The sequence below is a fragment of the Vanessa tameamea genome, chromosome 15 (assembly GCF_037043105.1).
Source record: "Vanessa tameamea isolate UH-Manoa-2023 chromosome 15, ilVanTame1 primary haplotype, whole genome shotgun sequence".
NCBI lineage: Eukaryota > Metazoa > Arthropoda > Insecta > Lepidoptera > Nymphalidae > Vanessa > Vanessa tameamea.
This window is the reverse complement of record NC_087323.1, coordinates 11216002-11335716: the sequence shown is the minus strand read 5'-3', so window position 1 is coordinate 11335716 and position 119715 is coordinate 11216002. Positions and strand designations below refer to the sequence as shown.

At 34.0% G+C, this 119715-nt stretch overlaps 8 protein-coding genes across 10 annotated transcripts; 5 read left to right on the top strand and 3 right to left on the bottom strand.

The window, feature by feature from the left end:
• The first annotated feature begins 1468 nt into the window (after positions 1-1468).
• On the top strand, positions 1469-4348 carry LOC113402804 (chymotrypsin-2-like). Its single transcript, XM_026643133.2, has 5 exons — positions 1469-1539; positions 1925-2135; positions 2525-2759; positions 3066-3236; positions 3992-4348. The coding sequence occupies exons 1-5, from the start codon at positions 1491-1493 to the stop codon at positions 4145-4147; spliced, it is 822 nt and encodes a 273-aa protein (XP_026498918.2). The 5' UTR covers positions 1469-1490; the 3' UTR covers positions 4148-4348.
• Positions 4349-5237: 889 nt separating this feature from the next.
• Positions 5238-18410, bottom strand: LOC113402790 (chymotrypsin-2-like). Its single transcript, XM_064217191.1, has 5 exons — positions 18292-18410; positions 6615-6843; positions 6286-6517; positions 5931-6092; positions 5238-5387 (listed from the first exon to the last, which is right to left on the bottom strand). Exons 2-5 carry the CDS (start codon positions 6740-6742, stop codon positions 5244-5246), a joined length of 666 nt encoding a protein of 221 aa, XP_064073261.1. The 5' UTR covers positions 6743-6843; positions 18292-18410; the 3' UTR covers positions 5238-5243.
• Positions 9870-11448, top strand: LOC135193661 (chymotrypsin-2-like). Its single transcript, XM_064217195.1, has 5 exons — positions 9870-9885; positions 10146-10374; positions 10470-10701; positions 10927-11097; positions 11208-11448. The coding sequence occupies exons 1-5, from the start codon at positions 9870-9872 to the stop codon at positions 11346-11348; spliced, it is 789 nt and encodes a 262-aa protein (XP_064073265.1). The 3' UTR covers positions 11349-11448.
• LOC135193660 (chymotrypsin-2-like) lies at positions 13580-15158 on the bottom strand. The gene is made up of 5 exons (XM_064217194.1): positions 15143-15158; positions 14654-14882; positions 14327-14558; positions 13931-14101; positions 13580-13820 (listed from the first exon to the last, which is right to left on the bottom strand). The coding sequence occupies exons 1-5, from the start codon at positions 15156-15158 to the stop codon at positions 13680-13682; spliced, it is 789 nt and encodes a 262-aa protein (XP_064073264.1). The 3' UTR covers positions 13580-13679.
• Positions 15657-18771, top strand: LOC113402115 (PR domain zinc finger protein 5-like). Of its 2 annotated transcripts, XM_064217189.1 has the most exons (4): positions 15657-15740; positions 15861-16752; positions 16926-17620; positions 18089-18771. In XM_064217189.1, exons 1-4 carry the CDS (start codon positions 15693-15695, stop codon positions 18764-18766), a joined length of 2313 nt encoding a protein of 770 aa, XP_064073259.1. In that variant the 5' UTR covers positions 15657-15692; the 3' UTR covers positions 18767-18771. The 2 variants fall into 2 exon arrangements, with proteins under 2 accessions (XP_064073259.1, XP_064073260.1); XM_064217190.1 differs by lacking the exon at positions 15657-15740 and having other exon boundaries at positions 15849-16752.
• A 1093-nt stretch (positions 18772-19864) lies between these two features.
• On the top strand, positions 19865-102624 carry Norpa (no receptor potential A). 2 transcript variants are annotated; one of them, XM_026642238.2, is made up of 21 exons: positions 19865-20075; positions 58764-58885; positions 61443-61556; positions 78757-78816; positions 82984-83121; positions 84558-84637; positions 90467-90703; positions 91293-91459; positions 91651-91861; positions 92120-92378; positions 92891-93070; positions 93337-93490; positions 93631-93788; positions 94300-94671; positions 95154-95358; positions 95753-95884; positions 98019-98196; positions 99792-99995; positions 100421-100577; positions 101017-101106; positions 102266-102624. In XM_026642238.2, exons 2-21 carry the CDS (start codon positions 58829-58831, stop codon positions 102332-102334), a joined length of 3222 nt encoding a protein of 1073 aa, XP_026498023.1. In that variant the 5' UTR covers positions 19865-20075; positions 58764-58828; the 3' UTR covers positions 102335-102624. The 2 variants fall into 2 exon arrangements, with proteins under 2 accessions (XP_026498023.1, XP_026498021.1); XM_026642236.2 differs by lacking the exon at positions 84558-84637 and adding an exon at positions 87875-87954 and having other exon boundaries at positions 102266-102622.
• Positions 102625-107504: 4880 nt separating this feature from the next.
• Positions 107505-108940, bottom strand: LOC113402111 (large ribosomal subunit protein bL33m). Its single transcript, XM_026642239.2, has 3 exons — positions 108783-108940; positions 108604-108707; positions 107505-107675 (listed from the first exon to the last, which is right to left on the bottom strand). Exons 1-3 carry the CDS (start codon positions 108821-108823, stop codon positions 107623-107625), a joined length of 198 nt encoding a protein of 65 aa, XP_026498024.1. The 5' UTR covers positions 108824-108940; the 3' UTR covers positions 107505-107622.
• A 556-nt stretch (positions 108941-109496) lies between these two features.
• On the top strand, positions 109497-111442 carry Fne (found in neurons). Its single transcript, XM_026642219.2, has one exon. It carries the CDS (start codon positions 109883-109885, stop codon positions 111014-111016), a length of 1134 nt encoding a protein of 377 aa, XP_026498004.1. The 5' UTR covers positions 109497-109882; the 3' UTR covers positions 111017-111442.
• The last annotated feature ends 8273 nt before the right edge of the window (positions 111443-119715 follow it).

Sequence of the window (119715 nt, the reverse complement as noted above, 5' to 3'; positions counted from 1 at the left end):
TATCAAAATACTTAGATTAAAAAAAGAATCAGTCATCATTGATTTAAGCCAATATCTTTCATATCTTTTTATAAATCGTTTTGTTTAAAAAATAAATAGATAAAGGTAGTTAATGAATAATAAAGATATTATTTATTTATGTCTTTCCTGCTTCAATCAACAATACCACATTGGTATATAATTGGTGACAACAGTGGTGTTGTTGACCTTTTTAGAAGATTAAGGAACTTGATTAGAGAGTAATAAATGAACTCAAGATAAGTAATAAATATTCTTGTTTAAAGATGTATATCGGCTATTTCAATTAATGCAATAAAATACCTACCATATGTTTAAATAAACATAAATAAATAAATATTGGACAACATCACATACATTACTCTGATCCCAATGTAAGTAGCTAAAGCACTTGTGTTATGGAAATCAGATGTAACGACGGTACCACAAACACCCAGACCCAAGACAACATAGAAAACTAATGAACTTTTTCTACATCGACTCGGCCGGGGATCGAACCCGGGACCTCGGAGTGGTGTACCCATGAAAACCGGTGTACACACTACTCGACCACGGAGGTCGTCAGAAAGGTACATTCATTATTACTATCCCTCTGAAGTTTTGAGTCTAAAGTGATTCTTAGAAATATTGTTGTGTCGGTGTCGTGAAATCTTAACAGACATACAGAGTTGTGTTCATATTTATAATATTAATATACATGTATGTATGTAAATAACATTATATATATTATATTATATTATATTTATGTCTACAAAATAATAATAATAAATAAACCCGCCAAAATTTATCGAATTACTCAAATCAGTGTCTATTTATCTATTTCACGGATTAATCAACTTTAAATAATGCAACTGATAAAATATTACGAAATTGTGTTATTTTTCTTTTTAGAGATACGTACATTCAAAATATATAGCTGTAGATATCTTCACCCTTATACCTTATTAATTTTCATTCCTAAGAAGGGAATTTTTCCTTTTAACTTATATACTGAGCCTATAATCTATTTAAGAAAAAAATAATGTAAATCAGTTTACCATATGTGTAAATATCAATAATTCGGGTCACAATTGGTAACGCAACGAAGAACATGGAACACGCAAAAGATAAGAATATTTATGGGCATTTCATTGATAATTTAAAGTAAAGATGGTGTTGGCGCATTTACTAATCGAATGGCCGTTGGAACATACGAGTTGTAACGTGGAGACCATGGATCGACAAACACAGCGTCGGGCGCCCTCCAGCCAGGTGTACCGATATCTAAAGAAGGCGACGTGACCTGATTGTATGCGGAAGGCAGAAAACCGGGATAAACTGAGTAGACACATTTTAATAGACAAATTACTATTACGAAGAACAATCGCTGTCCGAGTCCGACTCGCACTTGATATTTTTAAGAATATAAATAACAAATGACCGCTTTCAACACTTTATTACCGTTTAAATAGTTACGTTAAAAGTTAACGAAAATGTACTTGAAATATTTGATCTTTTTAGTTTGTCTCGTTAGTAGCAATGGTAAGTAGGTTTACATTTTCATATTAATTGACTAAAATTCAAATAAGTCGTCTAATTTTATCAGTTCGGCTGAATCATTTATTGGAATTGGAACATTATTTGGAATAAAATTCGCCAAGTTATTGGATGTTACCATTTGTTTTAGATTTTCATTTACGTTTTTTATGTTTGTTCCTTAGTCATTGTCGACAAAAACAAGGCACGGCTTTTTAGAAATAAACATCGACTCCAATAGTAATTGAGAGGAATTATAAATATTTAAATAATGACAACTCGATAGTTGAATTTTTCATATTAATTTAAATCAGAAGTGTGTTACACTATGAAAGGCAAAGTGTAAGTATCGGCAAACAGTAAGTTTAAGGTACTATAAATTTTCGTTTAGCTGCTTCATTTCAAAATTCGCAATTGGATGCAAACAATCGAGTCGTTGGAGGATCAGTAGCGGCTGAGGGAAGCATTCCTTATATGGTGGCCTTGAGAACTGGCATCTTTATCAGATTTCTCATATGTGGAGGATCAGTTATCACCACAAGGCATGTGCTGACAGCTGCTCACTGTATCGACTCTGTTTATAGAAGAGGTAGTCTTTCCATGTGAGTAATTTTTATATTTAATTTCCAAAAAAAACGAATCGTCTATCTATAAAAAATATTCTTTTTGTTAGTTTAAAATGTTTGCATAAATATTTGGTACATATATTAGAGACATAAAACAAAAAGTACATAGATTAAAGCCTAAATATTTGTCATTTGGAAACTAGTAGAATGCATATACCTTAATATCCTTTACCTTGAATCCTAAGTCAAATACTTAACTCAGAATTTTATGTTATGAATCTTTTGAATAATTCATTAGTAAATCCAGGACAACAAAAAATTGTCTTGAACTTACTACTGGTATTTATTGAAATGTGGTCTCATACATGGAATACTATACTGATAAAAACTTAGAATTTTTAAATTGTATTCCATTGAACTTACAGTTTCTTGCGAGTAGCTGTTGGTACAAATCGGTGGAATATTGGTGGTAGGTCTTTTAGCGTGGCCAGAAACATTACCCACGAGAATTGGAACTCGTTTACTGTCAAGAACGATATCGGCATCTTAGTCACAGGCGATATTATGCCTTTAACTGACAGGATACAGCCGGTGTCCTTGAACTTCGATTACATCATTGGTGATATCGCTTCACGGGTAGCTGGATGGGGTAGAATAGTAGTAAGTAGGGGAATATTTAAATTTTAATTTTTTAAACAATATTTCTGCAATAATGAAAATAGAAAAAAATAGTGGTGTAATTTACCTTTACACCACTAGAACGAGGTTGGTGGGTCCAGGTTTATTAAAATTAAAACTATATCATTTTCAACAGAAAATTTGAAAAAGCCAATATTTTTTTTTAACCAAAGATTTTTTAATAATATTAAATAATCTTTGGTTGGTATTAAATTAATCTCTAATCGGATTCCGAAATGCTCAGAAAAAACATATGAGCAGACTAATAAAATGTAATTAATTTTTCAGGTAGGTGGTCCTTTGTCTAATCGTTTGTTGGTGCTGTTCGTTACGACCGTCGACGGAGACGAGTGCTCGAAGGCTCTCAACTACAATATAAGTGTCGCTGAACAATTTGCCAAATACGATCCGGAATTAGAGCTGTGTGCTTTCAGCACTCGCGGAAAAGGAGTATGTAATGTAAGAGTATTTAAATTAAAAAAAAAAACAAAAGCTTTGTTAGATGAGAGATTACTTGCAAATAAATGTTGTAAATATGTATATATAAATTTTAGAAAACAAGTTTACGGTTGTGTAAGGTTATAGAAGTTTGTTAAACTCCTTAGAGTAGGAACCAAATATCCTGATCCGTTATAAAGCGAGTGAGTCCGAGCAAACAGGCACGAAGTCGTTTTCATCATCGAAAAACGTAACCCACGGAGCTCGCTCGTCTGATTTTAGTCTCCATTGATAACAGAACCATGAACGCAGTCGTTGCTACATGTTTCTTAACTTACTTTAAAAAAGGAGGAGGAATTTTAATCTATTACAATTTCTCCTCTTCCTAATTTTTTTATGTATGTTCGGGAATAACTAAATCACATATTAATATATATAATATCATAAACCCCTGACGATGAGTTTCGGAGTCAGCCAAGGGAGCTCTCCAATAAATTCAATGCCAGCATAATGTGATTGCTGCTTTATTGCTATAGGCAGTAGTACTAGTATTTTATAAAATCCTTTTTATTTAGTCATTTCTCCATTACAATATATTGCACTGCAAATAATATGATATTCAAAAAATAGATTAAACATAGGAGACAGTTAATACCTTCATGAAAGGTACTAACCGACTCCTGTGTTATTTTCTAACTTTAAAATTGATGAGTCAATAATGCATTATGACAATTTTGAATTCAATAATTATGTCAATTTACATAAATTGGTTACAGGGAGACTCCGGCAGTGCTCTCGTTCGAAAAAACAACAATGAGCAAATCGGAATAGTGTCCTGGGGATACGCGTGTGCACGAGGAGTTCCCGATGTATATGTGAGGCTTAGCGCATACAAAGGCTGGATTGAAAATGCATTATCAGGACCGTCTTAATCCATATTAAAGTGGGTTCAAAAAACTCGGACGCCGTGTGTTGCGGGGGCCTCATCGATGATGTTCACCTTCGACCATTGGCCTCCCAAATGCCTCTTAACAAACTTTTTCAGATCGCCTTGCAGATTGCACCCGGATGGTTGTTGTGCTTTAGAGTAGGCTGCGTATTATCTCATTAAATTTATATACAACTCGTGAATGTCAAATTCCCACTCGTGTAGGTACAATAAGCAAGACCTTAAGCATTGTTGAGGAACTTTAAGGTTCCATCATGCTGCTCCGATTCTGCTTGGCCAAAAAAATAATATAAATGATACAAAAATTCATGTAATTGATACTACTGTCGTCGAAATATTTCCGATCGCTACCGAGCATGAAATGAATTATAAACGACAACTAATTACGTGAGAACTCAACGGTTATATTTGAAACTGTGATAGAGTTCCACGTTTTATTTACATTTGGCGATCGTCGTTCTACTGTCGTATGTTCATTTGTAATAAATTGTTAATTTATGTTACGGTTTCTTTTTTGTTTCTATGCTACCCTTTTCTAAATGTTGAATCTTAATACACTTAAGTTTGTCTCTCTAGGCTCAAGGGGCGTTAAATCTTACTTGCCAAGGTTGGCTGCGCATTCGTGATGTAATGTTTGGTGAATATTTCTTACAGCGCAAATGTAAGCGGTGGTAATAACCGCTAGCAAATGATGGTCTATACTAACGATGATTACTACAGGCGATCTAAGGTACTCGGTCTGAAGTTAAGGTTAAGCTCCTCGTGCCTAGAAAATCATATAAAGCTGGTCCTTTGCCTCTTTGGTCGCCTTGAGTTTACCGTGACATTGCATTATGAGAGTACATTCTTGTTCGCATAAACACATGAGTGCTATTATATCTCTCATCCAAGTCGCTAATCTCTCGTAAAATCAATGACGTAGACGAATTTGTCTAGTGGCACACTCATCACCATAAGTATCATAAGCAAAATGAAACAAAAGTCAGCATTACTTTGTACAGAAAACATACAATTATTTTAATTTTCATTTATGTAAATATATTTAAGTTGATCTTATTTCTATTAAGACTAATCCGGTTTTAAAGATATTTTGCCAGGTAGTGGATATAGGCACTTATCCTAGTGTATACGTCTGGAATTCCTTGTGCGCAAGGGAGTCCCCATGACACGATGCCCACTTGTTTAACGTCGTGTAACGTCACCAGGGCGCTGCCAGAGTCACCCTGTAAACAGTAACAGGCACAAGATATTACCTAAAGATATGAAACAATAATTGATTTTTGTTTTTATAGTCTGTTGAGAAATTCCAAGCCCAAACTTGTATTAGATAAAATTAGTTTTGGTCTTGTCTTGCACTGTGCGGTGTTGCACTTGCCCGCACTGTTTGCAAAACATTTGTGCAAAAAGGTTAATAGTGCCAATTCCAAACTTGATAATTCAGATAACTCGTCTATCCTATATGAGCCTAGTCCGGAATAAATTGTCATTATAAATATTATAGTTCACCTCCTCTTATGACACTACACCAAATTTTAAAAACAATAAGCTTGTATCTTAAGTTTATATCTTTTATAGATTACAATTTGGTATAAGATTTGATGAATTATTTGAGTGAATGTGTATTTTTATGTATGATATATAACATAGCTTAAATTATAAATATGAACGAAGTTCAGAAGAATCCTTGGTTTCGTAAAGCAGAGGGACAGTGAAGAAAATATTTAACGACATTTTGATTTTATGGGTGATATTTTAAAGAAACTCACATGACACATGCCATGTCCAACCGAGTGGAGCGTACATATCTCAACCTCGGGTTGGTACGGAGGTTTCGAGCCCGCGACTTGGTTCCAAGCCTCGATACATTGTTTACCAGAGATTGTGTTCACGTGTAACATTTGCAGCTGGTAAGGGATATCACCCCAGACCTTAAAATAAAATATATATATCAGTGACATCTATTGCTCATAAAAGTATTTTTGAAAATGAGAAAAGAGAACCTATAATTGCTACCGTTTATTTGAATTGGACATTCCATACACCGTCAATTAGCGGCAAATCATCTAAGATGATGTTGCCTTGAAGTCCGTTACTACTATGTGGTATTAATTTTATCCTTACCTCAATACGGCCCCACCCCAAGACACGGCTCTTTACCCCACCATTTACCCACCGGAAATTCAGAGCTATGGGACCGACACGTTCGCTGTACACGATCTTCTCAGTAGTTTTAAGGACGCCAATGTCATTTTTCAGGGTACCCCAGTCCCAATGGGGATGGATATCATGATCAGAAAACTTTATATATTGTGACGAATTCCAGTGGTGCGAACCGATTACTCCCCTGAATTGTCTGTAAAATATAAATTGCAGCAATGAATATTACCTAAGATGCTGTGCTAAGCTTTTCTTACAGGCGTTATTTGAACTGTAAATTTGACAATACTCACGGCAATAACTCTCCCCAGATAACAAAGGGTTCGATACAGTGGGCAGCGCTCAATACATATCGTGTACTGATGATGGATCCGCCGCACACTAATGCCTTCACGTAATATCCACTCACGAGCGCTACCATGTACTTCCCGTAACCTTCGGGGGCGTCTTGCCCGCCCACTATACGAGATGTCAAAAAGTTTTTAACATCATACTGAGGCTGCGCTGATTCAAGAGGATGTCCTGAAATTTGTATTAACATATATTTAAAATAATAATTCTTTTTACATACATATACTAAACAAATATATTTTTTGTAAAGCATTTACCACTCGTGGCTTGGAAAAGGATCACAAAAGTAAAAGCTAATTTGGTAAACATGTTTGTATGTTTCAATGGAAAACGGTTTGTGCCGTATTTTTTAATTGCCTAGTATTTATATGAAACATTATAATTGATTATCAATTCGATAATGATTAAGAGTTAATTAAACTTTACCTCCGTTGACTTTCATTATTACTTATGCGTTGTTGTCTCAGACCGATAATACAGAAAACATGGAAATTCACAATACATCTTGAACTTTAAAAAACCTTGCGTTTATATTGTCACTCAGATAAAACGATGAGCTTGTATAATAATTATGTTAATCCCTACTAATGATAAAGTTGTTAGTCATAGTTTCAAGGTCCTTAGAGGCTAAAAAAAAATAAATTAAATTACTACCTAATGTCTGTTTGAATAAAAACGACAATGATTGTACCGTAACAAATAATCGCATATGTATACATATGTACATATTAAACCACTTGACCGTTTTATTAGAAGCTTTAATAATGATATAGGTAGATCCGTTTCCCGTCATAATTTACCTCACTGTCTACCCGGGTATGTATGTCTCTTTCGCACTACCTTACCTTTTCATCAGGCCTGGAAGGAAGCGCTGGTGATAGGCAGCGATTTCCTCGTTAGCATTATGCACCAGGCAGAAATAGAAGCTAGGCTTCTAATAAGGTTTAATATGCGTTTTATTTCAGGTAAAACGATTAAGTAGCTTAAATAATGAGACTTATTTGATATCGCCTGGTAAAAAGATGCCAATGTGATTAAAATAAAAATAATTTACGAATTAATAAGCATATACTCGTAAGTTTTTAATTTGAAAAGTTAATATATAAATATTTGAAAACAATTTCCTTATAACTGTAAGATGATTAAGTTGTGAAAATTCTTGCGTAAATTTTTAATGTAGATATTACTCCTTAATGACTTCAACGCGAAGGATTAAAAAGCGAAGCGTGGTTTACTCTTCAAAAAAGATAAAACTTCAGGCCGATAGAAATTTTTGAAAGTGGTAGCTGATCTCCAGTTTCCTCGAGCCATAATACCACCAAGGGAAAAATTGTTAATCCAATTGCTCGAAGCAACAATGGAACGTATGCTTCTTGAAGTTGTTTTAATGCCTGCATCTCTCAAAACCGTTTTTATCTATCCCGCAATCCCTTAGGAGAGGCTAAGTATAGAGTAATCCTCGTAGGGTCATTAATAAATTAGAAGTACCTGAACTGCTAAGTCTTTCATTTAAAATTGAAATCGTTCTATGTATCCAATACACCGGATTTAATTTATCATTTTCTTTGTTGGCCAATAACTTCCACCCTGATTGTTTATAATCATTACAATCTAATTTTTACCCAAAAAGAGGCCAAAAAAATATATAATCCTCATTCTTCAACGGTTGATTCGACCTTTTTTCAAATAAAGTCAAATCTAATGTATTTTATTCAAGAAAACCTTACAATGACGCATTTTCAATCGTCAATATTTCAACTCTACCTCTCTTTTGGAAAGCAGTCTTCAGCGAGAAGAAACGACAAGAAACGCGCATAGTTGCTATTTTTAAATGACCAGATTTATAATGATGTTAGTAATCACAATAATTGTTCTCAATCCGTCCTGTGTCGGATACCTTGATTATTGGAATTCTTGTATAATTTTTCATTTGGCAGGGCAAATAACATATATTTACCATTTCTTATATTTAGGACTATATTATTTCTGTCAAACCATCGAAGAACCTGAGACAGACCATAAGACGTCATCGCTGTTTATCTTTTTGTCAGGTTTAAAACAAGTGATGCATCATTTGCAAACAATACAATGTCGCAAGTGCTATTAACAAAATAAGGTAAATCGTTTACATATATTAAAAACAATAGAGCTCCTAAAATTGAACCCTGTTGTACACCCATTTGCAACCGAAAGCTATTTGATTCTGCCCCGTTGATAACAACCTTCATAACTTTTTTATTAACGTAGGTATTAAATTATCTTAGAAATAAGTTTTGCTAAAATAATATTATGCTTATCACTATCGAAAGCTTTTGATAAGTCACAAAAACCTGAAATAGCATTTTGTGAACTCTGAACGCATGAAAAACATGCTCGATAAAGGATACACCTTCAGCAGTAATAAAACGGCTCTGAGTGAAATCGAACTGTTGAGAATGTAATGCCTGTTCGAGTACAAATATAATAATAATTGATTAAGCATTATTTTTTCTAATATTTTACTTAATACTGGTAAAATTGAGATTGTTCTATAGTTGTCTGAGACATTTTTATCACCGGGCTTAAAAAATGTAATTAATATACCTACTTAATTTCAACAGATCTGAAAAAATATCACAGTATACACATTTATTAAAGATGAGATCTAAATGAGAAGCCAAATCCACAGCTAACTTACATTGATAATCATTTTTACTCAATAATTCTATAAATCGCTGGTTTTATTTTCTGCTTGTATATAATTAATTATATAACTAATTAGGTATTGGTATTTATGTATATTGTAGTATTTTCTTGACTGACACCGACTCCAAAACTAACAATAATTGTATCTACATTATATTATCGTAAATCGACTTTTAAGTAGTCTAATATTTTTCATTTCATTTAACTTAGGAGAACTCTAAAAAATATTTTGATCATTGTTTGTTCCTCATAGATATGTGTTAAGTTAGATTTAAAGTGAGTAGGTACCTATCTACCTTCCTGCGTGGTAAATTCATAAATCGTACCTATGTATTGATGAGTAGAAAAAGTAAATTGAATATTAAGTTGTAGAAGAATACGCGATTATTTTTTTACTTTTTAGTGCATATTAAAAATTGTTTTGGAATAGTATCTTTTTAAAAGTCGTTTTTTTTTGTTAAAATTTTTGTTTATTTGTATTATCGGTCCGAGACAACAACGCATAAGTAATAATGAAAGTCAACGGAGGTAAAGTTTAATTAACTCTTAATCATTATCGAATGGATAATCAATAATAATGTTTCATATAAATACTAGGCAATTAAAAAATACGGCACAAACCGTTTTCCATTGAAACATACAAACATGTTTACCAAATTAGCTCTTACTTTTGTGATCCTTTTCCAAGCCACGAGTGGTAAATGCTTTACAAAAAATTATATATTTTTTTAGTATTTATATGTTTAAAAAGAATTATTGTTTTAAATATATATTAATACAAATTTCAGGACATCCTCTTGAATCAGTGCAGCCTCAGTATGATGTTAAAAACTTTTTGACATCTCGTATAGTGGGCGGGCAAGACGCCCCCGAAGGTTACGGGAAGTACATGGTAGCGCTCGTGAGTGGATATTACGTGAAGGCATTAGTGTGCGGCGGATCCATCATCAGTACACGATATGTATTGAGCGCTGCCCACTGCATCGAACCCTTTGTTCACTGGGAAGGGTTGTTGCCGTGAGTTTTGGGAAATATTAGTTTTAAGTAACGCCTGTAAGAATTAAATAACTATGCGTATTTCATGATGATTGCTACAATCTTGTATTTTACAGTAATTTCGAGGGAGTAATCGGTTCGCCCCACTGGAATTCGTCACAATATATAAAGTTTTCTGATTATGATATCCATCCCCATTGGGACTGGGGTATCCTGAAAAATGACATAGGCGTCCTTAAAACTACTGAGAAGATCGTGTACAGCGAGCGCGTCGGTCCCATAGCTCTGAATTTCGGGTGGATAAATGGCGGCGTAAAGAGCTTAGTCACAGGGTGGGGCCGTGTTGAGGTAAGAGTACAGTTTCCTTCTCGACAGGGATACAACATCCCAGATTATTTTTCGCTTAGGTTCATGTGTAAGGAATGGCTTCCACTTTATTCAATTGGTGAAGATGACCAGTTACCAGACAACCCATTTTCTAGACTTATTTTTTGTAAGAGTGCAGAAGAGCCGTCGATATATTTGAAAATATTTAAATAAGCAATTCGATTAATATATCAATTTTGGTTTAAGGCCTGGGGTGATATCCCGTATCATCTGCAAATGTTACACGTGAACACGGTCTCTGGTCCACAATGTATCAAGGCTTGGAAGGAGGCCTCCATCAACGTCGGCTGGACACCTCCGGTCTACCCTGAGATTGAGATATGTACGCTGCACTCCGTCGGACATGGCATGTGCAATGTGAGATATGCAACTTTTTCTCTTTATTTATTGTAATATGTATATATTGTCTTTAGGCTATTACCTAAAGACAATATATACTAAGGTCTAATGCCTACTTCTGTCCGCAGGGTGACTCTGGCAGCCCCCTGGTGACGTTAGATTTGCGACAAGTGGGTATCGTATCATGGGGTTTGGCCTGCGCGCATGGAGTTCCAGACGTATTCGTTCGGATAAGTGCCTACAAATACTACCTAGCGAAGTACCTTTGAAAACAACTTGAAGATTAGCACGATATTATTGTTGAGTGAACTGTGACCGGATTAGTGTTAACAACTAACAACAAAGGATTGTTTGAGAAATCGTTCAAAAACCAATGAAACTGAATTTATTGTTGTCTGTTGTTTTTATTTATTGTTTATTATTATTGATTTCCATTAAAACAAAAATAAAATCTTTATTGTGAAAATGAACGCTGACTTTTATTCTTGTATTGTTCAACCGTCTGGATTAAACTTTGTGCATTGTTATTGGATCATACCTGTGGTTTAGGATATCGTTCTAACATCGTGCACTAGATCGCACCGAGTCGTGACAGAAAATAATATTTGATGGTTTTTTACAAATTAGCTATATGCTGAAAATAATTTAAAGCTAAAAATAACATGAAAACTACTTAGGACAAAATTAAATTTGATGCAGGGCAAGGCAAGACCTTAATATAAAAGGGAATATTATAAGTGAAGACTCCAATGAATTCTAAGAGTATTTCTCTAATATTCCAGTAAATACCACTAAAACTTAATTCTTAAAGACATAATTCTTCACCTAATGACACCCTAAGTTTACTTTCCCGAAGCGTTACGTTCTCAAAGATGAGGTTGAATTTTCCTTTGAACATATTACGAAATAGTAAGCAATTTTATATCATTAAATTTTTAAAAAAACCAGCGATTAATGGATAATTCCATTAATCACTGTTTTTTTTCCAGTACAAATGATTATCAATGTAATTGTCTATATTCCTTCCATTTTGTTCTCATCTTTAATAAATGTGTAGAATTTGGTCATTATCCAGATCTATTGAAATCACTTAAAGTAATTCAATTATTTCAGTTCTGTGATAGAAATGACCCGAACGACTATAGAACTATTTTAACTTTACCAGTATTAAGTAAAATATTTATAAAAAAAACATGTTTAATCAATTATTATTATATTTGAACTCGAAAAGGCTATTACATTCACATAAGTTTGATTTTACTCAAGGTCGTTTTACTACTGATGCGGGTATAAGGCCCGTACCAGGGCCTAATGCCCTATACTACTCAGTAAAACCATCCTCGGGTTCCACCATTTCCATCATGCCGCCGAGTGGTGATGCAACGGGATCGCCCATGGCATGCAACCACGGTCTCACTGAGGCCTAAATGAGGCCTAAATGAATGAGGCCTAAACGACTAAATGTATGTTGTTTTCCGTCAATGTAAAAATAAATCAATACATTTATTTTATACATAAAAATAACACTTGTTAGGTACGTAGCAAATGATTCTAACGCAGAGCCTTTGGTTCTATAGTTTTTAAGTTTTTCTCAAAAGAATATCATACCTAACACAAACTGAAGCGTTTATAATAAACTCCAATAGCACCCTCAGCAGTAGTACTCCTAAAACGACCCTGAGGAAAATCGAACTGTTGGGAATGTAATAGCCTGTTCTATGCCTAATTGATTAATATGTTTTTTTTTCTGATATTTTACTTAATACTGATAAAATTGACAATGTTCTTTAATTGGTTAGGTTAGGACATTTTTATCATCGATCTGAAATAATAGAATTACTCTTAGTAATTTCAACAGAACTGGATAATGGCCAAATTCTACACAATTATTAAAATTGTCATCTAAATGAGAAGCCAAACTCAAAGCCAAATTACATTGATAGTAATTTTTTCTCAATAATTCCATAAATTCGCTGTTTTTTTTTTTTTTTTTCAAAGGAAAATTCTACCTCATTTTCGAACGTAACGCTTCGGAAAAGTAAACATAGGCTGTCACTGGGTGAGGCATGAAGTCTATTAATGGTATTTACTTGAATATTAAGAGCCTGGACTTATAATATTCCCTTTTATATTAAGTTCTTACCTTGCCTGCATCAAATTTAATTTTGCCTGTCTCTGTAACTTCTAATGCCCTAAGTAGTTTTCATGATATTTTTAGCTTTAAATTATTTTCAGCATATAGCTTATTTGTAAAAAACCATCAAATATTATTTTCTGTCATGACTCGGTGCGATCTAGTGCACGATGTTAGTACGATATCCTAAACCACAGGTATGATCCAATAACAATGCACAAAGTTTAATCCAGACGGTTGAACAATACAAGAATAAAAGTCAGCGTTCATTTTCACAATAAAGATTTTATTTTTGTTTTCATGGAAATCAATAATAATAAACAATAAATAAAAACAACAGACAACAATAACTTAAGTTTCATTGGTTTTTGAACGATTTCTCAAACAATCCTTTGTAGTTAGTTGTTAACACTAATCCGGTCACAGTTCACTCAACAGTAATGTCGTGCTATTCTGCAAGTTGTTTTCAAAGGTACTTCGCTAGGTAGTATTTGTAGGCACTTATCCGAACGAATACGTCTGGAACTCCATGCGCGCAGGCCAAACCCCATGATACGATTCCCACTTGTCGCAAATCTAACGTCACCAGGGGGCTGCCAGAGTCACCCTGCGGACAGAAGTAGGCATTAGACCTTAGTATATATTGTTTTTAAGTAATAGCCTAAAGACAATATATACATATTACAATAAATAAAGAGAAAAAGTTGCATATCTCACATTGCACATGCCATGTCCGACGGAGTGCAGCGTACATATCTCAATCTCAGGGTAGACCGGAGGTGTCCAGCCGACGTTGATGGAGGCCTCCTTCCAAGCCTTGATACATTGTGGACCAGAGACCGTGTTCACGTGTAACATTTGCAGATGATACGGGATATCACCCCAGGCCTTAAACCAAAATTGATATATTAATCGAATTGCTTATTTAAATATTTTCAAATATATCGACGGCTCTTCTGCACTCTTACAAAAAATAAGTCTAGAAAATGGGTTGTCTGGTAACTGGTCATCTTCACCAATTGAATAAAGTGGAAGCCATTCCTTACACATGAACCTAAGCGAAAAATAATCTGGGATGTTGTATCCCTGTCGAGAAGGAAACTGTACTCTTACCTCAACACGGCCCCACCCTGTGACTAAGCTCTTTACGCCGCCATTTATCCACCCGAAATTCAGAGCTATGGGACCGACGCGCTCGCTGTACACGATCTTCTCAGTAGTTTTAAGGACGCCTATGTCATTTTTCAGGATACCCCAGTCCCAATGGGGATGGATATCATAATCAGAAAACTTTATATATTGTGACGAATTCCAGTGGGGCGAACCGATTACTCCCTCGAAATTACTGTAAAATACAAGATTGTAGCAATCATCATGAAATACGCATAGTTATTTAATTCTTACAGGCGTTACTTAAAACTAATATTTCCCAAAACTCACGGCAACAACCCTTCCCAGTGAACAAAGGGTTCGATGCAGTGGGCAGCGCTCAATACATATCGTGTACTGATGATGGATCCGCCGCACACTAATGCCTTCACGTAATATCCACTCACGAGCGCTACCATGTACTTCCCGTAACCTTCGGGGGCGTCTTGCCCGCCCACTATACGAGATGTCAAAAATTTTTTAACATCATACTGAGGCTGCACTGATTCAAGAGGATGTCCTGAAATTTGTATTAATATATATTTAAAACAATAATTCTTTTTAAACATATAAATACTAAAAAAATATATAATTTTTTGTAAAGCATTTACCACTCGTGGCTTGGAAAAGGATCACAAAAGTAATAGTTAATTTGGTAAACATGTTTGTATGTTTCAATAGAAAACGGTTTGTGACCTATTTTTTCATTGCCTAGTATTTATATGAAACATTATTATTGATTATCCATTCGATAATGATTAAGAGTTAATTAAACTTTACCTCCGTTGACTTTCATTATTACTTATGCGTTGTTGTCTCGGACCGATAATGAAAAAAATAAAAAATATTGAATCATAGTAGTAATAGTAAATGTACAATGCACACTATATCTTGAACTTTACAACCTTGCGTATTAAAATTTACAGATTAAAGAAAACATAATTATTTTAATCTATAATAATGTTTAATAACGATAAAAATAAAAGTTATTACGACTAATAATAAATAGGTTTATACCTATTACGATTAGTATAATTTCCAAATGTATTTATAGAATAATATTATTAAATATTAGCGAAGTAAGAAAACAGTCATTCAGTGTTCGTATTATATACTTTATACTAACTTTGGTTAATCTATATATATATTTAAGTTAAAACAAAATGTCCCGTATTGGCGCCAATAAAAATAATTAATTTTAACGATGTACGACTACTATGGCGATTGTATATTTAGAACCAATTTTAGTTAACATTAAAATTTTGAACAGCGGTATATTGGAGGGTAGATATTATTTTAACTATGACTTATATTTAAATGATACCTTCAGATGTTCCTTAATCGATATACAACGTTCAAGACACCCGCTTTACACGTGGTAAGAATATTTTAATAGTTCTAACTAATTTTACCCGAATGTTTTCGTAATTTGATTACCGCCTTTTTTCGTAATAAACTATAAACATCTGATCGTAATGTCGTTTTGTTGTTTACAAAGGTTTTATACGAAAAAATGGAGGAGGAAATCTATATAACGGACTCCGAAGGTCTTTACCCAGTATTACTTATACCTAAAAAGTGCACCACATTGGAGACTAACTGCGAAGCAACCGACAACGTATTCATAGACGTAAATATAACATCGCCGGATACCGAGGGTAACGAGATGTGTATATATTCGGGTTTCTGCAATGTAAAACTTATAGACAACTATGACGTGAACATCCACGAGGCTGACTCAAACAGCCACTCCTCTGATAACAATGATACCAACCCAGCTCCTATTATCGTCACCGAAGCGAGTAACCAAGGCACATATCCTCCATACAGCCAGTCACAAGTATGGATCGACCCAGCCAGGAGCCCATATGTATATAACAGTTATGACACAGTGGAATCTCAGGAACATTATTCAGTCTATCATCAGTCTCACTCGAGTCATATAACCGTTGAACAACACAACACTTATATAACACAGAATGTGTATAATTATAAAGAGTCAATACAGTACTCCCCAGTGGAGGAATTTGAGCACAAAAAGTTCAGAAAACTTCAAGTCAATGAGTCTGGTCAACCGGCTTCGGTGGATCAAAATCTGTATGAAGACGATGAGTTTGAATGTGGTGTGTTCCTATCTCAACTACCTGAAGAGATAATGAATGAGAAAGAAAATAAGGCTAGAGAGGAGCTTAAGTACATTGGTATACAAAGTGAGAATGATGCCTTAAAACAGCTAATGTCCTCTGACATTCAGTCATTGTCAAAACAACAGAAAACAATACTGTACTTGGGCCATGACTCACACTATGGTCAAACAATACAGAAAATTGCAGTCAATGATCCTTCCTTAGAATGTGTTGATAGCGGAAAAGATAATGAAGTTGTCGTAGGTGAGTTGAATTGTTATTGTTTATTTACTTACATTTTCATACGGTAAGCAGTTTTAGGTTCATCAAATGTATACTTTGTCTCAACTTATGTTAAATTCATACTATTTTATGCATAATAATTTCCATAGTAAAATAATAAAAAACTTTAATTTAAAAATAAACTTGTTTCACAGAAAGTCAACCAAATCAAAAGAAATACCAATGTGATAAGTGTAAACAGATATTTGACCAAATAACCACTTTTAAGCAACATATGGTGGGCAGCCACAAGAGTCCAAAGATTCCGATTTTAGGTACGGAAAATGTTAGCGAAGTAAAATTTATGTGTACAGATTGTGGCAAAATGCTCAAAAACCAGAAAAAGTTTGAACTCCATTGTCTAGGCCATGGAGATCCAGAACTAGAATGCAATAAGTGCCACAAGGTATTCGCATCGAAATTCACCTTACGGAACCACCGTAAGATACATCAAAGGAAACACCAGTGTACTTGCTGTACAAAAACATACTCTAACTTTGAGGAGTTAAAAACTCATATGGCAAAAATACATTTTGTATTCATTTGTGACTTATGTGATTATACAGCGTCCAAATATTCTGAATTGGAACTCCATAAAGTATGTCACAAAGAAACAGACATAAAAGAGACCAGTGACACAGATTTTACTCTTTCTCTCGATGAAGATTTGATTAGTGAGAGTGATACTTTAACCCCACCCCCCGAAGATTATATCTTCAACTCTGATATTGATGAATCATCTAAAATAGATGAAATTAAGAAAGCAGATTCAGTGATAGCCAAGGTCATGTCTAATAAGATATTCCTACTTCATTCAAAGAAGGCACGGAGACACAAGAGATATAAAAAGGTAATTTGATCTTATCATTAAATATTTTTAAATAATTATTAATAACAATGTTATCTTATCTCTGAGAATATTATATAATTATTAGTTCTATGTTCAGTAAAAATACCCTTTTTTGGATTAATTACATTTTATATGTGAGAAAACCTGGATTCATAACCCTGAACACTCAATTTACAATGGGGTCAGGTTCAGATCACCAGCCATTTTAATGGTGGCAGAAAAATGTTTTCCTTTTTTTTTTTCAATCTGTCACTGCTGTGTAGTTAAAAAAGAGCCTGCTAATTCTGATATTTTATGTTTGTTTTATTTTCTTTTATTATTAAGTTAATTTTAATAGTTTGAACAGTTTCAATAAAAAAATATTTTTTAAATATATTTAAAATAAAAATATATATTTTATTTCTTGTATAAAAATTTTTATATAACTATTATGTATTTTAGTTCAATTTTTTTTAATTAATTTTTTAGACATGTGACGTTTGTTTGAAAACATTCGACCGAGTGGGCGATTTGAAACGTCACCTAATTGAGCACGTAATTAGAAGCACTCTCGCAAAGACACCAGTTAACAAGAACGGCACCCTTACTATACAGTGCGAGGTCTGTCAAGCCGAAAGCTTCACTAAGGTAGATAGATATAAGGCTCATTTACGCGAGCACGCTAAACTCACCCTATACAAATGCACCTTCTGTGACAAATCCTTCAGCGATTCCAGTAATTTTTCCAAGCACAAAAAGATCCACGGCACAACGTTCTTTCAGTGCGATCTTTGCCAACGGAAATTCAACTCTAAGAAGATGATAACACAGCACATGGAATATCATAACAATAATTCGCCAATACCGTGCTTCTATTGCAATAAGGAGTTCCATTTTCCATCGATGCTGAACAAGCATGTCAAATGTGCCCACACGCGCGAAATGTCACGGTTCAGATGCCGGTTCTGTCACGATTATTTCAAAACACTGAAAGAGAAGTGGGATCACGAATGGAGGATACACAACGTTAGAAAAATGATTGTTGATTGTCTTATTTGCGGTTCGAAATTCAGAAAATACTCTGAATTGAAACGACACTGTAACGATGTCCACGATATGGAAATTCCTCCCGCGAAAAAGTTGTTAAAGAAAAGAAGATCGCTTTAAAACAATGGCAGGTCCATTCAAACCGTTGTAAGCGCCACCTAGTGTTTTCAACAGATTCCGTTGTGATCTAATTACGGAACACGCGACGAGACCGACGCGACAATTAATGTGTCACTACGATACGTACCTACGTCATATTGTGATTTTTAAGACTGATTTAATAATCACTAGTCGAATCTATGTTTTTCATATAATAACTTTAATTAAGTCTTCAACCACAGAATGTGTATGTCATTTGATATATACATCACAATTTGAATTTTTTTTAATCATAAGGTTAACGGATCTATTCTTATTAATTTAGGGTATATATAATATTTTCTTTTGTTTTTCTATATCTGTAAGATATTTTTTGTTTATGAAGTTACTAAACTAGTATAATCAGTTGTTTTTGAATATAATTGTGTATTTATTAAACATTTTAAAGGAACTGTACAAGTTTAAGTTAAATATTCATTTTTACTTGTATACATTGCAGGTAATTTAGGAATCACGACTTAAATTATTTATTGTAAGAGGTTTTATTTAAATATTTATTCACAACAAAACAAATTATGAAATATAACTACGCGAATATGTTAACGTAACATATACGATAAATCATAGTCCACTACAAATTACACTATGTATAAGTCTGATTTACTACGATACATAAACTTTTTGTGAAGATAAAAATTTTGTTGTAAACTTTAAAATTTTATTATATTTTTGTTGAAATTATTTCATCGTTTATTTTTTAACCATACCACAAAATACTGAAATTTATTTTTGTTATGTATTATTAATTGTCAATAAAATGAGAGAGAAGTAAGTTGTGGGTTAACTATTTATAACTTTGAATTATTTATTTACATATTATACATTATCTAGCATTTATGTATTTACTTAGTGATACGCAATCAAAGTATTCAAAATTTTATATTGGTGTAAATAATTATAATATGCTAATTTATAATATTTGAATTAAAATTGTTTATTGGTAAAAAGCTGATTTATTAAATCGCCGCTTGTAAGCCGACTTTTCATGGACGACCTTGTGTTTCACGCATGCGCGGCGCAGGTCACCTGCCACATACATTGGATTATTTCTCGTTCTCATTCTCGCAGTCTGCGGACGCATATCGCGCGTTGATCACGTCTTAAAGATTTAAGCGCGCGAAAAAAAACGCGATCGCGATTAAATTATATTGCAATTCAGTGAATAATTATCATTGTCAATACTTATACAACTTGTTTTTGTTATCGCTTAAACATTGAAGGTTTTAAGTGGCTTGGGTATTGCTTGGAGTTTGTGTAAGCGTACGATAAGGTTAGTATGAACGATTATCTTAGTATTATCATTTATCGTCGACCGTCACGTTCCGAAGTGCTAATAGTTCGAACAGTATTTGTATGTCTATTGAGTTAGCAATTGTAGGCTGATTTTATAGCCCTATAGTAATGAAATGGTCAATTAAAAGATGGGCGGTGCTTGTAATTGGCAGTCAAATATAAACGATTTTTGTTTAGTACAAGGTTATATTGAATTTAGTTGAACAGAAATAAGGTGTTAATTCATGTCTCGGTTTTTATTATATTTTTTTTTATCTGTATAATTTCGATACATAAATACGTACATTCCAAAATTTTGTAACTTTCGTGTTAGTATAAACTTTTTTTTTTTAAATTCGATTTAATTTAAACAGTTCGAAGTGAAAACAATCAACACAGTAGAATTATGTCATTTATAAATATCAAAAACATGTACGTTTATTGGTCGTAATAAATGTACTTACCTATACATTTAATCAATTTTAAAGTCGAATAGTATATTTATATTTTATATTTCACTGTAACAATATATATTTCAATTAAAATAATTCGAAAGACAATTCAAATTTAAAATTTCGTTTTTAATCAATTCAAAATGGAGGAGGTTCTCAATTCGTTTGTGTTTTTTTTTAACTTATTGTATATAACTGCTAATTATAAGCAAACGCCGAACTCCGAAGGTTTATTATATTATGTATATTGTATAAAGGACGGAATCCTTACTAGTTCATCCGACATAATTTTTAATGAGGTTAATATAGGTATTTTATATACAATTATTTATATATATAGGTACTTCAGCTTACGTAAATACAAAGTACTAGTTTTCTTACGGCTTCGTACTTTTTGTTATTGTTTCAAATGCCTTCGTTAAATTGTATTCGCATATTTGAAATTATTAGGTACAAAATTGTTTCACAATACTGACTGATTTATTTTAACAATGTCAATACATTGTTCCAGTTTGAAAGATGAGTAAGCCTGTATAATCCCAGTCTTGTGAATTAGATCCCTTGGTTTGCAACGCATTGACATTATCCGCCAATCAGCATTGGAACAGCTTGGTGGAATAAGCATCTAACCTTAGCCCAGCCGTTGCTCAATGACAGGCTATTATATTTTTACTTCTATTTATAAGAGACTACAGAATATGCTCAGCAATAAATAATATATAATTCAGTTATTTACTCATATCTTATCGTTATATCAATGAATAAACAAATAATATATTTCGTATTCAAACAAAACTACTGTTTTATTTACTACTAGTAAATAGACGTAATTAGCCCACTTCTGGGCAACAACTTCCCCAGTTAAGATGATGTGGAGTTTATTTCACAGCACAGACACCCGACTGATACAAAATCCTTAGAGCTGTGAAGTAATTGCCTAATTTCTTATGTATTATGTAGTGGTTATTTTGAGTAGAATTGCCTTTCACATCAGGCCCGTCTTAACCCAAGGTGCAGCGGATGCAAAAAAAGCAGGCCTGAGGCCGCCTAGCCGATATGGTTTTGGAAGGTCTTAAAGCCGTATTCTTTGAGGTTGAGATATCGCTAGAACACTCCTTGCACCCAGGTGCCCGTTGCCAATAAGGCAGAGCTGTTCACAACATAACATTTCACTTGATACCTTTTTCTCCTCAAGCTTTATTGTGATCTCTTTACTGAGACCGTCCTTAATGGATAGACCTTTGTAAGGAAGATTGATTCGTAAAATTGAGAATATAATCTGTGTACCCTATTATTTTTCTTAAATTTTAATTGTAATAATAAAGTAGTAGTCGTTTGTGACGATTTTTTAATTCATAAATTGGACACACTTTATCTATGGTAAATCATAGGACATTTTTTTTTTCGCTGGCTATTAAGCATTCCTTACATCACCAATGCGCCACCAACCATGGGAGATAAGATGTTATGTCCCTTGTGTCTGTAGTTACACTGGCTCCCTCACACTTCAAAGTATAAAATATATTTTTGTTATGCTGTGGAATATGTGATGAGTGGATGCCTACTCAGACGGACTTACACAAAGCCCTATCTATGATAATTTAATAAATGTTATGCGTAAACGTACACGTCATTATTCTGGCATTTATCTAATGTCTTATGAACCGTAAGACCCCTTCGTCCACATGGATGGAAATAGGCTGAGAAGTGACCCAAGAAATAAAGTAATCTACCGTGATGCGAGAACGCATTACGTATTTATAACAAAGGGTCGATCCTCATTGTTTTATCATTTCTACTTACATTAGAATTCATTACGAACCTTTGATATCCATTCATTAGTATTGTAAACAACCTTTTTATTAATGAAGTAACAGCCGCTCATGTCTCGCTTCTGGGCTAAGGGCTGTTGATCTCATCTCGTCGTCAATAATATATCTTATTGATAAACTGTCATGGTAACATTTTTTATAGGGAATTAACTACCCGTCTCGTGTTCGCCCGGGTTGAATAAGGATCTACATGAAACTTTTTTTCTGAAGAACAATTACGTTTTAGGGTTTGTGCATCAGATGTAATGTCTACAAAAGTAGCCTATATCACTGGGTTTGGCTTTGGGTTTGGCCGAGGAACACACACAGACAAGTATTTTCGCATTTGTAATACTTTCGGTTTAATCAGCGTTAAATTTTAAGTATTCATGTTGATTTTATAGTATACCATATTCGTAGACATTTATGATTCTTCTGAACTTCTTAGGGTCATAGCGTAAAGTCATAGCTTATATAAAATACGAAAAGTTTATTAAAAACTGATGGTTCTAGTCATTATCGCGCTTAGTTGTACTAAATCCAGCTTTATAACACAGATTAGAGGATATTTTTAATTCAGAGATTTTAAAGAAGTTTATTGTCGAGCCAAATTTCTAAGTAAACGTTAAAAGTAATCTTCGTTAGATTTAGAAACAAGATATGTCAAATTTCTATTAATTTATTTCTGAAAAGTCTATTAATTTATTTCTGTCAAAAGTGCTGGATATTTTTATAAAGTTACTAGGAATATTGACCTGACCAATAGACCAACAATGGTCGCCCTCTCCCATGCACATGCATTATAAGAAATTCTAACAGAAATTGATCAGTGTGTTATTGTTTTAAGTTTTAATTTTATTGGTGATCCTTCTCGACAGTCAATTTCTATAGATGATCCCATTGATGATTTCAAAGTACTTTTACTGTGTACTGCGTACTGTAGCAAAGTTTTTTCCATGACACTCGTCGCAAATGTCTATTATGTGTAAAAACCTATTAAGTATTTAATACCGTTCATGTTAAGTGAAATAGGTAATACGATAAAAGATGATCAAGGACAAATTTATTTTTAAACTATAAAAAATATTTGTAATTTAGCATTAGGCTTTAAATTTAGGTAGCGTAATTCAGGTTACAGGAAAGACCTCATACTATTTTCAGTCAGTAAAATCAGTTTTGAACCTTACTAAAAATCCTCCAGCGGTTCATGATTTCAAAATTTCATCCATATTTAAAATCAAATCAAATCGTAAACCTTTATTTAATATTAAATTTCTACTTGGTGGTAAAGCTTTGAGCAATCTCGTCTGGGTAGGTTAGTAGAGTAGTAGTAGAGTTAGCAGAGTTAGGTAGATACATTATTTTATATATTGTATATGGATTTAATACAAAACCATTTAACTCTATAAAATGAAATACACCATAAAAGTATTATCTTAAAGTTATATGGAGTCGTAAGCTATTTAACTTAACACTATATCAAGTAATAAACAAGGCTTTATTACTCTTAAATCGTTAAAATCGGTTGTTGACATACACGACGTTAAGACATCAAACACGTAAGGTTATAAACCATATCACTTTATAAAATAAACAGATACACCACAGTTACCTGAACTCATGTAATACTCTCCTGTCAGTTCAATGCTGCATATAGGCCTTTCTCATAGCACGTCATTGAGCTCGATCTTCAGCTCTCCTATTCTGGCCTTAAGAATATGAAAATCAAGCCTTTTGTGCCATATAATTGCTTGGGGACAAAATAGTCAAAATTAAATAAATTGATTGCCAAAGAATAATACTCTTAAATTTATCAGATCATGAACATAAGTAAATAAGCTGGGAAGTAGTCCCATCCGCACTAAGACTGGTATTGACACATTAATCATACTTGGTGGTAGGCCTTTGTGCAAGCCCGTCTAGGTTACCTACCCACTCATCAGATATTTTACCGCCAAGCAGCAGTACTCAGTATTGTTGTGTTCCGGTTTCCGGCAAATAGTTCAGGACAAAGAATTACTTGGTGGTAGGGCTTTGTGTTAGACCGTCTGGGTAGGTATCACCCACTCATCAGATATTCTACCGCCAAACAGCAGTACTCAGTATTGTTGTGTTCCGGTTTGAAGGGTGAGTGAGCCAGTGTAACTACAGGCACAAGGGACGTAACATCTTAGTTCCCAAGGTTGGTGGCGCATTGGTGATGTAAGGATTGGATAATATTTCTTACAACGCCATTGTCTATGGGCGGTGGTGACCACTTACTCTCTCTCATGCTCGTCCGCCTACCGATATCATAAAAAAACCCCACCATTAATGCTCCGCCAGCCACAGCAAGTAAGACGTTTTGTTCGACAAAATATACACCGCTTCACTTATCGTCAAATGATCTGAAACAACACGCTTAAGGCAGTGATGATCATTTATCATCAGGCGACCCGTTTGCTCGTCTGCTTTCCATTACAAATATAACCAATTATTCCGTAATTAGGTACTACCGTAACAAAAAGTATCAACGATTATATCGTAATAATAATATTAAGAAGCTAACATTAAAGTATTATATCTAATCAAATTCCTTAAAGCTATCCTTTCGGTACATTAACTGCAGAATCCTTTAATCGCTTGCGTTAAATCAAGTCGTCGTTGGAGATGAAACAGCGTGTCTTTGAACTTGTTCAAAATTACGTTACGTCAAGCTTGACGTAATTTTTTGTTATGAACGTGGTTCAAAACTCATATTTCGTTGATTTAATCTTGTAAGTCAATATACTTTTTTTTACGATGTATATTATATTTGTGTTTATTTTTATTAAGTGGTTCTTTGTTCGTTGCGGTGGTGATCCCCTTGCAACCAGATGGCTCATTTTCCAATATTAAAAATAGCAATTTTTTTTTAATTTTTGCGGGCCCCGTATTTTTTTCCAAGTTCCTTCTAACTGCAAATGGGTTAAGCTACGATCTTCCGTTAAATAATTAGGGCCTAATTTAAAAGTAAAATACCCAGTGTCGCTTTGGCATAGTAATTAAGACTGACGAACTTCGGTACTTTACTCGAATTAATTTTCGTAATTAAGTATTTTATTATCACCAAATCTAAGTCCTGACGATAAATATTTTACTTGGTTTTGTTTTAAAATGTAAATGGTAGGTGACCAGTGGTGCAATTTTGTAAGTATTCACTTCGTATCTCACTCGTGAAATATTGACAATGGACGTTGATAGGCCATTTGATACGTGTATCCTTCAATGTATCCTTCAGTGTATCGGTCAATTTCGCATATCATATTCTGACATTGTCATTGTATTCTGCGGCGAATTTCGAGTTTCTTCCTTCAGAATACCTTTAGAGACCTCTTTATGATATTTTTCCTTTGTGTTTGGTCAATGACCATCGCAGAGGCAGGTATCCCAAACAATTCGTCCTACGCTTCTAATGATTTTTGGCTTTGATTAAATGTCATCCTACAACGTTACTTAATATACAACGTTTTAGTTGTTAACTTGTATATGTCCATTAATAATGTATAAGCTTTAATTTAGTCAGAGTGAACTTAAAATTATATGTAGTATAAAACAAAACTTACTATGTAAAGTTACGAACTTAAACTCAATATTGACGTTACATATGCTGCAAATACTATTGTTGAATACTCAACGTCAACCGTTAACAAAAATAAATAACAATAGGACAAAAGTGACCCAAAACACATTCAAAGTAAAATTTGCGCATTTCGCTCGTTGCTCCTGAATAAACGAAACCATCGTAAGCACGAAATGGGTCGGCGTACGGTTAGCAAAAAAATAAAATGTTATGTATCATTTCTTTTAGAAGGCAGATCAATAACTGTAACCTTCGCTTATAGACACTGCAAAAAGTAATTATTACTGTTATAACAATTCAAAGTCTTAATTTTTAATATATGATGGCAACTTTTCTTTGCGTCTGATATTGACTGCCTTCAAAATGAAGTGTCACGTCTACCTAAACCGAATATTATCAATAATAGGAGGACAAGCGAATAGGCTACCCGATGGCATATGTTGGTCACCTTAACCTATAAACACAGTTAATGCAAGAATAATAAATAATAATTAATGACTCCTTTCATCATCAATACGCAACCAATCACAGTTCCTATAATTACACTACTCAATTCATCGTTCGAACCAGAACTCATCAGTACATAGTATTGATGTTTGGCGATTGAAGGATGAGTGGGTGTCCATCCCGAAGGGAATACAAAAAGCCCGACCACCGCTGAAAAATAGCATTTAATCAATACTAGATACAGGACACTATTCATTACGATATAAATGGATAGAGTAATTATTTGTGGTCGTATATATGTATATATTTTTAGAACTGACTTGGCTGTCTTATTCGACTAGTGTGTATATAGGTCCCGGGGTTCTGAGTTCAAGTCCCAGGTCCATATCTTGTGTGTTCTCAAATACAGCACGGAGTCTGGAAATAACAAGTGTGGACGCTCACCTGCCTCGGATAGCACGTAAAGCCGTTGGTCCTGCGCCTGAACTCTTTGCAGTCGTGTATTATTTGCCGACCCATCGATTATAAAAGGGAATAGAGAGGGCACATGTGTCTGCACATATTTATGCACTTGAATATGTCATGCAATCTCCTGATCGACATTATCATTGCATTTTATTTTATATAGTTGATTTGTGTACCTAACGTGAAACTTAATAGGTTATTATTGTGTTGATGAAATGGAAAAGGGATAAGACGATTTTAGTAGATGACTTCAGTACGTACTTACGAATGTAAATATGCATGTATTTATTTAACAATAATATGAGATTTAATTCATGAAAAAGAGCAAGATCTGAATTACTCGCCTGTCCTCGCCAGAATCTACGTTCCAAAACTGCGGTAACTTTAAAATTAATTGAATCTTGTAAAACGCTGATTGACGCTGTGAAGTCATATTTACAGTTGAGCTAAATGTTGGCTATCAGATAAACAATATACAAAATGGTCTTTTCGTGTCTTTTTTTGTTTCTTGAATTGTATCGCAGATCTTTAAGGGGAATAACCCAAAAAGGATACCAGGTTAACAATGACTAAATTTAAAGTAGGTTGCATTAAAGATCTTATTTAAACATTATAAATTGAAATTAAACGTATGCTGTCTGTGAATGTAATAATAATTTTCTTGTCTTGCTATTATTGTTAAATTTGGTACACTTTGGTTAACAATATACTGAACAGATTACAGGTAACAGTTCAATCTGGGTTAAAAATATTATTTACATTACCAATGTTATGTGATGTATGTGTCAAAAACTAGTTAAAATATATACTTTATATTATAACTATTATTCTTTAGACTACCTTATCTATCAAGGGTATAGCTTATTAAACTACATATTCTGAGGCCCAAGGTTTAAACTCGAGAAAGGGCCAGTAAATTTTATTGGTTTTTTGTGTCAATTAACTCTTAGTAAAAACTAGTAGTGTTTCAGATCCGTGCCGTCGAGCCCATTTATCCAACAGGTAGTGGGCAACCCCTAGACACACCATGCAAAAAGCCATTAATTTTTTTAGCGCTAAAAATTATTCTTATTTAAATAGGGTGATATCTTTATAATATTAGTAAAAAAAGATCGTAGTAATTAGTTTATAATAAAAAAAAATAGTATAGAAAGCTAGATAATGTCTAAACCGAGCATTACCTCGGGACGCCAACTTGGTTAATCCGACCTTGATCATTGTCAAGGATAACACATATAACCATTGGTCCTGCGCCTGGACTTTCCTCGATTTTGTTGTTTTTAGCAGTTGATTAGTGTCTGTAGAAGGTGGAACTGTAACCGAAATAATTGACAATCGATAGGTTACATTTTTATGAGATATGCTAGTTACAAGGGTTACATCTCGTCATCGTCACGGAGGGAACTCGTTACAACTGACAGCTATTGAACATGTGATTCCTGAAGATTGAATCGTAGAAACAGATCGACGTGATTTTTTATTTATTAAAATGTACAGAGCTAATCTACGGGTAAAACTTTTTCCTGATAATAGTAAGAATGTTTTTGCGAACGGTACAAAAAACAATGTGACGTCTTTAACGGGTCATTTTCCACCCACGCTCTGACACACCCCTGCTGTACAAAAGTGACTGTATATTGCATGCACGGAACGCTAGGTTTCATTTAACTAGTACTTCACAAGAAGATAATCGTACTTACATACTCCTTGAAATTAAATGTTGTAATGACCACCAGCCACGACTGTAAACGTGTAAAGCTCATTTCATACAACTATTATAATAGTTGAGGAGCTGAGACAGCTCAGTTACTAAATATGTCGAGATATTAACAGATTATCGTAAATTCAAATCCACAAGCAAAACTGTATCAGGTGGTGTATAATTTATCTCGTTAGGAAACATGCCTTATGACGGATTCATTTCTGGTGAAATAATCTCTAAACTTAAAGGGTGAAGAGGCCTTAGCACAGACTTGAGACATTATCAGAGTTATATGTATGTATATTCATATATATTATATTTCTGGGCCCTTGTCAACTATGTGTTATTTATTATTAAATTATATTCGCGTGACCATTTACTAAAGTAATTTGCTAATAATGAAAGTGTCTTGTGACATTTTAGTCTGATTTGTAATTTATATGAAAACATTTCAAGGTCGTTGGATTTTCTAATCAATTTTAGTAAGTAAGGAAGAACTACACTTTCCTATTGATTGAAAATTTGTATAGAATTATATCATAGAACTGAAACCTATTATATTATATAATTAAATATTAAATATTCCTTCGAACGGCAATATTGTATTTGTTTTATGGTATTGTGAGTGGGCCAGTGTAACAGGCACAAGGGAAATTAACTTTTATTTTCTAAGGTTAGTGGCGGAAGGGGTTGATTAATTTACTATACAGTGCAAATTTCTATAGTATTTAATATATTATTTAATTTTCATTCCAGTTTTTTTAACAGTGTGTATCTCTATTCGTATTTGGACTACCTTTAACGTCTTCTTCTTCAATAAAAGAAATACCTCTTTCAAAAAAGGGCGGTCGTGGGACACCCAACGAAATTGCTTTTGATAAATTACTTATTAAATGACAGATACAATTAAATACATTAAAAACGTTTAGAGTTTTGAGAATAAATCAACGACAAGAAATAAAATTGATCTTAAAAATCCCGTGTGAACTAAAAGATTCTACCGAAAAGAACTGGTAAGAAATTCTATAGTTACTCTTTTCCAACGCTAATTAAAACCCCTAACTAAACCCGATTCACATCCAGAGGTCTATAAAAGAAAAGGGTTCAGTTGATAAGGTCAATCTATCACAATATCGTCCAGCGACCATTGTACGCTCGTTGGGTATTTGACCCACTTCCGCGGTGATAAATTAATGCCACGGACACACACTTCGAGATTAAAGTGCCGGGATCCAATCAAGATCCAATACTTTCTTTATTTCTACCGGTTTTTTCATTAACATTAATTCTTGTTATTGCAAGAGTTTACATGGTAATTATATCTTTTGGATAATCAAAATTTTAGTACGAAAATTAACTTAGAAACCGGTCCTAAAAATTTAAAAACGAATCAGTTCGTGTGGATGCGGTATTTAATTAGATTTTAACTATTAACTTCTACAGTTGTTTTTTTCTTTGTATGTTCGCAAAACTGGTCGCAATACACATGTGCAAAGTTATTAAACGTAACTTAACAGAAGCATCCAAAAGTTTTAACAAGTAATTTCAAGACACCAGCAGTTCATAACTGTTTCTTAATGTAAATTTTAGTAATATACAATATTAAAAAAGAAAACTTAGTCGCAAATTAATTAAGCTTGTTTCTGAAAGGTATTTAGGGATAATTTACGCAAGCAACATTAGCACGCGATCAAAAATTCTCCTTGGCCTAAACATTGTATGATGAGAGAGGCGAGGTCGCCGACAAATTTTATGTTGTTAAATGATTTATACACCGTTACAAGCGCTTTTTAGTATTCGCTTCGTATTTAACAGCTCTGAATACGTTACGCTAGAGTATTTAAAATGCTATTCGGTTTATGTTTTTCATTACTCTGTTGTGGTAATCACCGAAATCACTTTGATCAAAGTTCATCCGTTGTTGGTCTTTAAATTGGTTTATTTATAATTACCGATAGATTCAGGAGTCTTTGGGTAAAATATCTATTCCTAATTTCCTTAGAGCCGTGATGGTCCACTGACGTGAATCATAACAAATTATGAGATTACCACTGAATTCATGTTCATTTCATCGTGAGAAAACCTGGCGGCTCGTGACGGCTCCAAACCTTCTCCTCAAAAGGGAGACATTTGTCCAGCAGTAGGTTATTAACGGATTGTCAGTTTACTTTTATCTATTCCGTAGATATTGTTCGATTCGGTCTATTAATAAATTGAAAAGCAATAGACGAAGCGAATTATAAAATACATAAACATATTATTGTCCATTGTACCTGTAATTACACTCGCTCACTTACCATTCAAACCGGAAGTCAGCAATACAAAGTGCTACTGTTTTGTGTGGAATAATCAAAGAGTGGTCGGTAGAGGGTCCATGACAAAAAAAATCACAAACGGAATGGAATAATGTGTAATACCGGTACCCCTAACTTTATTGCGCTCTATATTTTATTAGTTTTCGCCTGAGCCCTCGCCCGGTGTTATGTATATGTAAAAATAAAAAAAAAATCAAAATACTCTTTATAGTACACCAATAAACACATACATTAGTCGCGTTCAAGCAAGATGTACAAGAGGCGGCCTTATTGCTAAACAGCGATCTCTTCCAGGCAACCTTAGGGCAGAGGAAAGAAACAGAGATAGAAAGAGGTAGGGGTGTACATAGCAGAGATAAACATAACATATAAATACTTTACAGTGAAATAATAATATATTTAAAATAAAATAATGTACAGTACTGGAAATATAGGTACAGATGCATAAACATATGTATGTATATAATTGGATATATTTTATATATAAAAATTAAATTAAATTCTCGTGAAATATACAGCATCAAAGTGCAAGATATGTTTTAAAATGGTTTTGAATGACACAAGTGATTGTGCACGTCTTACTTCAAAAGGAGAGAGTTTCACAGACGAACAGCCTGAACGGTAAAGTAATTAAATAATAGTCAATAAATGTTTTTTCTTTCTTTCTTTCTTTCTAATTAGTATAGAATGAAGTCGAGTGAGGAGGGATATCCAAATAGATAAATAAATATTGGACAACATCACATACATTACTCTGATCCCAATTTAAGTAGCTAAAGCACTTGTGTTATGACAAATCAGAAGTAACGACGGTACCACAAACACCCAGACCCAAGACAACATAGAAAACTAATGAACTTTTTCTACATCGACTCGGCCGGGAATTGAACCCGGAACATCAGAGTGGCATACCCATGATAACCCGTGTACACGCTACTCGACCACGGAGGTCGTCAAATATCTAAAAGTATATTATCTTCAGAACGAAGTTAGGTTTTAGGTATAAAAACATAGTATGACCTTCAATACGGTTCAAGTTTGAACCATACCTAGTTTTACCATATTCGGTTCAGTGGTTTAGTCCTGAAAGCCTAACAGATACTGTTTAATTTATAATGACATAATTTAATTACTCCTTGTTATAAAATTAATGTCTCACTGTAACACGCGAGCAATATAAAGCACCGATGCTTTTATAGTTAATGGATAAATTAAATGACAATTTAGGAAAATTAGACTCTCATTACGATTAAATTATTATTCATCTCAGTATATTATACACCTTGTCTCGTAACAATGGTAAAACTTGAAGCAAATAAAATGTATGACTTCATGTTACACCAGTTACCGCCCGCAGCTTAGTCCACGTTTGAGGATTGTTGGGTCTGAAACAAATCATAGTATAGTATACTAGTTTACGCCCGCGTCTTAAGAGGAAGGGAAGGAAAGGGGGGGGCAGTATTGCAATATAGCTTATGTTTGTCGATTGTAGTTTTTAGGTATAAAAATATGTCTCTCCTTGGGGTTCAATATTGTTTCCTACCAAATTTAGTTCTGTATATTAACCGTGAAAGCGTAACACAAAGAGCTACTAATGAATTTATAATATTAGTATAGACATATATATTTATATTTGCTGAATTTTTTTCAACTATTTTTATATATTCAGTTAGTCATCCTGTTGCTAGTGCCTATTTCAATGGCGGTAGGAGTAGAGATAAACAAACCTTATATTTAAATATTACATGCGTTTTGCTAATAGCTCTACTATATTATGCATTACAAACAGTTCTTGATTAATATTTATTTATAATACAAGACTAACCACTTACATTTTATTTCCAGAGTACTTTCGCTTACATTCAAAACGCTTTTATTTCACGAATCCATAGTAGATACTGTATCATTTTATCTCTCGACCAATGATATCGTGGCAATTCAAGGTCAGTCGTTTATTTATTTCTATTATTTGGAATAGCACATTTTTTACATTATGATTACATTAACAGCCTGTAAATATTCTACTGCTGGGCTAAGGCCTCATCTTCCTTCGAGAAGAAGGTCTTGGAGCATATTCCACCACGCCGCTCCAATGCGGGTTGGTGGAATATACACGTGGCAAAATTTCGTTGAAATTAGACACATGCAGGTTTCCTCACGATGTTTTCTTTCACCGCCGAGCACGAAATGAATTATAAACACAAATTAAACACATGAAAATTCAGTGGGGCTTGCCTGGGTTTGAACCCGAAACGCGTTGCACGCGTTCTAACCACTGGGCCATCTCGACCAGGAATAGCACATAGGTTACTTATTATCCCGGAAAAATGTACTTAACACATATCTAACTACACTCAACGGAAACTAGTACTTTATTAAAATTAATGTTTTTTTTTTGGCATAAGTTCAAGCCCGAATGGGTTGCATCTAAATATCATTATTATTGGCAACTGTGAAGGTGCATGGTTCCATCAATGTATTAAAAAAATATGAATTGAAATAAATACATGATATTCGCGCGATTTAAAGCGGTTGGAACTGCAAAGCGCGGCTCTAATAATATTATATTCTAAATACCCCGAAATGCGTTGAAGATTCAAAAATGCTTGTAAAAGCCTACTTGAATAAAGTATATTTTGATTTTGAAATAAAACACAGTCGCTTACCGCTGTCTGTCCCAATGTATGCTTAGATCTTTAAAATTACACAATGGATTTTGATGCGGTTTCTTTTAAATAGATAGATCGATTCAAGGGGAAGGTTTATATGCATCCACCACAATATAGTAGAGAAACACTGATGATATAACCATTATAATGTATCAACCTTATAATGTAACCATACGTATAAATTACGTATAAAATTATATAGTAAAACTCGAAATTTTAGAAGCCATTTGTCCCACCATGTCGAACTTAATCTTTGTACAATACTTTCATTAAATTAAAAGATTCGTCGACTGTTTAAAGTAAACATATTTCTATCTCTTTCTCACATTTGTTAAACAAAGTTACCGGGTCAAATTGAATACGTATAGAGACATTGTACTGCAGAATCGACATCACTATGAATTAGTTATTCGCATATGTTAATTTCATGGGAAACGAATCGAGTGTCGTACCTACCTGTATTACGTAAAGTAATATGCATTTGCTTGTTTCTGATGATTTTAATCATACTAATGATTATTGCAAAGGTACATTTTGTTTGTTCATGTATTGATGTTGATCTTTAATATTATGATAGTCAATGGTTTTAGTGCAATTAAAGGCTGTATAATATGTTCATCATCATACGACTTTTTTTAAGGTTTGTTTAACTCAGAAATGAACCTTTAGAAAATTATTGTTTTGTTTGGTATGGCATACTTGACGTTTATGGGATTTTAAATTTGAAATCGACGATTTTTTTTAGGATTAAATTTTATATTATTTATGAGATATAATTATTTTATAGCCTTTCATGTCGAAGTAGTTGCAGAGACATTGGCGGCTTGTGTACTTTTCGAACGAATGTTACCTAATCTTGTTACGTGACACAAATAATTCTTTGTAAATTTTTCGGATTTCCAGAATGTCTACGTTCCTAATTGGTTTCGATGATATATATCTTGTATAGATAATTCCTAGAAAATATATTTTCAATACATTTCAATTGCTTATTGATTCCAAAAATCTTCTACCGGTTCGTAAAGAAACACCTCAGCTCTGAGAAGAATCGGCGGAAGAATTTTATCTTTGTCCGTAGTATTAGTATGTAGTCATAATTAATAGACAAATCTTTTCTTTATTAACGAAAATACATCATTCTCTAGTTGTGTCTAAAAAAAATAAAATTCATAGGTCACATTTTACACAACACCTTGCAGGGAAGACCAGAACTTTTTCACATTTCACAAGATTCAGAACAAAGGAATATGGTTAAATGCGTTATAAATTAATTCTAACTGAGATGTTTTTATGACCGCTCTGAACGGTAGCTGTATAGTCCCTTTAAGTACCAGCGTTAGGGAGTCAGTTTCAAAAGTGCGCAGAAAAGAATCTGCCCCAAGAATAAATCAATTAAAATGGACTCGCTTATGTAAAAAAACTGCGTAACATTCTAAAGTACTGTGCGTTTAAAACCACGTTGTAAAAAAGTTTCAGGTGCCTACTAAATATTATATATTTACATACGAGACAAGTGAATTGTCCAATAATGGAATAACATTTAATCATTAATTTTTCTCCAACCCGCATTAGAGCAGGAGGCCTTACTCCAGCAGTGGGAAATTTACAGGCTGTTAATGTAATGTAAAAAAATATATTTTTAACGTTGACGATAAGGATTATTCTTCGTCACATGGTTTCATCTTTTGAACACCACAAGACGCTAACCTACCGAAAACCTGCTAATTTGATGATTACAGACAAAAGAATTGTGATAATATTTCAGCCAAAGTTAATAATTTGTAAGAGTCTTTATGTGAATAAATTTCCGTTTAATTAAAAAAATATCCAAATTAACTAATTTTACTTTAATCTTAATTTGTAATTGGCTGATTATGATAACGCAATAGACGACCGATGAGTATTTAGTATATAATCGGATTAGTAAATCTCGCTTTGATCAGTGTTTCAGTAACTGGTGAGTGCCCATTGTGCACTTTTACACGTTGTCATTTCTACCTTCAAGCTCTTCCAAGCAAACATTGCTTTTTTTGGTGAGATGATTTTTGAAGGAATAATGTCCACCTGTCACAAAGTTCCTAATGAATTAGTACATATACATACAAATCTTAGTATAATAATAAGTGTATACATCTAAACAACATAATAAAAATACGTTAACATACATATATAACAGCATGTAAATGGTTCACCACCTTACAACTTATTTTGAGCAGAAGGCGTTTATTTCATCGCGCTACCTGTGTTTAGATGCAAATTAAACACAAAAATGGGATCCACTATCTTAAGTAAAATCCACTAATTTAAATCATACTTATATTTATAAATACATATACAAGTGTAATTAAATCCTCTCAAATATACCTAAAATATCCTACAAACATTGATTAACATATCTCTTCTGAGAACAATCTTGTTTTTTTTTTTTTAAACATTTTATACTGTAAAAATAACACAGTTCTATCAACACTTTATACGCGGAGATTTTTTATTTACAAACAAACATTCCTCATCGCTTTACATAGGGTTATAGAATACTCTATAAATAAGTTCGAAGTTTATGCTATAGGTATGTATAGTTATATTTGTTATTGTCTTATCTCATTACATCTACATTTGCGGTGAATTTGTATGCGATGTTTACATCTGAGTCATGAACTAAATGGAGCTAATAGACCAGTGGATAGAAGATTTTAATTGAGCGCGGGTACCTACCTTGATAAGAACTTGTCACGAGTACAATGTGTTTATTCCGACTAATATTATGAACGCGCAAGTGATTTTGTTTCAATTTGACATCTTAAGCTCAACCGATGGTCATGAAGTTTGGCATACCCCAACCCTCCTCACACGAATCTGCAGGCATAAATAATTTTTACATATTTTATCTTTGCACCTAGGTCAAAATTCTCATAATTCTGGAGCAGGGTGTAAAATTAAATACGTATTATTAGTAAAACAGCATATATCACTAAAAGTATAACAAATATATGTATTTTAGTTGAGGGTTGTACAATATTTTTATCAGTTATACGTCGACTCAGGATACGAGATTAAAAACAGTTTAGTGGTCTTCGTGTTATCTGCTTGTAGAGATATTTGCCGCTGTAGTGGCGTAACTCGTAAGCAGTATAAATATTTAAAGATGGCATTTACCGTTATATATAGCAATCTATGTTTATATTTATATGAATATATATTTATTAATCTATGATAAATATAATACACAGATGGTAATAGATTGAGCAAAGTGGCTCCAGTTGTCAAATATTTAAAATATTCTCAATTCTCAAATTGTTACGAATGTAGGAATTTTGTTAAGTTTATATATTCTTTACAAGCAAAACCGTCGGCAGGCGCTACCTGCCATGTAATATTATATAGTGAAACCTTTTTCAAAACGCGCTGCATCCTCCGATATTAGTTTTATGTGTACTGGCTTGGTACATATCAGTTGGGAAACACAAAAAAACGTATCTTAACTTGTCTAAATATAGACCATATAGTTTTTACTAGAAAAGATAAATCTTCGTTGTTGCAATTACATTTAAGTAATAACTTGAAATTAACTGAATAATATAATAATTATACTACTAAAAAAAATGCAATATTATTTTGTTCAAGAAGCAACATTTTTAAATTCATATTAAAGCTATAGCGCTGTATGTATGCATAATGTTCTGTCTTCTTATTTCGAATTTAAAATAACTGGTGACAGAAAGAGAGAGTAAATATTTAGACTATACAACGATTATTAAGGTAGGTTAATTTTAAATGATATTTTTTAACATTAATATGTCATTTACACCGATAAATATTAATCGACCGCTATCTATAGTCTATTTCAATGGCAGGAGTAGAGACAAATAAACAACTTTGACCTTGAATTGCCGCGTCATCATTGGTCGAGATCTAAAATAATGTATGCTATTCATTATGGATTCGTGAAAAGAGCGGTTTGAATATCGGCTTAGCTGTCATCGGAACTTTGGAAATCAAATTTAAGTTGATTTGTGTAATTAATTAAAATAGTGTTGTATAAATATGTAATGATGGTAATGTTGTCCTGACAGATTCGGGTCACAACGGACAAGGGAGATCAACTTACTACTACAGCATATTATAGTGCGTATTTTGTGTGCTAACACAGTTGCACAGGTGTACTCTCTATTCACTCACTCTCATAATCCGATGCGATGGCAAATCCGAACGGAACAGGGCGAGTTCAAGCGCAGCAACAACGGCTTCACGTGGTTTTCGAGGCACGGGAACACTGTGTTCCACACAACACCAACTCCCGGACTGTTAGTGAAATTTTTTTTAAAGGAGCCCAATAACATTCTTTCGGTCCGATCTGAGGTTTGAATCCAGAACCACGAAATCTGTATCCTGTGTATTGCCTCGTTGGTCCAGTGGCTAGACATAAATCGAGCCAGTAGACCAACGAGGCAGTATAAATAACAATATATCATTCAAGTTCTGTTTGTAACAAATTATATAGAAGATATACCTACTATTTATAAACCGCGTCGAATATTTAATCTAGGGTTTGTTTGTCTCTACTCCTTCCGCCATTGGAATATACTTTATAACAGATAGTTATGTGGGGCTAAGAACTGTTTCATACATTTTGTTATAAACTGTGGCTGAGCTATTTGCACGGTCGGCCTGTTGAAATTGCTGTGTTCCGGTCGTATGGGTGAGTAAGCCAGTGTAACAAAACACAGGGGATATAATTGGCGGCGCAGTAATAGGTATTATTGTTTATAACAGTGCCAATGTTTATGGAAGGCCACAAGCAACGTCTACGTAAGAAATCTGAATGTGCTCGATAGGATATCTAACCATACTAATGTTATACATGCGAAAGTTATTCTGTCTGTCATTCTGTTGGCTTTTCACAGTTCCTTCAAACCACTTAACGAAATTTTATGAAATTGTATGTAGCAAGCTTAAACTCTAAGGAAATATATTGGATAGGATACAGACTTTTTTGCCTAATCATTAACAACCAACCCCCTAAAACTACTAGTATTATAAATAAGTTACAGACACCAATTTATTAAAAGGAAAAAGAAATATGTTTAAACAAAAGAAAAAAGGAAAAGTTACATGTAAACGTCCCACTTCTGGACAAACGCATCCTTACCTCTTCAGGAGGCTGACCTAATACGTTTCGATAAATATATGTAGGTACATGAACTAAAATTTCAGCTGTTATACACAGTGGTGCGTACCGGCTTCATTCCAGTAATCTTCGGTTAAGACTCACGTGATATAAACACCGGACAAACTGGCTTTTAAAATATTGAATATTTTATAGAACACAAAAACCTGAAGGCAACATTGACGTCACTGTTTACATTTATTTCACTTAAAAACTAACCGAAATTCACTCTTAGTTATAGCACGTCTCACTTACACTTGTTACAACGAAATGTTGCCAGGTAACATAAGTGTTAATAAAACTACCAACTCATAAACATTTAGTTTTATTTTCCTTCCTCCTATAAATTCTAACAGTAAAGCCGGCCCCATACAGGAGTGCCAACAACATATGACAATGTATTGTAACCCTAATTAAATTCTTATAATACCACATAGTATAACTTGTCAATTAAAAAAAATATATTAATGAGATGAGAAATTTAAAATGTAAATGCCTTAGCTTTAGCCTTGATGTGTCGTTTTTAGTTTAAATGTACATATGTCAATCTTTGCCTATTAATAAATTTAAATATTGCGTTAAACAAATATTACTGTAGTCCATTACAATCACAAAAGGACAAAAGCCAAATAAACGACATTTGTTAGCGTATTGACGCAATATCCGTGGTCGAGAGCTTGATTAATCTATGATATTCAATATGGCATTGCGAAAAAATGACGATTGGAACATCGACAAAACTGTTATCGGGAATTCGGAAGTAAAATTATAATGGATGTAAATAGTTAGTAATAATAAATTAATTAAAACTCTTAGTAGTGTACATTATAGCGGAACGATTAGCAAATCGCATGAAATACGTAAATCTAAAGTTTGTTTATCATTATTCCTACTGCGACTGTTAAGTCTATAAATAAGGTAATTTTACACAGTACAAGTTCAAAAGATGATAAAAAGCGCGTAATTCATTTGTAAAATAGCAAATCCATTATTTCATGTTTTAATTGTGTTTTCAATTCATCTCGTGCTCGGTGAAAAAGAAAAACAACGTCAAAAAGCCTGCACTAAAACTTGCCACATATATATATTGTATATATGTATGAACCCACACCAGGGCGCGGCGGTATGAAGCGGCGCAGGACTCTTACAGACTGTTACTAATGTATATGTCGCAGAAGGATTGCCGAAGCAGTTTTCCAAACCATTAGTTGTTTTACTCAACAGCTCAGACACGTGAAACAACTGAATTACGTTCAAATAGATTTTCATCGCGCTACGTTTATCAAAGCACAATCTTTTAAAATATTCTAACCTATCCTAATTAGTAAGAATGAAAAACCATTGCTAATCTTTGCACTTTGTGAAGCTAGCTGTTTTTAAAATAGCTCATTAAACAATCTTTCTGCGACATACACACAATAATAAGAAACGCCTAAGAGCAATGTGCAATTGTCTCACAAACGTAGTCTAAATAAATGGATTTTAAGACATTTTCGAATTGTGTAAGAATTAATTCTGCGAGACATAATAAATACAAGAAGTAATTACATATACAATCAATATGTACATATAAATATAAATAAAATATTACGGTTTTAAACACCGTACATGGCTTAAACGCTAATCAACCGGCGATCTCCGTATGTATGGCGCGTGCTTTACAGTGTAATCAGTGACCTTAGAGTTATCAACCACGCTGTACATGTTTACGAACTAAACTAAATTACAAATTGTAAATTGTACACGCTAAATCAATTTCGATGTGTTATTCACTTTTTTGTGATATTAACAATGTTTGTAAAATCGATTCAGTGACGAGATTCGTAGTTTGGTGAGTCTATTAGACGACTATTTATTAATAGTGATTAGTTTTTTGTCGAGTGTGGTTACGCTGTACCTACACAGAATTGTTGTATGTATGTGTGTCCTGTCTGACTATTAAGACACAGCCAAAACGACTGGAGTCTGGAACGTTGAAATTTGGAAGATAGGTTTATTTTATAACGCAAACATCCACTAAGAAAGGCTTTTTCAAAATATCAACTTTGAGCGTGGAAATGGGAGATGATACTTTGTATGAATTTTACTCAAATATCTTACAAATTCATTTCATCCATAGGCTTTTAGAAAATCGCATAATTATTATTAAGTATTATATCTATCCTTAAATGTCTTCGCCAAAAATATTTGGAGGTTCTTTAAAGAAAAATAATTTATTTACTCGATACGTTACTCTTTTTTATAGCATAACAGGCAAATGGGCTTCGTGATGGTAAGTGATGGAATTTTTATAATTCTTTACATCACCAATTGATGTTTAGTGGTCAGCTTTGTCCATAGACATTAGCATTGTAAGAAATTTTTATCATTCCTTACTTCACAAATGCACCTCCAACCTTAGGAACTGAGATGTTATGTTCTTTAGAGGTAAAGGATTAGTCTTCTCGGTAGAATCTATTTTTCGAAACTGTAAAATAACGATTCAATACTGCTTGTAATAGTAAACTTATAATATAAGGTATATTTGGATTTTGATTATTTTGCTATCGTAGGAATTATCATCCTAAAAAAATCCGCTCAACAACATGCTTTGTAATGTTCGGTGTAATCTATTTTAATTCTAAAAACAAATGTTATAAAAACTAAAATCGGACGCTTTGCAGGGCATTGACTATCTATGTATATGTTACTGTAAAAGTTCGACCTAAGGTCAATCCGACATGAGTTCTTACATGTAAGTATTTATTACAAAGAGACGACTTTTTCGGACTTTTACCATTCCAACCTAACCTAAACTAACATGTCAATCCTAATATTTACTAAGTGAATGATGGTAAAAGTTCGAATCTAAAAGTTTTATGGACCTGCGACCTGCACAAGAAATGCCCTTAGCAAGAACATACTAAGTAAGGTATATCTATTTTATAACGATTATTTATATATTAGTTTATATAAGCAATCATAAATAAGAAATCTTTTTTTTTTTTTTATGGCATTGGTTGGCGGACGAGCATATGGACCTGATGGTAAGTGGTCACCACCGCCCATAGACAAAGGCTCTGTAAGAAATATTAACCATTCCTTACATCACCTATGCGCCACCAACCTCGGGAACTAAGATGTTATGTCCCTTGTGCCTGTGATTACACTGGCTCACTCACCCTTCTAACCGGAACACAAAAATACCGAGTACTGTTATTTTGCGGTAGAATATCTGATGAGTGGGTGGTACCTACCCAGACGGGCTTGCACAAAGCCCTACCACCAAGTAAATCTGAATAATAATAATATTCGCCAAGTACACGAACATACTTATAGGTTTAGTATTTTGATGTGACGTTTACTGCTTACGAATGGTAATTGTCTACGAGGCGTAATTCAGAAGGTACCATTGGCTTACTACTTATAGATAAGAACGCTACTAATAACGGATAGTAAGATGACTAGTTAGCCATAAAAATGTGAACGTCAATTAAACAATTCTAGATTTAATCGAAACGAATCGTTATTTGTATATAGCTAACGACTGAAATCGAATAAATACGAGTATGTATGTCATACGTACTACCGCTTCGATGCATAAAGGCTCCTCAAATTATTAATAGTGGTCCTATTGCGTCAGTTATTACGGTGTTTACAAAGGCCGGTTAATACTAAAACGATCAAAAATCATCCATCCGAAAAAAAACAAGCGTTCGAATTTTTTTTTATTTATGTACCTAATAATAATATTCACCAAGAGATGGCGCTGTTATAACAATCTATCATTTATTCAACTTTATAGATCGAAATGTATTCGATATGTATGATTTATTTTGATGATGTTATTGACGAATTTAGTATTTATATAATAATATTGTATTGTTTTTAGGTAATTCTTTTCGTTTTAATATAATTATAGTGAACGAGTGTATATAAACACATACCCACACACACACACACACACAAACACACACACACTTTTCCTCACAGTTTGACAGATGATGATGTTGTCCTAATAATGATTTACAGAGATCTGAGGTAATGGACATGCAACAATACTACCGAATGGATATCCTCCTTATTTTTTGAAGTCGGTTAAGAACTCAGATACTTTTACCAACCGGGGCATTTACAACCTTATAGCGAGACTAATAAGGTAGTTTATTACCAAACATCTTTCATTCTATCTTTAATGATTATCTTCCATACTGCTTATATTCCATTTTTTTTATGATATCGGTTTGCGGACGAGCAAATGGGCCACCTGATGGTAAGTGGTCACCATCGCCTACAGACAATGTCGCTGTAAGAAATATTAACAATACTGAGTAATGGTAGATTATCGGATCGACCCAGACGGGCTTGCACAAAGCCCTACCACCAAGTGACAACCCATAACAATCCATTGCAGGCCTTCATGCCCGTAATTAAGGTAAAAATAAAATTTACACTGTAACTGCTTAAACAGTGCAATGAAATCTAAATGTTATTTTTATCCAAGTCATAAACGTCAGACTAATACTGGTACTCGCTATGTGAAACTATACGATCGATAAATAAAATTTAATATAAAGTGTATCTGTTCATTGTTACCTTTCGGATCTTTAAGTTTTTGTATACAAGCGACTTGCCGCGGATTTGGCTATTTTTAATTTATGATTAAATATTCGCAACTCAGCAGACAAGTTTTCCGCCTAATTAAATATCATATACACTATTCCAATCGGATAAGAATAATTCAATGTACTAATAGCTCAGCTACATTGTGCACTACTGACCATTCTGGATTAATGTATCACTTATTTTAATACAATACCATTACAATTAACTACTTATATTATTTTTTATTTTACTTCCAAATTTCCGGTAACAGCTTCGTGCATATTCAAAACGCCATTTCCTTGCAAACTCATGTCAAAACAAATCAAAATATACTTTATTCAAATAGGCTCTGGTGAGCAAGTTTGAATAGTAATTTTTTATGATTAAATTAAATTTAAAATTACCATCGGTTCTGACTCTGAGATTCTGAGATTCTGCCGCGAAGAACCGGCAAGAGATTTATAATGTATATAATAGATTATTCAATGATATCGCCCCAATTCGACATCAAATGTTACTTATTTGTTTTTTAACCTTATCGTTGCAAAGTTGGAATATTTTACTGATATGTTAAACATACGAATTAAAATTTGAACGCCTTCTCGCAAGACTCGAATCTGTGATTTTACGCGTAAATTTTCACGTGTTGTCATAATTCGTTTTGTTTTCCTTACGATTGGTAAAATAGTCCACGAGGCATAACGCGTCCAAGAAATATCGTTTCTATACGTATCAAGTACAACTTTTAAGACCGACTCGTTAGTCGTAATCCAAAATCGACCGGTTACTGATTAACGTTTGAATAAATATTTTTAGTATTTCTCCGTTTACCGTTTGTATTATAGTTTATTTTTAAATGGGAATCATAATAATTTTCATATAAGATTCTAATAAATGTAGACGATCCATTAGGTTTTGTCGGTCGTAAAAATATGCTAAAGATCCGGCTGCTTTGATCTGCAAGCGCTTATATTTAATTAAAAAATTATATTATTTATAGGTACTTTTTTCGATACATTATTTAACTTGAAATGTAAGTATGTACGGTTGTACGGGTTATATCTTGCAGCTCAATTTAGATGCAGATCTGAAATTTTGTATGCAACCTTTTGTCTTTTTTTTATGCCATAAGTTGGCGGACGAGCATATGGGCCACCTGATGGTAAGTGGTCACCACCGCCCTTAGACAATGGCGTTGTAAGAAATATTAACCATTCCATACATCGCCAATGCGCCACCAACTTTGGGAACTAAGAGGTTATGTCCCTTGTGCCTGTAGTTACACTGGCTCACTCACCCTTCAAACCGGAACACAACAATACTGAGTACTGTTGTTTGGCGGTAGAATATCTGATGAGTGGGTGGCACCTACCCAGACAGGCTTGCTTAAAGCCCTACCACCAATATCATACAAATTGTGTCAAATGTATTAAATGTGATATGACGTTATAAGCTAACAGTAAAAGTTTAGGAGTAGAAGTTGGTTCTCTTTTTAACGTATATAAATAAAAGCTTATTAAAAAGGTTTTATACTTTTAATTTTTTATAGTCAAATTTAAATATTGTATCTGCGAGGCATCCAGTGGGAGTAAGTGGGCAGAACAGATCAGATCTTTTCACATATCGATATAAATACGATTTCAAAGGATTCCTTTACATAATATATTTCCAGTTAAAATCTTTTCATAAACTAATGAATAAATTCAATCAAGTCACGTCTTTCAATAAGGTTTCCGATAACTCGGAAGTTTTCGATGAAAGAAAATGAGAAATACTAGTAGATATTTATAGTTTCAGTACTTCTAGTTTTATAACTTCTAGATTTTTAATCATATGATTGTATTTATTTATTGTACGTTTAATTATATATTGTTTTCATATCTACCATCAATTTCGTTGTTTAATATCTGCCTGGATTGGATAAAAAATATATTTGTGTTATGAACGTTCATAAAAATCCCGTTTTGCGTCGATAAATGGCTCCGTGACAGTAGGTTTACAAGGGCTATTTCTTTTTTTATAGGTAGGGCAAATGAAATATTTATCATTCCTTACATCACGGATACGCCACCGATCTTGGGAGTTAAAGTTTTATGTCATTGTGCCTGTAGTAGCACTGGCTCACTCATCCTTAAAACCGAAACACAACAATAGTAACTATTGCTGCTTGGCGGTGGAATTTATGAGTAGGTGGGAGGTGGTACCCAGAAAGGCTAGTAAATTAAATATGATTTCCTTCTCAGTTCATAGTAGTTACGACATTTCAGGGGCTTCTTTACCTCGCCAGTTTAATAAGATCAGTATTGATTGACGTGAATCAGATACTTCTGTCAAAGGAATATAAAACTATTTCTGTAATATTGTTTGATCAGCTACCTGCCCCGGCTTCACACAGGTACATTAAGGGTCTACGAGTATATACGAATTTAAATTAAAGAACAAAATGAAAAAAAAATTAAATTCTCTGCTACAATATGTATATATTATACTTTGAATCACTCTGTCAATTGATGCAAAGCGTATTAAAATCCGTTGCGTAGTTTAAAAAGCTTAAGCGTTCAGGCGGCGCGAATCAACTTTTTTATACTAGTGTAGTGATGGTGAAAATAGATATGCTACGAGTTAACATATCTGCGTAAGAAAGCACCCGCGACGGGATCGTCCTTAAAGCTACGGCCACACTTATGTGACTAACATCGCATTCATCACGAATTTTCGATCTTATCGTACTAATATTATGAAGCGGTCCGTTTTGTTTGTTCTTTACTATTGATATGGTTAAAGTACCATGATGATTATTAATTCAAATATAGTTAATATGGATACGACATAGTCGCATATACATTTTGAATTCCATGCTTTATCGAAGTGAACAATACCAAAGTACTAGAACTTTTTTTCAAAGATTTGTCTGCACTTATATCAGCGACAGTACGTACTTGTCATTCGGATAACTCAATGTGAACCATTTTTATGTTGCAATGAAAATAAAATATAACGAAAAGTGTACTTTAGTTTAATTATCATTTAATATTAAATGTCGTCAAAATAAATAACATATTAATTTTAAACGTAAACGAAACAGTACTTTAGATTTTGTCTATGTTACATACTCGGTGGTAGGGCACTATGCAAGCCCGTCTGGGTAGGTACCACCCGCTCATCGGATAAAATCTACCGCCAAACAGCTATACTTAGTAATCTTATATTCGAGTTTGAATGATGAGTGGGTCAGTTGTGACTACAGGCACAAGGGACATAACATCTCAGCTTCCAATGTTGGTAGCACATTGGCAATGAAAGGAATGTTTAATATTTCTGACTGAGTTAATGTCTATGGGTGTCGGTGATCATATACCATAACGTGGCCCATTATAATAAAAGGAAAAAAATGAACTCATGAAAAAATTTGTGAGCCAGTGGTACGGCTTAGTATTGCACGGGCGAATAGATCGGCGAATATTTATGTGTCTTTGGTTTAAAAAATTCTCGGAATAAAATCCTGATTCCTCCCGTACGTCGGAACGTGCAGCTAGTGCAATGTAGGAAAACATTTCTGATGTAAAATTCCACCTCTTACACGAGTATTGGCACACAAAGAGTTTTTATTATTGTTTATTTGCTTTCCAAGGGATATTTGCGAACAAATAAAACATATAGGTACCTATATAAATAAAACCGGGCGTCAGAACACATTTGGTGTTTTAATTACAATTTGGGAAGTTTATATAGGTTGGTTGTTCTAGAATGTGACAATTATTGTACCAAACAGTAATACTTTCTGTTGACTAACATTCCACAAACCCTACGTACATACATACATAAAAGACGACTAGGAAGGAATAAGATGTCATATTGACTCAGTGGTTGGTGCACGATGTTAGAAGTTTAGATCTATTTGTAACATTGCCAGTGGTGTCATTAGTTAATATTTAACATCAAGCTGTCTATGTGTCTCTGCCTTATTACAATATATTTAAAAAAAAAAGATCTATTAAAAATGAATACTGATGGTGATTGAGCCAGTGTAATTACAGGGAATAAATAACTATGTTATTGTTATTGTTAATGTTATACACGCGAGCAAAGCCGCGGGCAACAGCTAGTTACTTATAAAAAGCAAAACTAAAAAATATTATAAATTTGACAAAGGAAATTAAAAATTTCTGAAAAGGATCAAATGGATTAATGGAATTGCCCTGACAGGGTTTTCAGTAATCGCATAAAGCGGACCCTCACTTCCACGTATCTTTGAGAAAATTAGATTTATACGAAATGAGTATATAAATGTTTCATTAAAGCGTCCTTATTCAATTTTCATAAGTGAGTTTTGTATAAATCTCTTTGATAACTTTATAATGGTGTACATTTAAAGGCTTATGTTTTAAATATTAGAAAATATTAATTATTATTACATATTAATAATTATTAATTAGTCACAGAAAAACATTTTTAATAATCGTTTGCGAACAAGCGAATCTGCCCAGATAACATACATAACTATTACTAATATACATATATAAATCTTTAGTTCATGTATATGTTACTGACCTAAACGGTTGGTTCAATTCCGATGACTTTGTGTGAACTTGACAGGCTACCTGGATGTTTTAGATTGGAAAAAAAGTTTTATAGTAACAATAACCCTGTTATACAATGTTTTGCACATTATAGACATTTCATTCCAATGCTGTTAGTTGGAATATTCCTTCACAGCACTTATTATACTTCTTTCCGCAGTCTAGTATCCGCCCGAGGGTTAAATACCAATATAACATAAATATAATAATTAAGGGGAAATATCACTGTAATCACAGGCACAAGGGACATAACATCTTAGTTCCCACGGTTGGTGGCGCATAGGTGATGTAAGGAATGCTTAATATTTCTTACAGCGCCTTTGTCTATGGGCGGTGGTGACCACTTACCATCAGGTGGCCCATATGCTCGTCCGCCAACCTACCCCATAAAAAAAAAAATATATCAATACTGACCGCTTGGTGACGCTCGTACGTCACTAGACCTTACCGCTTTAACTCAATCAAAAATATAAATTTATACCATTGCCAAGTTTTAAAATGTTGTTACACTTAAATTCAATTCAAAATTCCTAATTTGTATACATATTGACTGCTTACAATTATTATACCTAAATGTATATTAGTAATACATATGAGATTTATGATGATGTTACGTTTAATCTATCCGCCCCTGATTTGCACTTGAAATGTTTATTTAGGACACGGCACAGTTATAAAAAAAAAAAAAAATAAAGAACATATTACTTAACCTACAAAAAAAACAACAAAACAATGATAGTTAATGTGTCATAAATGTACCATTCTGCTTCCAAGTTGATTGAAAATCAGCGTTGGGTTCCAAGAACCCAAACAACAAACCCAACCCGGTTGATTTTCAATAGTACCCTATGTGGTTATGACGGACTGTGACATATGCTAATATTTAATATAAATACTTAAACATATAATAACAATATAATTTTTATACATTAAAGAAATGATATAACAAAAATATAATTTATACTCTATCAAGAATCATGTAGCTTTCTACTATTTTTTTTAAATTGGTTGATTAGTTCCAGAGATTATACATTACATACAAACAAACAAATTTTACCACTTTACAATATTGCTATAGATATGTATGTGCAAAGGCACTGCCTGACAGGATATTTGCCTTTAATTGTCTAAGAGCTCGCTAATGGCGGAAAACGTTGACAAAGGCTACGTCCTTACTTCTGTCCTTTGACACACTAAATGACATAACCATAGAATAAAAAGTATCGAATTAAACGGCTCTATTTATTTGGGTTCTTTGATATAAGTTATACAGTCGGTCTTCTTCTTTCCGATGTAAAATCAATGATGACAAAAAGAGAGAAGAGTATTTATTTTCTATCAAGGCTTTTATTTATTTTTTTTTATTATTGTCCTACATAGGATACTTCACTTTACAGTGTGTAGTCATCTCCGACTATAGACGTAATATCTGTAAGATAAGAAATCCAATGAGATGGTATGTCTGGCAAAACCGGAAGGATCTTAGGCGCATGACCAACGTGCTTTACATGCCTATCGAGGGATTGTACAATCTTCTAACTTTTAGACTCTGGGCTGCTACTGAGATTTTTTGGAAAAACAACGACCCAACCTGGGCTTTGAACCCGGGACCTCGGGATCAGCGGCCTAATATCTAGGCCCACGATGCAGTAAGAGATATAAACTTCCCTACCCCATCAATGCAGGATTTAAGATGTTATGTCCCATGTGGCTGTACATTACAATAAATTGCCTCTAACATCTACAGTGCTATTCGGCAGCTAAGTAAAATTTCGGAATCCAATTTACGGTAATATGCTATTTTCATTTTGAACTCTCGGCTTCGCGCGCGTTTTAGAAGTTAGTCGTCAGAAAAATGTTCCAACTTGCTTCATACCAAATTTATCAAATTCGGCTTAGTGATTTGGCCGTGAAAAAGCAAGTGACAAAATTACTTTTCGCATTCATAAGATTAGTATAGATGTCGCATATCACCTTCTGACAATTCACGATTGCGTAGTATCTATCGGGTTTGTTCTTAAAGGCTAGTTCTGCAGGTAAATCTGTGTATCCATATATCTATTTATTTTAAATAAAAATGAACGTTTGTAAGTTTGACCTATATGGGTTCCTAAACCATTCACCATATTGTGTTGAAAATCTTGAATTTTTTTCTTGTATGACCCTCGACCTTCAATATACCTAAATGTTTGATATAGGCCGTTATTCAATCTGTGCGAAGCCGGGATAGCTAGTCTTATATAACTAAATGCAAACACTTAAATAGGTATCATTTAAGTTAAATCCGCGCGCTAAGTATATTACTAACAAATCTTATATATTCAATTATATAACGAAGCCCCTAAAGCACCGTTAAAGCGATTATCCGGGGCCTTGGAGGAAAATAAGGCTATACTTTATATAATTTGTAAAGCGATTTTTCGGAGTAAAGCTGGTTTATGTCATTACTGAATAATGAGTTTTTTTTTTACGTTTAACTTCGTGGTACGTCTTTATGAAAGCCTCCTGTTAGACTAATCATAGTATGAAACGAGCTGGATAACTGTTATTAATTATAGCAAACTATGATCATCTATGATCATAGCAAATCTGATTCAGCTAACGTATCTCTGAAGTTAACTCCTGCTAACTTCACGTTGCACAGTGTTGCCCTCCATTGAGATGAAACATGACCGGAAATCGGACGGCGCTAACACTACTTAGTATTATTGTGTTCTGGTTTGAAAAGTGAGTAAGCTAGTGTTACAAGGTGCAAATCACAGTTACAGACGTTGGCGCTGCGGTGGTGAGAACTTACCATCAGTTGATCCATTTCTCACTCCGCCACCCTATTATTATTATTTTTTTTTCATGTTATAGGGGGCAAACGAGCAGGAGGCTCATCTGATGGAAAGTGATTACCGCCGCCCATGGACATCTGCAACACCAGGGGGGTTGCAGGTGCGTTGCCGGCCTTTAAGGAATAAGTACGCTCTTTTCTTGAAGGTTCCCAAGTCGTATCGGTTCGGAAAAACCGCCGGCGAAAGCTGGTTGCACAGAGTGGTTGTGCGAGGCAGAAAATGCCTTAAGAATCGCGCTGTTGTGGATTTTCGGACATCTAGGTGGTGCAGGTGAAATTTAGAATTCTGTCGAGATGTCCGAAGGTGAAATTCAGCTGCCGGGATTAATCCAAACAATTCCTCGGAACATTCCCCTTGGAAAATTCGGTAGAATACGGTCAAATAGAAGGAGCTGGTACTGGGGAGCACCCGCCCAGAGGTGAAAGCAGTACTCCATGTGAGGCCGAATTTGCGCCTTGTATAGTCTTAGGCGATGGGCCAACATGAAATATTGTCTTGCCTTGCTGAGCACACCGAGCTTTTTTGATGCCAATTTGGATTTGCCTTCCAATTGACCGCGGAACTGAACGAGGCTCGAAATATCGACGCCAAGTATTCCGATACTAGCTGTGGCGGCTAACGGAATGTTCTCAAATCGTGGAGATACGACGAATGGTGTTTTTTTGGCGGTTAACGCGCAAACTTGCGTCTTTTTGGGGTTGAAATGGACTAGGCTTAGCCGGCCCCAGTTCCAGACTTTGTTTAACGAAGACTCGATTTCAGATACCAGTTTGTTCCGGTTTTCTTCGACGTTTTCCTGAGAAATATTAGCACGGCCGGTGTATGAGGTGTCTACGGTACTGTCGTCTGCATAGCAGTGAATGTTCCTAATTTGCAACAAGTCATTGATATGCAGAAGATACAGAGTGGGTGATAGAAAGCAGCCTTGTGGAACACCAGCATTGACGAATTTTTGGTCGGAGCATGCACCGTCGACAATGACCTTGATGCTCCGATCTGCCAAAATTGTTGGTGGTGACTTTTCTTGGTCATCCAGAGTCGAATTCGACGCGAAGAGAGAGCCTAAAAGATCAGCTTTCTCCTTCGCGGTATGGGCCAATGACTCACCGTCCTTGTGCAGAGATGGAAAGGCTGACAGAAATTCCCTAGAACAGCCTTAGCGAGAGACCAGAACGCACGTGTTCCTGAAGGGAGACGCACCAGTCTATCGCCAATTCTGCCAATGTACTCCGTTTTCGCCTTAGCAATCACATTTTTGAAGGACCTAGAGGCAGAGTTATATTCCTTTCTGAATGCGCTGGTTTTTACATCACTAGACGCCGATGCGTTAGCCCAGTCAGGGTAACGTTCCCATTTTCGGCGTGAGGCCGTTTTGCAATAAAACGTATGAAAGTCAGATTGTCTATAATTTTTCGTTTAGGTTAGGTAGAGTTCTTAGAGTTGTTGTAATTATTGTCGTTGGTAAAGCTTTGTGTAGGTCTGACAGCTGTAAAACCTTATGTTCCGGGATATAGAAAATAATACTACTTATATACATTCACACTTGGTGATAGGGTTTTGTGCCATCCCGTCTGGTTAGGTATCAACCTATCACCATATATTACACTGCCAAGCAGCAATACTTTCAGTATTGTGTTTTATTTTGAACAGTAAGTGAGCCAGTGTAACTAAAGGCACAAGAGACAAAACATCTCAGTTCCCGAGGTTGGTGGCGCGTTGGTTATGTAAAAAATGGTTAAAATATCATACGGCGCGATTGTCTATGGCCAGTATTGACCATCAAATCTCATGTGAAGTTCCGTCGATTGACGCTATAAAAAATACACTATTTTTTATTTATACATCAAATGACCGAGATGGCCCAGTGGTTAGAAAGTGATCTTTTTACTGATGGCGGGTTCAGGCACAGTCAAGAACCTCTGAATTATCATGAACTTGATTTAAAATCAAAAATACAATTTATTAACTTCCATCAAATTTTAAAATGACGATTTTGTATCGTCATATTTATAAGATTGAATTAATTTTAAACAAAGTCTCGGAAAGTCTACATTTCCAACAAGAATCTGCATGAAACTCAGTTGTTATTCTTCTCCAACAATCAACAAGAAAGATAATTAATTAAAAACTATTGAATTATTATTTCTCCGGGATGAAAGTCAACCAATACTAAATACTCACAACTTTATAACCTATATAATCCAACTCGCATTATAGCCGCGTGGTGGAATATTTTCAAAATCTTCGCCTCCAAACGAAATGGGGCATTAGCCTACCAGTGGGACATTTACATCCTGTTACTTTATTCACCTCCTCCTAAGAGAGAGAGGAGGCCTCAGCCCAGCAGTGTGAGATTTACAGGCAGTTAATGTTAATTAATGACTTTATTCATCAAGGTGTTAGCTTCTAAGTAAGCAAAGATTACAATTATAATTTATTCTTAACTAGCTGAACCTACGGCCTCACCCGCACGAAATTTATTACTCTACCTATGGCCTTTACAAACCATCACACCGCATTTTAACCCCTCGAGGGGTGAATTAAAAAAATTGACTCCATACCACATTTTATCTAAATAAGTTTAACAGTTTCAGTGTGAATAGGTAACAGACAGAGTCAATTTCGTATTTCTAATATTAGTATAGATTGAATAAAATGTTTATAATAATAAAATATTATAGTTTTTAAAGGATTTTTTTTTTATTTTTTCATAATTCAAACGTAATCTTTTATATAAATTACTTGTTTTTTCAGCAGGTGGATGTAGACAAGTATTCTATACATAAAATACTAGCTAAAACTGCGGTTATACTGCGCGAAATTTATAAAACACAAATTTCCAAACCCCATTTTACCCCCTTAGGGGTGGAGTTTCGTAAAATCCGAATATATATTAGCCGATGTCTGCGTCCTATAAGGAACCTAGCTGCCAAATTTCAAGTTTATAGGTGTTATAGTTTCTGAGATTTTGTGATTAATCAGTGACTATTATATATAAAGACTAGACGCTTTTATATATATAGACAAGTATGTCGCCCGCGGGTTTGCTTGCTTTTCAAGGGTTGGTCGTCAAGTGTTAGGTATAAAAAAGCATATCCGGTTCACCGGTTAGCTCTTAAAAGCCCAACAGAGTTATTTTCGCATTTATAATAATAGTGCAGATATAATTTGGTAACGAATAACTCAGACTTAACCACGGAATATTTTGCTAACTTTACATAAATGTAAAGTACTAACTAAGCATAAAAGTTCGTGCGGTATTTCACTTGTAAGCATGCCTAATTTATGAGGCAAGGCTTTTAACCATCCTGTTAGCACAACGTTCCTGAAATTCATGTATTTCATGGCAATTTCTAAGCTAATGTAATTTTTGGGTTACGCATACATGTTTGGAATTTAAAGCGTATTTTACAGTTTATATGTACCTATTATCTAGTTCGTATTGGGAGTAATAAAATGAAAGTATATCTTCCTAATTACCTATAGTATATACGTATATACCTACATATAGTTGATAGTAAATTGACCTTGTAATTTATGTTTTTATGAAATTATTAATTTTGCGTCTTAGAAGGAACCGTAGTAATTTTAAATATAAAAAAATAGCTTATGTCCTTGAGGTTCAGACTTGCTAAATTTCATCAAATTTGGTCCAGTTGTCTAGGCTGAAGCGTTACTATACGTTGCTATATTAGGATACATAAGCTGCCTCATTCTTTCATTAAACAGGCGATTAGTCTTTATTCAGGTTCGTCTGAGTTTGGACCATCCAACCATGACTTATTTAACCCCCCAAATATTAATTATACTCTGTAAATAAAGGTAAGGTAAGATAAAATAACTGTCAAAGAACGTTTGTGTCTATATCGAATAAAGATATTTGAATTTGCATTGCGACGAGGCTGAGGTAAGATTTCTTCTTCATAAATAATTTAACTTTTCTTCCAATTGTGATTCAACTATATAGTATGTTCTGCGTATGCCGCCCGCAATGGTTCCTTGCATAAAAATCCATGATTTTTTCTTTGCCCTTCCATATAAACGTTTTATTCGACTAGTGCGACCTCAGGTCGTGTAGCTTAGTGCACTAATAAAAGACCGAACACGTACCTAAGTATTTGTCGTATCGTCGCGATCGTAAAAAACCTAATATTTACGGCTAAAGCCGTACCTGGCAACCCTAACAATATAGGACTTTCAATGTCACGGAGGCCATTAATCAAAGTTAGATTTTAATAGAAGTTTCAGATTGATATTTGGAATTTCTCGTTAATTTAGCTAATGGCTTAAACTGGAGTAATAGGCCTACGAATTAAATCGTGACTCGCAACTTCTGGACAGGGCTACGGCTACCTTTTAATGCGAACTTGTTAATTGTCAATACCTAGTACGCCACATACGTATTCCAATTAAAACTTTTTCAAATAATTGTTTACACATGACACATATTGTGTGTGTGTGTGTGTGTGTATACTTTGGTATTCATATTTGACAATTTTAACTTATATTCAATTTTATTGAGAAATTTTCAACATATTATTATGTTAGGAATAAAATATTGAAATACTTTAATTGTAATCGCTTAATAAATCAAAATCAAAAACAAAATATGCTGTATTCAAGTAGGCTTTACCGAAGAACCGGCAAGAAACTCAGTAGTTACTCTTTTTCAACATCTAAAAATACAGTCATGTTAGTTAAATACAATTATATATGTATGTTACGTCTCCTGCCTGGAAGTCAACAAGCATTAACTCCACGCTTTTTTATCATCAATATAATCTTGTATCGAATAATATGCCTTCTTTACCAATGAATGTTATACAAATGATTTGAATTTATGAAACGGCAAAGTTAAAAATGTCTGCTGGAATTTTATTATTTTAATAGACCAGGTATCACCAACCAATCAGCTAATCTTATCAGCTGGGCCTGATACGTTAGCCAAGAGACCAACATGGTGTCAGTTAGTACTACGTGATACTGATACTGATCCAAACAGTGTAGATGATATTTTATTCCAGTCGAATAAGTAATACAAATTCCAGACAAGGACGTACGTATGTACGTACTACGTACAATCAACTAGTAATTCAATGAAGAACTGTTGAAAATCACAAATTCTGATGTTCTTATCTAAACAGTTTGATGTTTATACACCTGATTGTTTTTCAAAATATATATAATATTTGTAAACGTATTTCAGAAAATAATAGGCTCGATTATAAAAGCAAATCACTTTAAATTGGTTGTTCCAGAAATGAACAATTATTAGGTATGCCTCTAGCTGCCTGCCCCGTTTCGTACGGGTAAAATTCAACAAAGTTAACCCCTCCAATATATCTCTTTGAAGCTGAAATTAAGAAATATTTTCTTGTTGCCCGCCAAGTTGCGGAAGGAGTAACGCTAAATTTGAATTTCGAAATCTCGCTTATATGCTATAATAAGGCGACTTTTTATCTCTGTTTCTTTCCTTTACCTTAAGGTTGCCTGAAACAGATAGCTTGCTTGCTAGATCTTGCTTGAACGTGACTAATGTATGTGTTTATGGTGTACAGTAAAGATATTTTGATTTGATTGAATTTGAGACTCTATTTGTATTGCATAACTGAAAATAAACCAAACCAATATAAACAACTCGTACCAGAAGATGCAGCGCAATTCGAATTTTTTAGTAGTACATAATTAGCTGCGCTGTGCAATTTAACCTGATTTAAATTTAGACGATTGACGTGACAGGCGTGAATACCACGTTCTTGTCAAGTTGAATAATACCAAAAAGAGTATTAGTGAATGTCCAAAAATCTGTTGTAATAGTGAGGTTCCAATTTAGCGCAAATAACTCACCCATATAAGCGATTATGCTGAGCTCTTGTATTGTTAAAGTAACGAATAACGTCTGTAATTGAATGCATTGAAAGTATATTTAAAATGTTCTCGACTAAAGCATATTCTATGTAAGATGATATTTCAAGTAGAGTACAATAATAACGGTAACCTACATTATGATGTCGTATTCAATGGAACTGTAGAGTAATATCTCCATTTTTAGGTGACTTCATAAAAGCAGGGTATCAATTATCTTTCTTTTTACTGTCTCACAATGTTGATCTTCGTTCTGTTATGGAAAATGTCGAGTCCAGCAATTTAATTTTATAAAATATGTACATTGTTTATTTGGTCTATAAACATTTCCAAAAATTAGACGCGTATATTGCGTACGAGGTCTTAAAAAAAACATTTTGATATAATTGCTATGATTTTGATCCAATGTTGGAATAGCTTTATGGGTCATGGGCGCAAGGTTGGGCCAAGAGTCGGGTCAAGGATCGCTGGATTGATCTTAATGACAGATCTGTTATTGTCAGCTTGTTAGACAAGAGAAAACGTGAGATGATAATGTAATAAAAGTAAGCAATTTAAGTTATACGTAAACTTAACCAAGGCCAAGTTAGTAGTTAGCGAACATTTACTTTTTTATTGACTACGCGAAGGTCGAAACATAAATAGGAGAATTGATAGGGAATCATCATCTTTTTACACTGATCAATATTTAATATAATAAATCCCTGTTTGTAATTACACTGAAGAGCCGAGATGGTCCAGTGGTCTGTAAATTTCCCACTGCTGGGCTAAGGCCTCCTTTCCCTTTGAGGAGAAGGTTTGAAGCATGTTCAACCATGCTGCTCCAATGCGAGTTGGTGGAATGAACACATGTGGATGTGGATGGAACACATGTGGCAGAATTTCGTTGAAATTAGACACAAGAAAGTTTACTCGCGATGCTTTCCTTCACCGCCGAGCACGGGATGAATTATAAACACAAAATAAGCACATGAAAATTCAGTGGTGCTTGCCTGGGTTTCAACCCATAATCATCGGTTAAGATGCACGCGTTCTAACCACTGGGCCATCTCGGCTACTTTACTTTAGTATTTACAAAAACATTAACAATGTATTTAGTCATAAACAGAAGCAAAGGAACTAATTTCCATAACTTTAAATATGAAAATTTCCTATATAAACTTTTATTTTCTTAGATGATTAAAAAACATTGTAACAGCTGTATATTTTTCTTTCACGAACACCCATTTGAGTTTCTAACACGAAAAATGGCGTTTTTCGTCCAAACTTTCATCCCCAATTCCATCCTCGTAATGTTATAAGTCTATTTATTTATCAAGAAATTAATTTAATCTATCAAGAAGGGAAAAATTGTTTGCTGGAATGAATCCAGCAAAAGCTACTAATTCGTTTGATAAGGATTTCATCAGTTTCGCGAGTTTCAGGGATTCTTTTAAGTGTGCCACGGCAACTGCTTGTTTAAAATTAATTTTTGATTACGTGTTAAATTCTTGCAACTGTTCGCTCTGGTTCGAACTGAAGCGGATCGTCTTACACAAAGATAATTAGTCATTAAGGGCGAAATAACAAAACGTAACCTCTTTACGAGAAGATAGAATGTCGGTAAACGTTCTTATTTAATTTGTAAGACAATCGCGTTGGATGACTGTTTTGTTTTTGTTCAAATCCAAGACTTGTCACTTGATTTGTTTCTTTAAATGCAGTCGTGGTTATTATTATTCGAAGCAGCTAGTATTTTTTTAGATAAATTTAAATAAAAATACGTTTGAGTTTCTGATTGCTTCTAACAAATCTAGTAGACTCAGAGAGATCTCTAGGAATTATTCCTTAGAATAAAAAGTGTCGCCATTAAAATAGGTTTTGTTTTTTCGATTAACATTGTTTATAATCATTTATTTCCTCATTTATCATAATTTAATTATCCCTAAAATAAAAATGGTGTTTTTATTATCCTTGATAGGCTTTACCGATAAGACAGATATACTATATAATATAAAAATTGTGGTTAGATGTAAGGCCACAGAACTCGAGGCTCTGAGGCTAATTGGTTATGATTGCCTAGTACCAGAAAAATAATAACCGTATAAAAATCAGTACGGTAGTGCTTGAGTTTATCGCGTACGGACCTGGCGGAAGGTTTTTATTTTATAATATATAGAGACGTTCATTTGCTTTTTCTTGTTCACAGATAATGGCGCGTTGCTAAAATCATTCCGACGTTTGTGGGTGAGGAGCTGAAGTTGACTTTACATCATGACAAAGAAGTTTGAATTTAATTGGCAAATACCAGTACCGGAACCACTTCTACAGGTGAGCCATAATACATTGTTTCATTGATTTAGTGGCATGTTATAAAACTGCAAGTCTTCAGTCAGTAAAGAGTTAATAGATTTTTCCTTCAAGAAAGTCTCCATAGTAACAGAGTTTGGTTGGCCGTGCAGTCTCCCCGTGCTCCGAAAAGCACATAAAAATTTTAGAGCTGTACAGTTTGCCATTCCATTAGACTATGAAACTGAAGTAGCAGAGAGTGAACCCATGTTTGCACGCGTTCAAGCATTGCTTAGTTGGCTAATTGTTCCTTGAGGATGGCCGGTGTGACAGGTTTTATATTACTAAATTAAAGAAAAAAAAAAAGAAAAATCAATAATAAAATTAAAAAAAGATGTATAAACACGATCATAATATAAAAACTAGGTAGGTACATGAAATTTGGCACGCTTATAGTTGAGACTCAAAATAATTCTATTGACTTCCAAACTAAGATAACCTATATCTTCAAAGTCACATTTTATTTTATATGACCACATAGACGGTGTGCATGATTATCTAGGTAATTATATCTAATATAATAAAACAGCTACAGGAGTATACATCATTATATTCTTACCCGTATATTAATAAATCTAACAAATAAATAAATAAATATCGGACAACATCACATACATTAATCTGATCCCAATGTAAGTAGCTAAAGCACTTGTGTTATGGAAAATCAGAAGTAACGACCGGACCACAAGCACACAAAACAACATAGAAAACTAATGAACTTTTTCAACATCGACTCGTCCGCGAATCAAACCCGGGACCTCGGAGTGGCGTACCCATGAAATCCGTTGTACACACTATTTGATCACGTAGGTCGTCAAATATTCTAGAATAACGACATTACTAGAAACAGCTTATAGTTCAATTGAATCATTATATTATGTATAGTATTTATTCAAGTAAGCTCTTACAAGCTTATTTGAAAGACTAATTGACAATTTTATTATAGTTACATAATATATATTTTTTTATAAAATTTGTAGCCGGACGAACAAATAGGCTACTTGGGTAATCACCACCGGCCATAGACATTGGCGCCGAAACTACATAGTTTTAATCATTCCTTACATTGCCACCAACGTTGAGAACTGAGATATTATCCCTTGTGTCTGTGCGGTACCTACTCAGCGGGCTTGCACGAAGCTCAACCATCAAATAAAATACACGATTACATAAATTAATGTCAAGTTAATGATACGTATACAAGTTCATTAGTTCCTTTTCACGCGGTACGGTCACCGAGACGTGCCCGTAATATTGTGAAAAGGCACTTAAGCTGCTTTCCGCTACATATCACCCGGCTCATGACGGCGTCCTTGTCAAATCGAACGACCGATAATCATTAATCATTCACCATCTCATGTCAAGTCACTCTTTGTTTTAATTTCTATACAGTATTAACTCGAATTATCTCGAATGTTCTATAAAGCCTCTAACATTGTTCAGGTTTAACAAAGCCGCGGATATTCAGTACATTAATGAACTATCAATAATAAAATTGTTCATTCGATACGATAGATTTGATACACTTCACAAAATAATGTTTTATATAATGTTTATAAGAAGCTGCTTTAATAATGTTAAAAATTGAAATTACGCCACGATAATAATTCTGTTTTATTGTACATCTGTGCACACTCAGATGCACTGAAAAGAGTGGAAGGAATCTTCACACTCGTAATGCGATAGGACGGGCTTACTATACGATTGGAGTACGTTCAAGCACGTGACAAATGACAGGACAGTGAGCGTAATCACTGATAGACCCTAAAAGTTAAGAGCCTCAATAACTGAATTATATAAAAGCCGCCCAGCGATAAAATCGCCGAATCGAAAGAATCCCGGTGAGTTTCTTTCGCCGCTTTTTCTCAGGTACGAGGTATTAATTTCCGAACCGGTAGTAGTTTTGACTATCAATATACAAGTATAACACCTCTGCATTTAATAAAGATTTTTGACTTCGACAGTTGCCTCTTGTGTGCTGTTGCCGTCCTTACCAGACATAAGTGTATCAAATAAAAAAATAAATATATATATATTATATTCTTAATAGCATGGTAATATAACAAAACAACAAAGAAAACTAATGAACTTTTTCTACATCGACTCGGCCGGGAATCGAACCTGGGACCTCGGAGTGACGTACCCATGAAAACTGGTGTACACACTACTCGACCACGGAGGTCGTTTTATTTATTTGATGATCTAAACCTATTAATTTAAGTTGACCTACCTTAGGCTATAGACACTGGCAGCTTAAGACATGTAGGACACGTCCATCTTGTATTTAATAACAACACTAGATTGGCACCGAGACAGATTAGAACAGCTCTACCACGGATCATGTTTACGCCTTGACATCACCTAGACAAATTTTAAACGAAACAAATCAAATAAAACTGGTCTCGTCGTTCGTTAGCTCTTAACTATTTAATTGCCGCAAAATCGATAAAGATATTTGTCTGTGTGCAACAAATGTGTAGTGGTGTACACTATGATATTTTTATATAGTTATGATTGATTTGTGTGCTTCCATCTCCAGGGCGCAGTATTCGACAGATGGACAGAGGAGAAGGATAACACCGAGTATGAACAGAGCTGCATGTTTAAAGTCGACGAGTATGGATTCTTTATCTATTGGAAGAGCGAAGGAAAGGTTTGTACAAATTTATTTTCTAGAAATTTCTTTGTGATATATTTTTTGAAAGACCTTTGAAAAGTGTAATGTTATTAGTAGATAGATCAAAAAGATCTTAATAGAATATCTTAGGTTTAAATTCGCCAAGTACTACTGTGTTTTATAAACACAAATTATTTGAAATTTAGCAGCTAGATAGTGTGATACGAAAAAATCTTAAGAAATTAAAATACAACTAGGGTCGACCATGGTGGACTCATTCACTAATGTTGAACGAAAACCTTTGTCAAATAACCATTTTACAAATAATGTTACAGAAACTATTCAGGTGTACAAACATATCATTATAAAAGATCATTTGAATCGACTCGCAAATAATTTAATTTGCAAATGGGCTGAAAGTTTAATTTAAATTTTTGAACGTTGCCTAACCCAACCCAACCAAAATAAATTTTACTAATCATTCCCTCAGTTGTTTGACAATTTATGTTTTGTGAAATGAGAAATTGGTCATTATTATTGTTATAAAAATCAAATATATAACCAATAGTTTGTATCTATACTAATAAATACGAAAGTAATTCTGTACGTTACTCTTTCATGACCATCCTACTATGACTGACCTGCTGAATGACCAAACTACTGAATCGAATTTGCTGAATTGTGGTATGAACCAAGCTTGAACCCCAGGAAAGGACATAGGCTACATTTGTATGCTGACACCTGACGACCGACCACTAAAACGCGAGCGAAGCTGCGGCCGACCACTAGTAAAGATTCTCAATTTTTCCAAGAGTTCTTTGTAAAATGAATGCGTCATTTGTTATCAACAGCCTAGTCGCCATTGGCTGGTGGTATATTCGTCTATTTGTTCTTATATACACGAAAACAGAGTGAGATTTTTGGTTCGATCAAGTGGCAATTTAAATAATCATAGCAACGAGTTCTTCTGTCATTTAAATGACAAAAAAACTAATTAAACAAACTTAATTGCTACGTTATGTAGGGAGTGGCATTTTAAATTAATCCGCAGTCTCGTTGACTATTGATGAATTCATGTTTCCACAAGCAAAAACAGTGTCAGATATTTATTTCCCACAGGGTTTGAGTTTATGCATATGATATTAGTACAAACGTAGGGTTGCCACTCGTGAAAAATTCATATACATTTTTTTCAAACGTCAGTGGCGCTGTGGCGTTTCGTATTATTTCTTACAATGGCAATGTCTATGAGCAATGGTAATCGCTTACCATAGATGACCCATTTATCAGTTTACGTAACTATTTTAAATAAAAAAAGATCAATGCGTACAAGTTTTTTTAAAATATTTTTGTCACCGTTCGAGAGTAATACACCTTGAATTTAGTATAATTTATACTATACACTAAAATCTTAGACTTAATCCGAAACCTCTATTCATCAACCTGCTAATCCAGATAAAGAAAATTAATCTCTTAAAGTATTTTGACCAAAACGCCTGCCATCCTTATTGCACCCACACAAATGAACGAGATAGTTTTTGATCATAATCAGCACTACAACTAATTATATTCCTAGTCATGTCAAATGTTCGTCCACGCGGTATAGATCTATGCTATTATTAGGTATTAAGATTAATTAATTTATTTTTACTAACACTATATGGATCTATGTAAATTATGGTCTGAAATAAATGATTATTATTATTATGCACTAACGAAGTAAGTCTGTCTGTTGTTCTTTCACGGCCAAACCACTGATAAAAAGTATGAACAAATTTTATACCGCCTTTTTGATAAAATTCTCCAACCCAAGTGTGTGCAAAATTTCAGCTCAATAGAGGTTGTGTGAAGTTATTTAAAACTCAGTCACAAGATTTGACTACTTGAAGCTTGTAAACACAGACTTACTGCCAGTTTCTGAAATGATAACCAACACAAGATTTACTTTATCTAAAATACTGAACTCCCATTAGTCCTCGATAACGTCATCAACTGCCATCGGCCAATAGCCATTCAGTTAAAAGTCAAATTAGTTAATTTGATTAGCGTTTCAGAAACTCGATGATAGAAACGGATAAATGAAATCAATCCAGAGACAAACAAACGGACGAAATTAGTTGTGCCGATTTAAATACCAGTTTAATGATCAATAAAAGCACTCAGGTACGTATCACAGAACACGATAAAGATAAAATGTTTGATCGCCGGCGAAGCTAATTCCGTAAGTAATCATTGCGTTTTAGTCTTGATTAGGGTTGCCAACTTGAAACCTGTGTTGAGTTGAAGTGAAGTTGAGTGAAAAGTTGAGTAACAATAAACTTTATATATAATAAAATTGTCAGATTTATTTATGGTGAATTATAATTATACATCCGTCATTTGTGCAAAAAATCAGGATGAAAAGTTATTTCATATGTAACTGAATTGACTAATTTGAATTCATAATACATATATTAAAAATTGTCAAATCGGCTATGTGAACGGCGGTAAGCCGAGGGATTATAGGGGTACATGAGCTGAGAGAGCATTCACGATTCTCTGGCCTGTCCTACTCACTGCTGACTGACATTTATCATATATTAAAATAAATATATATCATTTATTGAATTAAATTAATAATTAAAATTAAAGATAAAAAAGTGGGGAATCAATATTTATTGATTTTTAGGCAGAATATATAAACAAATAATTGTACTATACTAATATACTCTGTAATTAAAATGGTAGAAGGAGTACCTTAAACCGGTTAATCTCGGTAGAATCTGCTTTCCGAACCGGTCGTAGCGTTAGATTTAATTCAACACTGTAACATGACAATATAAAAGTGCTCGTATGAGCCTACTTAAATAAATAATATTTTGACTTTATTACGAAACGTATGAGATGTCTTGATGATTTTCTTTATCATTTAGTGATCGTCGTGTTTTTTATACAAACCTGACAGGCATATGACTGCACTTTACCGGATGGTAAGTGACAGTGGAGTCCAAACGCGAAGACGAGTACAGTCAGAGAGAATGAACTCTACTAGTCGCCCTCGCCATGCCGGCCGCAAGATCCTTCATGCCTCGTTTGAAGTAACCCAGGTTATAAGAGGAACACGTGTGCTGGTAGAGAATTCCATTTTTTGGCGGTGCGACAAAGAAAAGAATTGGCATTTTTTTTCGTGCGCGATTGAATTGATGTCACAATTAGGCGGTGACATCGCGAGCCAACACGCATAGACTTGTGAAGAAAAGGAGACCAGGGATCAGAGAGAATAAATCCTCAGAACACTCATCGTGAGACAGTCAATAGAAAGCGCTCAGCGCCGCTGATATATCAATGTCTTATATCACTGGAGTTAGCTATGTTATTCAAACACCATTTTCATGGCGGTTCAATCGGTCGGTGTAAGTCGTCTCCGTCGAAAGAGGCCGAATATAATTTAAAAAAATATATAATTAAAAGATTCGTACGTACACGAAAGGTGTTTAAATATATCCTGCGTATTTAACTAGTCTTCATTTAAATATTACCGCGGTGAACGAAATCGTTCAGGACTCAGTTATATAGCTCAGAAGTATTATAAATATTATTTTTATTTTTTAATATTATCAATATGATACATATTTTTTTTATTAATACTCAATTATATTATAATTTAAGTGTTTTAGAATTATTATTAAATATTAATTTAACCGACATTAGTAACTAGGTTAAGCTATGACAGGCGTGTCATTTCGTTTATGTGGGTCGTGCCGGTCATAGTCGGTTCTCATATATTGACGTGATTATCTACCTCTGTATAACGAAATAGCAAAAAAAAATAATCGATCTATATTCAGATTGTTATTTTGAATTTGGAATTCCGAGACAAATTCTTTTCTAGTTTAAATTCTGTTCTAAAATCGATTTTAAATTGAATGACGTTATTTACATTTGAAACACAATTAGTTTTTAATTTAAATATTAGTGAAAATTATTTATGATTGATTTTGACTTTTGTGTCATACAGATAGGCAGACTGACACTAAACTAGTAAATGATCACTACTGCCCATAGACAATCGTTCTTTAAAAAATATTCATATCACGAATTCTCTGACAAGCTTGGTAACTTACACACTATAGCTACACTGGCTCGACTTACCCTTCAAATCGGAACATAACAGTACACAGTGCTGCTGTTTGGCGTACTGGACTAAATAAAAAGATAATTAAAAAAAAAAAAAAGATTTTTAAAACAGCACTTCAAGTACATACTAATAGCATGCAGTCAATTATTCGACAGGCCTCGCGCGTCACCCTTTGTAAATCGATAATACTATGTCACCTTAAGTTTGCACACGTGCTTACAATAACTACAAAGTTGATGAGAACGTGTATAAAACACACTTTTTTATTATCTAGCTTCTTCGAGCAGTTACACCCTACTCCTCCCATTTCTGTCGTAGCGTGACAGTAATTCTTACCGTAAATAAAGTACCTTTTTAAATAAATCTGTTATCTAAAGTAAGTAATGGCTCAACTTTACTGAGTTCTTATATCATTTTATGTGAAATTTAAATTGTCTTTGTACTGTATTGTATGGCAATAAGAAGCCCTTTTATCAAATGGGGCACTGGTTAAAAAACACCACCGTGTTCGTATCGCAATCATAATTCTAGCTTGTAGTAACGACCACTACACAAAGAACCACCTTTTTTTTTTATAGCTTTGGTTGGCGGACGAGCATATGGGCCACCTGATGGTAAGTGGTCACCACCGCCCATAGACAAAGGCGCTGTAAGAAATATTAACCATTCCTTACATCACCTATGCGCCACCAACCTTGGGAACTAAGATGTTACGTCCCTTGTGCCTGTGATTACACTGGCTCACTCACCCTTCTAACCGAAACACAACAATACAGTGTACTGTTATTTGGCGGTAGAATATCTGATGAGTGGGTGGTACCTACCCAGACGGGCTTGCACAAAGCCCTACCACCAAGTGAATGGTATATGGTGGTCTATATTAGTATTTCTTACAATAACAGTGACAAGCGGTAGGAGACAGGTTATTTGGTCCATTTGCTCGTCTTCCCAAACAAACTCATTCTGGAAAAAGAAACAGCCGATAAATCTCCGTCTGCTCAGCAATGGCCTCCTTACCACTACGATGCTCCAATGAGGGTCTGTGGATACACTTGTAGGAGATTTATTCCAATACATGCAGGTTTCCTTGCGAAGTTTTTCTTTATCACATAGATTAATAACATGAAAACTCAATTCAGCTCGCCAGGGTTAAAATATAAAATCACTGGTTAAGATCCACGTGTTCTAACAACTGGGCGATGTCGGCTTGATTATTCTTGATTAGGTAAATCTATACATATAATAAAATTGGAGTGTCTGTTTGTAATATTAAAATAACCGCCTTTTACTAAATGCATATAAACGGTACATATATCAACATAACATTTTTTTACAATTTTGAACAGACAGACTGACAGACAAACAGTCTGTCTGTCTGTTTGTTTGTTCCGGCTAATCGCTGGAACGGCTGGACCGATTTTGACGGGACTTTCACTGGCTGATAGCTGATGTAATAAGCCGTAACTTAGGCTACAACAATCACTTTTTTGTTAAATTCAAACGCTCATAAAGTCCCGGGCACAGCTAGTATTAATTAAGACTCGGTTTGGCAAATTATAAACGTTGAAAAGAGCAAAATGTAAATTAAATAGGTATTCATTACGACACGTGATCAACGATTGGCGAATGGAAAATTACTCAGACACTTGTTCATTTTACGCAAATCAATCATTGCTGCAGACATTGCTTCAGACGGGTCTTTCAAAGAGTTTCTTACGGAGTTCTCGACAAAGAACGCGATATTTTTCCATTGTGACATTCGTTTACGTTGCGATTGACAACTAACGACTGTATGTTAACAAAAATTGTAATTCTATAAATATAGTTTTAGAATCGGAAATTTTACATTTTATAGCTCTTATGTAACAAATACGTTTGCAAATATTCTACACAATTACTTTCAAAACTCGACATCCACAAGTAACGAAAATGTCCGGGACCAGGTAGAAATATTTCGAAATCTTGAAAACTACCGAACCGAATTTCACTGAATATGGTTGAAAATGTTCTAAACATCATTACCGGCCTCTCAGACTTGCCAGATTCCACTTGGATCAAGTCAGAGTGAGCTCCGAGTGTGCTTGAGAAGTTCAGAAGGTAGTTGGTAGTGAATTACTAAACCCGACCCAATTGTATCCAGAAGTATGACTATGGAAAGTAACATGTCTTTAAATGGGAACAATTCAGTTAATAATAATAATAATATAAGCTTACTGTCAAAAAATTGCACAATTAAAAAAAAAACCTTTACGATAATTCTGTAAGAATTCACAACGGACGTTCGTTTATTGATTATATATATGTCTAGATAGACAGTTAAAGCTATCACTGAAAACATTAAAACGAAAAAAATGGTGTCCAACAGTTGTGTTAAACTCAGCTGTTACGCACACTAAGATAATGAAGTTTTAGTTATTTTATAGTGTGCGACACTCTATCCCGATAAGAATATAAATAATCTTAAAGTGTATCCTGTAAATGTTATAAATATTCTAATCTGTAGAGACACGAAATATTTGGGGACGAACGTGATCGATTATTCGCATGCCTAGTTTCAAATATATATGTCGGCTGAAAATCACGTATTTAAGAAAAACAAGTGCCCGGAAATTATTGTTTTAATTATTTTTAAGAATTGAAAATTGTTTGATTATTAAATTAATAATATTTAGTGAATTTTGAGATATTAAATTAGTTTGAAATATTTTATCGTCCGTTATAGGTGTTATATTGAGTGAATAGTGCCCCCACCCATTTTAGTTATAAAAGGCCGAACGCCCGCCGGTATCAGGAGGCTTGTTCGAGCCGTCGGAGCGATCGGACCTCCTCAGTTTGGAATAAATCAGAGAAGAATATTTCTTGAGTTTAATTTAATACCTTCGAGGATGGATAGAAATCCAAACCCTGACATTCGTGACGTCAGCAAAGCTGACGTCATGTTTTTTAAAAACAACCCGGGACATGGCAATGAATTATATTAATAATTTCATCTATCCACAATTCTAGAAAGTTAAAAAATAATGATTTTTTAGTCGACAACATATATCCGCAAATTCGTATAATCGACATACTTCGATATTAAATCCATAAAATTCAGTGACATGACAGTTCAACAAGCGGCTATGTTTGACGTTTACGGATGCGTTCAGAAAGCTGTGTAAAATAATATTGTTGTTAGTTCCCACCTAAATAGAAAACACAGATTTTTGATAATCAGAACTTTATAAAAAAACATGAAACGTAAATGAGAAAATGATTTTCTTATAAAATTGTTCTCATGATCCTTCACTATTACTAAAACCGAGTTGAAGACAAATGATAGCACTCTGCTAGCTGTCATAACTGTAATATCGATGCTTTCAATTACGACCTAGTTTGAAACTGGTTAATTTCCACAGGAAAACAGTGCTGAGTTTCTTGCCGTTTATTCTCATTAAAATTTATTTTGAACTGCAGTCCGATTCTGTAAGAATTCATTTCGTATCTCACTCGTGACATGTTGACAACTGACTGGCGATGATAGGCTTTATGATACGTGTATCCTATAATTTTATAATTACTTCGCGTTCGTTTTCTGCGGTGTGTATGGAGTTGGTTTGAACAACATAATTAGGATAAATATGCTTTATGCTTATTTATAAATGATGATCGTCCTGACCGATTTCGATCACTCGATATCATAAGTGAGATCAGCCAACTAAGCAGGACATAATATATTGCACAAATGTGTGCGTAAACACAGATGCACTCACTATTCCGTCACTCACACAATCAAGAAAAGAAAAAGGGAAGGAAAGAGTTCAGACATAGGAACAACGGTTTTACGAGCTTTCCGAGGCACAAGAGACTCCGGTCTATTACTGAGAATTTTGCTAACAATAACTTTTTATTGGATCGGGGTTTGAACCGATGACCTAAGAATCTGTCTTATATCTAGTCCCTAGAATAACGAGGCTTTAAATAAATACATAATGAAATCCTAATCGGAGCATTTATATCAGAGAGCTAAAACAACTTTTGTTTGTATTATCCGATTGGAAAATAAACTCTCGTCTTAATGATTAATTAACTGAGTCTCGTGTATCTTAAATACCTGCTACTTAATTAGAACCTGATGTGGTTTGATATGTTGCTTTGACACACAACACAATGGTCACCAGGATAATGGAGGACAGGATCTAGTATCTGTTCAATATTAGAAGTTAATCAAATTATTTTGTTGTGAAACTTTGTTAGTCTAATAACTAGTTTAAAAGATTATAGATCAAAAGTTCTGTGTTCAAGAATCCCGGGCCAATAAAATGGGTAGGGTATTTTATATATGACTAAATTTAAAAATATTTTTTTATTTTGTTTTTAACAAATAAGATTATACTAGCCAGGTATATAAATGATTGAAGATAAATCATAAATAAGTCTATATAAGCCTATTCCAATGGACGTAGAAAAAAAGGTATACAAACCTTAGAATTACGTATTTCATGCGTATCGCTAATAACTGGGCTATATCTTCCACTACTAAGTATTTATGATTAATATATCTTTATTTATAACACAACACTATTATACTTAACTTATTTCCACCTTAATTTTACTTCCAAAATTCCGATAACAGTTTCGTCGACGTTCAAAACGTCACTTTTCGCAAATCCATAGTGAATATCATAGATTAATTATTCAAGCCCTCGCCCAATTATATCGTTTCTGAGATATCTGTAAATGTGCACCTGCTGGACGAAAGAGTTTTCTCTTGTTGTTAAGATTTTTTTAAACTTATTTTATGAGTGCACATGTAGAGGAATTTTAGACGCAGGTTTCTTTAGCCGAGGTGAGTTATAAATTATAAATAGTTAATATTTTAGGTTTCAATTAGTGAGCCATCTTGGATTAATAAGGATGTTATAAGATAACAATAATTAATTTTATAGATGATATGCATACATTAATGTGTGGTTAGTTTTTACAATAAATGTCTTGTCATTCATTTACATAAGAATTATTAACATTTAGTCCCTAAATATATGAATGACAAATAGTTACAGTATGAATTATGACCGCGTGGAATGGTGGCAAAAATGCTAGCAGCATTTCCCCGTTGAACCGCAGTTCTGTAAGAAGCCCTCCTATCACCAGTGGGACAACAGTTTTCAACAGTATTTCAACAACAATAATTAAAAACATTATAAGTAAATATTTTTACAAAAAGCGTTTTAAATACGTCAACATAAAATTAGTTATTATAAAGAAAATTCGAGCTTATAATAAATCAACTCAGGCGAGGATTCTTTTTTTAATTTAAATAGGAACTAATGGAAAGTATACAATACAATATATATATGTATAATTATATAGAATATATATACAATTTTGGTTGGAAGGTAAGCAAAAAAACTCCTTTTCTTTTAAAATAAGATTTCTATACATATTTTTTATTATAACCCTCATACCCGTACCTGTTACGCTACCTGCGTTTAAAGCAAAGTATTTTATTTCACTTCAAACAGTAAGACGACGTTAATGATGTACCAAATTATCCTCCAACATGAAAAGGAACTCTTGCTTGAAGTGTGTGAAAGAGATCCTTTTTCTAGCTAAGTGGCGACCCTAATTATCAACCTATTCAATTACAAATGATTTTGTCCTTATGTATACTCTTATATATGTACCTACTGAGTGCCCTATTGTTCTAGTGACTAGTGTTATATTGCCGCATATCCCGAGGTCCTGAGATCAAACTCCAGGTCGGACCGTGAAACAGTTGAAAGTGTGTACAGCCCTGCACAGCCCGTAAAGCCGTTGGTCATTCGACTGTCAAATCGTGTTTCCTTTAGATTCTGAACGTGACGAAATAGAGGGTACAGAGTAGGCCCTGCTTAGATAGCTCGTGTAATTATATATATAAAACCCTCTTTAAAGCATCAACAATAATGCTTTGAAGGTAGGTTTTAAGTTTTAATTTTACTTAGAACTCCATAATAATCCACCATATAAGTCATTTTTATTAAAAATTGTATTTTTATACATATACCTACTTCAATTCAATTATATTCCCTACTAGTAAGCTTTTGTAAGTCTGATATATTCACATTGATTTGTTGAACGTATTCCACAGTCTATAAATACATTGATAAACTGGATGCGCCCATCAATGTTTCCGTCTTCAACACCTCACTATACAGTGATATTCACTGTCTAGAATCCGAACATATCTAGGTCGCTCCGGTGACGTGTAGCGACGTAACAAAACGACTTCACAAAGACCCTTTCAATGTGCTGTTCAGTGATACGCAATGCGCTCTATTTTCTACATATTCAATATTAACTATAGAGCCGAGATGGTCCAGTGGTTAGAATCTTATGATAGATGGTTCAAACCCGAGTAAGCATAATTTTCATGTGTTTAATTGCTGTATGTAATAGATTTTGTGCTGTTTTTTTATGATATATGAAACGGTCACCTCCACCCATAGACAATGGCGCTATAAGGAATATTAGCCATTCCTTACATCGCCAATGCGCCACTAACCTTGGGATTGGGAACTAAGATGTTATGACGTATGTCTCTTATACATGTAATTACAATTGTTTACTTAACAAAGCTTCCAAACCGTAACACACCGATAGTGTGTATTGCTGTTCAACAGTAGAATATCTGATAAACATACCCAAATGGCACAAAGCCCTACCACCGAGTAACGAAGACTTCGTTAGAAGATCTGTATCTAGGATAAAGATCTACCGTTAATTTACGTTACATTAAGACCTACTACGGCCCGGCGTTAATCTTAACCAGATCCGGTACGAGACTATTGTTATGTATCAAAACATTGTAAAATTAGCATATCAATAAAAAGAAAGAATCGCAATATTTTAGATTGTTGCGATCGCGACCACTCTGCAGAGTGTCAATAACTTAGAAGAAGAATTATATCATCAATGGAATAATAACAAAGCTAAAGCGTCAAAATTGTTCTTTTGTAAATGAGACTAAAAGTTTTACTTAAGATCTTATTTAAAATTAAGATTATTTCTTAAACAAATAAGTATCTATTGAAAGTGTATGAAAATAATCAATTCAATGAAATTTTATTCGAATTATTGAAAGACGTTATAAAAAGGATTTTATAATATTAATCCCATCAGGAGGTAGAACCTAGGATTTTGGAATCGACAGCTTTAAGATACAGCCACTACACCAAACGCAGATCATAAATGCATCTTTAAAATTACTACAATATTTTTCATAGATATTAGTTACATTATGTCTTTTCAAACGACAAATGTGGAGACAAAAAATTAAACTAAATTCCATAATTAACATACCCCAGCTCCATTATCAGTAAGTAAAACAAAGAAATTATACAACGAACGCTGAGAATTCCCAGTCTCAGTCCTGATAAGGTCATCCGCTTTCCGCGATTACCCCGTTAATATCCGACCGGAATCCGTACAGTGCTTCTGGGACGTAATATCCGTGCAATATCTTTATACGACTTCAGCAAATGGTTCGAGGAAATGAACTCACTTAAGCTACAGTTCGAACGACTGGATTAAAACAAAACGTAACATGTGATAGCCACTGAAGAGACTGATTAGTTAAATAACTCCCTAATAAGGCTTCCCAGGGCGGCAAAATTAGGAAGATAAGAAAAAAATAATCTTTACGTTAGTATATGTATTATATCAGTTTCTTATGCCACCGTAACTTTTAAACGCCTAATAGATTAACATATATACGGTTAGAATCCTCACATCATCCGGACTGACGCTGGTTATAAATTAATAAAGGGCAGTTACGTTTTTTATTTTCAATGCAATTTTTTTTTTTTTTACCTATGATTCGATACATCTTTCTCGTGCAATCTATTCGATATCTACGCGATACCTACGTTGATGGTACAATAGTTTCATGAACGATATTCGAGTAGAAATAATAAAAAAAATAATACCTGTTTGTGTCGTCAGCCACTCGTTATCACCTGCTGCACATAATACTAATCTAAGGTTCATCAAATCACTGGGTTCTCCACTTAAAGAAGCGTATTGTCGTCATGTATCTGAAGATTTCTTTAAGCATTGATACTAATGTCCAAACATTGCTTCATCTCAAAACGGCTCCAAATTTTTTTCTAGAGAATTCTCTATCACTTGTAAAATGGTACCCAATAAAGTAACCTAAGCTTTCAAGGTTTTTCCATCATAATATTGCATAATTTTTTTCGACATTACCAAAAAATTTTTACTCCCTATGAAAAAGATAGTTAGTAGCTACTTTTTTCTGTATTTTTTTGAAGTCCTCAAATCAAATATTGCTTATGTAAACACATGAAGCAGCGTCGTTATTTAAGGGAAATTCGCAACTTTTGATGTTAACAAACATTGTTACAAAGTTGTATAATTTATTGTGACTTTCTGAAGAATTGTCAACATTCGCAAACACAAATTGGCAATTATTTTAATGGAAACGCAACTTTACGCCTCGAATAAAAATGCTTAGACGACTTTAAGAGTCAATATAATCAGGTTATTAGTGGTCCTCAAGGAGATTACGAATTGAAGTTAACCAATAATACGAATGTACACACTAATAATACGAATATCTTTCTAATAAAACACATCATGGAAATCTGACCACAATACAATACCTGACTTATCAAAGTTTAGTTTTCGGTATATCGGAACGAATTTAACAACTTCCAATTTTTTTTTTTGTGTTGTATAATGGCGGACGAACAAATTTGCCACTTAATGGTAAGTTTTCCCCACCGATCATAGGCAATGGCATAGTAAGAAATATTAACCATTCGTTACATCGTCAATGCGCCACTGACCTTGGGAACGAGATGGTTTGTCCATTCTGCCAGTAGTTACACTAACTCACCCTTCAAACCGGAACACAACATCATATCATCATCACAATATCATTATATCATCTCAATAACATGAATGGGTGGTACCTACCAGACGGGATTCCAAAAAGCCCTACCACCAAGTTATTAAATATAAGTAAATAAAAATATATTATTATATAAAGGGTGAGTGAGCCAGTGTTACGTCAAGCAAGAGACATTACTTCTTAGTTCTCAAAATCGATGGCACATTGGTGAGTATTTAGTACTTCTTACATTTCCAATGTCCACTACCCGTGACAATTGACCATCCATCCCATCTTTATACCTATGATAAAATCAAATGCCGAAAACTACTGATCTGGGAATTGATACATTCTATATACTTCCACTATTAAGCGTTGAGTGCCCTGAGGAGAGTATATAAGTTTAAATATTTAAGGCACGTCATGTCCGCTGACCTTAATGACAATGATGACCTAGAACGGGAAGGAAGGGCGGGACTTGTAAGTGCGAATATGACTGCATGTAAGTTTTCTCAGTGCTCAAAGAAAGTAACAACGACCCTATTCCGAGAATACTGAATCTTTTTATACGAGCAATTTGTGAGAAAATATTTCAGAAGAAGCTTATTCTTTCGAGTAGGGTACAGTTACACGTTTTCAAATTAAATAAATCAAATTAAATGGTATATTTTGTGATGATATTGTCAGTATACGATTTTGCCAGGCAGAGATCTCGAGACTTGACTCCCGGGACACGAGACTAATAAATCTGGACTTTTATTTGGGATCCAAACCCTAAGTACAGTACTATATAATAATACTCTATTCCAATCACAAGAGGAAAAAAGCCAAATAAACAACATTTTACAGCAAATAGACGCGATATCATTGGTCGAGAGCTTGGTTAATCTATGATATTCACTATGGATTTGCGAAACGATGGTGTTTTAAACGTCGACGAAACTGTTATCGGAATTTTGGAAGTAAAATTAAAGTGGAAATAAGTAGTTAAGCGTAAAAGTGTTGTATTATAAATACATATATATTAATCATTAACTCTTGGTAGTGCACAATATAGCTTATATAGTTATTAGCATGAAATACGTACATCTAAGGTTTGTTTATCTTATTTCCTACATCTATTGGAATAATCTATATAGTAACATCCAGTGCTTCTCTAACTGTCCAATACTGTAGTGCATCAGGGATCGATAGAATCGGAGATCGGAGAAGAACGCGTCGGCTTGTTGATGTGCGGATCGCTGCCTGTACACCAAGTGCGTGTCTGTGCTAACAGCATCCTGACAGTGATCGCAGTAATGGCTGTAGGATTAATTTTCAAATACAAACTATGTGTAAAAAAAAAACTTTAATAAATTTAGTTAAAGGTTTTTTTTAAATAGCTAAATTAATTAACGCTCTTTAAGTCTTTCCGTTATAATCTATTAATAACATACATATGAATTAATAATAAAGTTCATTTAAAATTACCATTATAATGTCTTGCAATATGGGTATATTGCAAGACATTATACACGACTCGACACGACTTGTAAAGTCCTTACTCAAATGTGCACTAATTCTATGACGATCGATTAAACGGTATAAGTTGTCCTGCAACGCCATCTATAGGCGAGTTACAATAAAGTGTATAAAAACCTTATCCATCAGAAAAAACGTAAACACGATTACTTTTATGGTAATCGAAAACGGTTTCGAAGTGTATTCATTTCAAGTAGATAAACAACATATATTTTTATATATAAGAAATATCTTGTAATAACATTGATCATAAATAATACTATGATTTAATTGTTGCAAAGAGTTCGTTTAAATTTAAGTTTTGAAAAAGTCATATGGTCCATTGTATTTGCCAAAAAAACATTTACGTGTCTTTACGTGTTTTCACCGCGAAAGCGCAGATAACACTACGCGTAGTACGAATCGAAGTATACATGATACAGGCTTACATGTCTTCCAAATTGTCTCATCACCGAGCAGATTATACCAACGGTAACAAGACTTATGCAGCTGGAGTCTAGCCGCGTAATTGAGTGCGTCTACCACCGATGCGATACATCTTAAACTAGTTTGTGAGCGTCTCGTTAATACGTGATAGTTTCAGTTGCAGGATGCAGTAATGGAATGCTAGATTGTTTTATCTTACTGACTCGACTACGATGCAGTTGAGCGAGGTTATGAACAATTACGTTATCACATACGGCGATATGAAAATCATCGTATCTTGAGTTGAGGATGTGGGTCGAAAAACGAAGGCACCCTCGTAGATATTAAACTAACAAATATAATCTAATGATTTGTATTATATAGGTACGTATAATATTATAGTCATGTGTTTTAATTCATCAGGAGGATCCAACTCCCATTAAAACAGCGCGATGGAGCAGCTTATCCGATTTAAAAATATTCTTCCGTAAGATAACTATTTATTGAGACAAGTCTAAATAACTTACGGCTTTGGAGCAGACACGAACTGTTATATTTGAGCTTGATAAAATATTTCCATTCTAATTATTTCAAAATCTTCCCTTTACAAACATTTAACATTTGACATTTTACGCTGTTCTGCGGTGAGTTTCGAGTTACTTTTTAAAGTTCATACTGATTATTATTGCTATGTTTATATTCTAATATATCAAAATTTACTGTGAAGTCTTTTTGACCTATGAACTCGTTTTTGAAGAATTTTTAAGTGTAACACGAACAACGCATTCTGGATATAAAATGGCCATAATCCATCTTTGGCAGTTTTTCCTTTGGGCTGAGTTCATTAGGTTTTTCTTTCACATTTGTCATATATTCATACTTGTACTAATGACGTATTCTCTGATCAAATGAAACATAAAAAAAAAACTGGATTGACGAAAATGGATTTTTTTTGGCATTCTTGCTTACTAAATCTATACTAATATTATAAAGGCGAAAGTAACTCTATCTGTTACGTTTTACGTCTAGCCCACTGAAGCGAATTTTATGAAATTTGTTATGAAGCAAGGTTGAACCCCAAGAAAGGACTCAGGCAACATTTTTTATACCCAAAATCCTCCAATACGCGCGGGAAGCCTAGGGTAACACCTAATATGAAATAACAAGTTAAGCCTAGTGGAACGCGCTTTTTTCTGATAACTATAAATTCAAAGTATGCGTATAATAATAAAAATAAGTATGATTATACGTATAATATATATACCATACACACACAATGTTCCAAGGTAAGTTATTTAAATACGATCAAATATACGCTACGCTCATCTTTCCACGTGATCACACCTGACTGATTATATCTTAAACCAAGTCAACATCCTGTAACACTTATGAATTTAGAAAACGACATTTCATATTTGATGTTATTAAGTAAACACACATACGCAATGTGTTTTTGAAGATGATTGAATTTAAAACGAGGTAGTGTAGGGGTTATAATGCATATAAGTTAAGTGCGATAACGCAATCGGAGTCAACCGCGCAACGTAATTAATTGTGAAAAAACGCATGTCAAGCAACGTCGCAGTTTCACTATATGACTGACACGGTACCTAAAGTAGCTAAAAAAAGTATATAGGCAAATACCCTTTGCAGTTTCATTTTCTATTTTTCTGTTCAATTTTCTTAATTTCTTACTTAAATCGGTAAGAATAATTTGAGTATGACATCGAGTTTCGATTTTAAACATCATATTTATTTCTTCTGGCCATCTAATCATTCAGTAATTACTTATTTCCGATGGTAACATTATTAGCTATATATAATATTTAATTAAAATTTATTGATAAGCAAAGCTAAGCTAAGGAATTTAATTATAGAAGCGAACACCTTGCCCAAGCAAGGGTGAATTGACTTTAGGGATACGGAAACTTGGTGTTAGTTAGTATAGTTTAATTACCTAGATTGTGTAGCCTGCCTCGTAGGTGTAGAAGCTAGTATATACGGTCCCAGACTTCGAAGGCCTGTGATCAAACCCGGGGAGCGCCATTATAAAGTTATTGGATTTTTCTGTTAAACATGCCTCGGAAAGTATATCAAATCCGTTGGTCCTTTGTCGGTCGCGTCCGCCCAGAAATGATTCAGACGCAGGACCAAGACGGGATCTACCGTTCCGTACGTGTAATTGTGTGTGTTTTGCGCACATGTGTACTAGCCTGTATAATAGCCTGCAAAGTTGGCTGTAGCCGATGGCATTATCATTTAAATTATCCAACTACAACACTGAGATGTAATAGTAAATATTCATTTTTTTGTTACAGGACGGAGATGTCATCGAGTTATGCCAAGTCAGTGACGTCAGGTCTGGCGGAGTGCCGAAGGTAATATTTGTCTGTTTTATTGATTACCTGCTTTAAGAAACATTCTTTGTTTTTATATCGTAAATGTCTATGTGTCGTGGAAGAGACATAATTTTAATTTTTATATTTTTCTAGGCATCAGTTCTTCGTCATCTTTGCTTAATATTTGGATACTATCAGTAAAAAAATACTATTTCATATTTTGTGTATAAATAATAATTAATAACATCATTTAATATTCTTCTTCGAAACTAAAATATTTTAATGTATTGTTGGAATCTGAAAGTAGGTTAATAGAACATTATAAAAGGCAAACGAACAAAAACTTTATAATTTTTACTAACAATATAATATTTGACCTGTATCTGTAATTATCTCGGTAGTTTTTATAATTGCTCATCACAGCAGAGAAGTGCTTTCATTTCCCCATCAGGAATTAGTTTGGGATACTGTTAAATATATTTCAAATTGTTTGTTCAAGTTTAGTCAATTCTACAGCTTTTAAATTTAATGTAAGAAATATTTATTATTGAAACAGAAATATAAAAAAAGTCTTAAATTATTCATAAATCTAGACGAGAGTGTTCGCACTAGAAAATAACTAAAACAAACAAGCCCACTTTATTATCTTGGTGTGCGTGACAGCTACCACTTGACACTCGTCAAACGTCATTCTACTTTATCTGTGTGCGTATACTTATACCCTGTACAAAATAGCTTGATCTTTTTGACAGATGTAAATTTTTCTGATCGACATAACTTTGCAATGACGAACATATTATTTTCTTAATTTAATGATTTTAAAATATTGTAAAAATATTTTTTAAAAAAAAATACATAAAACACAAAAGTTCCTAAAGATTCAACCGATTTAAAGAAAGATTTAACCGAAAATTTTAAGACTTTTTCTATTATATATTATTGCTTCAAAGTAAAATTTAAATAGAAACACTGAAAATAATAGACGCTTGTACAATGTTACATCGGTCGGACGGTAGGGACGCGAATAACAGGCAGTAACTGCTACAAATATCGATTACAAAAATCCTTATTATAGTCCATTGTTAAGTTATTGTTACGAACGGGAGTCCTTTTGGTTGGGGTCTCTTTGTCTAGTGGTTGGGGTCTTTTTAGCTGGTATAACTCTTTTTAGAAAAATATGTTAAAAAAAAATTGAATTCTAACTTGAATTACGCATTCCATCGTGCCATCGACTGTTATATATGTTATATTTTCTGTTTCCCATCACTAGCCCGTCTGTCAAAAAGATCAAGCTAACATGAACAGGGTATAGTAGACAGTTGCCAGCCACTATTTTAATCAACGGGTTCTCAGCTTTGAGAGACTATCTAGACACATAAATAATCAAAGTAGAGTTTACAAAACGTAACGTGTCACGTTGGGCAAGAGCTAATCGGATCTTTTCTAAACAAACTCTGATCCCTTGATCCCGTGCTAAGTCCCGCCCTCTCTACAACATTTTCGTTCGTATGGATTCTCAGATTATGTGATACCTTCTAGTCTGTGCGATCGTTTTATATTAATGACTTTTCTTTTTTACTTCTTATACGTGATAAGATAATTCTACCGTCAAACAGCAATACTTGGGTGCGTCAGTGTAATTACGGAGACAAGCGAAATAACATCTTAGTTCTAATCTGTCGATGGCGCATTAACGATGTAATGGTTGTTAAATATTTCTTACAGTGTCAATGTCAATGGACAATGGTAACCACTTACCATCAGCTGGCCTATTTTCCAGTCCGCCTAAATACTTGAAAAACTTTTAACTAAAAGATCATTAGGAATTCACTTAGTCGTTGAGATGTGAGCAACCGACTTACGGTAAAATGCCATTTTTATGTATGTGTGTTATGTAAAAGCAACACATTGAATTTTTTTTTAACATCTTGTGTACTATATTTTTATTTTTTCTCTGGCGCATTACGGGAAAACCCTTAACAGATTTAGGTATGTTGATAACGGATTATTTGGGTTTATAGAATACTTATTATGTTAGCACAATGTCGAATTTCCAATGGAATTGTTCGTTAAAACAAAAAACTTAAAAAGAAAAATAAAATTTTTTTACTTCCTTTATGGATGAAATCACAAGGGACAGCTAATGTTACAACTTTCTGACATTTCACAATCGTGTTCTGCGGCGAGATTCAAATTAGTTCTAACAGAATAGATCTATTTGGGCTACTAGCGTGAGGCTTCATAGATTGAATTTAGCTACAACTCTAAAACCATTATTAATATAACCACGCCCTGCCTTGCCAAATTGCATTGACTGTATGTACATCTATAACTATATTAATAGACGAATATTGAAAATTGCAGTAGGCACACACTTATAAGACAATACACACACACACACAGACACAGATATATGTATATGTTATTAAAAACCAGAAGTAGGACGATTAAAAATAATAAAAGCACCGTTATTTGAACATTTAACACTTTATATTACATTACATTAGCAGCCTGTAAATTTCCCACTGCTGGATAAGGCCTCCTCTCCCTTGAGGAGAAGGTTTGGAGCATATTTCGACGCGCTCCAACGCGGATTGGTGGAATACACATGTGGCAGAATTTCGTTGAAATTAGACACACATGCAGGTTTCCTCACGATGTTTCCTTCACCGCCGAGCACGAGATGAATTATAAACACAAATTAAGCACATGAAAATTCAGTGGTGCCTGCCTGGGTTTGAACCCGAAATCATCCGTTAAGATGCACGCGTTCTAACCACTGGGCCATCTCGGGCACACTTAAATTAACACTTTAACCATTAATAACTAAAAATAATATCCCAATCAATACTAAATGAATACTATTTCTAACCTTACACTCGCTGAAACCAACATGGACACATCTAATCAACACAACGGCTCAATTAATTAGAACTAGGCAATTATAGAAGGAACAATTTAACGACCACCGCTCGCGAAGGCCCGCACAAAATGAGTTTGAGGATGTCGTGGTCCTTCTCACGTAGACTCTTACGGCCTGGCCACGGAGAACGGCGGTGCGAACGGCGAAGCGAAAATTCGCGCGGCACCGTTTGCAAGCCACCGACAGTGACGTTCGCCGCCGCGACCAGTTAGAACAGTAGTTCCCAAACTTATTTTTCTCGTGGACCACCTATTGGCATGTGTCCGTATAAATAAAAATAAATAAATACATAACTTTATAGCAAAACACACGAAACTTCGTCTAAATCGGTTCAGCGGTTTAAGCGTTAGAGGTACACACACACACAGAGTTACTTTCCAAATTATAAATTTATTGTTACTTAAAAAATGACGAATCATACAAACTTTCATCTATATCGAAAAATTTCCGAAAGCGCATTAACGACTGACCTTTATTTATAAACGCAAGTCTGGATACCGATTACTATATTTCAAACATTAAATAAGGCGAATTTTCATCCCAAGTTTCATCCTCTTAGGTAATGAATTTTCTTTTAGTCATTGACATAAACCTAAATACAGATTTCCATATTTCTAACATCAGAGACGATGAATTCCCATACAAACTTTTACCCCCTTAGGAAATGAATTTTGAATACTCTCTTAGTGCCTACAGTACATAAATAATTCCTGTGCAAAGACACTCATTATTTAGTGTGTGATGTTTGTCTATCATTTGATTATGTATGTATTGAAATTAAATAATCATCTCGGCACTTGATAAAAACATCGCCCAAATGATATGCCATTTAAAATATGCTTTTGAGCATAAATACAATGGTATTTATTAAGTGATCTGGTATAAAGTCATAGGCGGACGAGCAAATGGGCCACCTGATGGTAAGTGGTCACCACAGCCCAAAGACAATGGCGTTGTAAGAATTATTAACCTTTTCTTACATCGCCAATGTGCCACCAACCTTGGGAACTAAAATGTTATCCCTTTTGCTTGTAGTTACAGTTATACTGGCTTATTGTTTGGCGGTAGAATATCTGATGAGTGGATGGTACCTACCCAGACGGGCTAGCACAAAGCCCTACCACCAAGTAAATGTAATGATAAATTAAATATTACGTTTAAATCGTGCAGAGGATTGTGAATTATACTGTTATTTTTTTTTAAATATTAACTTGACATATAAAATGATCTTATTTTATTTTACTAATGTTTTAGGTTACACTAATGAATAATATTTACTCTAGGATACGAAACTGAGCAACAATCTAATCAACAAGCACGGGAACAATCTTGAAGAAAAATCTCTGACCATATGCAGCGGGACGGACTACATCAACATAAATTACCAGCACGTCGTCTGTCCGGATGCGAACACTGCTAACGTATGCTCAATCTTTTGTATTTAATATTATACTCTTCTCTACACAGATAATCTGTCTTTCAAACGCACACACACACGCGTAAACTATCACTTTTGCGTTATTGTAAAACATGTATGCGAAAACGCCATTTTGTGTACTAAATCGAACGTTATCTGTTTCAAGATTTTTAGTTTTGGTAACGCTTACGTGCTAGTTTGAGTTTAAGTTACTTTGACCGAACAATATATATTTATTGAATATATAGTTTAATTACTTCGATTCGATTATATAAAATTAAATATGAGTAAAAGATCAGTTATAATATATTGAATTAAAAATGTTTGCTGAACTATAGATAATGCAAATTATTTTATATTTCAAACTCAAACTCAAATTCCTTTATTCAATATGGAAGCATTACACTTACTTATTGATAGTCAAATTAAACACCACCAACGGTTCGCAAAAGGAAATATCCTGACCTGAGAAGAACCGGCGAAAAAAACTCAGGATTTGATAAGGGTCTCGTCAAACTTATCCAAGCGTAATCGGATTTAAATATATTTTTTTCATAAATCTTTGTGTCAATATACAACACAAATTTACTTGGTTCTCATGTTAGTAAAGTGACTGTCATGATCTTGGTTCTCACATCACTGAAGCTTTGTGCTCAAATGCGAAATTATGTTTTATTGCACATTATCGCTTTCGTTCGTATGAGTAAAGCGCCATACTTTTAACGACTATAGATATGTTAGAAATGTTCCAAATAAAATTTACAATTTCTACCTGATCCTAATATTTTTATTTTAATACGTTAAACAAAACTTTTTACTAATCCATATGATATTTATTTGATTCCCTATAATAAGTTTGTCGAGACTCAAACATAACTTAAAAAATTAATAACCGTTCAATACTACAAGTTGGCTAGACTTGTAGTCTAGACATTAAAGTGGACTTCCTTATTGAAAATTCTAAACTTTTATAAGGGTGACCATTTGCGTAGGTTTGGCAGGATTTATAAGCACTTATAAATGCTGAGTACCAGCCAAGTACTTTTACGAACATGTTCCAAATTTTAAGGATATGTGAGCATTGGGAAAAAGGCACAAGTACCTAATATACTTAGGGGCTGCTAGTGTAGTTCATTCTTCCTGACTGTACTGGCCGTCTGCGCGTTTGGATTTCACTACCACTCACCATCAGGTGGAGTGCAGTCATTTGCCTACGCGCAAACCGTGTATATAAAAAAAACCACCTTAACCCGAGATCTCGCCTACCTTCCATTAAAACTTATTATTTAAATGTTTTAAGCCCATTAGGTATCAGGAAGGGATCATTACTTAGGAATAAAAATATCGTACGTTTGCAACTTAAATAGTTCTAAGTTATATCTTTGCCGTGTAAAAAAATATCATAATTATATATAAATAAACTCATTCATCCCCAAAAAGGTTTGGTTGCAAGGGCTAAGAAAGATCACGCATAACGTTAAGGCGAACAACGTGTGCCCTATGACGTGTCTGAAGAAACAGTAAGTCGAGACAGATGCTTTACCTAATTACGTTTCTATATTAGTATGTGCATGAAAATATCTTATTAATGTTCTAAACCCAAGTTATACAAAGTGTAAATAACAACAGTGTAAATAATAACAACAACAAAAAAAATCATTTAAAGCGTTAAATTATATATTATAATAACGGTTGTTATATTGATTACATTTTGTATCAAAATAGTTTAATACAACACATGGTTTGCTGTTAACAAAAAATGTGCGTCATATTTAAACGTGGAATAGAGTCTGACATATGTTTTGTCTCCCTCTTTCATTGTGATATTTACTTGGTGGTATGGCTTTGTGCAATCCCTAAATACCACCCACTCATCAGATAGTTCTCAAGGTTGGTGGCGTAATTAAAGTAATTTATTTTCGTTTCAAAAAAATATTATTTTAATAACAACTTGAATGATGTCTTGTAAAATTTTAAAGTAATATTATTTCAAATTTAATGTTAGCCATCGATATAAATATTATATTACCGTGGTACGCTTAGTCGTTGTAGTAGAAACAGTCGTATAGCAACAGTTTAGCAATTCTAATGCGATCCTAAATTTAAGATATACAAATTTATTGAATTTATTTTTTTTAAATAAAACTTCAATTTAACCGAATTTTTAAGGGTTCCTCAGGCGTTTGTTTTTTATTACAACATTCGTTTAATATTATTTTATAAATATAAATGAATAAAATCAAAATCAAAAGGGATGTTAGGGATATGTCATTTCGGATCTGGGTCATTTCATAATTTCTTAGAAAGCAACGGATCAACATTTTCTGACAGCTTTTAAGAATGGCGTGTTTCTCTTTACCTTGGAAAACTTAATCAAGTACATGGCATAGAAGCTGTAAATTAGTAGCATATTATGTATTATACAAATGACATGTTTGTTAATCACAAAATTTGGTATTTATTCAGTTTTCACTACAAATAAATCATCTAAGTAACGAGTCTACCAAATAATAACATCAACCACCTCTAGTTCATACGTTTAATCTGTTAAAGGGCATTTATTAGTCAAAATTGATAAGAAAAATATTTTCCTAAAATTAAACTGATAACTGTTGATCTGAACATCTAGAAATGATACATACTTATATGTGAATAGTATATATATACTTAACATAACAAACTATACCACGTTTGTATTTAATAAATAACACAATTTTTTTTTTGATAATGGTAAACCGTGTTTTATATATTTACATAATTATTTTAAAATAATTATTATTTAAATTTATGTTGCATGTTTCAGCATGTTAAAAATAAAGCTTATTACTAACATAGTTTTGATGATAACTAAATGCAATGTAATCACAGTTAAAATGTATATTTGTAACGATATTTGTGGCTTTTGTCCGTAAACATAAGCACTGCTTCTCTTATATATAAACAAATTAGGGTCAAGATTGTGACTTTAGAACTCGCTGTTAAAATCAGTAAATTACACTTTAATGGCATGTAACTATCGGATATACATCTGTTCACCCAAGAAAGCACGGCCCTCCTGTGTTAAATTACATATAATACCTTAAAACAAAGGAAATTATATAAGTTGTTTTTCTTATCTTTACTTTTATACTAATATTTTCTCATATAGTGGGCCAAACTTGTTCCGATTTTATTAGAGACTCTATATGAATCGCTCATCAATGTTTAAAAAATCAAAAATTTGTCCAACACTTTATAAACAAATTTAATTGTATGGAGTGTCATATTATTGAAAATCATAGGGACGTAGTACGGCCAGGCGTACATGAAATATCCCTGTGAATTAAAAGCTTCAATGTAATCAAAACTTGACATTATTAATTGAAATAAAAAAAAATATAAAGAAAATCCAGACACGCGGCCAGTAAACTACCGAAGTCAAAAACAATATGTAAAGAAACGCATGTCAGCATCTCTTTTAAAAACCACATCAATAAAACACGACCCAGATGTTTTCAAATGAAATTAATTCAAGTAGATCCAATCGAAGTATCTCGCTGCATTTGAAACACATAAAACTGTTTATATTTTCAAACGGCAGCCAATTTTCTAAATCGAATTGTTGAATAAGTATAGTTTTATTGTAATTTTGTTTTGAACGAAAATCTCATATGAATTACTAATTTACAGAAACGGGATTATTTTTGGATGGTATTTTTAAAGCGACGAATTGTTTACTTTGTAATGTAAAATGAAATAAGAGTTACAAATTTTGTGCTCATAGGATAAAATAAAATATATATATATATATATATATATATATATGTATATAAGAAAAATTAAGAAGTGAGCATCAAAAAATGGTATGTGACATTTGAACAATTGACTTAGTTTTTTTTTATCTGGGTCGCGACAGTTTTATGTAGTCGATTTATTTTATTAACCGGAAAAAGTAAAATATTTTATTAACAAAAGAATAATAAGGCCTTAATTATATACAAATAAAAAATAAAATTATTTAATGTGCTAATCATAAGCGGGTAGAATTGTGGCAAGAAGGCTACCAGCATTTCCCCGTTGAATCGCAATTCCGTTCCTTTGGGAAAAAAGTGAATCAGTCCAGTGAGGCAACAATTTGAGTTGTTATACTTTTATTATTTTTTAATAATATAAAGTAGTAAAAACTAAAAATAAGTAATAAAACGACAATAAAAATGCCATTAATATATATTTTTTTCTATCTAGCTTATAAGGTAAAGATCCCAAGTTTATGGCCTGGATGGGGCATACAAACATTTATTAAAGTGTTGCCTTTGATCCTGTGTGAAGTCTAGAAATCTGTCTATGTGTGGAAATTATTTTATAATTTTTATTAACTAATTCATAAAAAAGAGACGTTTCGCGTGTGTTCTGATTGGAACGAAGTTGCTTTTGCAATACTACGTATTTTATATAACAGACACAATTATTAAATTAACAACTTCTGAGATTAATTAATGTGAGAATTAAAGCAATAACAGAAAGAGACAGACAGAAAAAGAAAGAGAGGGAAAGGTCGCCTAGAGAGGGCAAAACGCTTCTTCCTTACATAACCAATTTACTCTTCTGTAAGCCGCGTTAAAGAACTTCGTTCCAAAAATCTCATGCCCTTAAATTTACCATGACATCATTCGACATATCAAATTTTCATTCCTACAAAATCTTCAAATAATAACTAACTCATCTTGAATTATTTTTTCTTTTTATTTTTTGCATGTTCATTGCTTTGCTTTGCGAAGGTGTGGAAGGAATCGCTTCGGGCTATCAGTCACAACAACAAAATCAGCAATGTCTGTCCAAGAACCATCCTTATGAAGCAGTATGTAAAGTTCAATTTAGCCTGATGATTTATCTAGGTTTTAATTTTAACTGCTCTCATATGCTACTTATACCAAATACAACAGTACAAATAGGTAAGCAGAGTAATTAATAAGCTAATCTCTTGACTTCGGGTCCCAGGGAACCAGGGTTCCATTTATGGTTTTAGATTTGGTAATTTTTATAATAAGATGGTCCAGTGGTTACACGTGCATCTTAACCGATGATTGAGAGTTCAAACCCAAGTAAGCACCGCTGAATTTACATGTGCTTAATATTTTTATAATTCTTCTCGTGTTCGGCGAAGGAAAACTTCGTAAGGAAACTGCATGTGACTTATTCCAATGAAATTCATATGTATATAACCCGCATTTGACCAGCGTGGTGGATTTAGCTACGAGGCTTCTCCATAAAGAGAGAGGAGACTTTAGCCCAACAGTGGAACATTAACACTTACTTTAATAAACTTTTATATAATCCAAGTATCAAAACAACTTACACTTAGTTCAACAGATTTTATCATCAAAACCAAGTTTGTTGAAAAATTTTAACATACATATTTTCGTTCGAAATGACTTAAAATTCAGTTGAAAGATTTTAACAACATACACTGATAGTATCAGTGTATGGAGTTAAATTAAAGTCTCTAAAGGTCTTACTTATAAACGTTGTATAGTATATATATTTCTCTTTCTATCTGAAGTAACCTGATACTCGAATGAAAAAGACAAAGCATTGTGTAACTATACAACTACTTCGCAACATACATTAGTATGACCGTAACGTGTTTCACTGTTAAGTAAATCGGTAAATTCTAGTTATTACCGGTTTTACAAGAAACTAGATCGACTGGAAATTCGATATTGTACAGGAAGATAGAAGGAAATTAATTTCCCCTTTTTTTTATTATCTCTTCCTTTTCATTTTGTGAGTTACGAAGACATAATATATCGTGCAACTGGGTCGAGTCGGATAATAAATTGTTAAAGCGACGTATGCCCGGCGAAAAGTAAATAAACTGTCCCTTTGAAACCACTACTCAGCGATATAGAAAATAGGTAAAAAAAACTGCAAAAAAAGCCATATGTTTTTTTTACCATGTATTTCGGAAATCGTTTATATTCAATTATAACTTGTTCATATTGCATCGGACGCGTTTAATTTTGAAACGTTGTATAAAGATGACAGTAGTATTCTGTAAGAATTCACTTCGAATCTCACTCGTGAAATGTTGACAACTGATTTACGGTGATACGCCTTTTTGATACGTGTATAATTATTAATATAGTCAATCTTGCATATCACATTCCGATATATCACGCACTTGTTCTGCAGTGAGTTTCGAGTTTCTTCTCACAGTATACCTCTTCAGACGTGATATCTAATTGTATCAGGAATGTTTCATTCAAACATAACATCATTTTTGTTACACTCGAGTACGTAACCTAACACAACAAATTTACTTCAAAAATATTAATATTTTATTTCAAAAAGATCTTCATAAATAGTAATAAAGCTTTCTATATAGATGTTAACAACGTATTTTATATACAAATCTAAAGCTATGAATCCTTATAAAATACAGGAAAAGGAAACCCAAAAACATGGAGGCGAGCGTCTGTTGACACGGAAGTCACCCTTTTTGTATACAGCTTTGCACGACCACATAACTTTTACAAACCAAAAATGCTGTAGTCGAGTAGTATAGTAGCATGCTAGCTTATTTAATTATTTAGCTATAAATAACTATACTTCATTCTATTTTCAATTAAATCATTTAATCATTAAAATGAAATAGTAAATTATTTAACAAATGAATAACTTATTTTTATGTATTTAAAGTTCATCCCACGCAACTGTGTTTAAAATAAACCTAATTCAATAAAGATTTTTAAACCATGCAGATATATTTGGACATTTTAGTCCATAATTAAATATATTTAAATAAATATCTTGCAATTAAAGATTTCACCTCTCTCTTCATCTCCTTTTCTTACTCTCACTTTAATAAAGAGTTCTTATGTAGTAAAGTAAAGAATTACTAAGAGTTTGTTTAAAAATAAGACATACTTAATAGAATGGGGTATAAATTTATTTATTCTTGAGTAACCTTGTAATGTATTTGCTTTTTTTATAATATTGACACTAATACAACGAACACGTGATTTCTAAATAAAATACTCACACAAAGGTTGTCCTTTGATGTAAAAAATCAAGGATAAATCAATTGTATTTGATAAGCAAATAATGGTTACTATAATTATAAATTATGACAGAGACTCCGACAAGGATAGTTTACTGTGAATTTGCATTATACCACCAAATATACTAATATATATAATAATCTAGCTCAATTTATTAAAGTAGTTTTTTGCTCGATTCATTAAATTTAATTTGTTAAATCCCAAAGAACATAAATCCATTCTAAATATTACAAAATGATTTGTACAAATTATTACAATGTAAGTAAAAATAATCGCATTTGAAATATCTAACATGTATTTTATTCCTAGTTGGATGCGTTTATCATTTCTCGTGGATCCAAAAGGCAAAGTACCAGTTAAAGTGGTCGCGAGAACTTTTGCATCAGGAAAAACTGAAAAGTTGGTCTACCAATGTCTGTCGGAACTGGGGCTGCCTTCGGGGAAGAATGAGTCGATGGAGAAAGAAGCGTTCACATTCGACAAGTTCTACGCGCTATACCATAAGATCTGTCCGAGGAATGATATTGAAGAATTGTTCCGATCTATGTGAGTATTGCAATCGACTTCGACTAAAATTGATGTATTAAAATTAGTTTTTATATTAATTTTAATAAATTTCACTTAACAAGGCGCCTGTTACAAGTAACGCACCACAAAAATTTCTGATGAAAAGTGGTCACCAACCACATAGACAAAGTTACGACGTCGTCGCAGCGTTTTACTGTTTCAAGAGAGCACAACGTTAGCGCGATCTAACTACGTACAGCGCCATCTAGTTTGTTATAATTTGCCAAGGATTCATTATGTTAAGCAATTTTCGGCCGAATCACAAACATTTTCTAGTTGACAGTTGCATTTATTACCATGAATGAAATGATGAATGAGTGAATGAAATAGAACAACATAAATTACCAAAAAAATGTCAACTCATTATTTGAATTTTTGAATGTAGAAACGGATACAAATGTCTCCGGACCAAATGTTTGTGTGTTGCATAACAACAGTACTGTTAATAAATACTTATTACCTTTTAACACCGAGCACAATACATAAATATGAATAAATGCAATTGTTAATTTCTATTGTTAAAATTGATGTAAGTGTGTTAATTCGACCATTTAATAAAATATTACAGAACCCAAGGCAAATCAGATCGTATCAATTTAGATCAATTCGTTAACTTCTTGAACGAGAAACAGCGTGATCCACGGCTCAACGAAATCCTTTACCCTCTGTATGATGAAAAACGGGCTCTTGAAATTATAACCGATTATGAACAAGAAGAAGATGCCAAGAATGCCAGTAAGTACAATTATAAAAACTCTTGAACATATTAAAGATTTGTTCGAACTAAATTATAACAGTATTATCTTATGAAGCTAATAGAAAAAATATTAAGCTAAAGTCTTCATCGACAAATTAACGTATAAATACCCAAATCATAGATAGTATGAAAGATTTCCTTAAACAAAAGGTTTTGTACAAAATTCCAGAATGTCTCACAAAAGACGGACTCGTACGTTACCTGATGTCGGACGAGAACGCTCCCGTGTTCCTCGATCGATTGGACTTTTATATGGAAATGGACCAACCCTTATCTCACTACTACATCAACTCGTCACACAACACCTACCTCTCCGGTCGACAGTTTGGCGGGAAGAGTTCAGTGGAAATGTACCGACAAGTTCTCCTAGCTGGATGCAGGTGAGCTTAACAATTTAGAAGACCAAATGAGACCCGTAAAGTGTTCTTCTCTTTTAAAGAAAATTTACCCGCCAAATTGTTTCACGGTAAGATGGATTTAGGACTTCCTTTCAGTTCAGCCATCGCTGTTGCAATTCTGATTTCGCAAAACCTATATATCTATCAACTCGGTAAAAAATAACGACCAAAAAAACTGGCAAACTTAGCCCTCTAAAACAAAGATGTTATAAATTATGAGTGAATGGTAACACTTTGCAGGTGTGTGGAGCTCGATTGCTGGGATGGGAAGGGTGAAGATGAAGAGCCTATCATAACTCACGGCATGGCTATGTGCACGGACATCCTGTTCAAAGACGTCATATATGCCCTTCGAGATACAGCCTTCGTAGCTTCCGACTACCCTGTGATTCTATCATTTGAAAACCACTGCTGCAAGGCCCAGCAATACAAATTGGCGAAGTACTGTGATGAAATTCTTGGAGATTTGTTATTGAAAGAAGCCTTGCCCGATTATCCAGTGAGTGTGTGTAGTGTAGTTTAACACAAATGACACCCTTATAAGTTCAGGAAAATACTTTCTTTTAATACTTAAAAGGATAGTAATCGTCTTAAGTCTATAATTCTTATCTTAAGTTAAGTCTATAGTTTAGAATTCTTTACAGAATTTCCACGAGTCGTGACTTTTCCAACTACTATACGTACCTGATTCTTTTTTTTTACATCTTTTGGTATTAGGTTTTTTCTTAACAATAAATAAAATTAAGTTATAAAAAGTATTCAAATAGACTATTACAAGTACTTTTGTATCGGTCAAGCGCTACCAGTTAGGAATATGGATTTTTGGCTAAAATCCATATTCCTAACTGGTAGCGCTGAACTGAAGAACTGAAGAACCAGCAAGAATCCCAGTAGTTACTCTTTTATTTTTTAGACTAATTTGTATAAATTACATACAAATATTTAATGTCTACAGGAAAATGATGGATTAAGCGTGTAAATATATACTTTTTAATAAATCCCTTAAATCAGTTGGAGCCAGGTCAACCCTTGCCGCCGCCATCTGCTTTAAAGCGGAAGATCATGATTAAGAACAAGCGACTGAAAGCAGAAGTGGAGAAGCAAGAGCTGGAGTTGTTCCGTCAGGGACAGTTCGTAATCGAGGACGAGGTGAAAGAAGACGCCTCGGCTGTTGTCATGCCGGAGAAGAAGGTCAGGCTGATTCGATTGTGTTCTTCTATTTCTAGCAATAGCCGAACGAATCAAAATGTATTTAGAAAATAAGATTAAAGATATAAGATATTCACATAATTAAAGTGCCTGCACCAATAATCCAATCGAGGCAAATCTCGTCGAGGCAAAATATTATTTGAAACTGGGCATCGTATAAAAAAGTTGCCAATTTATTCTAAAAAGCAAGCATTTTTAGATTATCGTAAGTTGTTATCGCAGAGTATATCACCTGACAATGTGCGCAGCCCGAAGAGATCGTGGCGGAGGCGGCGACGGCGGGGGAGGACGCGCCCCCCCCGGTACAGTACACCGGCTCCACCACCAGCGTGCATCCCTGGCTCTCCTCCATGGTCAACTACGCGCAGCCCATCAAGTTCCAGAGCTTCGAGGAGGCCGAAAGTGAGCGTTTTATTTATTTACTAGATCCGTGTCCTGACTGGCCGACAGGCGCGAGGGACTCCATATCGGAGTTCCCAACGCTAGCGAAGCTCTTACGATGTGAGGAAGGCTTAACACTAATACCGACGCCTCCCCCCCAGAGCGCAACATCCACCACAACATGTCGTCGTTCGCGGAGACGACGGGCATGAACTACCTGAAGTCGCAGGCCATCGACTTCGTGAACTACAACAAGCGGCAGATGTCGCGCATCTACCCCAAGGGCACGCGCGCCGACTCCTCCAACTACATGCCGCAAGTCAGTGCTCCCTTCGCCCTCGCCCTCGCCTTTGCCGTCCTGTATCTGGACTCCTCCCGGTCATGTAGGGTTTGCCTTAGTCTCTGAATGGCTGAGACCGAAATTGTACACACTCAAGACTCAACGTTCGATCCTATTGTGAGACTGTTTTATATGAAACGGGAAGAGTTATCATAAACACTATAGTTCGATAAAAGGTTACCGTACCTATTTAAACTACCAATAACAAAAGCCAAGTCTATTTACGACCACAGACATCTCTGAATTTCAAGTAGTCGTATTGCTCGAACATTTAAGGGCTCGTTTATATAAAAACTATTTGATTTCTCTTGCAATCGTACGCTACCTTAAATAATTAAAAATATATTTTAAAAAAAAATTCAATGCCATCGGCATAATATTGGCTACTAGCGGCCGTTACCGACAACTCGTATGAAATTTTAAATGTAGTGTAAGTAAAAACAATGGTAATCCCAACCGCATACCCCTGACGACGTACCGCAACCCGCAGGTGTTCTGGAACGCCGGCTGCCAGATGGTGTCGCTGAACTTCCAGACGTCGGACCTGCCCATGCAGCTGAACCAGGGCAAGTTCGAGTACAACGGCAACTGCGGCTACCTGCTGAAGCCCGACTTCATGCGGCGCGCCGACCGCAGCTTCGACCCCTTCGCCGACGCGCCCGTGGACGGCGTCATCGCCGCGCAGTGCGCCGTGCAGGTCATAGCGGGGCAGTTCCTGTCCGACAAGAAGGTGGGCACCTACGTGGAGGTGGACATGTACGGCCTGCCCTCCGACACCATCCGCAAGGAGTTCCGCACGCGCATGGTGCCCGCCAACGGCCTCAACCCCGTCTACAACGAGGAGCCCTTCCTCTTCAGAAAGGTAACCAGCTTTAAAGAATCGTATTGAACGTAGCTCCCGCCGTTGCCCAATATAGATTCTACCAAGAATATACAGCGGGAACTCAGTAGTTGCTCTTTTCCAACGTTTGCGGTACAGACACGTACCACATTGTTGAGAACTTATATATATCACATATATATTTTATTATATGTTTGTAAATGAATCCCTATTTCCCTTGGAAACGGCATCACGCATGAACGACCGGACCAATTTCGCTAATTATGAAAGAAAAACTTACGAAAGAAGCGCTAAACATTAGAATATTTAAGAAAACTTCCATATTAACTTTTGAAATTAAATCTTTTGACGTTCGACATAACTGTCGGTTGAAATTAGATTTTTTTTTTTTTATTTAATATCACCAATTCGAATTGAGTGGTCGTAGTAAAGACGGGATAATGTATGTCGGGTTAACTACCGCAATAGAATATTATGTCGATTCGTGTTCCTTTGTTCCTCAGGTCGTACTCCCAGACTTGGCCGTACTGCGTTTCGGAGTTTACGACGAAAACGGCAAACTTCTCGGGCAACGAATCTTGCCTCTGGACGGTCTGCAGGCAGGCTACCGACACATATCCCTCAGGACCGAGGCCAACTTCCCCATGTCTCTGCCCATGCTGTTCTGTAACATCGAGCTGAAGATCTACGTACCTGATGGCTTTGAAGGTCAAATGTCATGTCGAAAATATGACTATGATATTATTTTTTAATATTAATTTACTGCAGTTTACTATTAATATAACGAACAATAAACTTAAATTTGCACCATTTAAGGAATCAAACAACATTTGAAATTAATTTATATAAATTTGATTTTTCAAACGAAATTCCGCCTTTTTGTTCGTTAATATGGCATTGGCAGTAGGGCTTTATTCGAGGGCGTCAGGATTGCCTTCGACTACTCATCACATGTTTTACCGCCGAACAGCAACGTTTAGCACTCGCGACCCGGTCCGAAGGGTGAGTGAGCCAGTGTAACGGGTAGAATGAGTAAAACAGTCGGAGGGCAACCCGTCGCATGCGGTGGTCGTAAGTGCAACTGGCGCTTGTGGTGTCGCAGACTTCATGGCGGCGCTGTCGGACCCGCGAGCCTTCATGGGCGCCGCCAAGGAGCGCACGGACAACATGAAGCAGCTCGGCATCGAGGAGAGCGGGCCCGAGAAGAAGGCGCAGCCCGAGGAGAAGAAGGAGGGTGAGCGGCTCCCTTGCGTACCTAACAGCAGTAACACCTCCCAAATATGCTATGAGAACTCTAACAAGCGTGAACCGGTCTGTTCTCTATCGTCGTTTAACAAACCTTAATCGCATTGCGTTGTGACATGTCCGGCGCCATCTTTCCGTATATAGTTAACGAGAACCATTAATCGAATCGACTTCACCATCGCGAGATCGATTTCTCCAAACGTTTCTCCGATCAAACGATTACATTACATTTTTTTTACATTAGCAGCCTGTAAATTTCCCACCGCTGGGCTAAGGCCCCCTCTCCCTTCGAGGAAAAGTTTGAGCATATTCCACCACGCTGCTCCAATGCGGGCTGGTGGAATGCACGTGTGGCAGAATTTCGTTGAAATTAGACGCATGCATGTTTTCTCACGATGTTTTCCTTCACCGCCGAGCGCGAGATGAATTATAAACACAAATTAAGCACATGAAAATTCAGTGGTGCCTGCCTACGTTTGAACCCGCAATCATCGGTTAAGATGCACGCGTTCTACCCACTGGGCCATCTCGGCTCTCTAATCAAACCATTAGATGTCCAAAAATAGCGGAAATTCTACAAAACGCAACCACTCGAGAATGCGAGCGAACCAGATACTTGCATTTACATTTTAAAGCCGACTGTAAAGATAACCGGGTACGGTTTGTTTACATGATGGGAAACGCGCAAATAGACGCTGAAATCATACTTCACACGCGAGCTAAAACAACCGCCGAGCGTTGCGCTCGTATGACAGCGGGTATTTTCAGATATCTCAATATCATCTGTAGCAATTCAAAACGGCGAGCGTTTATCACTTTTTCATTATTTCCCAACAAATTGACAAAAATCTTATAATTATCTTATTGGTAAGACTGCGGGAGACCATCTTGGACGGTACCACCCAGTCATATATATTCTACCATTGTACATTGACAATGTAGTAGGATTTGACCACTTACCACGTAATGAACCATTTGCAAGACATGTTTTTAAATAACAAATCCCGTAATAGAATAGAATCCAATTACTACTGCTCGCTGATTTAAATATATCTTTGAGTACATCAAAGTTAACCGTACTCAGGTTAGGTTTTGCAGAGTTCTTCAAACCAAAATTACTGTTACCATAATATTGTGTTGCTAAAAATTATATTTATACTTGAACTCATTGCACATAAGAAACATACATAATACATAAAATATAGCTGCAAAACTTTAAACATCTATACTTACAATTGACGTAGTGACTTTATTTGAGTTTTCCAATATTTTCATACGCTCATACAATACACGATGTAAATATTCACACTTCTCTCGTAAATAGCTTAGATTTATAATATACTAAAACCTCCCAAAGCGGCTACGTATTTTCGTTTAAGACTTTTTTCAGTTAGGTATTACAAAAAAGTAAGTTTAATATATAAAAAGTCGCTTCATCCCATCACTTGAGCCATACACTTTGGTGGTTTGATCTCGTGCAGATATTAGGTGGAGCAGTCGATTGGCCATACACATCTGTTCGCTACTACTTTCAATACTCAAACCATATACAGTTTAAGATCATTTAAAGTTCCAAATAAGATGATAGTGGCGTGTAAAATATTCAAAAAATAAATATTATTTAAATAAAACTTGGTGCAGTGATTTTACACAATGTGGAAATTCATTTCAAACAAAGGTAAACTTCAAGCGATAAAACAGTTTCTGTATCGAGCTTTTACGACGATGTTATATTTAAACGGTTTTAAAAGCTTCTCCAGTAATTTCTGTATAACGTTTATATTTATAGTATTAACCTTTTTTACGTTTGAGAATGATAGTCAGTCTTCGTGTAAGTCCATAGAAATGGGTGAATATTCAACAGTTATTCCACAGAAAAATATGAATACACCGTATTGTTGTGTTCCAATTTAAATTGTTAATGAGCCAAAGTTTACAAGTACATAAGTCATAAGAGCCTATACATGGCCATTGACCAACCGTCTATTCGCGAATGCACGTCGTGCTAAATTATTTATCTATAAAAATCCCTTTAGTAATGGCTGTATTAAAAACAAGTGAATATGGTCAATTTCGCTTTGTTTATTGTCCAAATATCATAACAAAGAAATCTCGAACCACAGAACCGTTGGTATTCGAACCCATCACCGTAGAAAGCCTTCAGAAGGAGAAAGGCTTCGTGAAGACGGGTCGTAAACAACAGAAGGATCTGGAAGCGATGAAGAAACGGCACACCAAGGAGAAGATGACGCTGCAGAAGCAGCAGTGTGCAGCGCTCGAGAAGATGATCAAGGGGAAGAAGTTAGTAGATTTATATTTATATTACAAAACTAGAAAGATGGTGGGTTACTGATCGGACGCGTTCAGTAAACTTAACTACTAATCCAGTTTAAATAATTAGTTGATAAAATAAAGACTGATATGCGGTTAACATATATGATTATACTAGCTGTGCCCGCGACTTCGTGCTTCGCGTTTGAATTTATCAAAAATGTTAACGTTATTGTAGCCTAAGTTACTCTTTTTATCAACTATCTACCATTGAAAACCCCGTCAAAATCGGTCCAGTCGTTCCAGAGATTAGCCGGAACAAACAGACACAGAGACAAAAAAAGTAAAAAAAAAATATGTTATTGTATATGTACCGTGTACATATGCATTTATTAAAAAGCGGTCATATTAACATTACAAACAGACACTCGAGTTTTATAATATGTATTGATATAAAATTATAAATTATATGGAACGGATATTAGTTATGTACATGTAATCCAAATTTAAAGCGTGTTACTACAATGCATAGCTTTCATATAAGGTTATTAGGTCGTTGAACCGAATGGGATGAAAGTTAGCAACATTTAATATTGGCTCATTTCTGGGTAATATAACTATATAACTATTAAATCATTCAATGATTTAAAAAGTCCGAGGATAGATCCTGACCCCTTGGGATATTGTCACCCCCACTCCTAACAAAATTGATAAGCTTAAATGGAGGGGTAAATAGGAATATTTGTAATTCCTTAATTAATTGGGAACATTGCTACTATTTTTTGTTTTTGCTAACAACACATTTCGAAGTAGACATACGACTATTTGTATATACACAGACAGAATGTCATAAAGGCTACTGATTGAATGGCGATTTACGAAAAGGCTATTAATTAAATGATTAATATAGTTGCATGCGACATACATACATACCTAAAGTCAGTACAATGCGTTGAACGATATAGAATTTTTAACGCTGTAGAATATTCATTTATGAAAAAAAAAAATGTTGTGCTAATTTTAATTATAATCAACCAAATGTAATCGACGTCTATTTATCTCAGACATCCGTTTTAAGGTATAGGATTTCCAGTAAGTCTATTTTAATTGGCCTTCGTGTGAAATATAACTACTGTGCGAATTGCACGTTTTTTATTCAAATGTCTTCGTTTCTTTTGGCCACGAATGCCTAATGAAACAGCTATTGGCTCTTAGGTCATTATAATTTAAAAAAAATATTTTCTTTGTTTTAATTAAATTTTTTAAGCGGTAAATATAATGTAAACATTATCAGCTATAAAGAAAAATATTATGTTTTATTGGGTCATAAACGTTTTGTTTTATACAAACTCTTTTATATTTGATGTGAGTTCTTCTATAAAATCAGTCGCAGTGAAGTCAATGAGTATAGTATTGAAATATAATCCGTTTGATCTAAATTTACATAAAATATGATCGTCGGATCAGCTATCGATCGTCTATCGCAAATGCCAAGATGACCCGGTTAACAAAAAAATAAATTTAATCCTTCAATCAAGCCACTTATCTTGTATTTACAATCGAGAGAGCGTTCGAGGCTCTCGCGCGAGCGAGACTGAGACTGAGACTGAGGCTGGCGTGTGCAGCAAGGAGCAGCTGAGCGGGGACAGCGCGTTCCGCGCGCTGGTGGGCGAGCAGGCGTCGGCGTGGGGCGAGCTGGTGCGGCGCCAGCGCGCAGAGCTGTGCGGCGCCGCGCGCACGCGCCTGCACGAGCAGCGCGACCTGCTCAAGCGCTGCTGCGAGCAGGCGCAGCTCGCGCAGATGAAGCAGCTCGAGGCCAAGCACGAGAGGTGGGCGCCGGCTTGAACTCGCTCTCCGCGAGCCGGGGTCGCTGCGGGCGCGAGGCGTGCCATCTCAGCTGCGCAGGGAATCGTTACCAGCAGGAGGCTCGATCGCCCTTCCGCTTGCCGATTCCATACAGAGCACATTTTGTCACTATCGTAGTCACTAATGAAACTTAGTTACAATAGGGCGATATATTTTATTTGGCTACAAATACCGTATAAAATCAAGTACCGAAAAATGAAACCTACCCAAAATTCGCTGAACTCTACGATTTATATACAGATGACTATGATCTTTGTACCAAAAGGTTACACAAATAAAAACTAAAGGAGAGCAAATTATACATTATTGAAACCTGCCCACGTATAGTCCTCGATTTTTCCCACTCGCTTACTTAAATTTAAAATAATATTTCTAAATAAATTTCCAGGGAGTTGAAGGAAATGAATACCAGGCAAGCAAAGATCAGCGTGGAGACCAGCAAGGAGGTGGCCAATGACAAGACTCTAAAGACCAAGCAGGAGAAAGACCGTCGGCTCCGCGAGAAGAAACAGAACAATACTAAGAAGTTCATGGACGAACGTAAGGTAAGATAAACTCATATATAAGCTGTCTATCCTTATGTTATCTGGTAAAAAATAGCCTATTTAATTTAACTTAATTACACCATCAGTCTGCTTGACATTGGAAATGCTTTAAGGGGGGTTGTTACCCCATTACCATATTGGTTGGTGGTCACCTTCCCGTCTTCTCCACCAGGGGCGTCTTTGCATGCGTCAATTAAAAGATGTGCTTAACAAAAGTCGCTTAGTCAACTCTTCGATAGCCATACGTCGAAATTAGTGTGTCTATCCTACACTGCTAGAACCACGCTGCACTCGGCGGTGAAGGAAAACATCGTTAGGAAATCACATTGAAGCAGCCAATCAAAGCTCCTAAAGCTTTTCCGTAATTGAAGAGAAAGCCTTTGACATCATCTCCAGCGATCGAAATTCCAAAGCTTAACCTCTGTGAATCAAATTTCAGAATCAGACCATCAAGCAGAACCGTGAAAAGGACAAGCTGAAGGCAACGCACGATAAGCAAATGGAGGAACTCGCCAAGGACATCGATAATGTGCGTATATTTGTGATAACTTTATTTACTAAACTAGTACATAATTATAATATAATGGGACTTTCTTTAAAACTAAATTTAAAGCTAAAATTACAAATACATATTAACATATAAATATTGTGGTTCATACGATGGCATATAAGAATAGAAAAACTAGAGAACTTAAAATATTTATAAAATGAATTGCTAAATTAACCTTTACATATTTAACGTTTCAAAACATAAAAACATAGTATTTTCTTCAGTAGCCTTATCTGTGGACAGATGATTTTATTTTTAATACACCTATAATTTCTTTGAATCGAAGTTTTCTGAACACGTTTGTATTGCAACATTATTTAATGGCGAGTCACTACAAAGAGGACACCATAAAACCGTCGCCATCAAAAACTAAATTGATATGGCAACTTTGATACGATACTTCCGTCAATCAAACGTCTGTAAATCTCGACCAGATACACCAACATTTATTTATAACAGACTTCAAAAAAGCTGGTTCTCAATTTGGTTATTATATATTTTGGAAATATAGAGACGGATTTTTAATTAATATTATTTGAAACTTTGCAATATCAATATTGTTAATTTAAATATTAAAAGTATGTTTTAAACGTTCAAATAAGAAAAATATATATATATGTTATGAGAACAAGACTCGTCATATATATAAAAGTACTTAGTTATAAGGATTAATGCTGTATTGCTTAAAATCGCTTCGAAAAGAAACCATTATTGCTCGTAAAAAGTAAAAGATAAAAAATGGTTATGGTGGGTTATCCCTAAGAGATAGATATATAACATCGCGGAATTTTTTTGAAGACCTTTTGAAGGTATATAATACTATAGTACATTATTTTGATCTAACTGGTAGGGTCCAGACAGCGTTTGCGTAAGCGCAAAAAATGTGTTTATTTACGACATCACTTCAGAAACCTCTAAAATTATCAGTGTTTCTCTACTATAACGTGCATCCTCTTGAATCAATCTATTAAAAAAAAACGGCATCAAAATGTGTTTGTGTAATTTTAAAGATGTTAGCATACACGGGGACAGACAGCGGGAAGCGACTTTGTTTCATACTGTGTAATGATGAATCATTGTTATCATTTATCATTACCTTCTAAATCGTTGATGACGATGGCAACATCTCGCATTCCAGCTGATCGAGATGTACAAGATGGAGGAGTCCGAGTTCGAGATGGCGAGTAAGACTGAATTTTTTGCATGAAAGTACCCCGACATAGCTCCGCTGCTGGAGCAAATGACTTGCGCAGTGAGTGCTCAGTGATCTCTATACTTGTAGTTACTTTACTTACGGTGTTGCCACTCAAGTTATTGGCATTTTTTGTGTTTACAACATTTTCTAATTCTGCCGGTAATATTGCAACATTTTTTGTTAACAATTAAAGGTAGTGACGGAATTCGTCGTCTTCGTGAGCTACGCGTGTTGACAACGCGAAAATTGCCAAATTCGTTTCAGTGGAAACGCAACTTTACTTATAAGTAGTCGATTTGATGACTCGTTTATAGTATTGCTTTATTTTACTTATTTATTTTGATGTTATATTTAGTTATATTATTTATTTAATATGAATCAATAAATTATGTAAACATTTTATTATTAATATGTTGCAAATAATTTCTTGACATGATGTATTTTTATCAAATATGTTATTTGTTTGTTTAAGAATATTATATATATACATATATATAATTTGTATAAGGAATATATAATATATATTAATAATATAGAGTATTGACAATTAATAGGTTCGAAATGAAACATCAGTTGGTATGATTAAGAAAAAATATTTAAAAAAAAAATTACATAAGTATTTTTTAATTGCGGAACATTTATAATAATACTGCTAAACGCGGAGATGTCTTTTTTTAAACTACCAAATCAATATGCATAAAACTGTGACGTCACCTATAATAAACTATTAATTGTAAATCCTTTGTAATATTATTATTATTTGTAAATACGTAGTAATATAATGATAAATTATGATATTAAGCTCGATTCACATCCAGAGTGTAGATTGGCGGCAACGTTGCAAACAGCATTGTTCTTCCTGTATCTTATATAAACTAAAATTAGTAGATGTGAAACGACCTTTATTGATAAATCGAAATTTGAAACGATGTTTAGAAACGAGAAATTATATTTATTCATCTATTCGGCCTTTCAAAATTATTATAAATATTAATTATTATTATTATTAAAATAAATGAATATGTATATCATTTATGAACTGTTATAGCGTGTAATTTTATTATTAGTCAAGGCATTCTGAGATTTGAATATGAGTACAATATTTAAAATACTAATTTTTAAAATGCACCCTATATTTAGAGAGATTTGTTTGTGTCATTAGTATAAAAAAAAAACAAGTGACTATGTTCTCCTACGGGTAAAATATAACTAGAATTCTGCATAGATGAATTTTCCCGCGCACGCGCAGTGACAAATTGACAATGCAGGCAGTGACGACGTAGGTTAATGAAAAAGAACCAATCGACAAAAACTCCGAAAATGGGTATCAATGACGTCATAATGTTCATAGACACAACAAATATATGGCCTAAAGGCTGAACCAAACCAATGTCATTGGTCAAAATTGAAAATGTTCTAAAATCAAAAAATCAAAAAACTTCTGCAGATGTACTGACGGGTAATTAAAAAAATATACATTCGAGTTGCTTGTTTTTCATTGTTATTTGAATTCCAACGTATATTAAAAAAAAAAAAACAATATTTATACTTTAATTTCTAATAACAATAAACCCAATGTGACTTAATAAATATGAAAAGACAGCTCAAAATATCCTGATTCCTGATTGAGGATTGGCTTTTGTCATTGAACTACGTCCAAATGATAATTTAATCTCATACTCAATTATAATACAATTGTTATAATTGAATATTTCGTATAACGTATATTAATTATCTCATTACCAAATCTTTATATAACGATTTTCATAGTCACTATCGAATTTTTAAACGTTTTAGAATATTTTATTCGAATAATGTATCTATATCTATAAATACATAAACCATTTAACTGTTAATATTATGTATCTATGTATAAAACTTGTATACAAATTTTAAATACATTATATCTCACTAATATAAACTATGAGTTCATTACAAACAAACACTGGTTTCACTGAAAGTCAATTTCACGAAACGAGCTTCCAGTTAAGGAAAGTTCCTTCGTGTGCCCCACGGTCAACCCGCGACCTTCATTGACAAGTCATTTCTTAGGATTCCTAAAAGCCGGATTCGGTTCGCTTGTCTCCGGCCGCGGGCGTCGACCAATGCGGTGCGAGTATTATGTTCCCTAGGAGTTCGACTCGTGGAACGGACTGTAAGGTATTTATCGAGGACTAAGTTCACATCGGAGAACGTGACGCATCTATCGGGCATTTCTCGATAAATAACTTAAACTGGTATAGTTAAAAAAAATATGAATAAAAATGCGTACTTACTTTATTTCTTTCTAATATTAAATATATCAGGATTTTTAATAAATTAATAAAAGATATATAAAATTAAGTATAAAGTATAAACATGAATTTCGATTATTAATATACGTATTAGTATTAATAATAATAGGTTTAAAAAATAAACTAACCATGACTGAAACGTTAGAAAATAAACCGTAATAAAAAAATTTTGAATGTTGTATTAGAATAACAGTAATCTATTCCAATGTAGGGTTTAAATTAATTTGTCAGAACTAAAAAAATATTGCCGTCTCTTTCTTGTGTGATATGAGTAAAAAGGATGGTATAATTTGCACGAACTAAGTTGGCCTTGTATTTACTAGGTAATCGAGTCGAAACGATTTTCATCAACTATTTCCTTTGGACACGTGTCATATAAAATATGTTTATATTACCGTAGAATTGTCAATACCGTTAGATTGTAATCTATTTCGCGATATTGTAAGCTGTCGAAATATTGTGAACGATGATTTAAATCAAAACAAAACGTCAAAAATTTCGATAGTTTATGATAATTCGGTTAGGTTGGATTAGTGTTTATAATTTAACTGAAATTTCGCACTTCGATAGGTATCATTTAATCATTGAGGATAGGAACATAGACCATTTTTCGAAACTGATTTAAAAAAAAGAAAATTAAACAGACTTCATAAAGTAACAGAAAATTTGAAACCTTCACTGTTATTTTATTAAATGCTTATATAAAATATAAACAGCTTTATAATATACTAGCTGTACTTTACCCGCTTTACCCGCGCGAAATTTTACCCCCTTAGGGGTAGAGTTTCGTAAAATCCGTCGGAACGGATGTCTGCATCCTATAAGGAACCAACCTGCCAAATTTCAAGTTTGTAGTTGTAATAGTTTCTGAGATTTCGTGAATCAGTGAGTCGTATTACGGTTTTGTTTATATACATCATAATAATAAAGTTATTTTATTGAATAATGAGGTCGTGAGTGGCGTTTATTTTAATAAAATCTCGTAATAAATAAATACAAAAGAATATATTAACACATAAAATAAAAATCTGCATCAATAATCGATAATATTATAACCGTCTATTTAGGTCATTGTAACAGCACTAGTCGTATCTCTAGCCTTAGTTCCGCAATTTTCCTTCTAAACAACGTCCATGCAGCTACCGATGACTAGCTTAAATCCGGTCAACTTAGATCGTGCCTGATATCAATATTTTAGTCATGTCAAATTAGTCAAGTTTAGATATTGTGTATGAAAAACCATTATAATTGAATCAGCCACGCTGTCGGTGATTTATGCCTTATATAACACATTCCTAATAATTATTTTCACAGATAGCCATTGGCCATCTAAAATGCATATATACAATTTCCCATAAATTAATTATTCCTTTACAAAAAAAAAAAACATTTTGTTGCTCCTGTCTGCCATAAAATGTAAGGCAGTAGTTAATTTAAGGGTCTCGAAATTGGCAGCATGTGGCAATTTAAGATACTGTATATAACACCAAAATCTGTCAATGTTTATGAACTAAAGTGACTCCTCACCATCAGATGGCCTTACTGTTACTAACAGCTTAACATAAATACAATAAATTTCAGTAACGGACCAATTGCCAATACCATTAATATTAAATTTATTTTAATTATTGTTTAAATTAAACTTGGTATGTAAGTTTTTAGTGTAGTACGGCCGGGCCGCTGAGAGAGTGTATTTCTGTCAGGTGCAAACGGATTATGTAACATTGTAATGGCGTCAATAATTAATTTGAAATAAGAAAATGATACTTACTGAGGTTTTACAACGTTACGTCAACTATTTATTTATTTTTTCATTATGACTTTAATTCTGACAAACTGACAGATGTCAGATATCACTTTCTCACCAGTCGGACCTTTAAGTTTAACTTGATTTAAATCAAGGACTCTTTCGATGTCAATATTCAAGTATTTAAACGTGAAGTATATAATTGGTTTTTAAGATATTTCTTTAGATTATAATAAAATTAATCTAGTCAATTTTATTATTAATTTAAGTATGATGATAATGATTGATTTGTAAAACGGTTTTAGGGGGCGTTTAAGTGTGATATAAGAGATGATTGGGTTTTTCTGTTGCTCATCAAAAAAAGGTTTAATATTATTGATTCTTAAAATGTATTTTAATATTTTATGAGTTTCTCGTGCATATATAATACAGTTTATATTTATATGTTGCATGTAATACTTAAATGCCCTGTAGAATAGAATATTAATGAAGAAGTATAAATTTAAACATTAATTTATTTCAAATGTTCTTAAATGATTAATCAAATTGTATTGATTTATCTGTAATTTAAATTTATTTCTAAAAAAGTAATCATAAAATATATGTCTTAAAATCAACAGTACTTATATAAAATTTCTTTAAAATTGTAGTTTTGATGGATTAATAAAATTGGTTAATTTTTCTTTTTATATAAATATAAAACCTAGTGAGAGTAATTGTAAGTGTTTAATCATTTTAATAATGTTTATTAATACTAAGTATTCTCGAAGATTTAATTAGTAAGGTTATGCTTAAAATGCACTTGAAATATAAAAATTTTATAGATAATATTTACATGACAATTGTTTTATATTATAAACAAAAATATAAAGTATTTAACTTATCTTCAAAATTGATTTGAAAATGTGTATAAATTAAAAAAAAAAATAGGTATTTAAAAAGATATATTTGTTGATCCTTAATTTCAACACCATTCATTATTAGATTTAAAAGCACATTTTGAATGTTACATTTCATATAATTCGACATTAGCTTAAGATTGAAATGTAAAGCATATATTATTCTAAATTTATTGTATTTAAATAATATTTGATGACAAATGTTTACAGTACTTAAATTAATTTAATAGAAATAAAATGCATTATATCCCAAAGATTTTATTGTTTTAAAGTTAAATAATTATATCATTTCAACAAGACGAACATGTTTTATTTACCTATTACTTAATATACTAAATCTATAAAAAAATTAATTGGATATTACTTAAGGCTTCTTATCTTCTTCTTTTCTTTGTAAATACTCTCATGTTGAACTGAAAAAAAAAACTCATTTTCAGAATAACAACAGATTATAAATGAAAGGCAGATAAATTAAAATACTCTTTTAGACAATTTCATTTGTTGATTTTATTGCAATAATTAGTCAAATTTTTCTTAATATTATAAATGAGAAAATAACTGTCTGTCTGTTACGACTTAACAATTAATAAACAAAACAGCAGAGCCCAATAATTTGTTGCCAAAATATTTTTTATATGAAATAGGTTGGCAGATGAACAAATGATCCACCTAATGGTAGACCAAAGCCCATAGACCTCAATAACGTAAGAAATATTAACTTGAAGCTGGAACACCACAATACTAAATATTGCTGTTTGGTGATAGAATATCTAATGGATAGTATTACCTATCCAAACCAGTACAAAGCTCTACCAACCAGTATGGACACTGTACCATGGAAATCCTCAGTTAAAAAAACCATTATTGCCTTGACTAGAGTATACAAAGATGCTACTTAATGTAGAGACTAACTGGTTAGAGTAAGGCTAATCTAAAACCTTACTATATCTGTGTTACTAATACAAAAAATATACAAAACCAATACTAGGACACCAATGCAACTTGGTGTTACCCAGTATTTAAAAAAATATATTATTAAAATGGGGCTGATCACTCTAGACTGACTATTAAATAACTGGTTAAATTTTACAATCTAACCACTTTTGACCCAAGATGCAGGGGGTGGAAAACATAAGTGGGCATGCAATGGGAAGTGCTTCGCCAATGTTGGTTAAGTCCTGGACCATTCAAATATTTTTGGTTCAGAAGGGAAATCACCAGGACACTGCTTGCACCTGGGCGCTTGTTATGCTTAAGGCAGGGCTGCATACGATATTCATTTGATAATTACTCTTAGTAAATATAATATCAAGCAAATAGGTTAGTGAATGATGTACTTACTGCGAGGATCATAGCAAATTAGTTCCAATTTATCCGCTAAACGCTCTCGAATAGCATTAAACTTATGACCAGATACTACACTTTCCATCAATACCATTATATGCCTGAAAATAATAAACAGGATTATTTCTGTGTTGTATAAGTATCGTTCATATCACTAGGTCCTACTAGGTACTTACTTGCTTTTAGCTTTCTTAAGTAGTACATTAGTTATGAACATATTGTACAATTAATGATGATAAATACTTTGAGTTACAATAATTATTATGAATTTGGTTTTTTTTTATCAATCATAAAGTAACATAACCTAAATTTACTTGTCACTTTGACAACAAAAGTCAATTGTCAAATTCATTTTCTTCAGCTGTCCTCGTAATAAATCTGAGTTTAAGCTACTTACACATCAAGCCGCTATATTGCTAATAATAAAATATTTATTGTACTAATAATTTACACTGATGCATTTGTGAGAATTACGGTACAGTTACAGTAACAAGTGCGCTACTACTAGAGAAGTGCGTTACTATGCTCGTAAAAGAACTCGCATACAAAACAAAGGCTATTAAAGCCTAAAGTACATGTAAACTATTTTGTAGCATTGTATATATTAATAACAAACTATAGGACATAGTTTTCGTTTCAAAATACTGACAAAGATATATAATGTCATCACAAGGGAAAATAAGACAAGTGTTCAGACTCATTAAATTATGTTATTGTTTTACCTATTTTGAAATAATAATGATAATCTAGAATTCAATTTATACTACATTTTATCAGTATACATTTACATACTACATTTTGATAGTAATATGACACATATTTTGTTAACAACTTTATACAATATGTAAAATAGTATCTGTAGTCAACTACAGTACAGATAATTTATGTAATTATATTAAATCGTGCCACGTAAAATTTAATTAGAATTTTGACAATATTTTACAAAACACGTGTATATTGTATGATATACCGTTTTTTATTTGTGAGTACTATTGTAACGAAGTCGGAGTACATATAATATTGTACTTATTATGATAAGACACTTTAAATGAATACAGTATATTGTTCTGGTAACATTCTAAAAACAAACTCGTTCATGTGTCGTGTGGTGATGAACTTGTGAACCGGCGTTGCAGTTGGCGTTTTCGTACAATTTGGTTTTTTTGTGTTCGTTCTTTGTTCGTTTTCCATGTTGCAAATGAAATAACCAACCTCCATCTGTGTGAGTTTTATTAGTATTTTATTTTCGGTAGTGTAGTTTGAACATTAAAGAACAATGTTAAATAACGAAATGAGTTTAGAGAATGGCGGCGGCGACGCTAATTCCAATGTGTCACCGACCAAACTCATGGTCAACTATATACCAGAGCTGATGACGCGCGATATGATGTATGCTCTTTTTTCCGCGATGGGAAAAATAGAAAGTTGTAAATTAATAGCGAATAGAGGATATGGATTCGTTGAGTACGAAAAACACGAGGACGCAGAGAAGGCGCGAGTTGCATTCAACGGCCTGTTGATGCAAGGCAAAACACTGAAAGTGTCATTCGCGCTCCTCAACCCCGAGAACAAAGTCAGCCACAAACCCGATACTGAATCGAATCTCTATATAAGCAATCTGCCCCCCGACATGACCCTCGAGAGACTGAACAGCCTGTTTAGCCAATTTGGAAACATAACTAACAGTCGGGTGTCTCAAGGTATTGGATTCGTTTGCTACGAAAACCGGCAGCAGGCTGAAGACGCCATACAGCACATGAACGGACAATCGCCGATACCGGGTGCGGGGGCGATCGTAGTGAAGTTTGCGAACAAGCCCAGTTCGAATAAGAATTCAGTTCGGTCTAGGGTAGGCATTGCCGCCACGCCATTAGCCTATAACGGCGCGGCGGCCGTCTTCAACGGTACTACGCCCGCCTTCAACGGTACCAACCTGAGCGCCGCGTTTGGCGCACGACCGGCTACAGCGTTCGCGCCCGGCTTCCCGCAAGCCTCGCCGCCCCCTCTGCTACCTTCTCCCGGTAAGGCACTGCCGTTCATCAACAAAGGCCAACAACGCTTCAATCCCATGGCGGCAACTAATCATACTCCGTTACCGTTGATAGGCGCCCCCGCCAGTCCCGTGCCCCTGCTAGGCGCGCCGGCGGCCCCGCACCAAACCACCGTGTATGTATACAACATAGGTGAAGACACTGAGGAATTGGCACTATGGCAACTCTTTGGCCCCTATGGTGCAATTGACTCCATTAAAGTGATTAAGGACCCAGAGACAAAGAAAAATAAAGGTTTTGCATTTGTTAATATGCGTGAATATGATGAGGCAGCGATGGCTATCCAGACACTGAATGGATACACGCTCAATGGACAGGTTCTATCAGTTAGCTTTAAGACGCAGAAGAGAAATATTTAGGATAAGGACGTTTTAAACGTCATCTCGTTTGTGATCGTCCCAGGGCCGATACCTTAAAGAAAGATTTCATTCCAATCTCAAAATATTTTTGTAGTTGAGACGCGAGATCCTTTATATGCATTTCAAATTAGTCGCATAAGTATTTTTGTAAGATTTGATATAGTTTTGTACTGGCGAGAGAGCGACATGACTACCTGTGAGTTAAGTTGGCTTGACAGTATCCTATATGTGTACTTTTTATCGTATGATATGGTATTATATTATTGGACTATGTATGGACCTGTCGGATATGTATTTCTGCCTGGGTGGCGCAGGGTCCGCCTGCCAGTCCCCCTGCGTCCACCCTCACCCTCCAGGTATTTTTATTTTGTGTAAAACAAACAATTGTATGTTTTTTATCTTTAATAAATTTCATGTTTAAATAGAGTGTATTGTATATTTCTCTATTTTTTTTTTTTCTATATACAACAATCCTCATCCTCTCCTTATTTACTTACATAATATACATCATAATCCATAATAAGTATTCATAATTATCTGTGGCAGTAGTTTTTAACATATACATAATATTTTTATAGTGTGTATTGTCCATCGACAGGTCAGCTGTGTAAACTGCTTAAATATTGCATGTTGTGTAGTAAAGAACAGAAATAAGTTTTTATTTGTTTATTTTAACGCTCTCTTTATGTTCCCCCCTCGTTATTGTATCCGTCATTCGTTAAATATTTTGATATTTTTGGCGCGAGTCAGTCTGCTCGCTAGTTTAGGAAATCTTACGTTACTACGGAATACCTCGCGTCGCCTTGAGACCGTCACGGATGATGTTTCATTTTAAGCTTTAATCTCGTAATTTGTAAGGCTTCGAACCAGTCCGAGGGTAGGGTGGGTACAAGTTATTCCCGACTTACTAATATGTGAATACTAATTACTAGAGTATGTTATCTTTGTGCTTTCATGGGACATAGGAATGATAAGATAAATAAACAGTGGTCCAAAACGATAGCCACCAAACCGAGTGGTCGATTCTACGAAAATTAAAGTTAAACTTAGAAATTTGGGATGGATTCGTATGCGACAGGACGTCCGTTCAACGTGAGAAGGGTGAGTAATATAAAAACATACTATGTCTTTAATGTCAGCTCAGTATTATGAATGAACGTCCATATATATATTATAAAACTGTAATTTTCATACTGTAGTCCTAAAGTTACACGTATAATATACATCATGTTACAACGGTGCGTGATAACACGGTCGGCTGAACTGATAATTTCGACGCGAGTTAAATATACTTTTCATAAAACACAATAACATAAATTGTGTCGTGAAGATACAATGTCAATATAATGCAATTGCCCGACCATTCGGCCATTGCTTGGACTCTCATCTGTCCTTCTCAAGGGCAACGTCTATAAATATTTTCGTCTGTACTTATGTATGTGCCGACGACCTTTTTTACGTCGTTATTCGTAGAGGAAAATTATACATCGACTTTTATTTAAAAAAATATATTGTCGTGTTTCTTTTGTTTCTAATGTTATCTACTGAATTTGCATGATATTTTTTATAATTAACAATTAAATATCTTCATAAATATCAAATATATTATTTTATAGTAGAGCTTTAATTATACGCTAGAAACATATGTTCTTTCATGTTTTGAGATTTTTTATAATTTTTATAAATACGCATTACAAAAAAAAAATCGTAGCAAAGGGGCTTGCCGAATATAACGATTCGACCTTGAGATTTATAATGTTGGCCGGATTGATTTTCCATATCGTCTACGAAAATTGTTTCATATTTCTTGAGCCAAAGTAATATCTTCCTTTACCGTACTTAATGAAACGTCAATATAAATAGCAAGTTTGTTATTCATTTAGAGATAGAATGAAAATTAATTTTACTTGCGATTCAGTCACGAGCCTTGTGTATATATTTTAGCAATAATATGAATTTATTATTTGATTTCTAATATTGGTACGCGTTAGCAGTGAAAGTTATACTGTTTTAGTAACACTTTTTTTAAAATTTATAATCATATATGAATTACAAATTGTTTTATTTAGAAATTAATACACTATTGTTATTGAATAAAGAAACTTCTAAAGACGGTTTCATTTTCGTTGTGGTACAAATATATAGGACTTCAAAAATTGATTATTTAAATTTCAAATACATATCTGCACTATCAGTTTAAACATGTTTTTAATTAAGGCTATAATGAGTTGTTCATTATCATTATTAGCGCGATGGCAGCCCTGATTGAACAATGTACTAACTGACAATTAAATGATTCAGAAGTCTTAATGGGAAATGGTTTTAAATGAATAATTACGGAACAAAATTTTGTTCGTTTTTTTTTTTTATTTAGTATAGCTATTGATCTTTGTCGCTTATTGTTATTGTGCAAATTTTTAGAACTAATATATTTGTATAAAAGGCAAGTTGTTGATTTATTAATAATCGAGAAGATGAAATTCGATGGCGTATTTTTAAGCGTGCGGATATATAGCGTGTGAAACGCCGTAGAGCAGCTACCTATAAGACTAGCTGCCTGTCCTGACTTCGTTCGGGAGAGTTTTAATTAATTATATCCGATCTACCGATCTAAAAAATCCACTCAAATACGGACAAATATTTCATCGAAATCGGTCCAACCGTTTAGGATTTCAGTCATATAAATAAATTACAATTTAATTTAAAGAACGCTTATTTATCGTACTGTACAAATCAAACCTTCGACGGTTGGTTGGTAACTAAAATGAAATAAAGTTTCATCAAAACCTGTTTACGATCTTTTCGGTAGCAAGTTTATACGGATATTTTTATTCTTATACTTTCGATTTCCAACTTAAAGTAAACGCAATGCATGCCTCTGTTAATGTTAGCGGAGGCGAAGGGTAGGGCTTTATGCCACATACATATATATTTAGATATGAGTTACATTATCAAAGTAACCCGAAATATATTTTTTATTCTTACAATTATTTCTAAATACAGTAATAATTTATCACTGTTTTTTTTTATAATATTGTTTTATATTTACACTAGATGTATATGGCGGTGCGTTATTTTTGGGGTTTCAAAGAGTTGTTAATATTGGCAACTCAGGATACCGTAGTTGCGCAGCTAAAATCAACGAAGAGAAAATTTGTGGCATTCTTTACGTTTGATCGATTCTTTAATCCTTTTAAGCCCTTCACTAATTGTAATCTGCTTGACTTATATGGTTGGGTGGATCAGCTTCACGTTCGACGTTCATAAAATCATCGGAAACCTGCGTGTCCGATGACCTAAGAATTTGGAGCATATATGATTTAGCTAATCAACTCTAATTGTAGTCTTGTCGTGAAATATTGTAAACGGAAACCCAAAGACATATCTTGAGGTCGTTATTTGGTTAGTTACCTATAATTTTAAAAATTAAATCACGCATAAAAAATATCTAAAAAATATAGCGGTATAAAATTGTACATGAATACGTTAGAGTCGTTACTTATTTGTCATTCTTAAACATTAATTATTATTCGTTTAGAATTTTATTCTATTAGTGAGATGTCGTATCGTACACATGATACATTTTACTAATAATAATCAACTGCATAGTTGTTCCGCGTCAAACATGGTTCATTTTTATTTTAGAAAGGTAGTTGTGCAAATAAGTCCCATGGTAACGGGTCACCATCACTCATAGAGTAGTACTGTAATTTGAATCCGCTTCTTACACCATCCATGCGCAGTCGACCATGATGAATTGAAATGTGTCATGTATGTTTTTTCGTCTGCGGGCTACATCGATTAGCCGTCTATACTCACTGTAAAAAAAATAAGTATTCAAGTAAATAAAAATCAGAGGCCGCAAAAAATATTTCCGCCTATGGAAATTTGCCTTGCTAGCGTTAGGCTAAGCCTAGCTTAACCTATATATTAATACGCCCTAATATATACTATAAACAGCCCTGAGGTTTTATTCTGGTCGCGTCGAAAGAGTATTCTAAAGGTACGACTATGGATGTAATTTTCATCAAATAATAACCTTGATCGCAACCGTTGCCCTCAGACAAGAGCGTGACCTTGTCGGATGTACCCTTCGTCCTAGCTAAGTCCTAGCGCAGACGTTTATATAACAGAACGCGTCTGTGACTTCTCGCGTACTTTTAATGGTAGAGACATAATATATTATTATAACAAGAATTTCCCCTCTTTTATTCATAAAAGAAATAAACATATTTAGTATTTACCCAATTATAGTTAGTTATATACACGTCTTAATAATTATGTATTAGAAGCCTAAGAGAGATGAATACTATATATTTTTTAATTATATTGATAAAAATGGACTTCAATCGCACGTTCTGTATAACAAAAAAATGCCTTAAATAGGTCTGATTTAGAACTTATAGGATTTTGGACTAAACAAATCGTTCAATGAGCCGAGACGGCACAGTGGACAAAAGATGTCTTAGCCGAAGATTGCGGGATCGAATCCAAGGACAAGCGCTAAAAGTTTTAATTTGTGTTTTTAATTAATCTCGAGCTCAACGGTGAAGGAAATTTGTTACGTCGAATGTGTAAACTCGCACTAAAACAGGGTGGTGGTAAAAGCTCCAAACGATAACTACATAACGATAAATAACTTTAAGAAAAAATAACGTTTGGCAATGATTGTTGCAATAAATCATCTCAATATAATAACGTAATATATTAATTTTCTGAATATGTATATGGAATTTGACAAATTATATGATTATAGTAACTTTACTAAAATGAATGTAGATTTAAATGAGTGACACAACTGACCACGCTGGTATAAAGTATCGAAATATTTATTCGATATAGAAGCATTATCTTTCTTCTTGTTTTATAAAACTAGAATCAACTTCTACTCTTGTTGTTTCGCTGCTTAGGTTTGCTTACCATATTTTTAGTATGGAGAAAATCACTCATCATTACTAGAATATTTATAGAAGGTATCGGCTTTGCTATATATATATACACAATTACTCAATATTTTCCGTTACAAGTTTAATAAATATGTTTTCTAATTGCAATATGTTTATATGAATCAATTCCTTATTATCAGTTGGAAAAGGCGTGTAGTCTTCTATCAACATTGACAGACACTAGGTGTTGACGCACACATGTACATACGTTGTCTACGGACGATTTTATGTATAAAGTTACAAATGTGTGGGTGATTTTGTTTGTTTGTTATTTCACGTAATAACTGCTCAACCGATTATCATTTTTGCATACACGTCAGGCACGGGAAAGGACATAGGGTCCCTAACACCTGTCTCTCCCATAGCCCGCCGGCGGAAGCTGTTGAAATTATTCATTCGAAAGTTTGTACGTGTAACAGCTGATCTGATATATACATTAAATATTGTCTTTTAAAATGAAATTTATAACTTTTAATGGTTTTACTAATTTTTGTTATCAAATATTTAATTTGTTATGAAACAATCTATTTGTATAATTCTAAAAAATGTATGAGAATATTAGAATTAATTGTCCCTTGTTGCTAAGCGTACGGTTTATCTGAAATATTAGCTTTTGCGCCGTGATCGCGTCTCGTTTATGGATTTAGACGGTCTATGTGTGCGCGGGGATCAATTCCACTAACAAATTGTTACTTTATCAGATGCGATTCGGTCGAAATTGTGTCGTAACCGTTATAAACTCGTAGAATTGTCCCCCAGTTACGAATCCAGTATTTGATCAAGTACTTACGTCATATTTAATAGTTATAGAAAATGTACTACGATAGTACAAAAAACCGAATGAATTATTTGAATCCTCAACTTTACGTGGAATAGACAGTGCTGATACGATCAGTAAAAATATTAAATGATAATAAGACTTAACAGTCGAAAAGTCGGATAATTATTTGTACTATGTTTTAATTGTTTCTTCTTTATAATCAAATCTTTGTGAATCTATAATTTAATCTTTAAAAGAGATTTATTATATTATGTCAGTCTTAAACTATTAATTAATAGATATTCGTTTAGAATCAAACATTAATAATTATAACCAACTTAATGGCTGCTCCGCGTGGCTTTATCCGTGTCAAACGTTACAGCTCTGCCCCTGTGGGCTGTAACGCGAACTTATATACTCCATAAATCTTACCTTACTACTACCCGTCGTATTTAAAAAAACTCGTAGATACCGAGATTAGCTTGTGGAACTTAACTCTTCTAAATGATGGTATAGATACGTTCGCTCGCACTCTTTCCATTTATTCGGGATAGGCGCAGTAATATGTGGCAAGGATTTGGCAGACTCTCACGGCCGACCGCCTGCTTGACGCCTATACTTTTGGTTTTGCTGGTAGATTTATTTACTGACAATGTACCGCTGATTACACATAAGTACTTATTATTCCGATTGATGCGATTAACAAAATCCCTTTTGTGTACAACGTCATTGACGTCCTGTTTAGATGCGGAGGCTCTATTCAACAGCCGGAACCTCAAGACGAACTTTTTATAATATTAATTTCATAGAATCTGTTTCTCATAAATATATCGACTTTCCATAACTTTACAATTATATTGAAAAATTATGTATATTTTATTCTAGAACTTTCCTCGATTAATTCAGATGCATATTAAGTTTGACGTAAACATATTTTTTATTAGAAAAATTCAATCGAAATATAATTTTGAATATGAAATCTTAGAAAAATATAAATTATAACGTCATGATGATACCAATTTTTTTTCTCAACATCGATATCGATATAAATATAAACAAAAGTGAGGCAGACCGTCTGTCAGGTGGAGGACAGGTGAGTAGCCGTTTAGCAGCAGGCTGGCTTCCTCAACGTATCACATAAAGCATTTAATAACGCGGTACGAGAATAATTACTTTACGCTTTACAAAATAAAAATCCCTACTCTGCTTCATATATGATATTTTTTATTAACAAGCGAACATTTCCCACGAGAATACTAGATATTAATATGCGAGGTCATTCGTCCAGCTTCTACATTAAATAATGAAAATTGTTATTTTATCATAGTTTTTGTTAGTCTCATTAACATACATTTAATTTGAAAACAGGTTTTCGTACGTGCGGCGTCGATGTTGTACAAAAACCACAGATACCGTGACAATATCGCGAATGACTTGGATTCAAATAGTTTAAATTCAAATTTCAATACTTTTTAACATAATTTTTTTTTCTTTCAAGTAGTGTTCATGTAGTTTTTAATTAATATTTCATTTCGAAGTTTGTATTCAATATCGACACAGCTATAATCAGAATACACAACGGTAACATTTTTATTGGATAAGAAAAAACAGGATATTATAAACGCAGCTATAAACTGGTTCATAATAATAAAATATAGTTACGCTCGCTATTTCGAGTATTATTCGAAGTCTGTAAGAAATACCAAACGACTCGATACATACGCAACGACCAGCATCGGCAAATCAATTAAACTTATTTCTTATTATTTTCTGAAAACTTTTAATAAATATAATTTACTGTGAACAAAAGTTCTATAGTATTTTGATATAGTCCTCAAGTTTGATGACGAAACTCATCTAGCACTTCAGCACATACAGATAGCATTATCGTACAGTGGGCAGTATTTACTAACTTGGATTCATATATAGAATGTATATAAAAAATTATAGTATGTATTTTAAACCTATTGTATTTTATAGTAGAGGTACTCTGTAAGAAAATTCGAAACTCACAGCACAACACGTTCGTGAATTGTCAATCATTATTATAACACTTTCAAAATAGCGTATCACTGTAACTCGGTTTTCAACATTTTGAAAGTGAGATACGAAGCGAATTCTTACAGAATAACACTGCAGATACTTGTTAGAATATTAATTATAGATCATCAATAGTTATTTATGAATAAATAACATTATAATGTTTAACGTTAAAATGTAATTTTCGACTCTGCGTTAAAAATGTTGCTTAACTAAAGGATGATTACAATTTTCGTTCTTGCGTCATACGAATGTTTTATATTCCTCCGAACCTCGCGGCCACCATGACTCACGCATTGTTTTCCCAAACTATTGTATTCCTAATGTACACTGTTTATTATTTTTGACTACTTTTAACTTAAAAAATATTATTGTGAATACTTTTAATAATACATTATATTATTAAAAGTATTCACAATAATCGAGTGATCAGTCTTTCGCATGTAATATATTAACGATCCTATAAAGGATGAATGTTTTATTGACACGATAAGTTATCTAAACGATGTTTACGCTAGCGGCCTGTCCACTTATTGACTGAAATCTTATCCTCATATATTGAAACATATCTATTTTTTTTGCTAGATTTATTTAATTTATTGTGTAAACTATGAGCTAGATTCCTATTGCATGTAATAGTCGGATGAATTAATATTGTGTATATTACAATAAAACCGGACGATATCCTATTAGCGTCCGCTGAATGTAGAAGATAAACAAAGGTGATGTGAGAAATTACGTTCCATTCTGAAGATCAATTCGCCGGTCAACGGATATTCCTGGCACGACGCCATCGTAACGATGTATGGCGGTGTTACTCGCGTTTGCGATGCTTGGCTATTTTTTGCATATTATGATTTTGAATGTTTAACGGCGCCGTGTTGCCGTCGAATTAGACTTATCTTTATTTATTATATTGTAAGATATTGATTATAATATGTTCGATTAACAAT

Bases quoted from the DNA above. Each gene is read 5' to 3' on its own strand.
- LOC113402804 (XM_026643133.2), top strand. From the start codon at position 1,491: ATGTACTTGAAATATTTGATCTTTTTAGTTTGTCTCGTTAGTAGCAAT. The intron at 2,760-3,065 runs GTAAGTAGGGGA...TTAATTTTTCAG, and splicing joins CTGGATGGGGTAGAATAGTA to GTAGGTGGTCCTTTGTCTAA. The intron at 3,237-3,991 runs GTAAGAGTATTT...AATTGGTTACAG, and splicing joins GCGGAAAAGGAGTATGTAAT to GGAGACTCCGGCAGTGCTCT.
- LOC113402790 (XM_064217191.1), bottom strand. From the start codon at position 6,742: ATGGTAGCGCTCGTGAGTGGATATTACGTGAAGGCATTAGTGTGCGGC. The intron at 6,518-6,614 runs GTGAGTATTGTC...TATATTTTACAG, and splicing joins ATCTGGGGAGAGTTATTGCC to ACAATTCAGGGGAGTAATCG. The intron at 5,388-5,930 runs GTGAGTTTCTTT...TACTGTTTACAG, and splicing joins TTGGACATGGCATGTGTCAT to GGTGACTCTGGCAGCGCCCT.
- LOC135193661 (XM_064217195.1), top strand. The intron at 10,375-10,469 runs GTGAGTTTTGGG...TGTATTTTACAG, and splicing joins CACTGGGAAGGGTTGTTGCC to TAATTTCGAGGGAGTAATCG. The intron at 10,702-10,926 runs GTAAGAGTACAG...TTTTGGTTTAAG, and splicing joins CAGGGTGGGGCCGTGTTGAG to GCCTGGGGTGATATCCCGTA.
- LOC135193660 (XM_064217194.1), bottom strand. The intron at 14,559-14,653 runs GTGAGTTTTGGG...TGTATTTTACAG, and splicing joins CACTGGGAAGGGTTGTTGCC to TAATTTCGAGGGAGTAATCG. The intron at 14,102-14,326 runs GTAAGAGTACAG...TTTTGGTTTAAG, and splicing joins CAGGGTGGGGCCGTGTTGAG to GCCTGGGGTGATATCCCGTA.
- LOC113402115 (XM_064217189.1), top strand. From the start codon at position 15,693: ATGTTCCTTAATCGATATACAACGTTCAAGACACCCGCTTTACACGTG. The intron at 15,741-15,860 runs GTAAGAATATTT...TTGTTTACAAAG, and splicing joins AGACACCCGCTTTACACGTG to GTTTTATACGAAAAAATGGA. The intron at 16,753-16,925 runs GTGAGTTGAATT...CTTGTTTCACAG, and splicing joins AGATAATGAAGTTGTCGTAG to AAAGTCAACCAAATCAAAAG.
- Norpa (XM_026642238.2), top strand. From the start codon at position 58,829: ATGACAAAGAAGTTTGAATTTAATTGGCAAATACCAGTACCGGAACCA. The intron at 91,862-92,119 runs GTGAGCTTAACA...AACACTTTGCAG, and splicing joins GTTCTCCTAGCTGGATGCAG to GTGTGTGGAGCTCGATTGCT. The intron at 92,379-92,890 runs GTGAGTGTGTGT...CCCTTAAATCAG, and splicing joins AAGCCTTGCCCGATTATCCA to TTGGAGCCAGGTCAACCCTT.
- LOC113402111 (XM_026642239.2), bottom strand. From the start codon at position 108,823: ATGTTCATAACTAATGTACTACTTAAGAAAGCTAAAAGCAA. The intron at 108,708-108,782 runs GTAAGTACCTAG...TATTATTTTCAG, and splicing joins CTTAAGAAAGCTAAAAGCAA to GCATATAATGGTATTGATGG. The intron at 107,676-108,603 runs GTAAGTACATCA...TTTTTTTTTCAG, and splicing joins AATTTGCTATGATCCTCGCA to TTCAACATGAGAGTATTTAC.
- Fne (XM_026642219.2), top strand. From the start codon at position 109,883: ATGTTAAATAACGAAATGAGTTTAGAGAATGGCGGCGGCGACGCTAAT.